The sequence below is a fragment of the Monodelphis domestica genome, chromosome 4 (assembly GCF_027887165.1).
Source record: "Monodelphis domestica isolate mMonDom1 chromosome 4, mMonDom1.pri, whole genome shotgun sequence".
Lineage (NCBI taxonomy): Eukaryota > Metazoa > Chordata > Mammalia > Didelphimorphia > Didelphidae > Monodelphis > Monodelphis domestica.
The window spans coordinates 33,783,144-33,921,572 of NC_077230.1; the positions used below are offsets into that span (position 1 = coordinate 33,783,144).

The 138,429-nt window shown below is 33.3% G+C and overlaps 3 protein-coding genes, 3 long non-coding RNA genes and 1 pseudogene across 6 annotated transcripts; all 7 read left to right on the forward strand.

Moving 5' to 3' along the window:
• The first annotated feature begins 20,288 nt into the window (after nt 1–20,288).
• LOC103092746 (uncharacterized) lies at nt 20,289–22,237 on the forward strand. Its single transcript, XR_008918238.1, has 3 exons — nt 20,289–20,474; nt 20,689–20,826; nt 22,067–22,237. It is a non-coding gene; the product is annotated as an uncharacterized LOC103092746 (long non-coding RNA).
• Nucleotides 22,238–29,598: 7,361 nt separating this feature from the next.
• Nucleotides 29,599–50,760, forward strand: LOC130453608 (uncharacterized). Its single transcript, XM_056793256.1, has 11 exons — nt 29,599–30,177; nt 31,927–32,034; nt 32,525–32,630; nt 34,430–34,512; nt 37,307–37,394; nt 39,398–39,608; nt 42,793–42,882; nt 43,018–43,129; nt 43,933–44,029; nt 46,823–47,002; nt 49,840–50,760. The coding sequence occupies exons 2-11, from the start codon at nt 32,015–32,017 to the stop codon at nt 49,939–49,941; spliced, it is 1,089 nt and encodes a 362-aa protein (XP_056649234.1). The 5' UTR covers nt 29,599–30,177; nt 31,927–32,014; the 3' UTR covers nt 49,942–50,760.
• A 10,948-nt stretch (nt 50,761–61,708) lies between these two features.
• On the forward strand, nt 61,709–70,246 carry LOC130453609 (uncharacterized). The gene is made up of 3 exons (XR_008911055.1): nt 61,709–61,837; nt 69,159–69,261; nt 70,061–70,246. It is a non-coding gene; the product is annotated as an uncharacterized LOC130453609 (long non-coding RNA).
• A 15,287-nt stretch (nt 70,247–85,533) lies between these two features.
• On the forward strand, nt 85,534–86,896 carry LOC130453616 (CBY1-interacting BAR domain-containing protein 1-like). Its single transcript, XM_056793262.1, has one exon. The coding sequence runs from the start codon at nt 86,104–86,106 to the stop codon at nt 86,500–86,502; it is 399 nt and encodes a 132-aa protein (XP_056649240.1). The 5' UTR covers nt 85,534–86,103; the 3' UTR covers nt 86,503–86,896.
• Nucleotides 85,594–86,171, forward strand: LOC130453613 (CBY1-interacting BAR domain-containing protein 1-like; annotated as a pseudogene).
• A 2,956-nt stretch (nt 86,897–89,852) lies between the features above and the next one.
• On the forward strand, nt 89,853–112,688 carry LOC130453610 (uncharacterized). Its single transcript, XM_056793257.1, has 11 exons — nt 89,853–90,163; nt 91,895–92,002; nt 92,464–92,569; nt 94,366–94,448; nt 97,709–97,796; nt 99,826–100,036; nt 103,228–103,317; nt 103,453–103,564; nt 104,367–104,463; nt 107,252–107,431; nt 111,720–112,688. Exons 2-11 carry the CDS (start codon nt 91,983–91,985, stop codon nt 111,816–111,818), a joined length of 1,086 nt encoding a protein of 361 aa, XP_056649235.1. The 5' UTR covers nt 89,853–90,163; nt 91,895–91,982; the 3' UTR covers nt 111,819–112,688.
• Nucleotides 112,689–124,760: 12,072 nt separating this feature from the next.
• LOC103098726 (uncharacterized) lies at nt 124,761–134,507 on the forward strand. The gene is made up of 3 exons (XR_008911057.1): nt 124,761–125,037; nt 133,008–134,006; nt 134,221–134,507. It is a non-coding gene; the product is annotated as an uncharacterized LOC103098726 (long non-coding RNA).
• Nucleotides 134,508–138,429: the final 3,922 nt, after the last annotated feature.

Consider the following 138,429-nt stretch of genomic DNA (forward strand, 5'->3'; position numbering starts at 1 on the left):
CATCCATGTTGACTTTTGTTATATGAACTTTTAAGGGATTTTACTTACATGTTACATTTGTTCTATGAACTTTTAATCATTTCACTTCTATGTTACTTTTGTTATATGAACTTTTAAGGGATTTTACTTCCATATTACTTTTGTTATATGAACTTTTAATCATTTTATTACTGTTATTCTGTTATTATTAACTTTTACTCATTTTATTACTGTTACTTTTGTAATTATTAACTTGTAGTCATTTCATTTCCTTGTTACTTTTGTTATATGAACTTTTAAGAGATTTTACATCCATGTTGACTTTTGTTATATGAACTTTTAATCATTTTATTACCGTTACTTTTGGTATTATTAACTTTTAATCATTTCACTTTCATGTTACATTTGTTATATGAACCTTTAAGGGATTTTACTTCCATGTTACTTTTGTTATATGAACTTTTAAAGGATTTACTTCCATGTTACTTTTGTTATATGAACTTTTAAGAGATTTTACTTCCATGTTACTTTTGTTATTATTAAGTTTTTAATCATTTCACTTCTTTGTTACTTTTGTTATATGAACTTTTAAGTGATTTACTTCCATGTTACTTTTGTTATATGAACTTTTAAGGAATTTACTTCTATGTTACATTTGTTATATGAACTTCTAATCATTTTATTAGTGTTACTTTTGCTATTATTTACTTTTAATCATTTCACTTTCATGTTACTTTTGTTATATGAACTTTTAACGGATTTTACTTCCATGTAAGTTTTGTTATATGAACTTTTAATGGATTTTACTTCCATGTAACTTTTGTTATATGAACTTTTAAGGGATTTTGCTTCCATGTAACTTTTGTTATATGAACTTTTAAGGGATTTTACTTCCATGTTACTTTTGTTATATGAACTTTTAAGGGATTTACTTCCATGTTACTTTTGTTATATTTACTTTTAAGGCATTTTACTTCCATGTTACTTTTGTTATATGAACTTTTAATCATTTTATTACCGTTACTTTTGTTATTATTAACTTTTAATCATTTCACTTCTATGTTTCTTTTGTTTCATTATTAACTTTTAATTATTTCATTTTTAAGTAAGTATTATTTTGATAGAGGATAATTTTTGCACAGGTTAATAATTGTTAGTATCATACATATAAAATTTGAAAAAATGGTTATAATATGCACGTATACTTTTTTATAAGAACCAATATGGAATTTCCTCCATATGACCATAATGTAAAAAGCAATCATTCTAATCTAACAAAATATTTAGTTATTTTTCCTTTTCAACTTTTCATTGCCACTGCCACCAGCTTTAAATCATCTGTCTCAAGTACTCTTTATTAGTTCATCATCCCAGAGAACTCAATAGGCTTTAGTCAAGCCCTCATGATGCTCTGTTACTTTTGTTTCAGAATCTATATATAAACAAAAGAAATGCATATAAAAATCAGTACATGTTATAGATTTCCTGTAAGGATACATATTGTTCATGAGAATCTCCTTATTACCTTACTTTTTTGTCATAATCTTCTCCAAATCATATTTTAAGAGCTACAAAGTATAGTTTTATATTCATCACTCTCTTATAGAATTTAGTTTAAATTTCTATCAAAGTATTTTAAATACCAATGAAAATAACTTCATAAAACTTCCCCCTTAAAATTTCAGTTCATTCTCTCATAAAAGTATAAAAGCTCAGTGGAATAAGGATACCTCTTTAGGATTCATACATAGGCACAGGCAGCACTTATGCTTTGGGACATGGGTGAACAGAACACGTTGGAGGGCAATGAAATTAGAGCTAAGAGATATCCCAAAACTATCCTCATTAAGGACATTGTAACATGTAAGGCATCCATTGATGTTAAGTGAGCAGCCTAGATGTAATCATAAAACTGACTGGACAGGACACTTCCTCCTGATAGGGAATATTTTAATATGGATACTTGCACACACATATGTATTTCCATTTAAGTGTGTATACACATATATACAATAATCTATACTAAAAAATAAGCATCATATGAAACTGAGAAACACTAGCAGCTATCCCAATAAATATAAGAGTAACGAAAAAATACCAACTCTCCCCAATACTATTTGAAATTTTTCTGGAAATCCAATAGTAATAAGAAAGACAAATCCAGGACCTAAAGGGATGAAAACAGGAGTATATCTAGTTATTCTTATTTGCTTATAACTGACAGATGTCGTAGAAAATCCTAAAAAATCAGGAGATATTGTAACTGAGATGAGAATTTATAGCAAATTTCCATTCTACAAAGTAAACCCTCAAAAATCAATTCTATTTCTATATAATAGCCAAAAAGATTCAATGGGTAGTAATAGAGATAAAAATCACATTGTAAATAACTATAAATAGCTTCAAATAACATGTTAGGATCAAACTACTGAAATATACAAACTAATTGTATAAACAACATTATAAAGTGATCCTTCAGGAAGAAAAGAAAACTATAAATAGCTGGAGGAAATATTCATTATTCATGACTGGTGATCATAATTTAGGGCAAGTGTCAGTGCTACTCTACTTAACCAATTTCTAGTGCTATGTCAATCAAATTTTTAAAGGTTACATTATGAAATTCAATAGAATTATAACAACTCAAGTTAAAAAAAACATAAAGGGAAATAATGAATGAAGACTGGGAAATATAAAGTCTGTAAATTAAATACTGAGTCCAGACTTCATACTGTTATATGGAAGCAATCACCAAAGCCATACTCTAATGATTAAAAAATTGAAAATTAAATTTTGTATATATAGTCAGTGAAGGATGGTTTAGCATAAATGTTTGTTCTATTGTGACAAAGGCTTTTTTCTATATCAAAAAATTATGTGGTTTAGGTCGTTTTTCTTTTCTATATGATTGTCTTTACTCTTTTCCTTATGTTAAACTATCTTTTGTATTCCCGGCATGAATCTAATTTTTTTAACCACAGATTGGTTTTTGGATCAATCACTGTATTTTGTTGACAGAATTTTACTAAAAATTGTTAAATTAAGTTTCATTAAATGTCTGGACTTCTGTAATTTTTCCTTCCCTTGTTTAGGTGTTAGGATTATAATTATTCAGTGAAATTTAATAGTGCTTTCTCAATGTTTTGAAAATATTTTATGTGTATAGTAATACTATAATTATTCTTTGAAAGTTTGACTCAATTCAGGACTAGGAATTTTTCACCAATATCCCCTGAATTCCTACTTTGGCATGGCATTTCATTTATACTTTGATTTCTTTCTCTCAATTGGATTATTAAAGAACTTTATATGGGATTCTGTTAGTTTGGATATTTAACATGCTCGAAGATTTTTCTCTATTTTGTATTTTCAGTTTTATCATCATAAAATCATATAAAGTTGGAAATTATTTGATTCCAGTTTTGTGTTTTATTATATTTTCTAGATTCTTAATTGGATTTTCTTCCATCTTTCTAATCATGTTGATGATTTGTCAAATTTGTTCATCTTTTTCAAAAAATCAACTTGTAGTTTTATGCATTATTTTCATCATTTGCAAAGTGGATTTTTTACTTAGTTTTCTCTAATTTTTCATAGTTCATTTTTCTATATTTTCTATTTATTAGCTGCGTTTCAGATATTTTAGTATGTTATTTCATCCTTACAATTTCCAATTGCATTTCCTGTTTTACCTAAAAGTTTATCAATTAAAAAGTCATGTTGGTTTTCCAAGTTATGTCTCTTAAAATTGTTTTATGTTATTTCAAATTTTTGAAATTGTCTTTTCTTTTTCCTATAAAATGTGGGAAATGAATAATAAACTCTTTTATGAATTTATATTGTCAATCAAATTTCTATATCGGCCATGTTGAAAAAATACGAATGTCTTATTCTGTACTCTTGAGTCTTTGATTCATCAGGAGGCAAATAGTATGCTTTTTCATTAAGCATCTTGAATGATGGTTGGTCATTACACTGATTAGAATTCCTAATTTGTTCAATGTTTTTGTCATTACCATATTGTTCTCCTTGGCTCTGTTTACTTGTCTCTCCTTCACACTTTACAAGTCTTCCCATTATTTTCTCAAACCTTCTTCCGTTATTTATTGAAATACAATACCATTCTATCATATTTCCATCACATAACTTTCAGCCATTCCCCAATTTGTGGGCTTGCCTTCAAATTTCTATCCCTAGCCACATTAAAAAGGTATATAATATATTTTAAAATATGTATGCAAATACATATATGTGATATATATCTTTATGTATATGACTATCACTCCCTTCCTCTGGCCTCCCTCTAATTACCCCATTTTCCCACAGTAAGGCCAGCTACATCTCTCACTATGAGTTCTAAGGGGGTAGTATCCTTTTTTATACTTTTTAAACTTTTACCTTATATCTTAGTACCAATACTAAGTAAAAAGTTCCAAGGCAGAAGAACAGTAAGGTCTAGGCAAAGTTGCCAAATTTGAATGCAGGTCCTGTCTGTAGGTCTGGCTCTCTAACCATTGAAAAACCCAGCTGTCCTGGTATGATCCCTTAATAATAAAGTCTTCAGCCATCATATCAGTGTGTTATGTTTACCCTATTAGGTGATTAGGAGCTGGTTACTTTAACACTATGAACATCAATTAGACTTTGGTAAGAGATATTTGCTTCAACAATATAGTAAGAAAAGAATTCCAAATATTACCCCAACACCTTTTCTCCTATTTCAACACAATCACAGGCAAGGATGAGATCATACTTAACTTGGATTTGATCCACCAAATTTACTTACAAATCTCTCACTGAACAATGGAAGACTCTCTCTCTCTCTCTCTCTTTTTTTTTTTTTTTGCTTTTAAGCATAGCCCAGCCTGGACCCCAGGCCCCAGACTTCCTGTAAGTGGCTAGAGCTTCTGAACTTTTAAAATGCACAAGGCCTGGCCATCTGCATTCTCTTTCACCTAAAAGAAGACAAAAAAGACACAAAATGACAAAAGTCACAGCATGGCATGTACTCCCAACTTTAGCTCAAATCCAGGTAAGACATGATCTGAGAGCCCTATGGCAACTGGCCATCCTCACACACTCTACAGGAAGGGAAGGGCCTTGACCATGTTTCCCGTTGGATACTTTTGAGTATACCCCAGTTCTACAGCCCATCAAAAAGGCTCCTCTTCACCACATTGTCAGAGGACCCAAAACAAATACCTTGCAAATACTCCACAGCCTGCAGGGAGATCAACCTATGCCAGTTCATAGATGGGTCTGTTTGGTTGGCTTTCCATTATGATCACAATAAATGTTTCTGAAATAAGAAAAGTACCCCAAATGCCTAAGATTAACCACTATTTCATGATGGAAAATCCTTCATCAAGGGATTGAAACTACAGTTCTCAAAAGAAAAATTGTAAGTTATCATCAACTTTATTAAACATGATTGCAAATCGTTAATAAAATTGTATGCATTAACAGAATGGGGGCTCTACCTCAGGAGGTAGCATTACAAAAGGTCAGAACTGCCAATTTTGGGGAGGATATATAAAAATTAGCACAATGAGTTGTTCTACCTTTGACATGGCATATCCATTTGGGAAAACAATTTGGAATTATAATTTTGAAAAAGTGACTTAAAATGTCTATCCCCTTTGAATATTTTACTCTCAAGCATACATTCCCAAGAAACAAAAAAACTAAAAAGTTCCCCCTGACATCTAAATATTCATTATACCCTTTATGTTGTTGGAGGCAATTAGGGGAAGAAGTGGTTAGCATGCCGGGCATGGTGTCAGAAGACACAAGTTCAGATCTAGTTTCAGTTACTCATATCCTGGGCAAATCGCTTAAATGTTATATTGCCTGTGTCTTGGCTCAAATTTTGCTCAAATAAACTCGGACAGTATAACATTTAAATGAAGTAGTTTCTGGGAATTTTTTAAGGTTTACAATCCTAACCTTATGAAGTAGGTTCTGAGAATTTCTAAGGTTTACAGCACCAAGCAGGCAACCTGGACAGAGCTACAAAGACTCCACATACTGCTCTAGCCTTCCAGGAGATTTTGGCCTCAGGACATATCCAGTACAACCCAGCTGAATTTAATCCCATCAAAAGTGTTCAGAGGTCAGGGAAGTCCAAACTCCAAGATCCCTTCCTCACAGACTTCTGGACTTTAATATCAAGAAGGAAACAATAAGTAAATTAGGTGAACACAGAATAGTATACCTGGTAGACCTTTTGGAAGGGAAAGATTTTAAAACCAAGCAGGACATAGAAAGAGTCACAAAATATAAAATAAATAATTTTGTCTACATCAAATTAAAAAGTTTTTGTACAAAGAAAACCAATGTAACTAAAATCAGAAGGGTAACAACAAATTGGGAAACAATCTTCATAAAAACTCTGACAAAGGTTTAATTACTCAAATTTACAAAGAGCTAAATCAATTGTACAAAAAACCAAGCCATTCTCCAATTGATGAATGGGCAAGGGACATGAACAGGCAGTTCTCAGCCAAAGAAATCAAAACTATTAATAAGCACATGAAAAAGTGTTCTACATCTCTTATAATCAGAGAGATGCAAATCAAAACAACTCTGAGGTATCACGTCACACCTAGCTGATTGGCTAACATAACAGCTATGAAAAATAGTGAATGCTGGAGTGGATGTGGCAAAGTAGGTACACTAATTCATTGCTGGTGGACTTGAGAATTAATCCAACCATTCTGGAGGGCAATTTGGAACTATGCCCAAAGGGCAATAAAAGAATGTCTGCCCTTTGATCCAGCCATAGCACTACTGGGCTTGTACCCCAAAGAGATAATAAGGAAAAAGACTTGTACAAGAATATTCATAGCTGCACTCTTTGTGGTGGCCAAAAATTGGAAAATGAAGGGATGCCCTTCAATTGGGGAATGGCTGAACAAATTGTGGTATATGTTGGTGATGGAATACTATTGTGCTAAAAGGAATAATAAAGTGGAGGAATTCCATAGAGACTGGAACAACCTCCAGGAAGTGATGCAGAAGGAAAGGAGAAGAACCAGGAAAACATTGTACACAGAGACTGATACATTGTGGTACAATCGAAGGTAATGGACTTCTCCATTAGTGGAGATGCAATGTCCATGAACAATCTGCAGGGATCTAAAAAACACTATCCACAAGCAGAAGATACACTGTGGGTGTAAAAATACCGATGAAAAGCAACTGCTTGACTACAGGGGTGGAGGGGATATGACTGAGGAGAGACTCTAAATGAACACTCCAATGCAAATACCAACAACATGGAAATTGGTTTGAATCAAGAACACATGTGATACCCAGTGGAATTGTGTGTTGCCTGTGGGAGAGGTGGTGGGAGTGGGGGAGGGAAGAAAAGAAAATGATCTTTGTTTCCAATGAATAATGTTTGGAAATGACCAAATAAAAATTAAAAAATAAATAAAAATAAAACCCTTTTCTCTCCCTACTCAAGTTTGGGGGAACTCAGGCTTTGGCAGCCTGAGCCCCCTGCTAGTCAAGTTGACTGACCCTGGGTTTGGCCCCTTGGCCACAGTTCAGAAACAGGGCAACAGGAGCTGAGGTAAAGCCTGACAGAATCAAAATGCCTTTTTTCAGGTTTCTCTTCTCTCAGTCCCTTCAATTGAGAAGTGTTGGGGGGAAATTTCCTGTCACAAGCAGGAAAAAGTGGGTAACCCTCAGGATAAAGTCTTATTCCACCTTCTCTCTTCAGCTTCTCCCCACTGAAAGACCAATTGCTCTTCTGAAGATAACCTTCTCTTCCTCAAGATTCCAACCTCCTGCTCCTGGTGCCCCTTCCCCAATGAAGTGATCAGATCCACACACTCTTCAGCCTGGCACTTTTTGTTTAGTGCCTGCCTCTGTCACAAGATCTAATGTTGGGCATTTTAAGTGAAAAATTCAATTATTTAGTTTTTTATTTAAAATTATTCATCTAGTGTGTCATAGAATGATTGAAAATATTTCTTTATTCTGAACTTAAGCATTACATAAAGTGAGCATGTCTCAAAGTAGAAAAGTGGTTTGTATATAGAATTAAGAATCTCTAACATATGGAGCTAGAATTATTTTTATTGGTATATAATACATTCAAAATGTTTCTTTCAAATTTATCCTGTTTCTATGGTTTATAAAAAGGTTAATTCTAGGCTTCCTTCTGTTATCTTTTATGGAGATCCTAGGTTTTTTTTTTTTTATAAGAACCCAATATTTGATCAATTACCCCAAATCTATACCACTGAGTCTCCAATGTCTCTTAGACAGTACCATAATGTTGAGATGATCACTGCTTTATAGTACAGTTTAAGATCTGGTACTGGTAGGCTCCCACCATTCACATTTTTCCCCCATTAGTCCCCTTGATATTCCTTTGTACTTCCAGATGAATTTTGTAATTATTTTTTCGAGTTCAATAAAATAGTTTTTTTAGTAGTTTTATTAATATGGTACTGAAAAAGTAAATTAATTTTTAGGTAGGAAGTATCATTTTATTATGTTAATTCATCCTAGCCATGAGTCATTGTACTTTCCCAATTATTTAGATCTAGTTTTAATTGTGTGTTTTGTAATTGGGTTCATATAATTCCTGCTTGTCTTGGCAAGTAGATTGCTAAATATTTTATATTGTCTAGGGCAATTAAAATGAAATTTCTTTTTCTAAGTCTTGCTGCTGAATTATTGTTGGAAATATGGCTGGCAGAGGGTTTCTCCCACTCCCATCTTCTGTGCTAGTTTTGTTGATTTCAGAATCTTAGCAGTAGATAGAAAGCAAACAAGAACAGTTCTAACTTTCAGAAACTGGTTGGGCCTGTGTCTTTGGGCTGAATTGAGAAGAGGCACTCGGAATCAGGACTGGGAAGCCAACACTCCTCCCACCTCCAACACCAGGAAGGAAGTAACAACCAGGCAGGAATAAGGGCTAGTCACAAGACCCAACTGCCACTCCCAGTTGCCCCTTCCCCCACCAACTATCAGTCTTGTTTCCTTTCCAAATAGCCTTCTTACCCTTCCCCCTAACTTTTTGATTTTAGTCAGTCTCTCTCTTTTCCCCTCCCTAATGTTACTCCTTTTCCAATGTCCTCCCCTCTTATTTATTCCCCTCTTACTATAGTGCCTTTTAAATGACCCCCCAACCTCTCCCTCTCTTGTGTAGCTCCCCTCCCCACATGCCCATTTATTATCCTTCTACTTCTCCATAAGAAACAATACAATTCTCTGCCCCAATGGATCTGATTGTTCTCTCTCTGAGTCAATTTCAGTGTGTATAAGATTTAAGTATTACATGTTGCCAAACTCTTCCATTCTTCCATTGAATTGATCTTCTCCCCCTCCCCCGTGAGCTTCTTTATGAAAAATATATTTACCCCATTTTATCTCTTTTCCAATTTCTCTTAGTATTAACCTATGTTTACACCTAGTTTTTTAAATACATTTTGACATATCATCCTATACAGTTTGTCACTGTACCCTCTTTCTAGCTAACCTGATGAAAATAACATTTTTTAAGTGTTATCAATATCTTTTCTTATAGAAATACAAATCATTTTTACCTCATTGGGTCCCTTAAAAAGTTTGGTTTTCTTTCTTTTTTCTTTCTTACCTTTTGGTGATTCTCTTGAGTTCTGTTTTGGGGTATGACATTTTCTGCATAAGTCAGGTCTTTCCTTTAGGAATGCTTGGAAGTCTTTTTAAAATTAAATTACCAAAATTTCCAGTGCATGACTATAATCAATATTGCTGGGTAGTTGATTCTTGGTTGTAGACCCAGTTTCTTCATATTCTGTAATATCATATTTTTTGCCTTGCAGTCCATCAGAGTGGATGCAGCCAGTTCCTGTGTTATCCTAACTGTGCATCCATGATATCTGAATGGTTTCTTTGTACCATCTTTTCCTTAATCTGGAAGTTCTTGAACTTGGCTATAACATTCCTTGGTGTTGTCAATTAGCTATTAAATGCAGCTGGTGGTCTGTGGATTCTTTCAATCTCTACTTTATCCTCTTGTTCAAGAATGCCTGAGCAGTTTTCTTGAATAATTTCCTGTAGAATGATATCCAGACTTTTTTCTTTGGTCATGATTTTCTGGTAGTCCAATGTTTCTTAAATTGTCTCTTCTGGATCTATTTTTTAGGTCTTTTTTCCCAACGATCCCTTTTTCTTCTGCAGAGAACTGGAATTAAAAAATGAAGAGATGGAATTGAAAAGAATAATAGAAGAAGAAGGTCAGAAATATAAAAAAGACCTCAAGGAAATTGATGAAAGTGTGAGAGTACAGTTCATATATATATATATATATATATATATATATATATATATATATATATATGAACTGTATCTATGATTAAAAACCCAGTGTCTGGCTCACATATTTTCCCTCTTCTTTGTGAATAAAATCTAAATTCTGTGACTTCCAAACTGAAACCAGAGGGGTTCTACAATTAATATCCAGCGTACCTTGAAATAAATCTTATTATATATACATATATGCATATAAATCTCATATACTCACAGCTTAACAAAGGACCAGACACATAAAAAGCATTTAATAAAGGTCATTTTTTTCTTTCTATATACACATGACAAGATGTATAAATATATACATACACACATTTATATATGTGTCTCTGTGTGTGTAACTTACATCTATATATACACCTCTATCAAAGAACAGGATACATTTTTATCAAAACTCTCCTAACATCATTCTAACTGCAAATGGTCTGGTCCCTGTAATTTCCCAGTTCTTATGGCACTTTCACTAATTTTGTCTTTGAACATCTTTACTAGTCCATTCTACAAAATTATAATCTCCCTGGAGACAGAATCTGTCTTTTCCCTTTCATATACAATACTACACACAGAGAGTGGTTTCATTTTATAATATTAAGAAGGAAGACCTACAATGAAGTCCTCCTTTTAATGTCCATCCTGGATGTCTAAACCTCACCAAGTTGGTAACATCTTAGTGCTCTGGGAAACTCTCTGCAACTAGAGAGCAATGGAAGTGACACTTTCCTTCAAAAAGTTAATTCTTCACTGGGAGATCTTTTTGCCTTTGAATTCTATCCCTAACCTCATCTACTATGTCTATTCCTATCCCCTTTCCCTTTCCAATCCCCATTTCGACCTCTATAAGAATGTCTATCCCTATCCCTAACTTCATGTTAATCCTTAAATCTATTTTGATTATTATTCCCTGACAACCTATTAATGGAATTTGTGTATAAGTCTTTTTCATGTATAGTATTAAGGGGTTAATTGGAGAGCAGAGAGGCCAGATAAGTGGCTAGCAGGTACAAATGAGTTATTTATGGAATAGTTATGAATGCTGGAGAAAAAAAGGATTGAATAAATTGAAATTAATAGAATTATTATGGTTGCACAAATTTCAGACTAACAACTTGATAGAGAAACTTAAAAAATACGTGAACATATCTGAAGTGAATATCGGAAATCAGCCTGAGGAGACAGTAAAAGAAGATATAACAACAGGGCAATTATTGGCCGCAGAGGATATCAGTTTAGGTAAGAGTTTGATTCTTGATTAGGCTGAAAGGAATCAATTAGTGTCAAGAAAAGAGGCAGCAGAGGTTATAATGTAAATATGGAATTTTAGCTGATAAACATTCTGTTGGTCTATTAACACAAATATTTTTAATTTTTTAATTGTACAATTTTAATTTTAAATTAAAAAATTTTTTAAAATTAAAAAAAATTTAAATGTTACATGGAGAAACAATTTTTGACAAGTTTTTTTTTTTACCATTTTAAAATTCAGATTTGCTACTTACCCTCCTCCCGCTCCCAGACAAGATGATTAATAGGAGAGAGGAGCATATACCCATACTTTCATGTTATACATACTTCCATGTTATTTCTGTCCATAGATGATAGAAGACACCTATCACTCTTACAATATAAATCTCATGAAGGTTATATTATAGGAGCAGATGTCAGGTTTTGATCTGTCCTTAGCTTCTAAAATTCTGTCTTTGGCTACAGACACTATTTTCTTCATGAATCCCTTGCAGTTATCTTGGAGACTTACTTTACTGATAATGGCTTTAGTCCTTCACAGTTGATCATGGCAAAATACTTCTGTTACTATATACATTGTTCTTCTGGTTCTGTTCACTTTTTTCTGAACTCACTCTTTCACTGTTTTTTTATGGTACAATAGTATTTCATTATAACTATATAGAACAACTTGTTCATTCTTCTCCCACATGATGAATAACCCCATAGTTACCAATTCTTTGCCACTACAAAAAAAGGTGCCAATAATATTTTGGTACAGTTAATTCCTTTTATTCTATCTTTGATCCATTTGGGATACTAAGCCTGTAATGAGACTACCGGCTCAAAGGGTGTGCATAGTTGACTTTGGGTATGGTTCCCTATAGCTCTCAAGAATGGTTGTATCAGTTCATAGTTCCACCAACAGCATATCAGTGTTTCATTTTTCCCATGTCTCCTCCAACATTTATCATTTAAGTCAGTTTAGCTAATATGAAAGTTAAGAAGACATATCTCAGAATTGTTTTAATTTAACTTTCTCTCATCAGTAGTGATTTGGAGCATTTGTTCCTATAACTGAATAATTTTAATCTCTTCCTCTGAGAACTGCCTGTTGATATCTATTTCTTGATTGGGGAATGTTTTGTATTCTTATAAATTTGACTTGGTTCTCTATATATTTGAGAAATGAGGCTTTAGTCAGATACTTTATATAACCCCCCCCCCCATTGGTTGTTTCCTAGATTTGTTGTTTCCTTTCTCATTGGTTTTATTTCAGTAAAATCTTTTAAATTTAATTAAATTAAAATACTTTTTTAAATTAAGTAAGCCATGATTTATATATTTGATTTATTTTTTCAGAAAACCAAATTTTTTTCTTATTTGTTAGTTCTATAGTTTTATTTCAATTTATTCATATCTCCCTTGATTTTCAGGATTTCCAAATTGCCGTTTAATTATGGGTTTTTAATTTGTTTTTTTTTATAGTTTTTTTACTTGCCTAAGCAATTAATTGATGTTCTGTTTCTCTATTTTATTAATATAAGCTATGAGATATGAATTTCCTTCTAAGTAGTGCTTGGTTACATCCCATAAATTTTGTTTGCATTCCATAAATGTTGTTAATGAAATTGTTATTTGTTTCTATGATTTAATCTTTGATCCATTTGCTCTTTAGGAAAAGATTATTTCTAATTCTAAAAATTAGTTTCTAATTTATTTTTAGTCTTCTGCATTTTGTGTCACTTTTCTAGCATTCTGGTCTGAAAAGTATGGATTTAATATTTCTGTTTCTATACATTTGGATGTGAGGCTTTTATGACCACTTATGTGGTTGATTTTTGTGAAAGTCACACATATTGCTGAGAAAAAGTGCATTCCTTTCTATTTCCCTTCAGTTTTCTCCAGAGGTCTATCATGTCTGGGTTTTCTAAAGTTCTCTTTACCTTCTTAACTTCTTTCTTGTTTATTTTCTGGTTGGATTTATCTACTTTTGAGAGGGGAACGTTGAGATATTCCCAACTAGTAATATTCTTATTTTATTTTTCCTTCTGTAACTTCTTTAATTCTTCCTTTATGAATATGGATGCTATGCCATTTGATGCATAAATGTTTAATAATGATATAATTTTCATTATCTATCAAACCTTTTATCATTATGATATTTCTTTCCTTATTTCCTTTGATCAGATCAGTCTTTGCTTTTGATTTGTCTGAAATCAGATTTGCTATCCTGGCTTTTATTACTTTATTTGAGGCATAGTATATGCTACTCCAGCCTCTTTTATTCTGTATGTGTTGTGTCCATGTTTTAAATGTGTTTCTTGTGGGCAGAATAATGTGGTGTTCTGGTGTTTAAACAATTCTGCTATCCTTTTCTGTTTTATGTGTAAGTTCAGTACATTCACATCCACATTCCATATTACTAATTGTGTTTTCATGCATCTTATTTTCCTTGTTTATTCTTCTCTTTCTCTCTTTTCAGCCTTTCCATGTTCATACATGTTTTGTTATTGACTATCACCTCCCCCAATTCAACCCTCCTTTTTTGTTCACCCTCAACACCTTCTTCTCTCTAACCTCCTACTTCCCTATAGGGTAAGATAAGTTTCTACAGATGAATATGGCTGTTATTTCCTTTTTGAGCTAGTTCTGATGAGAGTAAGGTCCAATCAGAGTTAAAGCACATCTCCTCCACTGGATTTGCTGTTTATGTGCCTGTTAATGAGAAATAGTTTGCCTCCTTCTAGATCTCCTTTTCTCTCTTCTCCATTTATTCTTCTTTCCCATTCCCTTCCATTTAATATCATCCCATCTTATTTAGCTTCCTTTCTTTGATGCATACCCCTTTTATTGCTCCAATATTAAGTATTTTAGATACTTTAATCTTAAGTATTATTTTCAATATTAAGTATTTTAGATTCTTTAGCTTTAGCTTGCCTTTGAACTATTATAGATGTCTTAATTATTTTAATGATCATCTTGCCAGGTATGAATGAACTCAATTCAACTTTCGCAAAACTATCAAGTATTATTCCTCTCTTGAGTTTTGAATTTAGTCATCAAATTTTGTTTTCAACTTTTTTGCATGAGAAAAGTCAAAATTTCTCTATATTTCATTAAAGAGCAGTTGTTACCTTTTGGAAGTTTAATCTTGGTTTTACTCGGTGTATAATTCTAGGTTGCAGTCCTTTGAATCTTTGCTTTTCAGAATGTCATATTCTGTGCCTTCCAGTCCTTTAATGTAAAAACTGCTATGTCCTGGAGAATCCTGACTATGGCTCCTCAATATTTAAAATGTTTCCTTCTGGCAGCTTCTACTACTTTTTCTGTGGCCTGAGTGTTCTGGAATTTGGTTATAGTAGTACTGGGGTATTTTATTTTGGGTTTTCTTTCAGGAAGAGAATGGTGGATTCTCTCTATTTCTATTTCCCCCTCTTGTTTGAGGATATCGTAATATTCCCTGAGGACTTCTTAAAATATGGAATTCAGGATTTTCTATTGATCATGGTTTTCAGGTATTCTGATGATCTTCAGATGATTTCTCCTGGGTCTATTTTCTAGGCTGGTCATATTTACAATTGAAGTATTTCAGACTTTCTTCTATTTTTTTTTAATTTTGGATTTTGTTTTATTGTTTCTTGCTTATGGTTTCATTAACTTCTATCAGTCCAATTCTAATTTTAAGGAGTTTTCTTCCTTGAGTTCTTGGGTTTCCTTTTCCACTTGACTGTCTTTTCTTTAAAGGGTTGTTTCCTTCAGGTTCTGTTTTGTTTTTTTTTTTTGTTTTGGGTTTGTTTTTTTGTTTTGTTTGTTTGTTTATTGTTGTTGTTTGGTCTCTATTCCCATTTGGTGGATTCAATTAATTAGGAAGTTTTTTTCTTCAATGATTTTTTCCCCCAGATATTGAGTTTTTCAATTAATTCCCTTATATTTTTTAACTTCTTCCAGGGATTCTTTTTAAGATCTAAACTCCTTGCCCACTTTCTTTTGAGGCTTCACATGTTTAATTTATGGCATTGTTGTCCTCTTCTGAGCCCATATATTGATCTTCCTTGTCACTAAAGTACATTTCCCAGGTCAGTTTTTTCTTTTTTTACTTGTTTTTCCATTTTTTTCTTTCCTTTGTAACCATATTTATCTTTTGAGATCCTTCTCTGTTCCTGGAGTAAAAGGGTATATTGTTCTAAGATTACAGAGTACTCTTCTCTGGTATTTGGTGTAGGACTAGCTGCCCTTGTTCCTCGTGGTTTGTCTGTCAAGGAGACAGCAGTACTGGCATGTTCTGGGGAGGTTGGCAACTGTTTCATCCAACTATATTTAGCATAATGACTTACCAGTTCCCCCATTGTTTTGTGGGTTAGTCTGGTCCCCGCTATGTTGCTTCACTGCCCCTACCAAGTAGCCTGGGTGGAGAAGGCTCCCTGTTTTGATTTCTACTGCCCCAGGCTTTCCCCCACCACATGTAAGTAAGCAAATTACTTCACTGTAGTTCTAGTTCCCCCTTCTTGCATCCCTGTAACCTCAAGATTCTTTTGCCATTTGGAAGTGGATAGTTCATTGTTAATTCTAGTTCCATCTTTACTCCTTTGGAGTCCCAAGGCTCTGATGTCACATGAGAGTTTGAAGGTTCCTTACCTTCTCTACCTGTATAGAGTGACCCCATCTGGGTTCCAGGATCTGCCAGTACTATCAGATTGCTCTCTTCTCTTACCTACAGTGAGATGTTCCTCCAGCTTTTCTTTGTTTTGAGGCAATTTGTTTTCTTTTGTTTTTGCATTGAGGAAATGGAGTGCCTTTTCTTCCTACATCTTATCTTTCAGCATGCAACTTTTGTCTTCATGCAAAATCTGAATAAAAGTGAAGAGGGCAGTTCTAAAGAGAGGAAGCTGCTGAGGTATCTATATCCATAAATGTACATATTCACATATGTACACACATATACATCCATATATACATATACATATCTATATGTCTGTACATATATGCATGTGTGAGCATAGAATGCCTTCCGCATGTTAAAGATTTTTTTTCATAGACATTGAAAATGTTTTTTTTACCAAGAACTCCTTGAGAGCAGAGATTGACTTTTTTGTCTTTTTCTGTATCCTTGGTGCTGTACCTGGAACACTTGAGGCACTTACTAATGATTGTTGACTTATTCAAAACCTAGAATTTATTTTTTTAAGATATATTATCTATATAAAGAAGAATGTGCATTTTTGAAAGACTTTCAAGTTTTTGAACTATAACACTCAAGGATGAGATAGAACATTTTATTATCCCTATTACTACAAGAGGAAACTAAGAATCACAGCTGATGATTACCTTTGGCTTATATGTTTCTGTGCCAAGAATAATCCCATGTGCCTTACCACCAAGTTTATACTCTGCCTGATTATTAGTAAATTTTCTGGGAAAAAGAAACATATAGACATACACACACAAATACACATACAAATGGTATCTAGGCTGGTGCAAAAACTGAAGCTAGTGAGCGGGGAAAAGATTGCAAAAACAGAAAATTACTCATAAATTTATAAATTACCTATCGTTAAGATCAACGCTGCCATACTCTTAAGAGATGTGCATTATACAATGTCACATGCATCTGATTTCTTTTAATGTAAAATACTCTCTGTAAGGCTTATTATCTTGTTTTATCTTCATGACAACTCTGTGGAGGAGGTTACATAAATATCATTTTCCAGATTTTATGGAAAACAAAAACAGGAAGATTCTGGAAATAAGACAGTACTTGTTCAAGTACACCCAGCTAGTAAATGGACAAGCCAAGATTCTGTAGAAAGAATGCATTGTCACTTTAAAGATATATTACAGAATCCAAATTGTAAGAAGGAATGGAATACATTCTCTCCCTAGTTAATCTGTGTCACCCTAAGATTTTATTAAGCGTGGGACTCACTCTAATTCCCTACTTAAAATGAATGTGTAAACTCTAGCTTGAGTCTCTAGCTGCCTTTCTAATGAGACTCACCATCACCTTTGTCAGAGTTATGCAGAAAGTGAGGCAGGTCAAGATTCTTTTGAGAAAAGTGAGGTGGGGGGAGGATTCAGTCTATTTCGCCTTCTGCAGATTTGACTATACCATTTACTAGCTGTTTGGAACTTTGAACAACTTATTTAACTACTCATGTTCTTTAAATCTCATATGAAAAGTAGTACTGTGAGAACACCAATCTGACCTTTCGGTGTACATAGTTTCAAAGGAGAAATGCTTGGAAAAAATATTGGACAAATTAAATAAAGAAGTATTATATATACATTTACATATACATATAAATATATACATATTCTGAAAAGAATGAGTTCCACATACCAACCAGTGAAGTTTTTTAAAGAATACAGTTCTTTCAGAACAAAAATGACACAATAGAGAAAAGAGAAATGGATCCTATTTTGACTCTGGCAAAGGCTTAAAAGTACTGGTGAATTTGGAACAATGAATGCCCAGGTGCCAAGAAGAGGAAAAGATCATGAAAAAGTGGTTGGAATGGAACAGAGAGGATATTATAGAACAGAGATGATGTTATAAGCATCAGTGTTTGATATTAATAAACATTTTAATCACTGACATAGATAAAAAATAGATTCCATATGAAATTTGCAAATAATTTGTTTTAGCTATAATTTTCCCAAACCTAGTACTATGAAAAATATATTTTTGAATGTTTTAAATGAATATTATTTTAGATATATCTGTATCTATCTCTTTCGATCTATATGACTGTCCATCTAAATTTAACTGTTGGCAAATAAGTTAGAGATGGCTTCCTTTCTTAGCTATAGATGTTAGACAACCTATATAGATGTTAGACAACCTATCTATATAGAAGGTTCATTAGAAATCACTTTCTTGGGTGTCATCATTTACCTGAATTTGTCTGGTATTGTGAATATGACAACTTTTGGAGCATCATTGCCATTGCTAACAGCAGGCAATCTGGTTCAGCCTTTTGAGTCTGGGGTGAATGAGTCACAGTGGGAAAGTGGATGATGCACTTCAGGGGCTGTTATTTTTTTGGCTGCTGAGTACCATTATTATGGTGATATGTTCAGTTGGTGTTCAGGGAGGGTTAGAACGTCTACTGTGAGAGCTTGCTGAATGCTTTTCAGGGCTGCTTATCCCCGTTTGGTGTCTACCTCTTTCCCAGCTCTTACCTGTGGCTCCAAGCTATAGTTTTCAGCAGCAGCCTGTTAAAACTGTCCAGGCAGAGGTTTTAAGCTTGGATTTATGTCTAACTCTAGGCTTGTGAAGACCTCTCCTGCCAGAACAGATGGATGAGGCAAAATTTGTTTCAGTAGCCATGAAGGTGGCTGAAGCAAACACTTTCGAGTGCTTAAAACTTGGACGGCTATTAGAGACACTGACATCATTCAGGTGCATTTTCAGTCATCCTGACTTTTGTCTTGCCACAGGATTTAGATGACTCTGGAAGAAAGAGTGAGGCTGACAACTCTGGGCAACTCACTTAAATCCAATTCACACATAAGTTAAGATATTACCCTGTGATGTCACTGGTATTCTTTGAAATGAAGGATCACCACCATCACCACCAATTGATGGAACATATTTTTTATTGACTGAATCATCCTTTTATCTTCTTAAATCTAGCTTTGTTTTAAACTGCCCTTGCAGCTGGCTAATATTTTCTTGTAGATTCCAAATGATCAGTTTTTCAGGAGGAAGCTCATAATTTATCTATTTAATCCACTGATTTTGTAGGTGAGGAAAATGAAGCCCAGAGAATACATATAGATGACTAGCTCCCCTGCTAAGACTTCAAGTGTCTTGCCTCTAAATCCAATGCTCTATGTTCTTACCTCTGCATGATAATATAGAGGGTCATTAGCAATAGGAAGCAATTAAAGGTTGCTGTTGCCTCTGGTTAAACCTAGGAAGAAACTTATACTGTTCTACTCATTGAATTATTCATATTCTTAGATATCACAATTAAAAAAGAACAAGTAGAAGAATTACTAGAACAGGAGATCAGCAGTGGCAAACCTGCAATGGGAAAAGCTCCAATGCAGTTTTCCTGGTTTTGTTAAGAGATGTGCATTTTATAAATGGATAACAAAATTCTTAACAGACAAAATGATTTGTTTCTGCTGGATTTTACCCCAATTGGCTACCATTTTGCTGTGTTTTTCCTTTATATAAAAGAACCTCATTATTTCTGTATGGTTTCTCAGTTGTTCACATCTTCCTCAAATGGACTCTGGCATAGAGGTATCCAACTCACAACCTATGGATGTGGCCCCAAGAGATCCATTTCTTTTTGAGTTTGACAACACCAACATAGAGGAAAAAATATAGGACATAGAGTGTATCTAGGGTCAAATTGGAGCTTTGTCACTTCAACTTGTGTGATTGAGGTTATGTGATTTCTGATCAATACGTTTGAGATTTCTCATCTATATAAAATGAGGGGATGGCACAAGTTGACATCCAGTGTTACTTCCAAATCTACATCAGGGAAACTTCAACTCCTTACAAGACAAATCATGTATTAGTTGTGTTTAATGTAGAGGAGGAAGCGGTAGAGAGAGATGATACCATGCCACATGCACAAAACTTTTAACTTAATTGACTTCCATTTCTTGTTTGTTTCTTTTTTTTAACATAAAAGTCAAGTTAGGTTATATCTATTGTCTTCGATATATGCCAACATAGACATGTGCCCCATAAAAAACCAAAGTTCCTTTAACATATGGCTTTATCTTTCTTATGGAATTGAAATTTATGATTTTTTATAGTGTGTTTCTCTTTAGGTAACTTTTTGCATCATAATAGAATATATTTTATGCTTTAATTATTTCCCTCTCAAATCTTGGATGATTCTAGCAATGTCCAAGGATACAATTGGCGGAGTTTCTTTTGTTTTAAAAAACATGATAAACAAGTACAGAATGTGCGCAAGCAGGAAGAAACTGACCTAAAGGTAAATTTTCATTACGTGAAATTTGTCATTAAGATTTATGTGCGTATCTCCATTTTAATTACTAGGGAATGAGCTTTTAAAATAATCTCTAAGACCCTTTCGCAGTTTTCACTGTCAAGGGTTATATTAGCATAGGCCAATCTAAGCTTTTAAATATTGTCTCTCTTGATCTCTAGCTATTTGATGACGCCTCTGCTTCTTTTATACCCCAAAGCTGCTGGTGTCTGACTGGACAGAAACTCAAGTTGGCCATTGGTTAAAGAGTATTGGAATGAAAAAATATATCCTGAAATTTGATTATAAAAGAGTAAGCAGTCAAGAACTTCTTGAATTAGACAATGATGCATTAAAAGTAAGCTTCAGAATTGGCTTTTTATATATGCTACATACAATTATATATTAACTTATTTTATGGTGGGCATTGGATGAAAAACAGTACAAATAATGGGATTCCTATATATGGCCTATTTGACAACCTTATGGTTTTAAGGAAAACATGTTAACTACTTTTTTGAATGTAGTTTCAAGAAATGTTTTTAATGTGATTTGCTCCCCCCTTTTTTTAGTATTCCTGCCATATGGTCATTCCTTTTTATTTCTATTTATTTATTGAAACCTTATACCTTCCGTCTTAGAATATATAACATATAAATTTCCAAAGAAAAAGAATTTTAAGGGGTGGGCAATGTGAGGCAAGTGACTGTCTCAGCATCATACTTCTAGGGGGTCACATTTGAAACCAGGACCTCTTTTCTCTAGGTTTGGTTCTCAATCTATTGAGCCACCATTCTTTTTTTTTAAGAATTCTATTTATTAACAAACACTGGAAAGCAGAAAAGCAATATTTTAATTTTTGACCAGGCAGATTAACTTCACTGAAACAGATTAAAAAACAGTAATCATGGGAAATGGCAAGCTTTCATTTCATTTATAGTAAATACAATATCAATATTTTAAACTTTAAATATTAAATATTGGTTAGTATAACATCTTTGTCATTGACTAGAGGTACTAGAGGAATATGATAATTGACTATACAAAACCCTGAAATATATTCTACTTGGATTCATTTGCCACATAAGAAAATATTAGGAGGATTTTTTAAAATATAGCTTCTTTCACAATTATTTCTAAAATGTTCCTAATGTATTCTATTTAAGTATCTCTAAGCTATAAATTTCTGATATTCTCGGTTCTTCCATTTGAAGACAAATGAAAATTATGCAATTAAAAATAATAAAAAATGCATAGTGTTTCAAATGCAACCATCTCTGGGCTCCCAACCAGTTAAGCAAATAAAAATTAATAGATGAGAAATGTAGCTTCAAGTATAATTATGATACCAATAAGAAGTACCAACACTCTTCCTAGAAAAGATAGTTTTTATGTGAATTCCTTAATGCATTTTAGAGTTCTACAATGTAATTTTTTTACTTCATTCAGAGATATTGAATATTTTCCTAGTGTTGTAAAATCTGAGTTCTTCAGAAAGGATACTTAATTTAATGTTCAGGTTCATTATGTAAAGATTATAAAATATATTCATTTGAATGCATGCATGTAAAGTAACAGCTTTCATTTTTTTTCCAAAGTGCATTGGAATCACTAAGAAGAGAGATCGCAAGAAAATCCTTAAGGGAATTAAGAAAATTCAACAGACAGAAAAAAATTAATACAATCTAACAATTAAATATATCAAAAAGATAATTCTGGAAGATACAGCAAAAATGAGAAAAATATAATTACATGATATTTACCTTTAATCTACTACTTCAACATATTATTTTGATATAGAATAATTTTTCATTGTTGAAAAATTATTAATATCATCCATAATAAGCATTACACATATTATACTGTATTTCTGAATAAACTGATTATAATATACACATATGATCTCATTTTTGTAGGAAATGGATATGGAATTTCCTCAGTACAACTGAAGGAATAGTGCCAAAAGCAATTTTCCTAGTATAACAGAAACTCTTAGATGTTTTCAATCTTGTTCAACTTTTCATTACCTCTGCCTATACCACCTGTAAAAAATCTGCCTCAAAGATTGAATTGTTGCTTTCTTATTGTCCCAGAGTCCTTAATAGACATTAATTGCAGAACCTTAATGTTCTTCTCTCCAAGTCCAGCCCTCTCTATTCTTTGTTAATTTTGCTTCAGAATCCAAATATGAACAAAAGAAATAAATGTATATAAAAATTTATACATATAATAAATATATATCTATAAGGTATATATGATATGTGTGTGTGCATACATATATATTGCCCATGAGACCTCCTTCTTACCTTCTCCCATTAACTACTACATTGACTTCTCCATAGTTTTTTGGTCATAATACTCTCCAAATCATAGCTCAAGTGCTCCAAAATACTGTTTTACATTTATCAATCTGTTAAAGAATGTTATTCAGTTAAACCAATGGCCAACGAGGTGCTTTTGTTGTCCTCTCCCAGGACAATATCTTTAACAACTCTGCCCACTTCTGCTCCCAAAGAGATAAAAGGAAAACGTGCTTTAGGACATCGACAACATGAAGCAATAGTTGTAAAGAGTGAAGAACTATAGAAACATGCATGGACTATACGCTATAGCACCCTTGAGCTATTTAGCTTTAGAATCTTTGTTTTTTAATTCTTACTATAAGCTTTTAATAGACACAAGGATCATTTGTTTTAGTTTTGTTTTTAGACCTGTGGCCTGAAGGAGCCATGTGCACTAGGAAAGAAAATAGGAAAAGTTACTTGGTTTAGAGGATCATATGTATCATCTAAGTTTCCCTAGTGCATATGGAAATATAAATGATCCAAGATAATTTCTTGGGATCTGAGAATGTCCATGAGAATAATAATCCACAGGAAGATCTCCATTGACTGCTGCTGCTGAAAGTAAGGACAAACCTGAGAACACAATGACAGTTTTATTCTAAAGGCTAATGCCAGAGATAGGGACTTGTGTATTTCTAAAGGGACCGACTTCTGTAGGCATGATGTGGCCTAGGAAGAAGAATCAAATTTCAGTTCAACAGGACTAAAACAATAGGAGATTCATGAATGCCTGATTCCCTTTTGTATGTGAATAAATTCTGTCACAAAGGTAAGTTTAATTAGAAGTTAAGGTGGCAGCTTTGTGTGTGTGTGTGTGTGTGTGTGTGTGTGTGCGCGTGTGTGTGTGTGTGTGTGTGTTTTGAATCATTTTCAATTGCAAGCAATATTTAATACTAAATCTAGGAGGAGATAGGAAATCTTTACAGACTACTGTGTAGAAAGACAGACATAAGGTGACATAGTTATACCTCTCTTTGAAAGCTCAATGCTGGAAGCACTGGATTAGGGAAGGATATGGCAGATTTTGCAGCAATAATGCAGGCTTCAGGGGAGAAAGACCTGCTAAGAAGTTTTGTGTGACAGAAGGGCAGGCCATGTTAGAGAGAAATGTTGGAAACGTCTCCACAGATAAGCTTTGGCAACTGGCTGGATGGAGGAGGAATGATGGACTGAGCCTGTGAAGAAGACAATAGTTGGTGAGGCAGGGTGATGAAATAGTGAGAGAGAGAAGAGGAAGAGGGGAGATTTTCTGATTAGAAAATAAGAATTTCAGCTTTGGAAAAACTGAATATCAGATGTTTATAGGACAATGGTATAATTTAGAGAGGCATCACCTACCAAAAATTCCAGACTGGGATCTGGAAAGCTTACCACAATCTCAACACCCAAAGATTAAAGTCCAAATATTTGGAGAACCAAAAAAAACCAAAAACAACCCACCCCAATATACTTCTTTTTCACTGTCCTCTGATCAGGACTGATCTTCCTTCACCACTCTGCCTACTGCTGCTGTCATAGAGCTAGAGAAAACATGCTTTTTGATGTCAGCAATAATTCACATTAGCTGTTGGGAGTGGAGCTATGTGGAAACGTGAGAGTGGTTTGGGTCCCTGAGTTGATTACATTAAAAAAATTCCTTTAAAAAATCTTTTTCTCAACACTTTTCACATTTACATAAAAGGTTTTTATTCTTTTTAATTTTACATAGTTACAAGAGCCTTAGTTTAAAAGCCCTGGTTCACTTAAAAAATAAAACAAACAAAAAACCCTTACCTTCTCACTTAGAATCAATGCTGTGTATAGTTTCCACAGCAGAAGAGTGGTAAGGGCTAGTCAATGGGGTTTAAGCGACTTGCCCAGGGTCACCAAGCTAGGAAGTGTCTGCGGACACATTTGAACCCAGGACTTGGCTCTCAATTCACCGAGTCACCCAACTGCCTCCAAACTGGTTCATTCTTGAAAGAAAATTGAAAAAAGTTACTTTTCTTTTGATGAGTTACATGAATGATTCCAGTCATCCAAGTATCCCTGAAACTCATAAATTCTTTTAGATGGTTTCTGAGGAACTGAAGCTAACATGAGAAAAATGTTCCCTAGAAACTTACCCAGTCACCTGTGGGGAAACAATAACAGCAGATTCTAAAGAATGCCAGAAAAAGGAGTCCATGAATTTGTAAGAACTCATATTTCTATATATATGATATGTCTGAGGAAGCAGAGACAGTTCTGTACTTGCTACCTCTGGGCTAAGCCATATTATCCTCCTTGAGGGCTGGTTGTTTCTCTCAAGCTCGGTGCCCACCATAAATACTTGTTGGCTAACTGGATTGATAAATGGAATTGTTTACACACTCGTTGCTAGGGGAGCTTGTTTTGAAACTTAGGAAGTAAAATTATGTAAGTCTCAAGAAAGAAAAAGAAGTCTAAATATTAAATGTATAAAGGTGGTGAAATGGAAAGATTGGTAGGCCTAAGCTGAGGTATCTGTTAACTTTTACTGCTGCTTTTTGACTGCTGGCTGACCATTCTGAGTTTCAAGGCAACTGAAGAGTTGATTCAAAAGAAATGACTGGTGGTTCCCTTAAGAGGGCCAAACACTCAACAGCCAATAAGAGATCATAGAACATAGAACAACTGTCAGGTTACCAAGGAATCAGGACGATTATAAATAAAGGGAGGAGACTGGGGAGGTCATTCCTGCAAAGGAAACCAAGGAGGTAGGATGTGTTAAGGGTTGGAAGGGTGGCAGTTTGATAAATTGTGGAATTATTTGTTTTAGAGTAGTTGCTGGGAATTTCTTTTTGTTGTGGAATGGTTTGATATGGAATTGGTGATTTTTGATGTATACATTTTTAAAAAATATTGATAAACAGAATTCTAAAGGAGATCTCAGAGATTTTGTCCATTTTCAAAGGAATTGAAGATTATTGAGGAATCTATAAATATTATAAAATACTATGGCAGGTTCCAGGGGGAAAATATATCCTAACCAATATCTTCTAACGTGTTTTCTTTTTTATTTTAATTCTTTTTCTTTTTAACTTTTAAACATTATTTCATGTTTTCTGTTTCATATGATTTTCACAATTTTGGTCAGTCCTCTAGTGAAAAAATATAAGAATATTGGGGAAAGAAGGAGTGGGATAGATCCTGGAAATTCATCTTTATATAAATATTTAGAAACAGAAACCAATCTATATGTATGTACTACATTTAAATAAATATATATAAGTCTGAATATAAAGATTATATCCAATTAATATCAATTATTAATTAATGATTATCAATTAGTAATTGTCACTAACCAGTAATTGATTAATTAATGATCATCAAGGTGAAATAATCAAAAATTAATAATTGGTTAATATAAATTATTTATTATAAATCACTAAATTATTGAATTATTTTAATTTTATTTATATACATTTGATTAATTAATTTATTTTTAATAAATTTTATTTTTCTATATTTATATATTATTTATTAAATTGTTTATTTTAATTTATTTTAAGATAACTTATAAATTCATGTAATTTAATTTTTATAGGTATTTTAATTCAATTACTTATTAAAATAATAAATAAAATATAATATTATTTATTAATTAGTGACAGCCATTAATTGATGATCATTAATTAATAACTGGCAATGATTATTTTTTTAACCCTCATTAATATTAAACAATTATTGGTTAATCAGCATTGATTAAAATTAATCTTAATCAATTAATAAGTAATGATCATTAATGAATCTATTCATGATCATTGATTACTAATTATATTAAGTGAATTTAATGGATGGTTATTAATTAATAATTGATCATCATAATTATTCATAATAATTATTAAGTGATATTAAGTAATTATTGATTAATGGTGATTGATATTAATTATTTTATAGTCATTATTATTAATTACATCAAACAATGATTGATTTATTTCATGAATTAACATTAACCAATTATTATTTGATAATGTTTAATAATTAATATTAACAGATTATTGATGATCATCAATTTATCCTTAATAAATACTTGTTTAATATTAAATAATAATGATTGTGGAAAATAATAATGAATAATGATCATCAATTAGTATATGTCCCTAATTAATAATTGATTAATATTAATTATTGATTATTAAATTATTGTATTTTAGAGTATATTTAATTAATTAATTTATTTTTAAATACATTTTCTTTTTATATATGTATATAAATATATTTTATTCATTTTTGAATTTAATTTTATTTATTTATTAATTTATTTAATTTAACTTTTAAATCAATTTAAATAAAGTATATATTAACTTATTAAAATAGTAAAGTATTAATCATTAAATATTGATTGATGTTATTACTAATTAATGACAATTGCTAATTGATTATTATTAATTAAAATCTTTTAGTATTTACTATTAATGAATTAACAATAATTAATAATAAATATCAATTATTAATTAATGGTTGAGAATTAATAGTCAATTAATAATAATTATTAATGATAATCAATCAATAATTGATTATGTAATAATTAAATTATTATAATATAATGTGTTATGTTGTATAAATATAATAATATGACAGGATAGGATAGGATAGGATATAATCATTATATTATAAATTCTGATTAATTGAAGATAATAATTTATTAATGATCATTAATAATTAGAATTCATTAATTAATATTAATATTTAATTAACATTAAAGGATGGTTTTAGAATATAAAGAAAAGAATGTTAGTCAATGTGCCTTGTACCACTTACCATAAACATTAATTAGGCTATAGCAAAATTGTATATACCTTTAGAATTCCTCCCCTTCCATTAGGTATAATGCTGATTTCCCCCCCTCAAATTTAATCAACATACAGGAGTAAATTTGAACATATGAGATACATTGTGAATGGAAATATTATTCTTGTGTATCTTGGGGTCTAACACTAAGATAAAAAGAATTTTTAAGGGGCGTATCAATTAATGTCAAAAGACTGATCAAGAAAACTAATTTTTCTAAATAAAATTAACACACCACTGTACTTTGAAATTATTTATATTTTGTTGCCCATGCACTTAAATTTTTTTTTAATTTTTTTCAAGTAAAGATCGAATATTTTCTTGTTCAAGAAGCTTGTTGATAGCTTTTAATCTTCTCTGTGAAAAAATGATGCAAAGAAGAGTCCAGAACCTCGATTTATTTTCTTGTCAAATAGACAAAGGTAAGCTTTAACTATAAAATTGCTTATTTCATACATGTATGCCATTTTTCATCAATTTTATTTTTATTAATTTGTTTTTCACATCAATAAACATCAAATCTAGAAAATATTAAAAACATTAGGAATAATTCCCAAATGAAGATTAAGGAGTGTAAGTTTAACTGATTAATATTTTTGATATCAAAACTTTAAAAATAATTTCAGAAAGGTGAGTTATATTAATAAGGCACTATTTCCATTGATATTCTTGTCCTTGTTTAGTGAAAAATAATATGATAGAAGATGATCTAACCATACCAGATATCAAAGTGTATTATTATAAAGTACTTATCTTCAAACTAATCTATTATTGATGAAGAAAGAGTAGTGGATCCGTGGAATAGAGTAGGTACACACAATATGCACAGTAGAAATGACTTTAGTAATGTTGTGTTTCTTACATGCAAAAATCCATATTTTAGGATCAAGAACTCACTGGGTCAAAAACTGCTGAGAAAACCAGAAAGCATTTTGGCAGAAACTAGATGTAGACCAATGCCGCACATCATGTATCAAGATAAGGTCAAAGTGGCATTTGATTTATGCATTCAGGGTAATGCCAGATTTAAATTAGGGGGAAAAGAATTATCAAATAAAGGACAGAGAACATTATAGGAGGTGCAATGGATCATTTTCATTACCTTTAAAAGTTTTCCACACAAAACCAGAGGGAAAGAAGAAAAATGGGAAAAAATTTAAAGATCTGATTAAGGCCTCATTTCTCAAAGATATAGAGCACTGGATCAACTTTATAAAGAATACAGGTTGTTCCCCAATTCATAGATGCTAAAATTATATGAATAATCAGTTTTCAGATGAAGAAATAAAAACTGTCTCTAGCCACATAAAAAAGCACTAAATCACTATGAAGAATACAAATTTAAACAACTCTTACTTTTCATGCCTATCAAATTTTCTTAACGAGACAGGAAAGGAAAATGAAAAATGTTGGAGGTGATGGGGGAATATTTGAGACACTAAGGTACAGATGGTGGAATTGTGAACTGATTCATCTATTCTAGAGAACAATGTGGACATATGCTCAAGGAGCTATACAATTGTGCATATTCTTTGACTTGGCAATATCACGACTAAGACAGTATCCCAAAGAGATTAGAAAATTTTAAAAGATGAAAAAAAAATGTCCCTTTATGTACAAAATAATTTATGGCAGGTCTTTTTTGTGTTGAAGAACTTAAAATTTCAGGGATAACATTCAATTGTGAAATGGCTGAAAAATTTGTGGTATGTGATTGCAACAATATTATTGTGCTACATGAAATGATGATTAAGATGATTTCAAAAAACCTGGAACACTTATATGAACTGATACATAATGAAGGGAGCAGAAGCAGAACACTGGGTGCATGAACAGCAATGCTATGCAATGATCAACTGTAATTGACTTTGCTATGCCCAGAAATACAAAGATTGAAAGACAGTTCTGAAAAACTGAAAAATGTTATCCACTTACAGTGGAAAAGGTGATGGAATCTAAATGCAGAGCAAAACATATTGTTTTTTATTTTATTTTCCTTTTTTCCTGGTATGTTTTATTTCTCAACATGATGAATGAGGAAGGAAATATGTTTTACATGACTGCATATGTATAATCTTTATCAAATTGCTTACCTTTTTAATGAGGTTGGAGACCAGGGTGAGTAGGAAAGAATTTGGAACTTAAAATAGATTTTATATGTCCTTAGAAAAAATTTTAATCATTAAAAATATTTTAATGTGCTTATATGCTGAAAGGTAGAAAGTTCAGCAACATCATTGGTCTAGGGGAGACTGTAAACAGAGTCAGATATATATATTGTTAATTATTAAGGAAAAGATACCGGTAAAGTATAAGTGGATGGCTTATAATTCCAGTGCAAACCTAGAGTGGCCAGGCCAACTGTACTGGGAGGAAATTTTATTCTTACTGTTGCTTCAGATGTTTTAGGCTTTCATTATTATTACTATTATTATTTTTGTATTTATAGGTGACAACGAACTGGGGCTTTGTACTTGTATCTTCTTTGATCCAGCAGATGAGGATGGAAAGGAACCAGGGGTTTTTATAACTGAAATTATTGAAGGAGGTGCAGTTCACAAACTTGGATGGTGAGTTTGGTTTTGTAATTTTATAAGAATTGACTTTGTAGGGAGGATTTAACATCATTCTAAAAAGGGTTAATATTGTAAACATGGAAAGTGACTACACAAATAAAATCTCTGAAAAATACAGAAATATCAACTTTAAAAATATTGTCATGACCAAGCTAGTAAGGAAATGGAATTGGCTTGGAAACAAAGATTCTATAAGTCCACTCCAACTTGGTCTGTAAACTGTGACTTTATTCTTGATCATTGAGAAGGTCTTTAATAATTGCCATAATGAGCCCATTGTAAACATGTGCCCAGCTATTTCCAAATCAGGTCAAATTAACAAGTATTTATAAATCTATACCATTCCAGAACCTGTGCTCTCCATGAAGGGATATAAAGAAAGTGGGAAAATAGTTCTTGATTTGGAGAAATGAAAAACTGAATTGACTAGGCAACAAACAAATTACTATTGTGTGCAGAAAAGATCTATACTAAATAAATGTGAGAAAATCTGGGTGTGGGGGATACTTTGGTTGTATTAGAAAAAATGGTATCCATGAGACACTGGCAACTATCTTCAGAGATTATTGAAATTTGACTATACAATAAAATAATTCCTGAATTGAGAGAGGGCTTCCTAGATATAGGAATGTAGGAATATACATTTAAAATATTACTATAAACTGCCCAAAGTGAATCCTTGAGAAAGGAAAAAAAATAAGAAATGCAAATAGGTTGCCAAATCATAACTTTAACCTTGTAAGAATTTACTATGCAACTGGGGTCAAATGGTACCCTCTATGTCCTTGCTCATGATGTAATTTTGGACTTTAAAATAGAATTCTTCCTGAGATGACACTCTGTTACATAGAACTGAAAGCAAAAAACGCCATCAGGCTTTCTGTTTCAAAGCCTGAGGCTCATTACTTCTTCATCCCCAACTCACTTAGCCCAGATGGTTTTAGAATTTTTTCCTGCTTCCTAGATTGTAACAGAATTGATTTCTTTAGCTGCCCATCCTGAATATCCCAAATAAATGGTGGAAATTTTCTCCTCTTAACCTCCCAAAGTTGTTTTCTTTTCCTCAGTTTCTATGATGACATTTATCTGTTTATTATCACCCAAGGTCTCTACAATAAAAATATCAACTAGAAGTTTCCTTCTGAATTATCGTCTCCTTACTCAGTCTTCAGTCAGTGGGGCATTGTCTGATACCTCAGAAGAATCATTTGTTTTAGTTTCTGCAGATCCTATTGACTTTCTGAAGAATATTAAAATTGAAACAATACTCTGATAATTGTTTGTAGGAGGGCATCTGTGTTTGTGGATGATTTCTCTTGGATCCTTCTCACTGTGTTTTCCAAGATCTGCCAAAGTCCTTTCCTTTTTCAATCTCATTTCATTATTGAGACTTAGCCAGCTGGAAAGGCTTGGAGTACAGACCCAGTAATGAACACTAATCATCCTTGAAGCCTACTTAAAAAAAAAAATATTCAGGGATGAATCCCTGGAAGAATCCCCAGACAGGCTGCACGGTAATGAAATTATTGAGACACACCAGCCCTCTAAGTCTTCTGATTAATTTGTAGAGAAGTGGTGACTGAAAAATTTGTAAGTGGCAGCCATTATAGTAATGGTATGATGAGTCATTGAAGTCTATCTCTTAAATTAGTACCATATCTTCTAATCATACACATGCATTGGACTTTTAGGTCATAAAAATCTTCAATGTAATTTTAATTACTATGCAATTCTATTTTTCAGTATCCGTGTATTTGACCAGATTATTAAAATAGGTGACATCAATCTAATTGGATTGGATGAAGCAGAAATCATCTCTACTTTTAAAAAAATGGACGATTCTCCTTTCCAGTAAGTAAATTTTCCCACATTTCTTTAAGATGCAGAGATTGCTAGATCATTGTTTTTGATTTGGAAATTTCTTTAGCAATGTGTTCAAACAGAAAAATTGGGGAGAAAGAAAGCCTAATTAACATGTTTAAATAGTTTCTCTTTTTGTCTTCTTTTGCTAGGAAATGACCCTCTTTTTTACTGTTGAGCAGTTCACAAGATATTTTAGGACCCATTTGCACCTTCCTTTCTGAATACTCTATCACATCTCAAGCAAACCCTTGATTTTCATTTGCATTTATTTTTAGTTAATGAATTTTTATTTTCTTGGCAAATAATGCTCCTTGAACCTGAAGAGGTTTTTTTGTTTTGTTTTGTTTTGTTTTGTTTTGTTTTGTTTTGTTTTGTTTTTGTAAGAATGAAAGCTTAGCTGAATTTCCCCATTCTGCTCTTTGCATGGCTATGTCTTAATCCAAAGTACATAAATTAAATGTGGATATTTTGTACCTAGGATTGAAATTGGCCGCGAACCACCTGAAGTGAAGTCAGAACTTATCGAACTCCTCGAGTTGTCAGAGGAAAGGAAGAAATATTTTATGGATTCGCTCATAGTACAGGTATTATGTGAATCAAATAAAAAAATGCAGAAACGCAAAATTCTTTCTTTTTTTATCATAACAATATTAAAATAAAATTTTTGTTCTTTAAAACGTTTCCTTTCCTACTCTTCAGTAACTTCATCTTAATTTATTACATACTTTTTTTATTGTTGCTCTTTTATGCAATTTTATCAATGTCTCTGAGATTTACATTCTAATCTTCTCTGATGTACTCCAACCTTCACCACTGAATTATCATTTGTAGTATAGAGAATGAATTAAGCAAAACTGAACAATAAATACAGCAACTGAATCTGATAGTTTTGCTCCTTTCTGAACAACGGAGATATATACATGTGTGTATGTGTATGTATATTTTTATATCTCTAGCTTTTGTCCCAGTCTAAGATTTTCCATTACAATTAGTCAGAGGATGGCAATCTTTTAATGCTGCTTTAATTTACCTTAGTTTTAAAAAGCCTTCTGTTTCTGCTTACTTTACATTATTTAATATGGGTTTTTTTAATGTCTTGTAGAATTCTTATTGTTAATTTCAAAAACTTAATAATATCTCATTATATAATATATCACAGCATTTGTTCAGGTTTTCCCAAATTAACGGACACTTTGTATTCAGACAAAGAATGTGTAAGTGTACACATATTCCCTTGATTTCCTGCCTTTGATGACTTTGGGGTTTCACTTCTATTCTAGTTGCATTGATTTTGTTCGTGTTAAATCTTTCTCAGTAGTGCAAAATTCCTATTTTTTCTTTTATTATGATCACAAACCCCCTAGTTTTTTACCATCAATATGCCTCACAAATATTGGTCTAAGAGGTCTTATTCCTGTTGTTTTTCTAATTTTGAATGCTGTATGGGTATTGGTTGATATTAAGGTTGTATATGCAACTTGAATTCATTATGGTAAATTTTATAGCCCTTTCCTATTCAAACTTTCATTTGTATCACATGATTTCCAGTTTTTCTCAGGCCTTCCAGAATACAGAATCCTTCCTCTCTCATTTTTGTTTTTGGGTTTTTGAACCCCTGGATTGCCGAGTTAATTATCTTCTGGGACTTCCTCATGGTAGAATATTTTATGAACTCTTAATTATTGTCAAGTAATCCTGAGTAATTTTATTAATTTTGAAGGTTCAGTTTGAGGACCTGTTAATTTTAGACCTCTTTTATTATTCTTGTTTTTAACATTTCCATTAAGATTACTTTTCACAACAATCTCTGACCAACAATCTTTTTTCTTATGTCTTTCTGTATCCTATCTCTAAGGCTTTCCCCAAAATGCTGGTCTACCAATCTGTAAGCCCCTGGAGGTGAAGGAATGTTTTATCTTTATATCCCCAGGACAACACACGGACTTGCACTTTTTAGATGCTTAAGAAATTATGATTGAATTAGTTGCTCATGTTGTTATGCTGATGCATAAGCAGGCTCTTGCTTTTTATTCTGTGCTATTTTGCTAGATGTTTTGGCAAACTCTTTAAAATGTTTTACTATAATTTTGAAATGACCATCTGTCCTCTAATAATGATAATGTCTTTGGAAAATATCAAAGAATATATTTAATCTTTCAAAGTGTGTATATGGGTATATTGGTATATATTTCATTTTGCAAAAAGTATAAAAGTATTTACTACTGCCTCCTTAAAACCTCTTTCCTATCCAATTATGAAATCTTTAAACATTAGCACATTAGGAGAGTGGATTTTGTTTGTTTATTTTAAGCATGTTCTTGAGATTTCTTAGCTTTAGGCCTATATTGTAATTACACTTTCTAAACATTTTCTCCATTTAAAGGAAAAAATTAGAGATATCACTATTGTGAGAGGACAAGCAAGTATTTGTAGAAGTCCAAGAGTACCATGGTACTGGATGGCCAGGTATATATATATGTGTATATATAGGTATAAAGATATATATGTAAGCTTTTATTGAATATGTAAACTAGTGGTTTTTTTAGACAAAACTTAGTGAAAGGTTAATAATAAAATAACAATATGCTTTTGCCTCTAAATTCCATTTACTGGGAAGATTTCCAAATTGGAGACTCAATTTAAAAAATGTATATATTCAGTGGGTTTTTTGGATAATATTTTCCTGATGAGGAATGGCCTCATCATTTCTGGCTTATAAATATATAGAATGAAATAATATAATGCATTAAAATAAGTAAATATCAGGAATAGAAGAAATCTCGAAACATCTTGATACACTTTGATGTATAGCAAATAGAACAGATAAAAACAAAAACAAAAAGAATGTTTTTTTTAACTTTACCTTCTGTCCTATAATTGAAGCTAAGTGTCAGTTCCAAAGCATAAGAACCAGCTCTCCTCCCACTACTGCTGCTGCCACCCACCACCAGATCTTAGCAGTGGTTTCTCCTCCCACTGCATGCTCTTGGGAAGAGTGCTCAGCTGCAGTCTCCCACTGCTATTTCTGATTCAAGTGTCTGCACAGAGGGTGAGATTCCCCAATTTTTGGCCAGTCTTTTCCCCACTCCAGGTGGGTTTTTGAGCCTGTGCTAGCCATTTTTCAATGAGGAAAAGTGACACCATGCTATTCAGCACCACCCCCTTTTAGTTTATAAGCTGAATTTCTTAAACTGACCCTTGGCACCCGGCTTGCAACTCAGGATTTTTTTCACAGGAAAGGGGACCCCTCTGCTGTTTTTTTTTTGAGGGCACATTAACACAAATCAATGGATTTTAGATTTTATTTTTCTGCCTCCTACCCAAAACATCGAGGACTAATCTTTCTTTCATATGAAAATATGCTATTGTTCTCCCTTGAAGTTTTGCCCTTCTTTGAGTTTACTCTTTAAATAAAATCCATTCAGTCTTCCCTTTTTTTTTTTTTGGGAGGAAAAATGCTTTTACAAAGCATGCTAGGTATTCTCACAGAACAGTTTGAATTGCTTGATCTCTAACTAGTGCATATTAGTTCTTGTTTTTTTTTTTACTAACAGTTTGTATTTGCACTGCATATTTCCCATTTTGTTTGCTTCTCAAGAATATGTAACAGGCTAGGGGGCAGCTGGGTAGCTCAGTGGTTTGAAAGCCAGCCCTAGAGACGGGAGGTCCTAGGTTCAAATCTGGCCTCAGACACTTCCCAGATGTGTGACCATGGGCAAGTCACTTGACCCCCATTGCCTAGCCCTTACCACTCTTCTGCCTTGGAGCCAATACTCAGTATTGACTCCAAGAAGGAAGGTAAGGGTTTAAAAAAAAAAAGACTATGCAACAGGCTAGACTGCTTAAATTAGAGACCAAACTGAAATATTCTGACAAAGTGTTATGGGGTTCAGATGTGTACCCCTGGGGTTCAGGAAGGATACCTTTGGCAAGAATGCAAGACTCCAAAATTTAGCTTAAAAACAAAACGAGAAATTTATTAGTTTAGGAGGCAATGTTGAGAATGGCCAGGAGGATAGCAAGGTTGAGCAGCAAGATGGGGAGCAGTTCCTTGGGAGGACAGCATGAAAGGAAAGGCTGCTCCCCTAAGGACAGCATAGATGGAAAAGCTGTCCCCCCAGACGACATCAGTTCTGGGGATTTTGTACTCTTTACAACAGATGCTATGTCATGGTGTGGACATGACCTAGAGTGTTAATAATCACTTAGGCATTTGGTGGGGTTGAGGTGGTCATCTGACTTGGGTCTGCCTGGAGGCATGAAGATTCCTTAACAAAAAGATATCTTGAGATATAGCCTGATAGGATCTTGGTGTAGCCTGGAGGTGCGTCTCTCTGTCCAAAATAGTTTGCCTGAGTTTCTGGGGGTACAGTGCCCATGTCAAAAGTTTTGATATTCTTAAATATTCTCAACACACAGAGTAGAGAATCCTGCCCATTGCTTCTATCAGAAATTTCCGAGTTCTGACAAATGAAGTGCAAATAGTTAATAAATAGTGCGGAGGGGAATAAACTTTAAAAGAGATCTGGAAGTTTATTGTTTCCTAACTACTTTTAATTTATTAACCTCCATGAGAGTTAAAAGAAGTCTATTGGAATTGGAGAAAAGGATTTTTCACGTCCCTGCCTATGTCTTTGTTACGCTTATTTGCTGATTGCTTGTGTTGAGTTAATTTTTTTAAAGTTCATATGTTAATCAAATCAATATCTTTCTGATATACTGAATCATTTCAAGCTAATGTTTTTGCCTATTAGATATATTCTATTATATTGATTTTTGTACCTTTCCCCTCTGACTGTACTGAAGAACATCATTATGAAAGCCCATAAACACCTTTTTCAGTGGCAAAATCATAACTCATTAGGGGTGTGCTGCATTTGTCACATAGATAATGATGGATGGAATTCATCAAAACTGGTTACAACTTGTATACAACCTTTAGAGAATTTAATGAGCTAAGAATTTCAATTGCAATTTTAAGAGGTCTACAGAAATTACTTTAGATATCTAGGAGATTTCTGGAATGATATTTAAAATATATATGCATACATATATTTTAAAAAATGTTGAACTAAAAGGTAGAGAACCAAATAGATGTTCCTACCTAGCCTAGAAAGGCTAAGTGACTTGCCCAAGTTAATACAACTAATTAGTGGCAAGTTACAACTAGGTTCTGGAACTAGAACTTGAGTCCAAATCTCTTTAATTCCAAGATGGTTTGATTGCCAGTTGTATGAAACTGCTACCTTTTCTTCCACAGTGACCTGAAATTTGTTATTGGGGCACTGAAAATATTAATAGAAGAAGATCAGGGATGTAGAAAAAACATCCAAGCTATCTTTGAGCAGGTAAGACAGCACAGTTCCTCCCCATTAATCAAGTTTTATTGAATGTTAGTTGTGTTCACAGTGATAAAAGTGGTGGAAAGCAAAGCAGTCAGTGTGAATGGTGCCCATAATAATGCATGAAATAAATGCTTCCTATTTCATTCATCCATTCTTTTGATCAGTCCAAACAAAACTTTTCAATCTTACTAAAACTCTTCTTGGCCTAAGAGGACTGCTTTATGAAAGGTGAATTGACCAAAACTCCCATATCACTACTCTCTGCCTAGTACTACTTATCACTCTTTAGAAAATCCAGTATGGAAATCATTTGGGAACCCCAGCCTACTACTACTACTAATCCATGAATTGTGTCTACTTGATCAAGAGAAAGGATCATCGGCTGGGGTATCCTTCTTCCTTGCTTCCCTTACTCCATTGCAGCTATTAACTACTCTTAGGTCTTAAGATGTGAATCAGTAACTTTCTTCCTTCTGAAGTGAAGAAGGCCCACCAGGCTTTTTTTATTATTATTTTCTCTGTGAATGTGCCTCTGAAGTCTGCTAGAATGTAGGCCTTACAATCGATTTCCCCTACTTTTATGCTATCATTGTAACTACTAATTGAAGTACCTCTGGATGTGTGCAAAATGCTGCTAAGCGCTGGAGACATAAAGAGAAAAAATGAAACATTTCCTGATCTTGAGACACTCTTACTCGATACTCTAAGTGGAAAGTACAACATTTAAAATAAGGTTCAGCTGAAGCACAAGATGGAATGCTTCAGAAGTCCTGGGGTCTCAGTGGTAGAATGGATGGAATGGATAGCAAGCGCCATTTGGCAATGATTTCACAAAGATTAGTTAGACTGGTTCTGCCATCTATCACATCAGTAAATTCTTTTTGTATTTGAGGATTAAACCCAGTGTCTCGGTCACATATTATCAAGGCTTTCCTGTTGTTATTGGATAAAGTCTAAACCCAGTACCTTCCATACTCTGACACCAGAGGGTTCCATACTTGATTCCCAGAGTACCATAAAATAATTTATATACATATGTATATATGCATATATCTATATCTATATCTTTGTAGTCATATAAATCTTATATACCCAGAGCTTAGCTGAGGACCAGAAGACCAGACATGGAAGAAGCTCTTAGTAGTGAATATCATTTTTCCTTTTTTCTATACGCATGTAAATCTGTGTGTCTGTATATACATATATATGCACATAAATGCATGCACACATTTATTTATATATGTGTATGTGTGTATGTGTCGATATCTATACCTCTATCTAAGGCCAGGTTACTTACTCATCAGACCTGCCCTAACATTCTTCTAGTTTGCAAAAGGGCTTGTCACTGTAATTTCTCAGCTATTATGGTATTTCCACTGACTGTTTTTGAACATCTCTTGGAGTCCATTTTACTAAATTACAATCCTCCTAGAAGCAGAAACTCTCTTTCCCCCTGTATATACAGAACTATGCAGGAAGAGAAGCTTCATTTTGTAGTGTTAGGAAGTGATATGTATTGAAGTGGTCCCCCTGATGTCCATCCTGGATGTCTGAAGCTCACCAGGTCAGTAACATCTTACTGCTTTTGGCAGCTTCCTGCAACTAAATGGCAGTGAAGGTGTCACCTTGCCTTGAAAAACACAATTCTTAACTGGGAGAGCTTTTAAGCTTTGGATTCTATCCCTAACCTCATTCCTATCTACATGATATCTCTTTCCCTCTTCCCATTCCCATCCATGTCCCCATCTCAGTTCCCAAACCTATCCCTGTCTCTAATCTCATGTAAATCTCTCGTCCTATCCTGATTGGTTTTACTCAATAGCTACTAGTCATGGAATTTGTGCATATGTTTTTGAATGTAATAGATCTGAAGGGGTCATTTGAGAATAAAGAGGTCAGATAAGTGGCTAGCAGGAATAAATGAGATGGTTGTGACTGTTGGAGAGGAAAAGGATTGAATAACGTGTAATTAATAGATTTATTTTGGTTCATTTGGTAAATTTCAGGCTAACATTTTTCAAGACAAATATAAAGACATGAACACATACAAAGTGAATATGGAACAGAAACCTGATGAATCAAATAAAGAAGGCACATTTTTACCATTGGCCCCAGAAGAAGAATTATTACTAGAACAATTTAAAATAAAACCTAAAGAGATAAAAAATGAAGATTTATCACCAGGGCAATTATTAGCCCAAGGGGATTTCAATTCAGGTAAGACATATATCCTTGCTCAAAACATTTGACCCTAAAGTTTTCTGATAGAAAAGAGAAATTTGGAACAAATGTTTCTATCACTCACCGAATCTCTGGTCTCTATTCCTTTTCCCTTCATATCTCTAATAATGAGAATGCTAGCTGCTTTATAAGGCTTTCTCAACTATTGGTGATCACTCTCTTGGTGATTGAACTATAAGGGACCTTGGAAATATTCTACTATAACATTTTAATTGCTATAGAAATCTATGCTATATGTATGTCAGAATGTCATTTAGCTTCTGCCTCAAAATATGCCGTGATAGGAAACTCATTTTCTCAACATCCAGGCCACACTATTGCTAAATTACTTAAGCTTTTAGAAAATATTTCAGTACAATTTTTTTTGCTCAGGCTTTTTTTTTATAATTTAGTCCTTTTCCCTTCTTTTGAAATAATACAGAAAAAGATCTTGTTCCTCTTTCCCTATTACTATCCATTTGACCTATAAAATCAACTTATTTTCCACCTAAGACTTTTTTTTAATCTCTATGATCATGTTTAGCCTGAAGACAATCTTTATATGATTTCTTATTACATCGTTGGGACATGGTTTTGTTTAGAGTCTATTATCCATCCTACTTTAATGACATCCATTTTGGTTTATCAACATTCTGTTGGTCTCATTGCAACAAAATCTTTTTTTTTTAATTCAATTACTTATAGGAATAATTTTGGCCATTTCTTTTGACATTTTAAAATTCAGATACCCCCATCTCCCTTTCCCTACCTGAGGGGGTGAAGAATCTGATATAGGTTATACTCATACTATTATGTAATACCTATTTCCATATGGTTCCCATCATGATAGACACAGAACACACATATTCAATAGAAATCTCATGAAGATTTATAATATAACTTATAATTTATAATATAACTATAATAGTGGAAGATGTCAAGTTTTGATCTACACTCAGATTTTTTTTTTGTAGCTTCCTTGACCATTGATAGTATGTTCTTCATGTGTTACCTTGGAAGCTTAATGATAATGATTTAGTCCTTCACAGTTGATCATTGTATAATATTTCTGTTATAGTCTCTAGTTATAGTTGTTCTGCTCACTTTTTCTGAATTCATCCTGTTCATTGTTCCTTATGGCATAATAGTAATCCATTACAACCATATTCCACAGCTTGATCATTCAACCACTAAATAATGGACAACCCCTCAGTTTCCAATTCTTTGCCACTATAAAAAGAGCTGATAATAATATTTTGGCACAGTTAATTCCTTTTATTCTATCTTTGATCCATTTGGGTGAGATTGTTGTATAGACCTTTGGGTATTGTTTCATATAAGTCTCTAGAATGGTTGTATCGATTCACACTATCACCAATGAAGTTTATTAGTGTTCCAATTTTCCCACCTCCTCTTCAACATTTATCATTTTCCATTTTGGTCATGTTAGCTAATCTGAAGGGTATGAGATCATTTTGCAGAGTTGGCTTAATTTTCATTTCTTTCATCAATAGTGATTGGGAATTTTTTAAAATATGGCTATGTAAAGTTTTAATCTCTTCTGAGAAATGCCTATTCAAATCCTTTGACCATTTCTCAATTGAGGAATGTTGTGTATTATAAATTTGACTCAGTTCTCTTTATATTTAAGAAATGAGACTTTTATCAAAAATTGCTATAAATTTTTCCTCAGAATTTGTTTTTTCATTTCTAATCTTAAGTACATTTGTTTTATTTGTGCGAAACCTTTTTAATATAATGAAATCAAAATGCCCTTTTAATCAAGTATGCCGATGATTTATTTATTTTATTTTTTCATAAAACAAACTATTTGTCTTATTTTATTAGTTCTATGGTTTTCTTACTTTCAATCTATTCATCCCTTGCTTGATTTTCATGATTTCCAATTTGCTGTTTAATTGAGGATTTTTAAATTTGTCCTTTTCTAGGATTTTTAGTTGTATCACCAATTCGCTTATGACCTGCTTTTTTTCTACTTTACCTGATATAAGCAATAAGAGATGTGAATTTTCCTCTAAGTACGGCTTTGGCTACATGCTAAAAATTTGATATGTTGTCTCCTTATAATCATTGTCTTTAATGAAATTATTGATTGTTTCTATGATTCATTCTTTGACCCATTTATTCTTTAGGCAAAAATTTGTTTATATCTATCATATGCCATACGCCATAAATTTATTTATTGGCAAATAGAGAAGGTTTCCTATTTTAGCTATAAATATCACTTGTATAATTTGTTCATTAGAAAACACCTTTTTCCTGGGTGCCATCCATTACTTGCATTCCTTTTGCACTGTGAATCTGTGAACATTTGGAGTATCACTGTCATTGCTAACAGAAGGAAATCTGGTTCAGCCTTATGAATCTGAGATCTGGAAGAATGAATACTGGTGAATTGAGCAACAGTTTGAAAATGAATGCTGTACTTCAGGGGCTGACTTTTTTTTGGCTGCCAAGTACCAACAATTAATATGATTGTGGTTCAGAGAATATTAGAACCTCTAGTGTGAGGGCTTGCTGAACGCTTTTCAGGGCTGCTTATCTACCTTTGGTGTCTACTTGTCACTGAGCTCTCACCTGTGGTTCCAAGAAGTTGTAGCATGTGGAGCAGCCTCTTAAAACTGAACAGATGGGTTAAGTTAGGTTGATATCTACTCCAGGCTTGTGAAGACCTCCTCCTGGAATAGGTGGATGAGAAAATTTGCTTCAGTAGCCATGAATGTAGCTGAAGTAAGCACTGTGGAGTGCGTAGAGTTTGGTTGGACATCTAAGACACTAAAGTCATTTAGGTTCAGTGTCAATCAACTAGGTTCAGTGTCAGTTATCCAGACTTTTGTCTTGCCAAAGGATTTAGATGATTCTGCAAGAAAGAGTGAGGCTGACAATTTTGTGCAACTCACTTAAATCCAATTCATACACAAGTGAAGATATTACTCTGTGATGTCACTGGTACTTTTCAAACATAAGGATCACCACCACCACTGCCAACTGATTAATCAACATTTTTGACTGTCTCATCCTTTTAAGTCTTCTTCAATCTAGCTTTACTTGTTTTAAACTGCCCTTGCAGCGGGACTAGTATTTTCTTGGTAGATATCCTAGATCATCAGTCTTAGAAGGAACCTCAAAGACCACCCACTTTAATCCCTTCATTTTGTAGGTGAGAAAAATGAGGCCCGGAGAAGATATTCAGATAGTTACCTTCCCAGCGGTGACTTCATGGCTTCTGGCTCTAAAATCAAGGCCAAAGGTAGGTTCTTCACTTTATAAGATGTCTAAGCCTTGGTCAGCAATAGTAACCAATGAAAGATTGCTGTTGTCCCTTGCTAATCCTAGTAAAATATTTGTGTACTGTTGTACTCATTGAATTATTTATTTTTCTTAGAGACCCAAATAAAAAAAGAAAAAGAAGAAGAAGAAATAGTAGTGGAGGAAGAGATTATTAGCACTGGAAAACCTACAGAGGGAAAGGCTAAAAAGGGATTTTCCTGGTTCCGGTAAGAGATGTACTTTTTATATATGGATAACAATATTCTTAATAAACAAAACATTTTATTTCTCCTGGAATTTACCTCTTTGGCTACTGTTTGCTATGTTTTTTGCCCCTTTCTACAAAAGAACTTCATTATTTATATGAATTTTCTCAGTTGTTCACATCTTCCTCAAATGGGTGCTGGCATAGAGTAAAGGTGTCAAATTCACAGTTTATGGATGTGACCCAGAGAGATCCATTTCTTTTTGAGTCTGATAATAACAACTTAGTGGGAAAAGTATAGGACATGGAATCTGAGTTATCTGCATTCAGACTGGAGTTTTATCACCTAGTCATGTGTTCAAATTCAAGTATTTTCTGATCAATAGGTTACAGACTTCCCATCTATAAAATATTACAAGTTGACATCTAGCGTTACTTCAGATCTAAATCAGTGACCCCCTCGCTCCTTACAAGACAAATCATGTATTAGTTGTGGTTAATGTGGAGGAGGAAGAAGTAGAGAAATGATATTGTGCCATACGCACACATATTTAACTTAACTGGCTTCCATATCTAGTTTTATATTTTTACCTATAGCGCCAAATTTGATCTTGCCCCTTCTCTAATACATGTGCTGACATAGCACGTATCCTACAAAAAGTGTAACTCCAAACTCTTTGAACATGTAGCTTTGTCTTTTTTTTCAGAATTGAAATTCATGAAATTTTTATAGTGTGCATCTATTTAAGATCCTTTTTTGTGTCATAGTAGAATGTATTTTGTGTTTTAATAATTATTTCACTCTCAAATGTTGTATGATTCTAGCAATATCAAAGAACGCAAGCTGTGGAACTTCTTTCATTTTAAAAAACATGACAAACAAGTAAAGAATGTGCACAAGTGGGAAGAAATTGATCAAGAGGTAAATTTTCATTATGTTAAATTTATCAAAGATTTAAGTTTGTTTCCCCATTTAAATTACTAGAGAGTGAGCTTTTTCTTGAATTAGAAAACTATAATTTACCTTGGATTGAGGAGTTAACATTCTGTCATAATTAATAATCAGTATTAATCAGGAATAAAATTACCCGAGTAAGGAGCCAAAGTACCATAGCGGCAACTGTTTGGCCTTGAAGTCACTTTTTTGTTCCCAGAGATCATTCAAGAACCTCTCTCAAGAAAAGGGAATGATTAAGAACTCTTAAAACATTTGAATTCTCTGTATTTGGATGTTCTAAGGACAAAGGATAATTGATTCAACTTTTGGCCTCAGAATATTGTTGGCTGAAAATTTTCTAAAATGATGGCACAGAGTATTGAAATACACTTAACCTAGAGAAAAGTGCAAGTTGAATTGTTATGGGCTGATGCAGGTAGGAAGTGATAACATATTAGGATAATTTTCCCTCCATGAGACAGAAGGGGTCTCTGAAGGGGATGTACAATATTTAAAAAATAACAGGTAGGTAAAATGGTAAAAGTTTACCAAGAAATACCACTGTCGGTTGTTGGCAAAATAAGAGGAGAGATTGCATGTGTATGTCTTGATTGACTGTGCCTGTGTTACTGAGCAAAAAAAGAACATGAGAGCCACAGATGGGCCAATATGACAATGAAGGAAAATAATAAATGTTGAAGGGGATATGGCAGAATTGGGACACTAATGCATTGCTAGTGGAGTTGTGAATTAATACAAGCATTCTGGAGGGAAATTTGGAATTATGAGCAAAGGGCTCTAAAAGAACACATTTGATCCTTTGATCCAGCAATACCACTGCTGGGTTTGTACTCCAAAGAGATAATAAGGAAAAATGCGTATACAAAATATTCATAGCTGAGCTCTTTGTGGTGGCAAAAATTGGAAAATGAGGGGATGTTCCTCAATTAGGGAATGACTAAACAAATTGTGGTATATGTTGGTGATGGAATACTATTGTGTTATAAGGAATGATGACCTACTTGATTTCTATATGAACTGGAAAGACCTTCATGAACTGAAGCAGAGTGAAATGAGCAGAACCAATCGAATGATATACACTGAAAGTGAAACATTGTAGAACTATCCAACATAATGAACTTTACTACTCGCAGCATACAATAGTCCAGGACATTGCTGAAGGACTTATGAGAAAGAATCCTATCTATATTGAGAGAGAGAACTATGGGAATAGAAATGAAAAAGAAAAACTTAAGACTTAACACTTAGAACTTGTTTATATGAATATATGATTTGGGGTTTGAGCTCTATGGTAAAAATGAATAATATAAAATTAGATATCAAGGGATAACATTTGTACAATCCAGTAGAATTGCTTATTGCTTCTGGGAGGGGAAAAGGGAAAGAAAATGAATCATATAAACTTGAAAAAATATTAAAAATAAAAAAAGAATATGAGGTATGAGGTCAATTGAGAAAATATCTATTGATCTTCACACACATATTTTTACACATACATAAATAAATAGATACACATGTACATATGATTAAGTCCAACTAAAGATTTCATCACCCACCAGGCATTAGGAGGTATTTCTGACCTGCCCAATTTTGTTTGTGCTCTAGCTAGCAAGAATAAAATTCTGAATTGCCTCACATTTGGAATTCTTTTGAATCCTCCAAGGATGGTCCCATCTCTTAATAGATACTGAAAAAGGACCCCCACCACACTGTCTAATGGAGATGGGCATATTTTTTTCAATTTTCTTTTACTTATAAAATAATGAATGGCAATAAAATACAAGCTTTCCTCCAAACCTAAAGGTGACAACATTGAATATATTTAGTATTTGTAATCATGATGGTCAACTTGCCAAAATCTTGTAAAAAAAGTAAGATTTGTTTCCATTTACTTTCTAGAAATATTACCCATCAGTAGAAATAGACAAAAAACTAGGATGCACTTTAATAGTTCCTGACCAGTTTCTCAACTGATATGGTAACCTCAATTGGAAAGTTATGGATATCAGACACTGGAAGATGGAATTGGGGACTTGAGGGTTCTTTGCCTTTATAAGAACCATCACTAGATTCTAAAGTTAGCTAACACCTAGCTAATCTAACTTCTAGTCTTAGAACCTGATGATGACTCTTCCTCTGCCTCCCATGACCCAGAAACCCCAGCAGCTCCTACCAGGCCAAGTTGCCTCAACTTCCTTCCTGGGTGGATATTGGGTAAAGTGGCCTGTGTTCCTGGCCAAAGAAGAGACAAAACTACCTGGGTAAAGGTAGATTTTAGTTCAATTTATTTTGGCCATGGAGAATAACTGAATACACTTTGGATGTAGATAATTTTCCTCTCATCTTGTCTTAACTTGGAGTAGGTGGAAACATTTTAGTATTAATACATTCCCTTACAAAGTCATCACTCCTTAAGTGAAAATATATCGAGTATTTTGCCTGTTTTAGAATACTGCTATTTTTAAAAAGGCTCCAAAGTATTTTCATTGCAAAAAATAAAGTTTTTTCCTGGTTTACAAAACTCACTTCAGATCTCTTGTTGTTCTGTGAATTTTTGACATACAGATGAAAGAAAAGGGTGGTGGGGATAAGAAATACAGCAGCCTTGAAAAGCAAAAATTATAAAAAAACGAACTGTGAAAGGAGGGATGATTTTGGAAAAATGGTCTCTAAGGCTCCTTTGAGTTTTTGCTGTCTATGGTTATATTAACATATAGCCATGGAAGCTTTTTAAATATTGTGTCTCTTGATCTCTAGGTATTGGATGATTACTGTCCTTATTCTACTGAAGCCCCTAAAACATTGCCAACACAGTGGACAAATATTGAAGTTGGTAATTGGTTATGGAGCATTGGAATGGAGGAGTATGTTGTAAAATTTTATTGTAAAGGAATAAATGGTGGAAAACTCCTCATACTGGACAATCGCTCGCTAAAAGTAAGTATGATAATCTAGGTGATATAGATGAATGTTTACAAAAATATAAATTGCCTAGATTAACATATGAAGAAATAGAATTCTTAAATAATCCCATATCAGAAAAAGAAATTGAACAAGCCATCAAGGATCTCCTTAAGAAAAACATCCCCAGGGCCTGATGAATTAACAAGGGAATTCTATCAAACATCAAAGAAAAGCTCAAAGTTCTTTTGGAGAAGAACAAAAGATCAAGGATATCCAGGGAAATAATGAAAAAAAAAAAAAAAACGCAAAGGAAGGTGGCCTTTGTAGTACCAGATCTCAAACTATGGTAGCCTTTTTAGTACCAGATCTCAAACTATACTATAAAGCAGTGGTCATCAAAACAATTTGGTAATGGCTAAGAGGGAGAAAGGAGGATCAGTGGAATAGACATGGGTTAAGTGACCTCAGCAAGACAGTCTATGACAAGCCCAAACATCATAGCTTTTGGGACAAAATGTAAAATAAATAATTTTGATTACATCAAATTAAAAAAGTTTTGTACAAACAAAATCAATGCAACAAAAATTAGAAGGGAAGTAACAAATTGGGAAACAATCTTCATAACAAAATCTCTGACAAAGGTCTAATTACTCAAATTGACAAAGAAGTAAATCAATTGTCCAAAAAAATCAAGCCATTCTATAATTAATAAATGAGCAAGGGACATGAATAGGCAATTTTCAGTCAAAGGAATCAAAACTATTAATAAGCACATGAAACAGTGTTCTAAATCTCTAATAATCAGAGAAATGCAAATCAAAACAACTCACCTCATACCTAGAAGATTGGCTAACATGACAGCAAAAGAAAGTAATGAATGATGGGGAGAGGGGGTGTGGAAAAGTTGGGATATTTGCAATGCTGGTAGACTTGTGAATTGATCCAACCATTCTGGAGGGCCATTTGGAACTATGCCCAAAAGGGGCTAAAAGACTGTCTGCCCATCGATCCAGCCATAACACTGCTGGGTTTGTACCTCAATGAGATAATAAGGAAAAAGACATGTACACGAATATTCGTAGCTGCACTCTTTTTGGTGGCAAAAAATTGGAAAATGAGGGGATGCCCTTCAGTTGGGGAATGGCTGAACAAATTATGGTATATGTTGGTGATAGAATTACTATTGTGCTCAAAGGAATAATAAAATAGAGGAATTCCATGGGAACTGGAACAGCCTCCAAGAAGTAATGCAGAGTGAAAGGAGCAGAACCAGGAGAACATTGTACACAGAGACTGATACACTGTGGTACAATCGAATGTAATGGATTTTTCCATTAGTGGCAATTCAGTGATCCTGAAGAACCCAGAGGGATCTATGAGAAAGAACACTATTCACATTCAGAAGAAAAACTGTAGGAGTAGAAACACCAAAGAAAAACAACTGCTTGATTACATGGGTCTAGGGGGATATGTTTGGGGATGTAGACCATAAAGGAACATCCTAGTGCAAACATCAACAGCATGGAAACAGGTTATGATCAAGGACACATGTAATACCCAGTGGAATTGCGCATCAGCAATGGGAAGGGTGGGAAGGGGGAGGGGAGGGAGGAATAGTATATGATTTTTGTAACCAAGGATTAATGTTTGAAATTGACCAAATTAAAAAATAAATAAAATGAAATGAAATGAAAAAAAAGAGTATATAAGGCCACATTTGAATTAATGACTTTTTAAAAAATTTAATTTATTTAGTCAATTTTTAGAACATTATTCCTTGGTTACAAGAATTATATTCTTCCCCTCCCTGCCCTCTCCCCACCCTTCCTGAATCTGTTGCTCAATTTCATTGGGTATTATATGTATCCTTGATCAGAACCAATTTCTATGTTGTTGGTGTTTGCATTATGATGATCATTTAGAGTCTACCTCCCCAGCCATATCTGAGTTAAGGACCTCTTGTTTCTAGGCCTAGCTCTCAATTTGCTAAGCCACCTGTCATTCTTTTTTAGAACTCTGTGCATTAAAAAAAAAAAAAACCCACTGGTAACCAGGAAAGCAGGTTTGTAGTTTTTGAACAATCAGATTAATTTCACTGAAACAGATTAAAAAACATTAATCATGGAAAATGGCAAAATTTCATTTCATTTATAGTAAATAGAATCTCATATTTTATAAGGCCTAAATTGCAAATCCTGGTTAGTATGATACCTTTGTCTTTGACTAGAGATACTTGATCCATGAAATATGATAACTTACTAGACAAAAAAAATTCTTCTTGGATTCATTTATTTCCTAAGAGAATATAATTTTGAGGGTTTTAAAATATACTTTCTCTCATAACATGTTTCTAGGATTTTCCTAAAATATAGTATTTGATTTAAGTTCCTTTAAGCTGTAAATGTCTGATATTCTGAGCCTTCAATTTTAATTTAATTTTTAATTTTAAAAATAAATTATTAATACATTTAAGTATTGATTGATTTTATTATTCATTCTTTTACTTAAGTAAACAGGAATGTTTTAATTAATTTAATTTTCCATTTAATTTTTTTTCAATTCGGGATTGTTTCAATAGCACAAGCATCATTGGACTCCCATCTAGATAAATAACAATTAATGCATGAAATCCCAAAATGTTTCACAAAGGCAAACTATTATGGTAGTTCCTTAATGTATTTTAGGATTGTACGATGTAATTTTTTACTTCATCCAGACCTAGGGAATATTTTTCTATTGTTGGAAAATCTGTGTTCTTTAAAATGATCCTATAGCAGCTTCATTTTCAGGTTCATTATGTAAAGAATTAGAAAATCTATTCATCTGAATAAGTAGATGCAAAATTACACTTTTAATTTTTCTTTTCAAAGGAAATCGAAGTCAACAGGAAGAAAGACCGCCGGAAAATACTTAAGGCTATTAAGAAAATTAGAGATTTTTTGGAAAAAAATCATATTTGGGTCTTACTATAGAAATTGATGGAAAGAAGACACAGAACCTGAATGATATGGCAAAAATGGAAAATGCAATTACTTTTGTTATATTGACTTTTCATCATTTTACTTGTATGTTACTTTTGCTATATGAACTTTTAATCATTTTATTACTGTTATTCTGTTATAATTAACTTTTAATCATTTTGTTACTGTTACTTTTGTTGTTATTAACTTTTAATCATTTCACTTCAATGTTACTTTTGTTATATGAACTTTTAAGGGATTTACTTCCATGTTACTTTTGTTATATGAACTTTTAATCATTTCACTTCTATTTTACTCTTGTTATATGAACTTTTAAGGGATTTTACATCCATGTTGACTTTTGTTATATGAACTTTTAAGGGATTTTACTTACATGTTACATTTGTTCTATGAACTTTTAATCATTTCACTTCTATGTTACTTTTGTTATATGAACTTTTAAGGGATTTTACTTCCATATTACTTTTGTTATATGAACTTTTAATCATTTTATTACTGTTATTCTGTTATTATTAACTTTTAATCATTTTATTACTGTTACTATTGTTATTATTAACTTTTAGTCATTTCATTTCCTTGTTACTTTTGTTATATGAACTTTTAAGGGATTTTACTTCCATGTTACTATTGTTATATAAACTTTTAATCATTTTATTACTGTTATTCTGTTATTATTAACTTTTAATCATTTTATTACTGTTACTTTTGTTATTATTAACTTTTAATCATTTCACTTCCATGTTACTTTTGTTATATGAACTTTTAAGGGATTTACTTCCATGTTATTTTTGTTATTATTAATTTTAATCATTTCACTTCTATGTTACTTTTGTTATATGAACTTTTAAGGGATTTTACATCCATGTTGACTTTGGTTATATGAACTTTTAAGGGATTTTATTTCCATGTTACTTTTGTTATATGAACTTTTAATCATTTTATTACGGTTACTTTTGGTATTATTAACTTTTAATCATTTCACTTTCATGTTACATTTGTTCTATGAACCTTTAAGGGATTTTACTTCCATGTTACTTTTGTTATATGAACTTTTAAAGGATTTACTTCCATGTTACTTTTGTTATATGAACTTTTAAGAGATTTTACTTCCATGTTACTTTTTTTATTACTAAGTTTTTAATCATTTCACTTCTTTGTTACTTTTGTTATATGAACTTTTAAGTGATTTACTTCCATGTTACCTTTGTTATATGAACTTTTAATGGATTTTACTTCCATGTAACTTTTGTTATATGAACTTTTAAGGGATTTTACTTCCATGTTACTTTTGTTATATGAACTTTTAAGGGATTTTCTTCCATGTTAATTTTGTTATATTTACTTTTAAGGGATTTTACTTCCATGTTACTTTTGTTATATGAACTTTTAATCATTTTATTACCGTTACTTTTGTTATTATTAACTATTAATCATTTCACTTCTATGTTTCTTTTGTTTCATTATTAACTTTTAATTATTTCATTTTTAAGTAAGTATTATTTTGATAGAGGATAATTTTTGCACAGGTTAATAATTGTTAGTATCATACATATAAAATTTGAAAAAATGGTTATAATATGCACGTATACTTTTTTATAAGAACCAATATGGAATTTCCTCCATATGACCATAATGTAAAAAGCAATCATTCTAATCTAACAAAATATTTAGTTATTTTTCCTTTTCAACTTTTCATTGCCACTGCCACCAGCTTTAAAGAATCTGTCTCAAGTATTCTTTATTAGTTCATCATCCCAGAGAACTCAATAGGCTTTAGTCAAGCCCTCATGATGCTCTGTTACTTTTGTTTCAGAATCTATATATAAACCAAAGAAATGCATATAAAAATCAGTACATGTTATAGATTTCCTGTAAGGATACATATTGTTCATGAGAATCTCCTTATTACCTTACTTTTTTGTCATAATCCTCTCCAAATCATATTTTAAGAGCTACAAAGTATAGTTTTATATTCATCACTCTCTTATAGAATTTAGTTTAAATTTCTATCAAAGTATTTTAAATAACAATGAAAATAACTTCATAAAACTTTCCCCCTTAAAATTTCAGTTCATTCTCTCATAAAGGTATAAAAGCTCAGTGGAATAAGGATACCTCTATAGGATTCATACATAGGCACAGGCAGCACTTATGCTTTGGGACATGGGTGAACAGAACACGTTGGAGGGCAATGAAATTAGAGCTAAGAGATATCCCAAAACTATCCTCATTAAGGACATTGTAACATGTAAGGCATCCATTGATGTTAAGTGAGCAGCCTAGATGTAATCATAAAACTGACTGGACAGGACACTTCCTCCTGATAGGGAATATTTTAATATGGATACTTGCACACACATATGTATTTCCATTTAAGTGTGTATACACATATATACAATAATCTATACTAAAAAATAAGCATCATATGAAACTGAGAAACACTAGCAGTTATACCAATAAATATAAGAGTAACGAAAAAATACCAACTCTCCCCAATACTATTTGAAATTTTTCTGGAAATCCAATAGTAATAAGAAAGACAAATCCAGGACCTAAAGGGATGAAAACAGGAGTATATCTAGTTATTCTTATTTGCTTATAACTGACAGATGTCTTAGAAAATCCTAAAAAATCAGGAGATATTGTAACTGAGATGAGAATTTATAGCAAATTTCCATTCTACAAAGTAAACCCTCAAAAATCAATTCTATTTCTATATAATAGCCAAAAAGATTCAATGGGTAGTAATAGAGATAAAAATCACATTGTAAATAACTATAAATAGCTGCAAATAACATGTTAGGATCAAACTACTGAAATATACAAACTAATTGTATAAACAACATTATAAAGTGATCCTTCAGGAAGAAAAGAAAACTGTAAATAGCTGGAGGGGAATATTCATTATTCATGACTGGTGATCATAATTTAGGGCAAGTGTCAGTGCTACTCTACTTAACCAATTTCTAGTGCTATGGCAATCAGATTTTTAAAGGTTACATTATGAAATTCAATAGAATTATAACAACTCAAATTAAAAAAAATATATAAAGGGGAATAATGAATGAAGACTGGGAAATATAAAGTCTGTAAATTAAATACTGAGTCCAGACTTCATACTGTTATATGGAAGCAATCACCAAAGCCATACTCTAATGATTAAAAAATTGAAAATGAAATTTTGTATATATAGTCAGTGAAGGGTGGTTTAGCATAAATGTTTGTTGTATTGTGACAAAGGCTTTTTTCTATATCAAAAAATTATGTAGTTTAGGTCGTTTTTCTTTTCTATATGATTGTCTTTACTCTTTTCCTTATGTTAAACTATCTTTTGTATTCCCCGCATAAATCTAATTTTTTTAATCACAGATTGGTTTTTGGATCAATCACTGTATTTTGTTGACAGAATTTTACTAAAAATTGTTAAATTAAGTTTCATTAAAAGTCTGGACTTCTGTAATTTTTCCTTCCCTTGTTTAGGTGTTAGGATTATAATTATTCAGTGAAATTTAATAGTGCTTTCTCAATGTTTTGAAAATATTTTATGTGTATAGTAATACTATAATTATTCTTTGAAAGTTTGACTCAATTCAAGACTAGGAATTTTTCACCAATATCCCCTGAATTCCCACTTTGGCATGGCATTTCATTTATACTTTGATTTCTTTCTCTCAATTTGATTATTAAAGAACTTTATATGGGATTCTGTTAGTTTGGATATTTAACATGCTCGAAGATTTTTCTCTATTTTGTATTTTCAGTTTTATCATCATAAAATCATATAAAGTTGGAAATTATTTGATTCCAGTTTTGTGTTTTATTATATATTCTAGATTCTTAATTGGATTTTCTTCCATCTTTCTAATCATGTTGATGATTTGTCAAATTTGTTCATCTTTTTCAAAAAATCAACTTGTAGTTTTATGCATTATTTTCATCATTTGCAAAGTGGATTTTTTACTTAGTTTTCTCTAATTTTTCATAGTTCATTTTTCTATATTTTCTATTTATTAGCTGCGTTTCAGATATTTTAGTATGTTATTTCATCCTTACAATTTCCAATTGCATTTCCTGTTTTACCTAAAAGTTTATCAATTAAAAAGTCATGTTGGTTTTCCAAGTTATGTCTCTTAAAATTGTTTTATGTTATTTCAAATTTTTTAAATTGTCTTTTCTTTTTCCTATAAAATGTGGGAAATGAATAATAAACTCTTTTATGAATTTATATTGTCAATCAAATTTCTATATCGGCCATGTTGAAAAAATACGAATGTCTTATTCTGTACTCTTGAGTCTTTGATTCATCAGGAGGTAAATAGTATGCTTTTTCATTAAGCATCTTGAATGATGGTTGGTCATTACACTGATTAGAATTCCTAATTTGTTCAATGTTTTTGTCATTACCATATTGTTCTCCTTGGCTCTGTTTACTTGTCTCTCCTTCACACTTTACAAGTCTTCCCATTATTTTCTCAAACCTTCTTCCGTTATTTATTGAAATACAATACCATTCTATCATATTTCCATCACATAACTTTCAGCCATTCCCCAATTTGTGGGCTTGCCTTCAAATTTCTATCCCTAGCCACATTAAAAAGGTATATAATATATTTTAAAATATGTATGCAAATACATATATGTGATATATATCTTTATGTATATGACTATCACTCCCTTCCTCTGGCCTCCCTCTAATTACCCCATTTTCCCACAGTAAGGCCAGCTACATCTCTCACTATGAGTTCTAAGGGGGTAGTATCCTTTTTTATACTTTTTAAACTTTTACCTTATATCTTAGTACCAATACTAAGTAAAAAGTTCCAAGGCAGAAGAACAGTAAGGTCTAGGCAAAGTTGCCAAATTTGAATGCAGGTCCTGTCTGTAGGTCTGGCTCTCTAACCATTGAAAAACCCAGCTGTCCTGGTATGATCCCTTAATAATAAAGTCTTCAGACATCATATCAGTGTGTTATGTTTACCCTATTAGGTGATTAGGAGCTGGTTACTTTAACACTATGAACATCAATTAGACTTTGGTAAGAGATATTTGCTTCAACAATATAGTAAGAAAAGAATTCCAAATATTACCCCAACATCTTTTCTCCTATTTCAACACAATCACAGGCAAGGATGAGATCATTCTTAACTTGGATTTGATCCACCAAATTTACTTACAAATCTCTCACTGAACAATGGAAGACTCTCTCTCTCTTTTTTTTTTTTTTTTTTTTTTTGCTTTTAAGCATAGCCCAGCCTGGACCCCAGGCCCCAGACTTTCTGTAAGTGGCTAGAGCTTCTGAACTTTTAAAATGCACAAGGTCTGGCCATCTGCATTCTCTTTCACCTAAAAGAAGACAAAAAAGACACAAAATGACAAAAGTCACAGCATGGCATGTACTCCCAACTTTAGCTCAAATCCAGGTAAGACATGATCTGAGAGCCCTATGGCAACTGGCCATCCTCACACACTCTACAGGAAGGGAAGGGCCTTGACCATGTTTCCCATTGGATACTTTTGAGTATACCCCAGTTCTACAGCCCATCAAAAAGGCTCCTCTTCACCACATTGTCAGAGGACCCAAAACAAATACCTTGCAAATACTCCACAGCCTGCAGGGAGATCAACCTATGCCAGTTCATAGATGGGTCTGTTTGGTTGGCTTTCCATTATGATCACAATAAATGTTTCTGAAATAAGAAAAGTACCCCAAATGCCTAAGATTAACCACTATTTCATGATGGAAAATCCTTCATCAAGGGACTGAAACTACAGTTCTCAAAAGAAAAATTGTAAGTTATCATCAACTTTATTAAACATGATTGCAAATCGTTAATAAAATTGTATGCATTAACAGAATGGGGGCTCTACCTCAGGAGGTAGCATTACAAAAGGTCAGAACTGCCAATTTTGGAGAGGATATATAAAAATTAGCACAATGAGTTGTTCTACCTTTGACATGGCATATCCATTTGGGAAAACAATTTGGAATTATAATTTTGAAAAAGTGACTTAAAATGTCTATGCCCTTTGAATATTTTACTCTCAAGCATACATTCCCAAGAAACAAAAAAACTAAAAAGGTCCCCCTGACATCTAAATATTCATTATACCCTTTATGTTGTTGGAGGCAATTAGGGGAAGAAGTGGTTAGCATGCCGGGCATGGTGTCAGAAGACACAAGTTCAGATCTAGTTTCAATTACTCATATCCTGGGCAAATCGCTTAAATGTTATATTGTCTGTGTCTTGGTACAAATTTTGCTCAAATAAACTCGGACAATATAACATTTAAATGAAGTAGCTTCTGGGAATTTTTTAAGGTTTACAATCCTAACCTTATGAAGTAGGTTCTGAGAATTTCTAAGGTTTACAGCACTGAGCGGGCAACCTGGACAGAGCTACAAAGACTCCACATATTGCTCTAGCCTTCCAGGAGGTTTTGGCCTCAGGACATATCCAGTAGAACCCAGCTGAATTTAATCCCATCAAAAGTCTTCAGAGGTCAGGGAAGTCCAAACTCCAAGATCCCTTCCTCACAGACTTCTGGACTTTAATATAAAGAGGGAAACAATAAGTAAATTAGGTGAACACAGAATAGTATACCTGGTAGACCTTTTGGAAGGGAAAGATTTTAAAACCAAGCAGGACATAGAAAGAGTCACAAAATATAAAATAAATAATTTTGTCTACATCAAATTAAAAAGTTTTTGTACAAAGAAAACCAATGTAACTAAAATCAGAAGGGTAACAACAAATTGGGAAACAATCTTCATAAAAACTCTGACAAAGGTTTAATTACTCAAATTTACAAAGAGCTAAATCAATTGCACAAAAAACCAAGCCATTCTCCAATTGATGAATGGGCAAGGGACATGAACAGGCAGTTCTCAGCCAAAGAAATCAAAACTATTAATAAGCACATGAAAAAGTGTTCTACATCTCTTATAATCAGAGAGATGCAAATCAAAACAACTCTGAGGTATCACGTCACACCTAGCTGATTGGCTAACATAACAGCTATGAAAAATAGTGAATGCTGGAGTGGATGTGGCAAAGTAGGTACACTAATTCATTGCTGGTGGACTTGAGAATTAATCCAACCATTCTGGAGGGCAATTTGGAACTATGCCCAAAGGGCAATAAAAGAATGTCTGCCCTTTGATCCAGCCATAGCACTACTGGGCTTGTACCCCAAAGAGATAATAAGGAAAAAGACTTGTACAAGAATATTCATAGCTGCACTCTTTGTGGTGGCCAAAAATTGGAAAATGAAGGGATGCCCTTCAATTGGGGAATGGCTGAACAAATTGTGGTATATGTTGGTGATGGAATACTATTGTGCTAAAAGGAATAATAAAGTGGAGGAATTCCATAGAGACTGGAACAACCTCCAGGAAGTGATGCAGAAGGAAAGGAGCAGAACCAGGAAAACATTGTACACAGAGACTGATACATTGTGGTACAATCGAAGGTAATGGACTTCTCCATTAGTGGAGATGCAATGTCCCTGAACAATCTGCAGGGATCTAAAAAACACTATCCACAAGCAGAAGATAAACTGTGGGTGTAAAAATACCGATGAAAAGCAACTGCTTGGCTACAGGGGTGGAGCGGATATGACTGAGGAGAGACTCTAAATGAACACTCTAATGCAAATACCAACCACATGGAAATTGGTTTGAATCAAGAACACATGTGATACCCAGTGGAATTGCGTGTTGCCTGTGGGAGAGGTGGTGGGAGTGGGGGAGGGAAGAAAAGAAAATGATCTTTGTTTCCAATGAATAATGTTTGGAAATGACCAAATAAAAATTAAAAAATAAATAAAAATAAAACCCTTTTCTCTCCCTACTCAAGTTTGGGGGAACTCAAGCTTTGGCATCCTGAGTCCCTTGCTAGTCAAGTTGACTGACCCTGGGTTTGGCCCCTTGGCCACAGTTCAGAAACAGGGCAACAGGAGCTGAGGTAAAGCCTGACAGAATCAAAATGCCTTTTTTCAGGTTTCTCTTCCCTCAGTCCCTTCAATTGAGAAGTGTTGGGGGGAAATTTCCTGTCACAAGCAGGAAAAAGTGGGTAACCCTCAGGATAAAGTCTTATTCCACCTTCTCTCTTCAGCTTCTCCCCACTGAAAGACCAATTGCTCTTCTGAAGATAACCTTCTCTTCCTCAAGATTCCAACCTCCTGCTCCTGGTGCCCCTTCCCCAATGAAGTGATCAGATCCACACACTCTTCAGCCTGGCACTTTTTGTTTAGTGCCTGCCTCTGTCACAAGATCTAATGTTGGGCATTTTAAGTGAAAAATTCAATTATTTAGTTTTTTATTTAAAATTATTCATCTAGTGTGTCATAGAATGATTGAAAATATTTCTTTATTCTGAACTTAAGCATTACATAAAGTGAGCATGTCTCAAAGTAGAAAAGTGGTTTGTATATAGAATTAAGAATCTCTACCATATGGAGCTAGAATTATTTTTATTGGTATATAATACATTCAAAATGTTTCTTTCAAATTTATCCTGTTTCTATGGTTTATAAAAAGGTTAATTCTGGGCTTCCTTCTGTTATCTTTTATGGAGATCCTAGGTTTTTTTTTATAAGAACCCAATATTTGATCAATTACCCCAAATCTATACCACTGAGTCTCCAATGTCTCTTAGACAGTACCATAATGTTTAGATGATCACTGCTTTATAGTACAGTTTAAGATCTGGTACTGGTAGGCTCCCACCATTCACATTTTTCCCCCATTAGTCCCCTTGATATTCCTTTGTACTTCCAGATGAATTTTGTAATTATTTTTTCGAGTTCAATAAAATAGTTTTTTTGGTAGTTTTATTAATATGGTACTGAAAAAGTAAATTAATTTTTAGGTAGGAAGTATCATTTTATTATGTTAATTCATCCTAGCCATGAGTCATTGTACTTTCCCAATTATTTAGATCTAGTTTTAATTGTGTGTTTTGTAATTGGGTTCATATAATTCCTGCTTGTCTTGGCAAGTAGATTGCTAAATATTTTATATTGTCTAGGGCAATTAAAATGAAATTTCTTTTTCTAAGTCTTGCTGCTGAATTGTTGTTGGAAATATGGCTGGCAGAGGGTTTCTCCCACTCCCATCTTCTGTGCTAGTTTTGTTGATTTCAGAATCTTAGCAGTAGATAGAAAGCAAACAAGAACAGTTCTAACTTTCAGAAACTGGTTGGGCCTGTGTCTTTGGGCTGAATTGAGAAGAGGCACTGGGAATCAGGACTGGGAAGCCAACACTCCTCCCACCTCCAACACCAGGAAGGAAGTAACAACCAGGCAGGAATAAGGGCTAGTCACAAGACCCAACTGCCACTCCCAGTTGCCAATTCCCCCACCAACTATCAGTCTTGTTTCCTTTCCAAATAGCCTTCTTACCCTTCCCCCTAACTTTTTGATTTTAGTCAGTCTCTCTCTTTTCCCCTCCCTAATGTTACTCCCTTTCCAATGTCCTCCCCTCTTATTTATTCCCCTCTTACTATAGTGCCTTTTAAATGACCCCCCAACCTCTCCCTCTCTTGTGTAGCTCCCCTCCCCACATGCCCATTTATTATCCTTCTACTTCTCCATAAGAAACAATACAATTCTCTGCCCCAATGGATCTGATTGTTCTCTCTCTGAGTTAATTTCAGTGTGTATAAGATTTAAGTATTACATGTTGCCAAACTCTTCCATTCTTCCATTGAATTGATCTTCTCCCCCTCCCCCGTGAGCTTCTTTATGAAAAATATATTTACCCCATTTTATCTCTTTTCCAATTTCTCTTAGTATTAACCTATGTTTACACCTAGTTTTTTAAATACATTTTGACATATCATCCTATACAGTTTGTCACTGTACCCTCTTTCTAGCTAACCTGATGAAAATAACATTTTTTAAGTGTTATCAATATCTTTTCTTATAGAAATACAAATCATTTTTACCTCATTGGGTCCCTTAAAAAGTTTGGTTTTCTTTCTTTTTTCTTTCTTACCTTTTGGTGATTCTCTTGAGTTCTGTTTTGGGGTATGATATTTTCTGTATAAGTCAGGTCTTTCCTTTAGGAATGCTTGGAAGTCTTTTTAAAATTAAATTACCAAAATTTCCAGTGCATGACTATAATCAATATTGCTGGGTAGTTGATTCTTGGTTGTAGACCCAGTTTCTTCATATTCTGTAATATCATATTTTTTGCCTTGCAGTCCATCAGAGTGGATGCAGCCAGTTCCTGTGTTATCCTAACTGTGCATCCATGATATCTGAATGGTTTCTTTGTAGCATCTTTTCCTTAATCTGGAAGTTCTTGAACTTGGCTATAACATTCCTTGGTGTTGTCAATTAGCTATTAAATGCAGCAGGTGGTCTGTGGATTCTTTCAATCTCTACTTTATCCTCTTGTTCAAGAATGCCTGAGCAGTTTTCTTGAATAATTTCCTATAGAATGATATCCAGACTTTTTTCTTTGGTCATGATTTTCTGGTAGTCCAATGTTTCTAAAATTGTCTCTTCTGGATCTATTTTTTAGGTCTTTTTTCCCAACGATCCCTTTTTCTTCTGCAGAGAACTGGAATTAAAAAATGAAGAGATGGAATTGAAAAGAATAATAGAAGAAGAAGGTCAGAAATATAAAAAAGACCTCAAGGAAATTGATGAAAGTGTGAGAGTACAGTTCATATATATATATATGAACTGTATCTATGATTAAAAACCCAGTGTCTGGCTCAAATATTTTCCCTCTTCTTTGTGAATAAAATCTAAATTCTGTGACTTCCAAACTGAAACCAGAGGGTTCTACGATTAATATCCAGCCTACCTTGAAATAAATCTTATTATATATACATATATGCATATAAATCTCATATACTCACAGCTTAGCAAAGGACCAGACACATAAAAAGCATTAATAAAGGTCATTTTTTTCTTTCTATATACACATGACAAGATGTATAAATATATACATACACACATTTATATATGTGTCTCTGTGTGTGTAACTTACATCTATATATACACCTCTATCAAAAAACAGGATACTTTTTTTATCAAACCTCTCCTAACATCATTCTAACTGCAAATGGTCTGGTCCCTGTAATTTCCCAGTTCTTATGGCACTTTCACTAATTTTGTCTTTGAACATCTTTACTAGTCCATTCTACAAAATTATAATCTCCCTGGAGACAGAATCTGTCTTTTCCCTTTCATATACAATACTACACACAGAGAGTGGTTTCATTTTATAATATTAAGAAGGAAGACCTACAATGAAGTCCTCCTTCTAATGTCCATCCTGGATGTCTAAACCTCACCAAGTCGGTAACATCTTAGTGCTCTGGGAAACTCTCTGCAACTAGAGAGCAATGGAAGTGACACTTTCCTTCAAAAAGTTAATTCTTCACTGGGAGATCTTTTTGCCTTTGAATTCTATCCCTAACCTCATCTACTATGTCTATTCCTATCCCCTTTCCCTTTCCCATCCCCATTTCGACCTCTATAAGAATGTCTATCCCTATCCCTAACTTCATGTTAATCCTTAAATCTATTTTGATTATTATTCCCTGACAACCTATTCATGGAATTTGTGTATAAGTATTTTTCATGTATAGTATTAAGGGGTTAATTGGAGAGCAGAGAGGCCAGATAAGTGGCTAGCAGGTACAAATGAGTTATTTATGGAATAGTTATGAATGCTGGAGAAAAAAAGGATTGAATAAATTGAAAATAATAGAATTATTATGGTTGCACAAATTTCAGACTAACAACTTGATAGAGAAACTTAAAAAATACGTGAACATATCTGAAGTGAATATCGGAAATCAGCCTGAGGAGACAGTAAAAGAAGATATAACAACAGGGCAATTATTGGCCGCAGAGGATATCAGTTTAGGTAAGAGTTTGATTCTTGATTAGGCTGAAAGGAATCAATTAGTGTCAAGAAAAGAGGCAGCAGAGGTTATAATGTAAATATGGAATTTTAGCTGATAAACATTCTGTTGGTCTATTAACACAAATATTTTTAATTTTTTAATTGTACAATTTTAATTTTAAATTAAAAAATTTTTTAAAATTAAAAAAAATTTAAATGTTACATGGAGAAACAATTTTTGACAAGTTTTTTTTTTTACCATTTTAAAATTCAGATTTGCTACTTACCCTCCTCCCGCTCCCAGACAAGATGATTAATAGGAGAGAGGAGCATATACCCATACTTTCATGTTATACATACTTCCATATTATTTCTGTCCATAGATGATAGAAGACACCTATCACTCTTACAATATAAATCTCATGAAGTTTATATTATAGGAGCAGATGTCAGGTTTTGATCTGTCCTTAGCTTCTAAAATTCTGTCTTTGGCTACAGACACTATTTTCTTCATGTTTTGTATTCTTATAAATTTGACTTGGTTCTCTATATATTTGAGAAATGAGGCTTTAGTCAGATACTTTATATAACCCCCCCCATTGGTTGTTTCCTAGATTTGTTGTTTCCTTTCTCATTGGTTTTATTTCAGTAATATCTTTTAAATTTAATTAAATTAAAATACTTTTTAAAATTAAGTAAGCCATGATTGATATATTTGATTTTTTTTCACAAAACCAAATTTTTTTCTTATTTGTTAGTTCTATAGTTTTATTTCAATTTATTCATATCTCCCTTGATTTTCAGGATTTCCAAATTGCCATTTAATTATGGGCTTTTAATTTGTTCTTTTATAGTTTTTTTACTTGCCTAATCAATTAATTGATGTTCTGTTTCTCTATTTTATTAATATAAGCTATGAGATATGAATTTCCTTCTATGTAGTACTTAGTTACATCCCATAAATTTTGTTTGCATTCCATAAATGTTGTTAATGAAATTGTTATTTGTTTCTATGATTTAATCTTTGATCCATTTGCTCTTTAGGAAAAGATTGTTTCTAATTCTAAAAATTAGTTTCTAATTTATTTTTAGTCTTCTGCATTTTGTGTCACTTTTCTAGCATTCTGGTCTGAAAAGTATGGATTTAATATTTCTGTTTCTATACATTTGGATGTGAGGCTTTTATGACCACTTATGTGGTTGATTTTTGTGAAAGTCACACATATTGCTGAGAAAAAGTGCTTTCCTTTCTATTTCCCTTCAGTTTTCTCCAGAGGTCTATCATGTCTGGGTTTTCTAAAGTTCTCTTTACCTTCTTAACTTCTTTCTTGTTTATTTTCTGGTTGGATTTATCTACTTTTGACAGGGGAAGGTTGAGATATTCCCCACTAGTAATATTTTTATTTTATTTTTCCTTCTGTAACTTCTTTAATTCTTCCTTTATGAATATGGATGCTATGCCATTTGATGCATAAATGTTTAATAATGATATTGTTTTCATTATCTATCAAACCTTTTATCATTATGTACTTTCTTTCCTTATTTCCTTTGATCAGATCAGTCTTTGCTTTTGATTTGTCTGAAATCAGATTTGCTATCCTGGCTTTTATTACTTTATTTGAGGCATAGTATATGCTACTCGAGCCTCTTTTATTCTGTGTGTGTTGTCTCCATGTTTTAAATGTGTTTCTTGTGGGCAGAATAATGTGGTGTTCTGGTTTTTTTAAACAACTCTGCTATCCTTTTCTGTTTCATGTGTAAATTCAGCCCATTCATAAATCCACATAATCATTACTAATTGTGTTTTCATGCATCTTATTTTCCCCGTTTATTTTTCTCTTTCTCTCTTCTTAGCCTTTCCATGTTCATAGATGTTTTGTTATTGACTATCACCTCCCCCAATTCAACCCTCCTTTTTTGTTCACCCTCAACCCCTTCTTCTCTCTAACCTCCTACTTCCCTATAGGGTAAGATAAGTTTCTACAGATGAATATGGCTGTTATTTCCTTTTTGAGCTAGTTCTGATGAGAGTAAGGTCCAATCAGAGTTAAAGCACATCTCCTCCACTGGATTTGCTGTTTATGTGCCTGTTAAGGAGAAATAGTTTGCCTCCTTCTAGATCTCCTTTTCTCTCTTCTCCATTTATTCTTCTTTCCCATTCCCTCCCATTTAATATCATCCCATCTTATTTAGCTTCCTTTCTTTGATGCATACCCCTTTTATTGCTCCAATATTAAGTATTTTAGATACTTTAATCTTATGTATTATTTTCAATATTAAGTATTTTAGATTCTTTAGCTTTAGCTTGCCTTTGAAATATTATAGATGTCTTAATTATTTCAATGATCATCTTGCCAGGTATGAATGAACTCAATTCAACTTTCGCAAAACTATCAAGTATTATTCCTCTCTTGAGTTTTGAATTTAGTCATCAAATTTTGTTTTCAACTTTTTTGCATGAGAAAATTCCAAATTTCTCTATTTCATTAAAGAGCAGTTGTTACCTTTTGGAAGTTTAATCTTGGTTTTACTCGGTGTATAATTCTAGGTTGCAGTCCTTTGAATCTTTGCTTTTCAGAATGTCATATTCTGTGCCTTCCAGTCCTTTAATGTAAAAACTGCTATGTCCTGGAGAATCCTGACTATGGCTCCTCAATATTTAAAATGTTTCCTTCTGGCAGCTTCTACTACTTTTTCTGTGGCCTGAGTGTTCTGGAATTTGGTTATAGTAGTACTGGGGTATTTTATTTTGGGTTCTCTTTCAGGAAGAGATTGGTGGATTCTCTCTATTTCTATTTCCCCCTCTTGTTTGAGGATATCGTAATATTCCCTGAGGACTTCTTAAAATATGAAATTCAGGATTTTCTATTGATCATGGTTTTCAGGTATTCTGATGATCTTCAGATGATTTCTCCTGGGTCTATTTTCTAGGCTGGTCATATTTACAATTGAAGTATTTCAGACTTTCTTCTATTTTTTTTTTTTAATTTTGGATTTTGTTTTATTGTTTCTTGCTTATGGTTTCATTAACTTCTATCAGTCCAATTCTAATTTTAAGGAGTTTTCTTCCTTGAGTTCTTGGGTTTCCTTTTCCACTTGACTGTCTTTTCTTTAAAGGGTTGTTTCCTTCAGGTTCTGTTTTGTTTGTTTTGGTTTGGGATTTGTTTTTTTGTTTTGTTTGTTTGGTTGTTGTTGTTGTTGTTGTTTGGTCTCTATTCCCATTTGGTGGATTCAATTAATTAGGAAGTTTTTTTCTTCAATGATTTTTTCCCCCAGCTGTTGAGTTTTTCAATTAATTCCCTTATATTTTTTAACTTCTTCCAGGGATTCTTTTTAAGATCTAAACTCCTTGCCCACTTTCTTTTGAGGCTTCACATGTTTCCTTTATGGCATTGTTGTCCTCTTCTGAGTCCATATATTGATCTTCCTTGTCACTAAAGTACATTTCCCAGGTCAGTTTTTTCTTTTTTTACTTGTTTTTCCATTTTTTTCTTTCCTTTGTAACCATATTTATCTTTTGAGATCCTTCTCTGTTCCTGGAGTAAAAGGGTATATTGTTCTAAGATTACAGAGTACTCTTCTCTGGTATTTGGTGTAGGACTAGCTGCCCTTGTTCCTCGTGGTTTGTCTGTCAAGGAGACAGCAGTACTGGCATGTTCTGGGGAGGTTGTCAACTGTTTCATCCAATTATATTTAGCATAATGACTTACCAGTTCCCCCATTGTTTTGTGGGTTAGTCTGGTCCCCACTATGTTGCTTCACTGCCCCTACCAAGTAGCCTGGGTGGAGAAGGCTCCCTGTTTTGATTTCTACTGCCCCAGGCTTTCCCCCACCACATGTAAGTAAGCAAATTACTTCACTGTATTTCTAGTTCCCCCTTCTTGCATCCCTGTAACCTCAAGATTCTTTTGCCATTTGAAAGTGGATAGTTCATTGTTAATTCTAGTTCCATCTTTACTCCTTTGGAGTCCCAAGGCTCTGATGTCACATGAGAGTTTGAAGGTTCCTTACCTTCTCTACCTGTATAGAGTGACCCCAGCTGGGTTCCAAGATCTGCCAGTACTATCAGATTGCTCTCTTCTTGTACCTACAGTGAGATGTTGCTCCAGCTTTTCTTTGTTTTGAGGCAATTTGTTTTGTTTTGTTTTTGCATTGAGGAAATGGAGTGCCTTTTCTTCCTACATCTTATCTTTCAGCATGCAATTTTTGTCTTCATGCAAAATCTGAATAAAAGTGAAGAGGGCAGTTCTAAAGAGAGGAAGCTGCTGAGGTATCTATACACATAAATGCACATATACACATATGTACACATATATACATCCATATATACATATCTATATGTCTGTACATGTATGCATGTGTGAACATAGAATGGCTTCCGCATTTTAAAGATTTTTTTCATAGACATTGAAAATGTTTTTTTTCACCAAGAACTCCTTGAGAGCAGAGATTGACTTTTTTGTCTTTTTCTGTATCCTTGGTGCTGTACCTGGAACACTTGAGGCACTTACTAATGATGTTGACTTATTCAAAACCTAGAATTTGTTTTTTTAAGATATATTATCTATAAAAAGAAGAATGTGCATTTTTCAAAGACTTTCAAGTTTTTGAACTATAACACTCAAGGATGAGATAGAACACTTTATCATCCCTATTACTACAAGAGGAAACTAAGAATCAGAGCTGATGATTACCTTTGGCTTATATGCTTCTGTGCCAAGAATAATCCCATGTGTCTTACCACAAAGTTTATATTCTGGCTGATTATAAGTAAATTTTCTGGGAAAAAGAAACATATAGACATACACACACACATACATACAAAACACAAATACACATACAAATGGTACCTAGGCTGGTGAAAAAACTGAAGCTAGTGAGTGGGGAAAAGATTGCAAAAACAGAAAATTACTCATAAATATATAAATTACCTATCGTTAAGATCAACGCTGCCATACTCTTAAGAGATGTGCATTATACAATGTCACATGTATCTGATTTCTTTTAATGTAAAATACTCTCTGTAAGGCTTATTATCTTGTTTTATCTTCATGACAACTCTGTGGAGGAGGTTACATAAATATCATTTTCCAGATTTTATGGAAAACAAAAACAGGAAGATTCTGGAAATAAGACAGTACTTGTTCAAGTACACCCAGCTAGTAAATGGACAAGCCAAGATTCTGTAGAAAGAATGCATTGTCACTTTAAAGATATATTACAGAATCCAAATTGTAAGAAGGAATGGAATACATTCTCTCCCTAGTTAATCTGTGTCACCCTAAGATTTTATTAAGCGTGGGACTCACTCTAATTCCCTACTTAAAATGAATGTGTAAACTCTAGCTTGAGTCTCTAGCTGCCTTTCTAATGAGACTCACCATCACCTTTGTCAGAGTTATGCAGAAAGTGAGGCAGGTCAAGATTCTTTTGAGAAAAGTGAGGTGGGGGGAGGATTCAGTCTATTTCGCCTTCTGCAGATTTGACTATACCATTTACTAGCTGTTTGGAACTTTGAACAACTTACTTAACTACTCATGTTCTTTAAATCTCATATGAAAAGTAGTACTGTGGGAACACCAATCTGACCTTTTGGTGTACATAGTTTCAAAGGAGAAATGCTTGGAAAAAATATTGGACAAATTAAATAAAGAAGTATTATATATACATTTACATATACATATACATATATACATATTCTGAAAAGAATGAGTTCCACATACCAACCAGTGAAGTTTTTTAAAGAACACAGTTCTTTCAGAACAAAAATAACACAATAGAGAAAAGAGAAATGGATCCTATTTTGACTCTGGCAAAGGTACAGGTAAATTTAGAACAACGAATGCCCAGGTGCCAAGAAAAGGAAAAGATCATGAAAAAGTGGTTGTAATGGAACAGAGAGGATATTATAGAACAGAGATGATGTTATAAGCATCAGTGTTTGATATTAATAAACATTTTAATCACTGACATAGATAAAAAATAGATTCCATATGAAATTTGCAAATAACTTATTTTAGCTATAATTTTCCCAAACCTAGTACAATGGAAAAATATATTTTTGAATGTTTTAAATGAATAATATTTTAGATATATCTGTATCTATCTCTTTCGATCTATATGACTGTCCATCTAAATTTAACTGTTGGCAAATAAGTTAGAGATGGCTTCCTTTCTTAGCTATAGATGTTAGACAACCTATATAGATGTTAGACAACCTATCTATATAGAAGGTTCATTAGAAATCACTTTCTTGGGTGTCATCATTTACCTGAATTTGTCTGGTATTGTGAATATGACAACTTTTGGAGCATCATTGCCATTGCTAACAGTAGGCAATCTGGTTCAGCCTTTTGAGTCTGGGGTGAATGAGTCACAGTGCGAAAGTGGATGATGCACTTCAGGGGCTGTTATTTTTTTGGCTGCTGAGTACCATTATTATGGTGATATGTTCAGTTGGTGTTCAGGGAGGGTTAGGACCTCTACTGTGAGAGCTTGCTGAATGCTTTTCAGGGCTGCTTATTCCCGTTTGGTGTCTACCTCTTTCCCAGGTCTTACCTGTGGCTCCAAGCTATAGTTTTCAGCAGCAGCCTGTTAAAACTGTCCAGGCAGATGGGTTAAGCTTGGGTTTATGTCTAACTCTAGGCTTGTGAAGACCTCTCCTGCCAGAACAGATGGATGAGGCAAAATTTGTTTCAGTAGCCATGAAGGTGGCTGAAGCAAACACTTTCGAGTGCTTAAAACTTGGACGGCTATTAGAGACACTGACATCATTCAGGTGCATTTTCAGTCATCCTGACTTTTGTCTTGCCACAGGATTTAGATGACTCTGGAAGAAAGAGTGAGGCTGACAACTCTGGGCAACTCACTTAAATCCAATTCACATATAAGTTAAGATATTACCCTGTGATGTCACTGGTATTCTTTGAAATGAAGGATCACCACCACCACCACCAATTGATGGAACATATTTTTTATTGACTGAATCATCCTTTTATCTTCTTAAATCTAGCTTTGTTTTAAACTGCCCTTGCAGCTGGCTAATATTTTCTTATAGATTCCAAATGATCAGTGTTTCAGAAGGAAGCTCAAAAATTATCTATTTAATCCACTCATTTTGTAGGTGAGGAAAATGAAGCCCAGAGAATACATATAGATGACTAGCTCCCCTGCTAAGACTTCAAGTGTCTTGCCTCTAAATCCAATGCTCTATGTTCTTACCTATGCATGATAATATAGAGGGTCATTAGCAATAGGAAGCAATTAAAGGTTGCTGTTGCCTCTGGTTAAACCTAGGAAGAAACTTATACTGTTCTACTCATTGAATTATTCATATTCTTAGATATCACAATTAAAAAAGAACAAGTAGAAGAATTACTAGAACAGGAGATCAGCAGTGGCAAACCTGCAATGGGAAAAGCTCCAATGCAGTTTTCCTGGTTTTGGTAAGAGATATGCTTTTTATAAATGGATAACAAAATTCTTAACAGACAAAATGATTTATTTTCTGCTGGATTTTACCCCATTGGCTACCATTTTGCAGTGTTTTTCCTTTATATAAAAGAACCTCATTATTTCTATATGGTTTCTCAGTTGTTCACATCTTCCTCAAATGGACTCTGGCATAGAGGTATCTAACTCACAGCCTATGGAGTGTCCCCAAGAGATCCATTTCTTTTTGAGTTTGATAACACCAACATAGAGGAAAAAATATAGGACATAGAGTGTATCTAGGGTCAAATTGGAGCTTTGTCACTTCAACTTGTGTGATTGAGGTTATGTGATTTCTGATCAATACGTTTGAGATTTCTCATCTATATAAAATGAGGGGATGGCACAAGTTGACATCCAGTGTTACTTTCAAATCTACATCAGGGAAACTTCAACTCCTTACAAGACAAATCATGTATTAGTTGTGTTTAATGTAGAGGAGGAAGCGGTAGAGAGAGATGATACCATGCCACATGCACAAAACTTTTAACTTAATTGACTTCCATTTCTTGTTTGTTTCTTTTTTTTAACATAAAAGTCAGGTTAGGTTATACCTATTCTCTTCGATATATGCCTACATAGACATGTGCCCCATAAAAAACCAAAGTTCCTTTAACATATGGCTTTATCTTTCTTATGGAATTGAAATTTATGATTTTTTATAGTGTGTTTCTCTTTAGGTAACTTTTTGCATCATAATAGAATATATTTTATGCTTTAATTATTTCCCTCTCAAATCTTGGATGATTCTAGCAATGTCCAAGGATACAATTGGAGGAACTTCTTTTGTTTTAAAAAACATGATAAACAAGTAAAGAATGTGCGCAAGCAGGAAGAAACTGACCTAAAGGTAAATTTTCATTATGTGAAATTTGTCATAAAGATTTATGTGCGTATCTCCATTTTAATTACTAGGGAATGAGCTTTTAAAATAATCTCTAAGACCCTTTCGCAGTTTTCACTGTCAAGGGTTATATTAGCATAGGCCAATCTAAGCTTTTAAATATTGTCTCTCTTGATCTCTAGCTATTTGATGACGCCTCTGCTTCTTTTATACCCCAAAGTTGCTGGTGTCTGACTGGACAGAAACTCAAGTTGGCCATTGGTTAAAGAGTATTGGAATGAAAAAATATATCCTGAAATTTGATTATAAAAGAGTAAGCAGTCAAGAACTTCTTGAATTAGACAATGATGCATTAAAAGTAAGCTTCAGAATTGGCTTTTTATATATGCTACATACAATTATATATTAACTTATTTTATGGTGGGCATTGGATGAAAAACAGTACAAATAATGGGATTCCTATATATGGCCCATTTGACAACCTTATGGTTTTAAGGAAAACATGTTAACTACCTTTTTGAATGTAGTTTCAAGAAATGTTTTTTAATGTGATTTGTTCCCCCTTTTTTTTAGTATTCCTGCCATATGGTCATTCCTTTTTATTTCTATTTATTCATTGAAACCTTATGCCTTCTGTCTTAGAATATATAACATGTAAATTTCCAAAGAAAAAGAATTTTAAGGGGTGGGCAATGTGAGGCAAGTGACTGTCTCAGCATCATACTTCTAGGGGGTCACATTTGAAACCAGGACCTCTTTTCTCTAGGTATGGTTCTTAATCTATTGAGCCAGCATTCTTTTTTTTTTTAAGAATTCTATGAATTTTTTTAAAATATATTTTATTTGATCATTTCCAAGCATTATTTGTTAAAGACATAGATCATTTTCTTTTCCTCCCCCCCACCCCCACCCCCCATAGCCGACGTGAAAGTCCACTGGGCATTAGATGTTTTCTTGATTTGAACCCATTGCTTTGTTGACAGTATTTGCATTAGAGTGTTCATTTAGAGTCTATCCTCTGTCATGTCCCCTCAACCTCTGTATTCAGGCAGTTGCTTTTTCTCGGTGTTTCCACTCCCATAGTTTATCCTTTGCTTATCAATGGTGTTTTTTTCTCCTGGATCCCTGCAAGTTGTTCAGGGACATTACACCGCCACTAATGGAGAAGTCCATTACATTCGATTATACCACAGTGTATTAGTCTCTGTGTACAATGTTCTCCTGGTTCTGCTCCTCTCGCTCTGCATCACTTCCTGGAGGTTGTTCCAGTCTCCATGGAACTTCTCCACTTTATTATTCCTTTTAGCACAATAGTACTCCATCACCAACATATACCACAGTTTGTTCAGCCATTCCCCAATTGATGGGCATCCCCTCGTTTTCCAGTTTTGGGCCACCACAAAGAGCGCAGCTATGAATATTTTTGTACAAGTCTTTGTGTCCATTATCTCTTTGGGGTACAGACCCAGCAGTGCTATGGCTTGGTCAAAGGGTAGATATTCTTTTGTCGCCCTTTGGGCATAGTTCCAAATTGCCCTCCAGAATGGTTGGATCAATTCACAACTCCACCAGCAATGAATTAATGTCCCTACATTGCCATATCCCCTCCAGCATTCATTACTTTCCTTTGCTGTTATGTTAGCCAATCTGCTAGGTGTGAGGTGATACCTCAGAGTTGTTTTGATTTGCATCTCTCTGATTATAAGAGATGTAGAACACTTCTTCATGTGCTTGTTGATAGTTTTGATTTCTTTATCTGAGAACTGCCTATCCATTTCCCTTGCCCATTTATCAATTGGAGAATGGCTTGTTTTTTTGTACAATTGATTTAGCTCATTATAAATATGAGTAATTAAACCTTTGTCAGAGGTTTCTATGAAGATTTTTTCCCAATTTGTTGTTTCCCTTCTGATTTTAGTTATATTGGTTTTGTTTGTACAAAAGCTTTTTAGTTTGATGTAGTCAAAATTATTTATTTTACATTTTGTGATTCTTTCTATATCTTGCTTGGTTTTAAAGCCTTTCCCCTCCCAAAGGTCTGACATGTATACTATTCTGTGTTTACCCAATTTACTTATGGTTTCCTTCTTTATGTTTAAGTCACTCACCCATTTTGAATTTATCTTGGTGTAGGGTGTGAGGTGTTGATCTATTCCTAGTCTCTCCCACACTGTCTTCCAATTTTCCCAGCAGTTTTTATCGAATAGTGGATTTTTGTCCCAAAAGCTGGGATCTTTGGGTTTATCGTATACTGTCTTGCTGAGGTCACTTTCCTCCAGTCTATTCCACTGATCTTCCTTTCTGTTTCTTAGCCAGTACCAAATTGTTTTGATGACTGCTGCTTTGTAATATAGTTTTAGGTCAGGGACTGCAAGGCCCCCATCATATGTGTTTTTTTTCATTATTTCCCTGGATATCCTTGATCTTTTGTTCTTCCAAATGAACTTTGTTATGGTTTTTTCTAAATCAGTGAAGAAGTATTTTGGTAGTTCAATGGGTATGGCACTAAATAGATAAATAAGTTTGGGTAGGATGGTCATTTTTATTATATTGGCTCGTCAAATCCATGAGCAGTTAATGTTTTTCCATTTGTTCAAGTCTAGTTTTAGTTGTGTGGCGAGTGTTTTGTAGTTGTGTTCATATAGTTCCTGTGTTTGTCTTGGGAGATAGATTCCTAGGTATTTTATTTTGTCTAAGGTGATTTTGAATGGGATTTCTCTTTCTAGTTCTTGCTGCTGAGCTGTGTTGGAGATATATAGAAAAGCTGATGATTTATGTGGGTTTATTTTGTATCCTGCAACTTTGATAAAGTTGTTGATTATTTCAATTAGCTTTTTGGTTGAATCTCTAGGATTCTTTAAGTAGACCATCATGTCATCCGCAAAGAGTGATAACTTGGTCTCCTCCTTGCCTATTTTGATGCCTTCAATTCCTTTATCTGCTCTAATTGCTACTGCTAGTGTTTCTAGTACAATGTCAAATAGTAGAGGTGATAATGGGCATCCTTGTTTCACTCCTGATCTTATTGGGAATGCATCTAGTTTATCCCTATTGCAGATGATATTAGCTGTTGGTTTTAGATATATACTGTTTATTATTTTTAGGAATGACCCTTCTATTCCTATGCTTTCTAGTGTTTTTAATAGGAATGGGTGTTTTATTTTATCAAAGGCTTTTTCTGCATCTATTGAGATAATCATGTGGTTCTTGCTAGTTTGCTTGTTGATGTGGTCAATTATGTGGATGGTTTTCCTAATGTTGAACCAGCCCTGCATCCCTGGTATAAATCCTACTTGATCATGGTGAATGATCCTTCTGATCACTTGCTGGAGTCTTTTTGCTAGTATCCTATTTAAGATTTTTGCATCTATATTCATTAGGGAGATTGGCCTATAGTTTTCTTTCTCTGTTTTTGACCTGCCTGGTTTTGGAATCAGTACCATGTTTGTGTCGTAAAAGGAGTTTGGTAGAACTCCCTCTTTGCTTATTATGTCAAATAGTTTGTATAGTATTGGGATTAACTGTTCTCTGAATGTTTGATAGAATTCACTGGTGAATCCATCAGGCCCTGGGGATTTTTTCTTAGGAAGTTCTTTGATGGCTTGATGGATTTCAATTTCTGATATGGGATTATTTAAGAATTCTATTTCCTCTTCTGTTAGTCTAGGCAGTTTGTATTTTTGTATATATTCATCCATTTCTCCTAAATTGGTGTATTTATTGCCATATAATTGGGCAAAGTAATTTCTAATGATTGCCTTAATTTCCTCCTCATTGGAGGTGCTGTCCCCCTTTTCATCTTTAATGCTGTGAATTTGCTTTTCTTCCTTCCTTTTTTTAATTAGATTGACCAGTACTTTGTCTATTTTGTTTGTTTTTTCAAAGTACCAGCTTCTTGTCTTATTTATTAAATCAATAGTTCTATCACTTTCGATTTTATTAATTTCTCCCTTAATTTTTAGGATTTCTAATTTGGTTTTCTGCTGGGGGTTTTTAATTTGATCGCTTTCGAGTTTTTTCAATTGTATTTCCAATTGATTGATCTCTGCTCTCCCTTGTTTGTTAATATAAGCTTTCAGGGATATGAATTTGCCTCTGATTACCGCTTTGGCTGCATCCCAAAAGGTTTAAAAGGATGTTTCGCCATTGTCATTTTCCTTGATGAAATTATTAATTGTTTCTATGATTTCTTCTTTAACTAAACGGTTTTGGAGTATCATATTGTTTAATTTCCAATTGGTTTTAGATTTGGTTTTCCATGTACCATTACTAATCATTATTTTTATTGCCTTGTGATCTGAGAAGGCTGCATTCATTATTTCTGCTTTTTTGCATTTGTGTGCTATGTTTCTGTGACCTAATGTATGGTCAATTTTTGTGAATGTGCCATGTGGTGCTGAGAAGAAGGTGTATTTCTTTTTATCCCTATTTATTTTTCTCCATATGTCTATTAATTCTAATTTTTCCAAGATTTCATTCACTTCTTTTACCTCTTTCTTATTTATTTTTTGATTTGATTTATCTAAATTTGATAATGGTTGGTTTAAGTCTCCCACTAGTATGGTTTTATTGTCTATTTCTTCCTTCAATTCTCCTAGTTTCTCCATTAGAAATTTGGGTGCTATATTATTTGGTGCATACATGTTGATTAATGATATTTCCTCATTGTCTATAGTCCCTTTTAACAAAATATAATTACCTTCCCTATCCCTTTTGATCAGGTCTATTTTTGCATTGGCTTTATCAGATATCATGATTACCACTCCTGCCTTCTTTCTATCAGTTGAGGCCCAGAAGGTCTTACTCCATCCTTTAATTCTGACCTTGTGGGTGTCAACCCGCCTCATGTGTGTTTCTTGAAGACAACATATGGTAGGGTTTTGATTCTAATCCATTCTTCTATTCGTCTACGTTTTATGGGTGAGTTCATCCCATTCACGTTCAAAGTTATGATTGTCATTTGTGGACTCCCTGGCATTTTGATTGCCTTCCCTAATTCTAACCTTTTCTTCTTAGGCTCTACCTTTTAGTCCAGTGATTTACTTTGAATCAGTCCCCTTGTCCCCTCCCTTGATGTTTCCCTTTTTAGTCCCTCCCTTTTTCTTCCCTCCCCCTCCCCCCTCTCTTTCCCTCCCTTTTTGTTCTCCCTCTCCCCCTCCCCCCTCTCTTTCCCTCCCTTTTTGTTCTCCCTCTCCCCCTACCCCCCTCGGTTTTCCCTTCTCCTTACCCTTGTTGGGTAAGATAGAATTCAAGATCCCAATGGATCTGGATGTTTTTCCCTCTCAGAGTTGATTTCCCTGAGATTGAGGTTTAAGTAAAAAAAACCAAACCCTCTCTTCCTCTCCTTCTTATAGGAGTTTTCTTCCCCTCCCCTTCCCATGTGAATCTTTGTGTGAGAACGATTATTCTATTTGGTCTTTCTTTACCCCCTATTTATACATTACATTTTCCCCACATATTAGTATACATAGATTGATATAAATGTAGTCCTTATAGAAGAGAGTTTGAGTAAAAGAAAATAACATTTTTCCCCTTTCCTTAATATTTACCTTTTCAGGTATTCTTTGCTCTTTGATTTTCGGTATCAAACTTTCCACAGAGCTCTGGTCTTTTCTTTGCAAAAAGTTGGAAGTCTTCTATTTTGTTGAATGCCCATACTTTCCCTTGGAAGTATATAGTCAGTTTTGTTGGGTAGCTGATTCTTGGTTGGAGACCCAGTTCTCTTGCCTTTCTGAAGATCATGTTCCATGTCTTACGATCATTCAGAGTAGAACTTGCAAGGTCTTGTGTGACCCTGATTGGCATTCTTTTATATCTAAATTGACTTTTTCTGGCTTCCTGTAGGATTTTTTCTTTTGTTTGATAGCTTTGGAATTTGGCAATTACATTCCTGGGAGTTGTCTTTTGGGGGTTTAGTGTAGAAGGTGTTCTGTGAGCTCTGTCAGTGGCTGTATTGCCCTCTTGTTCTAGAATCTCTGGGCAATTTTCTTTGATTATATCTTGTATCACCATGTCCAGTTTGGTGTTTATTTCTGGCTTTTCTGGGAGTCCAATTATTCTTAAATTTTCTCTTCTCCCTCTATTTTCCAGATCTATCACCTTGTCGGTGAGATATTTTATGTTCTCTTCTAATTTCTTGGTGTTTTGGCTTTGCTTTATTAGTTCTTGCTTTAAAGCCTGGTTTTCTTTTACAGTTTGGTCAAACTGGTTTTGTAGATGCATGCATTTCTTTTGCATTATTTCCCACTTTTCCTCCCAGAGGGCTTCCATCTTTTTGGTCATTTCTGATTCAAATTCTTCATGGGTTTGTGGAGAGTTTCTATTTCCTTTGGAAGATTTTAGAGAATTTTCTTGTATATCTTCTTCTATCTGCTCTGTATTTTGTATTTTGGCTCCATAGAATGTGTCTAAAGTCGCCCCTTTCTTCTTATTTTTCTTGGTATTTTGGGGCTTCTGTGCTTCTGTGAAGTTTGCTGCCATCTCTGAATGTGGAGGATTAGCTTTTCTTATCTCTGTCTGGTGATCAGAGGCTTTAGTCCTGGGCAGATTGTCCCTTCTATGAGCTTTCCCTGGGTTAAACTGAATATGCCTCACTGGAACTGGAATGGAAGGGTCGGACCACAAGGCCACACTCTCCCCCCGGCTCGCTTTCCGGAAGTTGCCTTCAGAATCGCTGGCTGTGAGGCTGTTTCCTCGGCCTGCGGGGGGATGGACTGCAGATAACCCAAGCTCTGAGGGCAAGGACTTTCACTGAGACTTGGATAGCAGGATCCAGCCCGTGAGGCTGTTTTGCCCGCCCTGAGGGTTGCTGTTACTTTCACCCGGACTCGGGTAGAAGGCCCTGAGGGTTGTGGTTCGGAGGACTCTGCTCTCTGAGCCCGGCCAGGCTGCGGCTTCCGGGAGCCTTGGACTCTGCGCTCCTACCCCTGAGGTCCGAGTGATCTCGGGTTCTGGCTTTTGAGGGGAGCCGTACCTTTTGAACCGGGTCCAGGTCCAGGAGGAGGCTTCCCAGGGTCTGTGCTGTTGATCGTTTTGAATTTCGGCGCCTTAGGAGCTTTTGGTTTGAGATCGGTCGGGAAGGGTTTTCCGGAGATCTGAGCTTTAGCTTTCTCTAAGCCGCCATCTATTGAGCCATCATTCTTTGTTTTTTTAAGAATTCTATGTATTAACAAACACTGGAAAGCAGAAAAGGAATATTTTAATTTTTGACCAGGCAGATTAACTTCACTGAAACAGATTAAAAAACAGTAATCATGGGAAATGGCAAGCTTTCATTTCATTTATAGTAAATACAATATCAATATTTTAAGCTTTAAATATCAAATATTGGTTAGAATAACATCTTTGTCATTGACTAGAGGTACTAGAGGAATATGATAATTGACTACACAAAACCCTGAAATATATTCTACTTGGATTCATTTGCCACATAAGAAAATATTAGGAGGATTTTTTAAAATGTAGCTTCTTTCACAATTATTTCTAAAATGTTCCTAATGTATTCTACTTAAGTACCTGTAAGCTGTAAATTTCTGATATTCTGGGTTCTTCAATTTGAAGACAAATGAAAATTATGCAATTAAAAATAATAAAAAAAATGTATAGTGTTTCAAATGCAACCATCTCTGGGCTCCCAACCAGTTAAGCAAATAAAAATTAATAGATGAGAAATGTAGCTTCAAGTATAATTATGATACCAATAAGAAGGACCAACACTCTTCTTAGAAAAGATAGTTTTTAAGTGAATTCCTTAATGCATTTTAGAGTTCTACAATGTAATTTTTTTACTTCATTCAGAGATATTGAATATTTTCCTAATGTTGTAAAATCTGAGTTCTTCAGAAATGATACTTAATTTAATGTTCAGGCTCATTATGTAAAGAGTTATAAAATATATTCATTTGAATGCATGCATGTAAAGTAACAGCTTTAATTTTTTTTCCAAAGTGCATTGGAATCACTAAGAAAAGAGATCGCAAGAAAATCCTTAAGGGAAAAAGAAAATTCAACAGACAGAAAAAAATTAATACAATCTAACAATTAAATATATCAAAAAGATAATTCTGGAAGATACAGCAAAAATGAGAAAAATATAATTACATGATATTTACCTTTAATCTACTACTTCAACATATTATTTTGATATAGAATAATTTTTCATTGTTGAAAAATTATTAATATCATCCATAATAAGCATTACACATATTATACTGTATTTCTGAATAAACTGATTATAATATACACATATGCTCTCATTTTTGTAGGAAATGGATATGGAATTTCCTCAGTACAACTGAAGGAATAGTGCTAAAAGCAATTTTCCTAGTATAACAGAAACTCTTAGATGTTTTCAATCTTGTTCAACTTTTCATTACCTCTGCCTATACCACCTGTAAAAAATCTGCCTCAAACATTGAATTGTTGCTTTCTTATTGTCCCAGAGTCCTTAATAGACATTAATTGCAGAACCTTAATATTCTTCTCTCCAAGTCCAGCCCTCTCTATTCTTTGTTAATTTTACTTCAGAATCCAAATATGAACAAAAGAAATAAAAGTATATAAAAATTTATACATATAATAAATATATATCTATACGGTATATATGATATGTGTGTGTGCATACATATATATTGCCCATGAGACCTCCTTCTTACCTTCTCCCATTAACTACTACATTGACTTCTCCATAGTTTTTTGGTCATAATACTCTCCAAATCATAGCTCAAGTGCTCCAAAATACTGTTTTACATTTATCAATCTGTTAAAGAATGTTATTCAGTTAAACCAATGGCCAACGAGGTGCTTTTGTTGTCCTCTCCCAGGACAATATCTTTAACAACTCTGCCCACTTCTGCTCCCAAAGAGATAAAAGGAAAACGTGCTTTAGGACATCGACAACATGAAGCAATAGTTGTAAAGAGTGAAGAACTATAGAAACATGCATGGACTATACGCTATAGCACCCTTGAGCTATTTAGCTTTAGAATCTTTGTTTTTTAATTCTTACTATAAGCTTTTAATAGACACAAGGATCATTTGTTTTAGTTTTGTTTTTAGACCTGTGGCCTGAAGGAGCCATGTGCACTAGGAAAGAAAATAGGAAAAGTTACTTGGTTTAGAGGATCATATGTATCATCTAAGTTTCCCTAGTGCATATGGAAATATAAATGATCCAAGATAATTTCTTGGGATCTGAGAATGTCCATGAGAATAATAATCCACAGGAAGATCTCCATTGACTGGTGCTGCTGAAAGTAAGGACAAACCTGAGAACACAATGACAGTTTTATTCTAAAGGCTAAAGCCAGAGATAGGGACTTGTGTATTTCTAAAGGGACCGACTTCTGTAGGCATGATGTGGCCTAGGAAGAAGAATCAAATTTCAGTTCAACAGGACTAAAACAATAGGAGATTCAAGAATGCCTGATTCCCTTTTACATGTGAATAAATTCTGTCACAAAGGTAAGTTTAATAAGAAGTTACGGTGGCAGCTTTGTGTGTGTGTGTGTGTGTGTGTGTGTGTGTGTGTGTGTGTGTGTGTGTTTTGAATCATTTTCAATTGCAAACAATATTTAATACTAAATCTAGGAGGAGATAGGAAATCTTTACAGACTACTGTGTAGAAAGACAGACATAAGGTGACATAGTTATACCTTTCTTTGAAAGCTCAATGCTGGAAGCACTGGATTAGGGAAGGATATGGCAGATATAATGCAGGCTTCAGGGGAGAAAGACCTGCTAAGAAGTTTTGTGTGACAGAAGGGCAGGCCATGTTAGAGAGAAATGTTGGAAACGTCTCCACAGAGAAGCTTTGGCAACTGGCTGGATGGAGGAGGAATGATGGACTGAGCCTGTGAAGAAGACAATAGTTGGTGAGGCAGGATGATGAAATAGTGAGAGAGAGAAGAGGAAGAGGGGAGATTTTCTGATTAGAAAATAAGAATTTCAGCTTTGGAAATACTGAATATCAGATGTTTATAGGACAATGGTATAATTTAGAGAGGCATCACCTACCAAAAATTCAAGACTGGGATCTGGAAAGCTTACCACAATCTCAACACCCAAAGATTAAAGTCCAAATATTTGGAGAACAAAAAAAAAAACAACCCACGCCAATATACTTCTTTTTCACTGTCCTCTGATCAGGACTGATCTTCCTTCACCACTCTGCCTACTGCTACTGTCATAGAGCTAGAGAAAACATGCTTTTTGATGTCAGCAATAATTCACATTAGCTGTTGGGAGTGGAGCTATGTGGAAACGTGAGAGTGGTTTGGGTTCCTGAGTTGATTACATTACAAAATTCCTTTAAAAAAATCTTTTTCTCAACACTTTTCACATTTACATAAAAGGTTTTTATTCTTTTTAATTTTACATAGTTACAAGAGCCTTAGTTTAAAAGCCCTGGTTCACTTAAAAAAAAAAAAAAACCCTTACCTTCTCACTTAGAATCAATGCTGTGTATAGTTTCCACAGCAGAAGAGTGGTAAGGGCTAGTCAATGGGGTTTAAGCGACTTGCCCAGGGTCACCAAGCTAGGAAGTGTCTGCGGACACATTTCAACCCAGGACTTGGCTCTCAATTCACCGAGTCACCCAACTGCCTCCAAACTGGTTCATTCTTGAAAGAAAATTGAAAAAAGTTACTTTTCTTTTGATGAGTTACATGAATGATTCCAGTCATCCAAGTATCCCTGAAACTCATAAATTCTTTTAGATGGTTTCTGAGGAACTGAAGCTAACATGAGAAAAATGTTCCCTAGAAACTTACCCAGTCACCTGTGGGGAAACAATAACAGCAGATTCTAAAGAATGCCAGAAAAAGGAGTCCATGAATTTGTAAGAACACATATTTCTATATATATGATATGTCTGAGGAAGCACAGACAGTTCTGTACTTGCTACCTCTGGGCTAAGCCATATTATCCTCCTTGAGGGCTGGTTGTTTCTCTCAAGCTCGGTGCCCACCATAAATACTTGTTGGCTAACTGGATTGATAAATGGAATTGTTTACACACTCGTTGCTAGGGGAGCTTGTTTTGAAACTTAGGAAGTAAAATTATGTAAGTCTCAAGAAAGAAAAAGAAGTCTAAATATTAAATGTATAAAGGTGGTGAAATGGAAAGATTGGTAGGCCTAAGCTGAGGTATCTGTTAACTTTTACTGCTGCTTTTTGACTGCTGGCTGACCATTCTGAGTTTCAAGGCAACTGAAGAGTTGATTCAAAAGAAATGACTGGTGGTTCCCTTAAGAGGGCCAAACACTCAACAGCCAATAAGAGATCATAGAACATAGAACAACTGTCAGGTTACCAAGGAATCAGGAGGATTATAAATAAAGCGAGGAGACTGGGGAGGTCATTCCTGCAAAGGAAACCAAGGAGGTAGGATGTGTTAAGGGTTGGAAGGGTGGCAGTTTGATAAATTGTGGAATTATTTGTTTTAGAGTAGTTGCTGGGGATTTCTTTTTGTTGTGGAATGGTTTGATATGGAATTGGTGATTTTTGATGTATACATTTTTAAAAAATATTGATAAACAGAATTCTAAAGGGGACCTCAGAGATTTTGTCCATTTTCAAAGGAATTGAAGATTATTGAGGAATCTATAAATATTATAAAATACTATGGCAGGTTCCAGGGGGAAAATATATCCTAACCAACATCTTCTAACGTGTTTTCTTTTTTATTTTAATTCTTTTTCTTTTTAACTTTTAACATCATTTCATGTTTTCTGTCTCATATGATTTTCACAATTTTGGTCAGTCATCTAGTGAACAAATCTATTAATATTGGGGAAAGAAGGAGTGGGATAAATCGTGGAAATTCATCTTTATATAAATATTTTGAAACATAAACCAATCTATATGTATGTACTACATTTAAATAAATATAAATGTCTGAATATAAAGATGAAATTCAATTAATATCAATTAGTAATTAATGATCATCAATTAGTAATTGTCACTAATGAATAATTGATTAATGATCACCAAGGAGTAATTATTATTAATTAATAATTGATTAATATTAGTTATTGATTATCAATCATTAAATTATTAAATTTTATTTTTATTTATATACATTTATTTAATTTATTTATTTTTAAACAATTTTATTTCATATTTATATATTTTTATTTATTAAATTATTTATTTTAATTTAATTTATTTACATTTAAAAGTATTTATTTTATATATTTTATTTAAGTAATTATATTTATTTATAAATTCATTTATAATTAATAGAATTTAAAAATTTATTAAATTATTAAAATATTGATTATTATTAATTATTGAAAATCACTAATTGATGATCAGTAATTGATCACTTATTAATTAGTGACAATTACTAATTGCTGATCATTAATTAATAATAGACAATAATTATTATTTTAACCATCATTATTAATTACTATTAAACAATTATTAATTAATCTGCATTGATTAATAATTAATATTAATCAATTAATAATTATTGATCAGTAATGAATAAAGTCATGATAATTTATTAATAATTAAATTAAATTATTTTAATGGATTGTCATTAATTAATAATTGATAATGGTTATTATTTATAATAATTATTAATTAATATTAAGTAATTATTGATTAATGATAATTGACATTAATTATTTTATACTCATTATTATTAATTGCATCAAACAATTATTGATTTATTATCTTGAATTAATATTAACTGATTATTATTTGATGATAATTAATAATTAATATTAACAGATAATTGATAAGCATCAAATAATCCTTAATTCAATTTGTTTGATATTAATTAATAATGATGGTTAAAATAATAATTAATGATGATCAATTAGTTATTGTTACTAATTAATAATTCATTATTTAATGAACCTCAATTGGTAATTATCCTTAATTAATAATTGATTAATATTAATTATTGATCATAAAATTATTGTGGTTTTGTTCATGTATATTTAATTAATTTATTTATTTTTAAATGGATTTTGTTGATATATAAATATATTTTATTTATTAAATTATTTATTTTTAAATTTAATTTTATGTATTTATAAATTAATTTAATTTAATTTTAAAATCAATTTAAATAATATTTTATTAAATTCTTAAATAATAAACCATTAGTTATTAAATATTGATTGATAATAATTATTAATTAGTGAAAATTACTAATTGATGATAATTAATCAATAATATTTTGGTATTGATTATTAAGTAAGTAACAATTAACTGATTATGAATTAATGATAATTAATCAATAATTGCTTCATAATAATTAATGATTATAAGTAATCAATATCAACGATAAATTAATGATCATGAATGAATAGTCGATCAATGCCAATTATTAATACATAGCAATTGTTAATGATAATCAGTTAAGAATTGATTATATAATATTTAAATTATTATAATACAATATATAATATAATATAATACAATATAATAATTATTATATTTTAAATACTGATTAAATTTCATTAATTAATATTAATATGTATTTAATATTAAAGGATTGTTTTAGAATATAAAGAAAAGAATGTTAGTCAATATGCCTTGTACCACTTACCATAAACATTTCTTAGGCTATAGCAAAATTGTATATAGCTTTAGAATTCCTCCCCTTCCATTAGATATAATGCTGAATTTTTCCCGTCAAATTTAATGAACATACAGGATTAAATTTGAACATATGAGATACATTTTGAAATGAAATATTACTCTTGTGTATATTGGGGCTGAACACTTAGATAAAAGGAATTTTTAAGGGGGTATCATTTAATGTCAAGAGACTGATCAAGAAAACTAATTTTTACAAATAAAATTAATACACCACTGTACTTTGAAATTATTTATATTTTGTTGACCATGCACTTTAAAAATTATTTTTATTTTTATTCAAGTAAAGATCAGAATTTTCTTGTTCAAGAACCTTGTTTATAGCTTTTAATCTTCTCTGTGAAAAAATGATGCAAAGAAGAGTCCAGAACCTCGATTTATTTTCTTGTCAAATAGACAAAGGTAAGCTTTAACTATAAAATTGCTTATTTCATACATGTATGCCATTCTTCATCAGTTTTATTTTTATTAAGCTTGTTTTTCATATCAATAAATATCAAATATAGAGAATATTAAAATATTAGGAATAACTCCCAAATGAAGATTAAAGAGTGTAACTGATAAATATTTTTGATATCATATAAATAAATATTTTTGATATCATAACTTTTAAAATAGTGTCAGAAAGGTGAGTCATAGCAATAAGGCAAAAAATTTAAGGAATAATCTGTAAAATCATAGTAAGAATAAAATCGTTACCTTTTATAGACAATATAATAGTTTATTTAGAAAACCCAATCAAGCCAAATAAAATGAATTAAAATAACTCCAGGAAAATGCAGGATAATAAATAAATCTTCATAGAGCATTAGCATTTTTATATATTATTCCCTAAAGCCTTAGCAAGAACAAATAAAGACATTCTATTTAAAAATGATAGAGACTGTGAAATACCTGGAATTCTATTCATCAAAACAAAAGGGGGATGGAGGGAGGGCAGAACTAAGATGGTGGAGAAGCTACACAGACTCACCTGTTCTCTATCTACCAAATTAAAATATGATATAATGCCTAAAAAGAAATATTGGAGCACCATAATCTACAGAAAAATGGAGTGAAATAATTTTTCTATTTAAAACTACTTAGAAAGCCATTAGGAAAGTTCTATTCCACTCTGATGGAAGAGGAGTGCAAAAACAACAGAACGAGGCAGGTTCCGATAATTAAAGAGTCCTTGGACACACCTGAATCAGCAACAGGGGCTGCCAGAGCTCCCAGCTGCAGCCCTTTGCTGCCTTGACGGAGTGCCCATACACAGATCCAGGCAGCAGTTGTGGCGGACCTTATTGGGAGCACTTAGCACATCCCAATGCTTGCAACCTCAGAGGACAAGGGGATCCTGGTCACAGTTACCAGATGGAAAAGAATTCACATGGTTACTCACTGACCTGACCACAGGCCAGGAGAGTATTAAACACACTTGTCATTACATTATACAATGTTGAAAGAATTTAAAAAAAAAAAAAAAGATTGGTCACTAAGAACTCTCAATGAAGCTGCACAAAGAACTTGGAACATACTTCTTTCTACATAGTTACAGAAAATGAGCAAACAACAATACCAAAACACCCTAACCATAGAAAGATATTTTGGTGCCCGGGAAGACTTAAAATCAGAAGAAAATATTGCTGCATCCAAAGCTTAGAAGGAAGAAAAGATATTAGCTATTTCACATCTCAAAATAGTCTACAAAGCAGAAATTGTCTAAATTATTTAGAGTAGTTTAAGAAACGTGTCTCTGGGGGCTTCCGTCCCGGCTCCTGCCGCGGCGGCTCCACCGCAGGCCCAGTTGCGGGCTCCAACCCAGGGTCCCGGGACGCTCTCGAGGGGACATGCTGAGGCGGACTCTGGAAAACCGGGACGCCCAGACCAAACAGCTGCAGGATGCGGTCTCCAACGTGGAGAAGCACTTTGGGGAGCTGTGCCAGATCTTCGCGGCGTACGTGCGTAAAACGGCCCGGCTTCCAGACAAACCAACCTCCTGGTGAATGAAATCAATGCTTATGCTGCCACCGAGACGCCCAACCTGAAGCACGGCCTGAAGGTCTTTGCTGATGAGTTTACCAAACTTCAGGATTATAGGCAAGCTGAGGTTGAAAGACTTGAAGCCAAAGTAGTTGAACTTTGAAAAGTTATGGAACTATTGTGAAAATGAAACGGGATGATCTCAAAGCAACTTTAACAGCAAAGAGTCGAGAAGCTAAGCAGTTAACTCAACTAGAAAGGACGCATCAACGGAATCCATCAGATCGGCATGTCATAGTATCCTTTCAATTTTGAAGAAAAAATTATTTTGTCATTTAGTTGATAAAAAGGCAGAAACAGAATTACAGAGAGCTACAATGGATGCCACCAGAACAAGTCGGCACCTGGAAGAAACAATTGACAATTTTGAAAAGCAAAAAATAAAGGACATAAAGAATATATTTTCAGAATTTATAACTATTGAAATGCTGTTCCATGGTAAAGCTTTAGAAGTCTACACTGCTGCCTACCAAAATATACAGAAGATTGATGAAGAAGAAGATCTAGAGATTTTTTGGAGCTCTCTCTATCCACCTGACTATTCAACTTGTTTAGATATTGTTCGAGCAAATTCAAAATCTCCTCTTCAGAAATCTATTTCTATCAAGTGTATATCCGGATCAGGACAGCAGATTCCTACCACTCGGATAAGAAAAGATCACCAAGATGACGATGAAGAGGATGATGAATTGGACGTTACAGAAGAAGAAAATTAATTTTATATGTGCTTTTAACAGTTCCCCTCAAAATCATCAACTTCAGCTTATTAAATGTGTCAATTGCCCAAAAAAAGCAATAAGAAATTAACATGTCTATATGTATACATATATGCACCATTAACAGGTATTTCAAAAGAATCTATTGGTTTTTTAAAGTAAATGGTTTTTGAGGAATTAACTTCAGAATGGAATGTGATTAAAGGAAATTTCTGTAGCCCCAAAATTAAGTAGCTAAAATGAAAAACATGCCATTAGCTTTGTTCTGTTACCAAGGTTATGGTATTTGTTTAAATATAAATTTCATTTTTAAAGAATTTCAAAATAATTATCGTGAGAGCTGTCTTTAAGCCATTGTCATATCACACAAATAAATGTGACAGTGGCCAAAAAAGAACTATTATCTTCTCTTGGTTCCCTATGTAAGCTAAGTTTCCATGCCTTCATTTCTTAAAAATCAGTTAAAATTCCTTCAAAATCATTGACAAGCATTGTTCCATAAAGTACTTAAATAAGGTTGTTTTACTTCCTTATCAATTTCAAAAATTGGGGAGTTTTATTTGCCAGGTCACATCTACCTAGTTAACGCCTTTAAATAGTCCAATGGGGCTAAATGAGCAAAAGAAATTAGAAGACCAAGGAAACTGGTCATATTTATATATTCCATTTTTAACAATGGAAGAAGGTAGTTAAAGGGTGAAAAAATGTAGTAGTCCTCATGAACTTAAAATCAAAATGTTGACAATGTGTGATGCAGACTTTGGAAAACCTATTTTGAGATGCTATTTTCCCATAGAGAAATGAGGCACAGGCTGCTAATAAAAGAAATTCTGAAATTGTATTAGAATTTCTAAACACTAAAATTTATTATTATTATTATTATTAATGACACATTCTTGTACCTGGAAATATCAAGTTGGAGACATTTGAATCATAGAATGTTAGCATGTCTGACATTTTTTTCATTTCCAGGATTTCCTTCTGGGAAAACATTTGTAATCTTATTTCATTGATCCAGACAAGCATATTTTACTAACTGTGAAATTTATTTCCTTTGGAATACTAGAAAAATTACTATTCACAACACATAAAAATAAAGACTTTACAGAAAAAAAAAAGAAACGTGTCTCTGACACTTGCTAGTTGTGAAATGCTGGACAAGTCACTTAACCCTGTTTGCCCCAGTTTCCTCTTCTGTAATGAAGAGATAGCTGGAGAAGAAACTGGAACACTACTACATTAGCTTCACTAGGAAAATTCCAACTCAAGTCATAAAGAGTCAGATACAACTGACTGACAAAACAAGAAGGATCAATGGTCAATTAGAGGAACAGATTAGGTGTAGAAAATGCTGAATAAAAAAGGGCCTTGTAAAATGTACCTTTGATAAACTCAAAGTCCTTAGACTGTGCTAGAATTAGGAATTATTTTTTTAAACTGTTGGGAAAATTAGAAATGCTTTGAGACGACTTTTTATATAAGTTGTCTTTTATTGTGAATATATGAACCCACAAATGATCCATAAATAAACTTTGGGGTTCTGTGATCTTGGAAGAGAGAAAAAATGCATGTTTTTTAATAACATTTCATTCAAATTTAACAAATTCCAATAACAATTTTTATAATACACTTTGATATCTGGTATGGTTAGATCATCTTCCATCATATTATTTTTCATTATTTCCATTGATATTCTTGACCTTGTTTAGTGAAAAATAATATGATGGAAGATGATCTAACAGTGAAAAATAATATGATGGAAGATGATCTAACCATACCAGATATCAAAGTGTGTATTATTATAAAGTACTTATCTTCAAACTAATCTATTATTGATGAAGAAAGAGTAGTGGATCTGTGGAATAGAGTAGGTACACACAATTTGCACAGTAGAAATGACTTTAGTAATGTTGTGTTTCTTACATGCAAAAATCCATATTTTAGGGTCAAGAACTCACTGGGTCAAAAACTGCTGGGAAAACCAGAAAGCATTTTGGCAGAAACTAGATGTAGACCAATGCCGCACATCATGTATCAAAATAAGGTCAAAGTGGCATTTGATTTATGCATTCAGGGTAATGCCAGATTTAAATTAGGGGGAAAAGAATTATCAAATAAAGGACAGAGAACATTATAGGAGGTGCAATGGATCATATTCATTACCTTTAAAAGTTTTCCACACAAAACCAGAGAGAAAGAAGAAAAATGGGAAAAAATTTAAAGATCTGATTAAGGCCTCATTTCTCAAAGATATAGAGCACTGGATCAACTTTATAAAGAATACAGGTTGTTCCCCAATTCACAGATACTAAAATTATATGAATAATCAGTTTTCAGATGAAGAAATAAAAACTGTCTCTAGCCACATAAAAAAGCACTAAATCACTATGAAGAATACAAATTTAAACAACTCTTACTTACCTTTTCATGCCTATCAAATTTTCTTAACAAGACAGGAAAGGAAAATGAAAAACGTTGGAGGTGATGGGGGAATATTTGAGACACTAAGGTACAGATGGTGGAATTGTGAACTGATTCATCTATTCTAGAGAACATGGATATATGCTCAAAGAGCTATGCAATTGTGCATATTCTTTGACTTGGCAATATCACAACTAAAACAGTATCCCAAAGAGATTAGAAATTTTTAAAAAATGAAAAGAAAATGTCCCTATATGTACAAAATAATTTATGGCAGTAATTTTTCGTGTTGAAGAACTTAAAATTTCAGGGATAACATTCAATTGTGAAATGGCTGAAAAATTTATGGTATATGATTGTAATAATATTATTGTGCTACATGAAATGATGATTAAGATGCTTTCAAAAAACCTGGAAGACTTATATGAACTGATGCAAAATGAAGGGAGCAGAAGCAGAACACTGGGTACATGAACAGCAATGCTATGCAATGATCAACTGTAAATGACTTTGCTATGCCCAGAAATACAAAGATTGAAAGACAGTTCTGAAAAACTGAAAAATGTTATCCACTTGCAGTGGAAAAGGTGATGGAATATAAATGTAGAGAAAAACATATTTTACTTTATTTTCCTTTCTTTCTGGTATGTTTTATTTCTCAACATGATGAATAAGGAAGGAAATATGTTTTACATGACTGCATATGTATAATCTTTATCAAATTGCTTACCTTTTTAATGAGGTTGGAGACCAGGGTGACTAGGAAAGAATTTGGAACTTAAAATAGATTTTATATGTCCTTAGAAAAAATTTTAATTATTAAAAATGTCTTAATGTGCTTATATGCTGAAAGGTAGAAAGTTCAGCAAAATCATTGGTCTAGGGGAGACTGTAACAGAGTCAGATATATATATATATATATATATATATATATATATATATATATATTGCTAATTATTAAGGAAAAGATACCGGTAAAGTATAAGTGGATGGCTTATAATTCCAGTGCAAAGCTAGAGTGACCAGGCCAACTGTACTGGGAGGAAATTTTATTCTTACTTTTGCTTCAGATGTTTTAGGCTTTCATTATTATTACTATTATTATTTTTGTATTTATAGGTGACAACGAACTGGGGCTTTGTACTTGTATCTTCTTTGATCCAGCAGATGAGGATGGAAAGGAACCAGGGGTTTTTATAACTGAAATTATTGAAGGAGGTGCAGTTCACAAACTTGGATGGTGAGTTTGGTTTTGTAATTTTATAAGAATTGACTTTGTAGGGAGGATTTAACATCATTCTAAAAAGGGTTAATATTGTAAACATGGAAAGTGACTACACAAATAAAATCTCTGAAAAATACAGAAATATCAACTTTAAAAATATTGTCATGACCAAGCTAGTAAGGAAATGGAATTGGCTTGGAAACAAAGATTCTATAATTCCACTCCAACTAGGTCTGTAAACTGTGACTTTATTCTTGATCATTGAGAAGGTCTTTAATAATTGCCATAATGAGCCCATTGTAAACATGTGCCCAGCTATTTCCAAATCAGGTCAAATTAACAAGTATTTATAAATCTATACCATTCCAGAACCTGTGCTCTCCATGAAGGGATATAAAGAAAGTGGGAAAATAGTTCTTGATTTGGAGAAATGAAAAACTGAATTGACTAGGCAACAAACAAGTTACTATTGTGTGCAGAAAAGATCTATACTAAATAAATGTGAGAAAATCTGGGTGTGGGGGATACTTTGGTTGTATTAGAAAAAATGGTATCCATGAGACACTGGCAACTATCTTCAGAGATTATTGAAATTTGACTATACAATAAAATAATTCCTGAATTGAGAGAGGGCTTCCTAGATATAGGAATGTAGGAATATACATTTAAAATATTACTATAAACTGCCCAAAGTGAATCCTTGAGAAAGGAAAAAAATAAGAAATGCAAATAGGTTGCCAAATCATAACTTTAACCTTGTAAGAATTTACTATGCAACTGGGGTCAAATGGTACCCTCTATGTCCTTGCTCATGATGTAATTTTGGACTTTAAAATGGAATTCTTCCTGAGATGACACTCTGTTACATAGAACTGAAAGCAAAAAACGCCATCAGGCTTTCTGTTTCTAAGCCTGAGGCTCATTACTTCTTCATCCCCAACTCACATAGCCCAGATGGTTTTAGAATTTTTTCCTGCTTCCTAGATTGTAACAGAATTGATTTCATTAGCTGCCCATCCTGAATATCCCAAATACATGGTGGAAATTTTCTCCTCTTAACCACCCAAAGTTGTTTTCTTTTCCTCAGTTTCTATGATGACATTTATCTGTTTATTATCACCCAAGGTCTCTACAATAAAAGTATCAACAAGAAGTGTCCTTCTGAATTATCGTCTCCTTACTCAGTCTTCAGTCAGTGGGGCATTGTCTGATACCTCAGAAGAATCATTTGTTTTAGTTTCTGCAGATCCTATTGACTTTCTGAAGAATATTAAAATTGAAACAATACTCTGATAATTGTTTGTAGGAGGGCATCTGTGTTTGTGGATGATTTCTCTTGCATCCTTCTCACTGTGTTTTCCAAGATCTGCCAAAGTCCCTTCCTTTTTCAATCTCATTTCATTATTGAGACTTAGCCAGCTGGAAAGGCTTGGAGTACAGACCCAGTTATGAACACTAATCATCCTTGAAGCCCACTTAAAAAATATCCAGGGAAGAATCCCCAGACAGGCTGCAGGGTGATGAAATTATTGAGACATACCAGCCCTCTAAATCTTCTGATTAATTTGTAGAGAAGTGGTGACTGAAAAATTTGTAAGTGGCAGCCATTATACTAATGGTATGATGAGTCATTGAAGTCTATCTCTTAAATTAGTACCATATCTTCTAATCATACACATGCATTGGGCTTTTAGGTCATAAATATCTTCAATGTAATTTTAATTACTATGCAATTCTATTTTTCAGTATCCGTGTATTTGACCAGATTATTAAAATAGGTGACATCAATCTAATTGGATTGGATGAAGCAGAAATCATCTCTACTTTTAAAAAAATGGACGATTCTCCTTTCCAGTAAGTAAATTTTCCCATATTTCTTTTAAGATGCATAGATTGCTAGATCATTGTTTTTGACTTGGAAATTTCCTAAGCAATGTGTTCAAACAGAAAAATTGGGGAGAAAGAAAGCCTAATTAACATTTTTAAATAATTTCTCTTTTTGTCTTCTTTTGCTAGGAAATGACCCTCTTTTTTTCTGTTCAGCAGTTCACAAGACGTTTTAGGATTCATTTGCACCTTCCTTTCTGAATACTCTATCACATCTCAAGCAAACCCTTGATTTTCATTTGCATTTATTTTTAGTTAATGAATTTTTATTTTCTTGCCAAATAATGCTCCTTGAAGCTGAAGAGATTTTTTTGTTTTGTTTTGTTTTTGTAAGAATGAAAGCTTAGCTGAATTTCCCCATTCCATTTTTTGCATGGCTATGTCTTTATCCAAAGTACATAAATTAAATGTGGATGTTTTGTACCTAGGATTGAAATTGGCCGCGAACCACCTGAAGTCAAGTCAGAACTTATAGTACGCCTCAAGTTGTCAGAGGAAAGGAAGAAATATTTTATGAATTCACTCATAGTACAGGTATTATGTGAACCAAATAAAAAAATGCAGAAACTCAAAATTCTTTCTTTTTTATCATAACAATATTAAAATAAAAATTTTGTTCTTTAAAAAGTTTCCTTTCCTACTCTTGAGTAACTTCATCTTAATTTATTACATACTTTTTTATTGTTGCTCTTTTATGCAATTTTATCAATGTCTCTGAGATTTCCATTCTAGTCTTCTCTGATGCTCTCCAACCTTCACCACTGAATTATCATTTGTAGTATAGAGAATGAATTAAGCAAAACTGAACAATAAATACACAACTGAATCTGATAGTTTTTGCTCCTTTCTGAACAAAGGAGATATATATGTGTGCATGTGTATGTATATTTTTATATCTCTAGCTTTTGTCCCAGACTAAGATTTTCCATTACAATTAGTCAGAGGATGGCAATCTTTTAATGCTGCTTTAATTTACCTTAGTTTTAAAGAGCCTTCTGTTTCTGCTTACTTTACATTATTTAATGTGGGGTTTTTTAATGTCTCATAGAATTCTTATTGTTAATTTCAAAAACTTAATAATATCTCATTATATAATATATCACAGCATTTGTTCAGGTCTTCCCAAATTAACAGACACTTTGTATTCAGACAAAGAATATGTGAGTGTATCCATATTCCCTTGATTTCCTGCCTTTGATGACTTTGGGGTTTCTCTTCTATTCTAGTTGCATTGTTTTGTTCATGTTAAATCTTTCTTAGTAGTGCAAAATTTCTATTTTTTTCTTTTATTATGATCACTAACCCCCTAGTTTTTTACCATCAATATGCCTCACAAATAGAGGTCTAAGATGTCTCATTCCTGTTGATTTTCTAATTTTGAATGCTGTATGGATATTGGTTCATATTAAGGTTGTATATGCAACTTGAATTCATGATGGTAAATTATATACTCTTTCATATTCAAACTTTCATCTGTATCACCTGACTTCCAGTTTTTCTCAGGCCTTCCAGAATACAGAATCCTTCCTCTCTCATTTTTGTTTTTGGGTTTTTGAACTCCTGGATTGCTGAGTTAATTATCTTCTGGGACTTACTTATGGTAGAATATTTTATGAACTTTTAATTATTGCCAAGTAATCTTGAATAATTTTATTATTTTTGAAGGTTCAGTTTGAGGACCTGTTAATTTTAGACCTCTTTTATTATTCTTGTTTTTAACATTTCCATTAAGATTCCTTTTCACAACAATCTCTGACCAACAATCTTTTATTTTATGTCTTTCTGTATCCTGTCTCTAAGGCTTTCCCCAAAATGCTGGTCTACCAATTTGTAAGCCCCTGGAGGTGAAGGAATGTTTTATCTTTATATCCCTAGGACAACACACGGGCTTGCAATTTTAAGATGCTTAAGAAGTTATGATTGAATTAGTTGCTCATGTTGTTATGCTGATGCATAAGCAGGCTCTAGCTTTTTATTCTGTGCTATTTAGCTAGATGTTTTGGCAAACTCTTTAAAATGTTTTACTATAATTTTGAAATGACCATCTGTCCTCTAATAATGATAATGTCTTTGGAAGAAAGATCAAAGTATATATTTAATCTTTCAAAGTGTGTATATGGGTATATTGGTATATATTTCATTTTGCAAAAAGTATAAAAGTATTTACTACTGCCTCCTTAAAACCTCTTTCCTATCCAATTATGAAATCTTTAAACATTAGCACATTAGGAGAGTGGATTTTGTTTGTTTATTTTAAGCATGTTCTTGAGATTTCTTAGCTTTAGGCCTATATTGTAATTACACTTTCTAAACATTTTCTCCATTTAAAGGAAAAAATTGGAGATATCACTATTGTGAGAGGACAAGCAAGTATTTGTACAACTTCAAGAGAACCATGGTACTGGATGGCCAGGTATATATATATATATTATATATATATATATGTATATATATAAGCTTTTATTGAGTATGTAAACTACTGGTTTTTTAGACAGAACTTAGTGAAAGATTAATAATAAAATAACAATATGCTTTTGCCTCTAAATTCCATTTACTGGGAAGATTTCCAAATTGGAGACTCAATTTTGAAAAAATATTTATATTCAGTGGGTTTTTTGGATAATATTTTCCTGATGAGGAATGGCCTAATCATTTCTGGCTCATAAATATATAGAATGAAATAATATAATGCATTAAAATAAGTAAATATCAGGAATAGAAGAAATCTGGAAACATCTTGATAAACTTTGATGTAAAGCAAATAGAACAGATTAAAAACAAAAACAAAAAGAATGTTTTTTTTAAACTTTAGCTTCTGTCCTATAATTGAAGCTAAGTGTCAGTTCCAAAGCATAAGAGCAGTAAGAGCTAGGCATTGGGGTCAAATGACCAGCCCAGGGTCACATAGCAAAGAAGTGCCTGAGGACAGATTTGAATGCAAGACCTCTCATCTCCAGGATCTCTCTGTCCACTCAGCCAATTAACTGTTCATGAGAATATATTTTTTGTGAATTAAGACAAAAAAGGTCTAGAGAGAGCAATGGATAAGCAAAAAAATGTTAGCCAGAATAATAGATTTAAAAATGTTATTTTAGAGTGTTTAACTGACTCCCTATTATGTAAATTCATGTTAATCTAATCAATATCTTTCTGATATTCTGAATCATTTTAAGCTAATATTTTTGTCTTTTAGATATATTCTATTATATTGATTTTTGTATCTGTACCTTTCCCCTCTGACTGTACTGAAGAACATCATTGTGAAAGCCCATAAACACCTTTTTCAGTGGCAAAATCATAACTCATTAGGGGTGTGCACATTTGTCACATAGATAATGATGGATGGACTTCATCAAAACTGATTACAACTTGTATACAACCTTTAGAGAATTTAATGAGCTAAGAATTTCAATTTCAATTTTAAGAGGTCTTCAGAAATTACTTTAGATATCTAGTAGATTTCTGTAATGATTTTTAAAGTATATATGTATACATACTGTAAACCTTAACATTTCTTAGACTTATAAATGTTGGAAATTCCACCATTGGGAAATTTCTACTTGAAAAATTTCCCACTGATAGTCTATTGGAATGTGAATCCCCCTTGGCATGGGAGGGTCCTTCTCCTACCTACTTAAGATTACTTTAGGATAGAAACCTTTTGCTGAAGAATGGAAAGGGCTTTGACCTATGCTTAAGCATAGAACACAAAGTTCTTTGAGTCATGTTTTATTTTAGAATTGATACAATAGAGATACTTGGAATGACAGAACCAGGTCTTGGAACTTACAATCTCCACCCTACTCAGTCCTAACAGGATTTACGAAGGGCTGCAGCAAAGGATCAAAATTTAATTATTTGAGAATATGACCTTCAACAGATATGTGCAAAGGGGCAGACCTCTGGGCGGTCCTGGGTTAAGCTAGAGCCACCATTGGCACAGGGAAGACATGGACAGTGATTGGTAGATGTGAGAACTGAGGGGAGGGAAGTTGAATGGTTTCCTTAAAGATAGCAAGGTCTGAGGAGTGGGAGAGGTTCGAGAAGTTTTGCTCTGAGAGGATGCTCTGAGAGGAGGGCTTGCTCTGAAGGTGGCTGGAGGTGGAGGCCTCTGAGACTGTTTCTCCATTTGGTCACATGAGTGATAGGGACTGATCTCTTTTCTTTGCCTTAGCTATCTAAGGGCTTGGGCCTTTTGGCTCAGCCTAAACAGAGGGGGTATTTAAGCCCTATTCCCTTATCTCCCCTTTCTCTCTCTCTCTCTCTCTCTCTCTCTCTCTCTCTCTCTCTCTCTCTCTCTCTCTCTCTCTCTCTCTCTCTCTCTCTCTCTCTTTCTCAATACCTTTCTTCCTCATGTTTGTAATTAAACTCCATAAAAGGTTGACTGCTGACTTGAGTTTTCATTTACGAATTACATAGCTGAATTCCTTGGCGACCTTAAGTTAATATATATCAGTCTTTTAAAGTGATTTCCTTGTACACATACATATATATTTTTAAAAATGTTGAACTAAAAGGTAGAGAACCAAATATATGTTCCTCCTTAAAGTATAAAGCAGGAAGCCAAAAAGAGCTTCTGTGCATGCATAATAAATTATACTCTGCAGTTTAATCTAATTCTACCAAAACAATAGAGATTTCTTGGTGATTTTCATCTGTATTTGTATTGTAATTTGTAGCATTGCTCATTTTATACCCTCTAAAATTGTGATTGATCATTAAATAATTAGAGTTTACTCTGGAATTGTGTCTGATTATCAGAGTTCTTAAATCTTTCAGATTTGTTTTTCTTCATGGTGTGAATATGAAAAAACCCTCATGATAGTGTCAAATTTCTTCATGCAAATATGATAATTTTTTTTCTGGTTCATAATAGTTTGGCTCTGTTCTCTTTGTATCAGTTCATAGAAGTCTGGCCAGGTTACTCTAGTTCCATTCTGGAAATTATTTCTTTTTGTGCATAATTTGTTCAGCCATTTCCCAGTAAAACCAATCCAAACCAAACCAAACCAAAACAAAACAAAACAAAAACAAAAACAAAACAAAACAAAACAAAACATCCTATTAATCCCCAGTTCCTTGCCTCTGCAGAATAAGAAAAGAAGTATCCAATAATTGTTTTGGTACCTTTGGGTCCTATCTTTTCATTTGCATTTTTTAATTTCTTTGGGATATTGCTCAAAGTTTAATGACAGTTTAATGAGGCCTAGGACCAAATTACTTTCTTGAATATCTAGAAAAACCTAAAGTTCCACAACCACGAATACTCTTGTTTCTCATACCCCAATAATTGTCATTTTAGTTGTAATCATCTTTGTCAATCTGGTATGAAGTAACAGCTTAGAACTGTTTAAATTTACATTTCTCGAGTTACTAGTGATTTTGGACCATTTAGGATTGATTTCCCCCCTTGAAAAAGGTGCATTAGTTTCCATAGCCTTTGACTTTTTTTTGACTGTCATTTACTTGGAAGATGCCTCATGGTTCAAGGTTTACATTTGATCAGTATAGTAAATGGAAAGTCAGAAAGGCTAAGTGACTTGCCCAAGTAAATACAACTAATTAGTAGAAACATACAACTAGGTTCTAGAACTAGAACTTGAGTCCAAATCTCTTTAATTCCAAGATGGTTTGATTGCCAGTTGTATGAAACTGCTACCTTTTCTTCCACAGTAACCTGAAATTTGTTATTGGGGCACTGAAAATATTAATAGAAGAAGATCAGGGATGTAGAAAAGACTTCCAAGCTATCTTTGAGCAGGTAAGACAGCACAGTTCCTCCCCATTAATCAAGTTTTATTGAATGTTAGTTGTGTTCACAGTGATAAAAGTGGTGGAAAGCAAAGCAGTCAGTGAGAATGGTGCCCATAATAATGCATGAAATAAATGCTTCCTATTTCATTCATCCATTCTTTTGATCAGTCCAAACAAAACTTTTCAACCTTACTAAAACTCTTCTTGGCCTAAGAGGACTGTTTTATGATAGGTGAATTGACCAAAACTCCCATATCACTACTCTCTGCCTAGTACTACTTATCACTCTTTAGAAAATCCAGTATGGAAATCATTTGGGAACCCCAGCCTACTACTACTACTAATCCATGAATTGTGTCTACTTGATCAAGAGAAAGGATCATCGGCTGGGGTATCCTTCTTCCTTGCTTCCCTTACTCCGTTGCAGCTATTAACTACTCTTAGGTCTTAAGATGTGAGTCAGTAACTTTCTTCGTTCTGAAGTGAAGAAGGCCCACCAGGCTTTTTTTATTATTATTTTCTCTGTGAATGTGCCTCTGAAGTCTGCTAGAATGTAGGCCTTACAATCGATTTCCCCTACTTTTATGCTATCATTGTAACTACTAATTGAAGTACCTCTGGATGTGTGCAAAATGCTGCTAAGCGCTGGAGACATAAAGAGAAAAAATGAAACATTTCCTGATCTTGAGACACTCTTACTCGATACTCTAAGTGGAAAGTACAACATTTAAAATAAGGTTCAGCTGAAGCACAAGATGGAATGCTTCAGAAGTCCTGGGGTCTCAGTGGTAGGATGGATGGAATGGATAGCAAGAGCCATTTGGCAATGATTTCACAAAGATTAGTTAGACTGGTTCTGCCATCTATCACATCAGTAAATTCTTTTGTATTTGAGGATTAAACCCAGTGTCTCGGTCACATATTATCAAGGCTTTCCTGTTTTTATTGGATAAAGTCTAAACCCAGTACCTTCTATACTCTGACACCAGAGGGTTCCATACTTAATTCCCAGAGTACCATGACATAAATTTTTTATTATATATATATATATATATGCATATATCTATATCTATATCTTTGTAGTCATATAAATCTTATATACCCAGAGCTTAGCTGAGGACCAGAAGACCAGACATGGAAGAAGCTCTTAGTAGTGAATATCATTTTTCCTTTTTTCTATACACATGTAAATCTGTGTGTCAGTATATACATATATATGCACATAAATGCATGCACACATTTATTTATATATGTGTATGTGTGTATGTGTCGATATCTATACCTCTATCTAAGGCCAGGTTACTTACTCATCAGACCTGCCCTAACATTCTTCTAGTTTGCAAAAGGGCTTGTCACTGTAATTTCTCAGCTATTATGGTATTTCCACTGACTGTTTTTGAACATCTCTTGGAGTCCATTTTACTAAATTACAATCCTCCTAGAAGCAGAAACTGTCTTTCCCCCCTGTATATACAGAACTATGCAGGAAGAGAAGCTCTGTTTTGTAGTGTTAGGAAGTGATATGTATTGAAGTGGTCCCCCTGATGTCCATCCTGGATGTCTGAAGCTCACCAGGTCAGTAACATCTTACTGCTTTTGGCAGCTTCCTGCAACTAAATGGCAGTGAAGGTGTCACCTTGCCTTGAAAAACACAATTCTTAACTGGGAGAGCTTTTAAGCTTTGGATTCTATCCCTAACCTCATTCCTATCTACATGCCTATCTCTTTCCCTCTTCCCATTCCCATCCATGTCCCCATCTCAGTTCCCAAACCTATCCCTGTCTCTAATCTCATGTAAAACTCTCGTCCTATCCTGATTGGTTTTACACAATAGCTACTAGTCATGGAATTTGTGCATATGTTTTTGAATGTAATAGATCTTAAGCGGTTCATTTGAGAATAAAGAAGTCAGATAAGTGGCTAGCAGGAATAAATGAGTTATATATGAGATGGTTGTGACTCTTGGAGAGGAAAAGGATTGAATAACGTGTACTTAATATTAATAGATTTATTTTGGTTAATTTGGTAAATTTCAGGCTAACTTTTTTCAAGACAAATATAAAGACATGAACACATACAAAGTGAATATGGAACAGAAACCTGATGAATCAGATAAAGAAGGCACATTTTTACCATTGGCCCCAGAAGAAGAATTATTACTAGGACAATTTAAAATAAAGCCTAAAGAGATAAAAAATGAAGATTTATCACCAGGGCAATTATTAGCCCAAGGGGATTTCAATTCAGGTAAGACATATATCCTTGCTCAAAACATTTGACCCTAAAGTTTTCTGATAGATAAGAGAAATTTGGAACAAATGTTTCCATCACTCACTGAATCTCTGGTCCCTATTTCCTTTCTCTTCATATCTCTAATAATGAGAATGCTAGCTGCTTTATAAGGCTTTCTCACCTATTGGTGATCCCTCTCTTGGTGATTGAATTATAAGGGACCTTGGAAATATTCTACTATAACTTTTTAATTGATATAGAAATCTATCCTATATGTATGTCAGAATGTCATTTAGCTTCTGCCTCAAAATATGCAGTGATAGGAAACTCATTTTCTCAACATCCAGGCCACACTATTGCTAAATTACTTAAGCTTTTAGACAAGATTACAGTACAATTTTATTTTTCTCATGCTTTTTTTATAATTTATTCGTTTTCCCTTCTTTTGAAATAATACAGAAAAAGATCTTGTTCCTCTTTCCCTATTACTATCCATCTGACATATAAAATCAACTTATTATCCACCTAAGTTTTTTTTTAATATCTATGATCATGTTTAGACTGAAAAAAATGTTTATATGATTTCTTATTTCATCCTTGGGACATGGTTTTGTTTAGAGTCTATTATCCATCCTACTTTAATTACATCCATTTTGGTTTATCAACATTCTGTTGGTCTCATTGCAACAAAATCTTTTTTTAATTCAATTACTTATAGGAATAATTTTGGCCATTTCTTTCAACATTTTAAAATTCAGATGCTCCCATCTCCCTTTCCCTGAGGTGGTGAAGAATCTGATATAGGTTACACTAATACTATCATGTAATACATATTTCCATATTGTTTCCATCATGATAAAGACATAAAACATATATATTCAATCTCATGAAGATTTATAATATAACTTATAATTTATAATATAACTATTATAGTAGAAGATGTCAAGTTTTGATCTACACTCAGATTTTTTTTTGTAGCTTCCTTGACCATTGATAGTATGTTCTTCATGTGTTACCTTGGAAGCTTTATGATAATGGTTTAGTCCTCCACAGTTGATCATTGTATAATATTTCTGTTATAGTCTCTAGTTATAGTGGCTCTGCTCACTTTTTCTGAATTCATCCTGTTCATTGTTCCTTATGGCATAATAGTAATCCATTACAACCATATTCCACAGCTTGATCATTCAACCACTAAATAATGGACAACCCCTCAGTTTCCAATTCTTTGCCTCTATAAAAAGAGCTGATAATAATATTTTGGCACAGTTAATTCCTTTTATTCTATCTTTGATCCATTTGGGATCCTGAACCTTTAGTGAGATTGTTATATAGACCTTTGGGTATTGTTTCATATAAGTCTGCAGAATGGTTGTATTGATTCACACTATTACGAATGAAGTTTATTAGTGTTACAATTTTCACACCTCCCCTTCAACATTTATCATTTTCCATTTTGGTCATGTTAGCTAATATGAAGGGTATGAGATCATTTTTCAGAGTTGTCTTAATTTTCATTTCTCTCATCAATAGTGATTTGGAATTTTTTAAAATATAGCTATGTATAATTTTAATCTCTTCTGAGAAATGCCTATTCAAATCCTTTGACCATTTCTCAATTGAGGAATGTTGTGTATTATAAATTTGACTCAGTTCTCTATATATAAAGAAATGAGACTTTTGTCAAATACTTGTTATAAATTTTTCCTCAGAATTTGTTTTTTCATTTCTAATCTTAAGTACATTTGTTTTATTTGTGCAAAACCTTTTTAATTTAATGAAATCAAAATTCCCTTTTAATCAAGTATGCCGATGGTTTATTTATTTTATTTTTTCATAAAACAAACTATTTGTCTTATTTTATTAGTTCTATGGTTTTCTTACTTTCAATCTATTCATCCCTTGCTTGATTTTCATGATTTTCAATTTGGTGTTTAATTGAGGATTTTTAAATTTGTCCTTTTCTAGGATTTTTAGTTGTATAACCAATTCGCTTATGACCTGCTCTTTCTCTACTTTACCTGATATGAGCAATAAGAGATGTGAATTTTCCTCTAAGTACTGCTTTGGCTACATCCTATGAATTTTGATATGTTGTCTCCTTATAATCATTCTCTTTAATGAAATTATTGATTGTTTCTATGATTCATTCTTTGACCCATTTATTCTTTAGGCAAAAATTTGTTTATGTCTATCATCTATGTATATGCCATATACATATAATTTTATTGGCAAATAGAGAAGGTTTCCTATTTTGGCTATAAATATCACTTGTATAAAAGGTTCATTAGAAAACACCTTTTTCCTGGGTACCATCAATTACTTGCATTCCCTTTGCATTGTGAAACTGTGAACATTTGGAGTATCACTGTCATTGCTAACAGAAGGAAATCTGGTTCAGCCTTATGAATCTGAGATCTGGAAGAATGAATACTGGTGAATTGAGCAACAGTTGGAAAATGAATGCTGTACTTCAGGGGCTGACTTTTTTTTGGCTGCCAAGTACCAACAATTAATATGATTGTGGTTCAGAGAATATTAGAACCTCTAGTGTGAGGGGTTGCTGAACACTTTTCAGGGCTGCTTATCTGCCTTTGGTGTCTACTTGTCACTCAGCTCTCATCTGTGGTTCCATGAAGCTGTAGCATGTGGAGCAGCCTGTTAAAACTGAACAGATGGGTTAAGTTAGGTTGATATCTACTCCAGGCTTGTGAAGACCTCCTCCTGGAATAGGTGGATGAGAAAATTTGCTTCAGTAGCCATGAATGTAGCTGAAGGTAAGCACTGTGGAGTGCGTAGAGTTTGGTTGGACATCTAAGACACTAAAGTCATTTAGGTTCAGTGTCAATCATCTAGGTTCAGTGTCAGTCATGCAGACTTTAGTCTTGCCACAGGATTTAGATGACTCTGGAAGAAAGAGTGAGGCTGACAATTTTTTGTAACTCACTTAAATCCAATTCATACACAAGTTAAAATATTACTCTGTGATGTCACTGGTACTTTTCAGACATAAGGATCACCACCACCGCTGCCAACTGATTAATCAACATTTTTGACTGTCTCATCCTTTTAGTCTTCTTAAATCTAGCTTTATTTGTTTTTAACTGCCCTTGCAGCGGGACTAGTATTTTCTTGGTAGTTATCCTAGATCATCAGTCTTAGAAGGAACCTCAAAGACCACCCACTTTAATCCCTTCATTTTGTAGGTGTGAAAAATGAGGCACAGAGAAGATATTCAGATAGTTACCTTCCCAGCGGTGACTTCATGGCTTCTGGCTCTAAAAGCAATACCAAAGGTAGGTTCTTCACTTTATAAGATGTCAAAGCCTTGGTCAGCAATAGTAACCAATGAAAGATTGCTGTTGTCCCTTGCTAATCCTAGTAAAATATTTGTGTACTGTTGTACTCATTGAATTATTTATTTTTCTTAGAGACCACAATAAAAAAAGAAAAAGAAGAAGATGAAATAGTAGTGGAGGAAGAGATTATTAGCACTGGAAAACCTACAGAGGGAAAGGCTAAAAAGGGATTTTCCTGGTTCCGGTAAGAGATGTACTTTTTATATATGGATAACAATATTCTTAATAAACAAAACATTTTATTTCTCCTGGAATTTACCTCTTTGGCTACTGTTTGCTATGTTTTTTGCCCCTTTCTACAAAAGAACTTCATTATTTATATGAATTTTCTCAGTTGTTCACATCTTCCTCAAAAGGGTGCTGGCATAGAGTAAAGGTGTCAATTTCACAGTTTATGGATGTGACCCAGAGAGATCCATTTCTTTTTGAGTCTGATAATAACAACTTAGTGGGAAAAGTATAGGACATGGAATCTGAGTTATCTGCATTCAGACTGGAGTTTTATCACCTAGTCATGTGTTCAAATTCAAGTATTTTCTGATCAATAGGTTACAGACTTCCCATCTATAAAATATTACAAGTTGACATCTAGCGTTACTTGAGATCTAAATCAGTGACCCCATCACTCCTTACAAGACAAATCATGTATTAGTTGTGGTTAATGTGGAGGAGGAAGAAGTAGAGAAATGATATTGTGCCATATGCACACATATTTAACTTAACTGGCTTCCATATCTAGTTTTATATTTTTACCTATAGCGCCAAATTTGATCTTGCCCCTTCTCTAATACATATGCTGACATAGCACGTATCCTACAAAAAGTGTAACTCCAAACTCTTTTAACATGTAGCTTTGTCTTTTTTTCAGAATTGAAATTCATGAAATTTTTATAGTGTGCATCTATTTAAGATCCTTTTTTGTGTCATAGTAGAATGTATTTTGTGTTTTAATAATTATTTCACTCTCAAATGTTGTATGATTCTAGCAATATCAAAGAACGCAAGCTGTGGAACTTCTTTCATTTTAAAAAACATGACAAACAAGTAAAGAATGTGCACAAGTGGGAAGAAATTGATCAAGAGGTAAATTTTCATTATGTTAAATTTATCAAAGATTTAAGTTTGTTTCCCCATTTAAATTACTAGAGAGTGAGCTTTCTCTTGAATTAGAAAACTATAATTTACCTTGGATTGAGGAGTTAACATTCTGTCATAATTATTAATCAGTATGCATAGGAATAAAATTACCTGAGTAAGGATCAAAAGTACCATAGCGGCAACTGTTTGGCCTTGAAGTCTCTTTTTTGTTCCCAGAGATCATTCAAGAACCTCTCTCAAGAAAAGGGAATAATTAAGAACTCTTAAAACATTTGAATTCTCTGTATTTGGATGTTTTAAGGACAAAGGATAATTGATTCAACTTTTGGCCTCAGAATATTGTTGGCTGAAAATTTTCTAAAATTATGGCACAGAGTATTGAAATACACTTAACCTAGAGAAAAGTGCAAGTTGAATTGTTATGGGCTGATGCATGTAGGAAGTGATAACATATTACGATAATTTTCCCTCCATGCCAGAAGGGGTCTCTGAAGGGGCTGTACAATATTTAAAAAATAACAGGTAGGTAAAATGGTAAAAGTTTACCAAGAAATACCACTGTCGGTTGTTGGCAAAATAAGAGGAGAGATTGCATGTGTATGTCTTGATTTACTGTGCCTGTGTTACTGAGCAAAAAAAAGAACATGAGAGCCACAGATGGGCCAATATGACAATGAAGGAAAATAATAAATGTTGAAGGGGATATGGCAGAATTGGGACACTAATGCATTGCTAGTGGAGTTGTGAATTAATACAAGCATTCTGGAGGGAAATTTGGAATTATGAGCAAAGGGCTTTAAAAGAACACATTTGATCCTTTGATCCAGCAATACCATTGCTGCGTTTGTACTCCAAAAGATAATAAGGAAAAATGCGTATACAAAATATTCATAGCTGAGTTCTTTGTGGTGGCAAAAATTGGAAAATGAGGGGATATTCCTCAGTTAGGGAATGACTAAACAAATTGTGGTATATATTGGTGATGGAATACTATTGTGTTATATGGAATGATGACCTACTTGATTTCTATATGAACTGGAAAGACCTCCATGAACTGAAGCAGAGTGAAATGAGCAGAACCAATCGAATGATATACACTGAAAGTGAAACATTGTAGAACTATCCAACATAATGAACTTTACTACTCGCAGCATACAATAGTCCAGGAAATTCCTGAAGGACTTATGAGAAAGAATGCTATCTATATTGAGAGAGAGAACTATGGGAATAGAAATGAAAAAGAAAAACTTAAGACTTAACACCTAGAACTTGTTTATATGAATATATGATTTGGGGTTTGAGCTCTATGGTAAAAATGAATAATATAAAATTAGATATCAAGGGATAACATTTGTACAATCCAGTAGAATTGCTTATTGCTTCTGGGAGGGGAAAAGGGAAAGAAAATGAATCATATAAACTTGAAAAAATATTAAAAATAAAAAAAGAATATGAGGTATGAGGTCAATTGAGAAAATATCTATTGATCTTCACACACATATTTTTACACATACATAAATAAATAGATACACATGTACACATGAGTAAGTCCAACTAAAGATTTCATCACCCACCAGGCATTAGGAAGTATTTCTGACCCGCCCAATTTTGTTTGTGCTCTAGCTAGCAAGAATAAAATTCTGAATTGCCTCACATTAGGAATTCTTTTGAATCCTCCAAGGATGGTCCCATCTCTTAATAGATACTGAAAAAGGACCCCCACAACACTGTCTAATGGAGATGGGCATTTTTTTTCAATTTTCTTTTACTTATAAAATAATGAATGGCAATAAAATACAAGCTTTCCTCCAAACCTAAAGGTGACAACATCGAATATATTTAACATTTGTAATCATGATGGTCAACTTGGCAAAATCTTGTAAAAAAAAAGTAAGATTTGTTTCCATTTACTTTCTAGAAATATTACCCATCAGTAGAAATAGACAAAAAACTAGGATGCACTTTAATAGTTCCTGACCAGTTTCTCAACTGATATGGTAACCTCAATTGGAAAGTTATGGATATCAGACACTGGAAGATGGAATTGGGGACTTGAGGGTTCTTTGCCTTTATAAGAACCATCACTAGATTCTAAAGTTGGCTAACACCTAGCTAATCTAACTTCTAGTCTTAGAACCTGATGATGACCCTTCCTCTGCCTCCCATGACCCAGAAACCCCAGCAGCTCCCACCAGGCCAAGTTGCCTCAACTTCCTTCCTGGGTGGATATTGGGTAAAGTGGCCTGTGTTCCTGGCCAAAGAAGAGACAAAACTACCTGGGTAAAGGTAGATTTTAGTTCAATTTATTTTGGCCATGGAGAATAACTGAATACACTTTGGATGTAGATAATTTTCCTCTCATCTTGTCTTAACTTGGAGTAGGTGGAAACATTTTAGTATTAATACATTCCCTTACAAAGTCATCACTCCTTAAGGAAAAATATATCAAGTATTTTGCCTGTTTTAGAATAATGCTATTTTTAAAAAGGCTCCAAAGTATTTTCATTGCAAAAAATAAAGTTTTTTCCTGGTTTACAAAACTCACTTCAGATCTCTTGTTGTTCTGTGAATTTTTGACATACAGATGAAAGAAAAGGGTGGTAGGGATAAGAAATACAGCAGCCTTGAAAAGAAAAATTTATAAAAAAACTGTGAAATGAGGGATGATTTTGGAACAAATGGTCTCTAAGGCTCCTTTGAGGTTTTGCTGTCTATGGTTATATTAACATATAGCCATGGAAGCTTTTTAAATATTGTGTCTCTTGACCTTCAGGTATTGGAAGATTACTGTCCTTATTCTACTGAAGCCCCTAAAACATTGCCAACAGAGTGGACAAATATTGAAGTTGGTAATTGGTTATGGAGCATTGGAATGGAGGAGTATGTTGTAAAATTTTATTGTAAAGGAATAACTGGTGAAAAACTCCTTACATTGGACAATCACTCGCTAAAAGTAAGTTCAAGAATTGACTTTTTTTTTTACAATACATTAGACAACATATATATATATATATATATATATAATCACTAATTTTATGGAGAGAGTATATAAAACATAATACAAAAATGGGAAATCCTATGTATGATCTATTTGCCAATCTTATGGTTTTAAGGAAATCATGTTAACCTCCTTTTGAATGTAGTATCAAAGGAGATTTCTTTTTGATTGTGATTTGTTAAATTCCCCCCTCCCCTTTTTAGTATTCCTAACATGTGGTCATTTCCTTTTATTTATATTTATTTTTAAAAACCTACCATTCCTTTTTGGAATCAATCCCCATGTATTAATTCCAAGGAAGAAGAGGAGTAGGATCTGGGCAAGGAGTGGGTAGTGAGTGACTTGCCGAGGGTCACACTGTTAGCAAGAGTATCAAGAGTATGTGAGGGGGGCACTGGGTAGCTCAGTGGATTGAAAGCCAGGCCTGTAGATGGGAGATCCTGGGTTCAAATTTGACATCAGATATTTCCCAGCTGTGTGTGACAAGGAAATCACTTTAAAAGACTGATATATATATTAACTTAAGGTCGCCAAGGAATTCAGCTATGTAATTCCTAAATGAAAACTCAAGTCAGCAGTCAACCTTTTATGGAGTTTAATTACAAACAGGAGGAAGAAAGATATTAGAGATAGAGAGAGAGAGGGAGAGAGAAAGGGGAGAGAAGGGAATAGGGCTTAAATACCTCTTCTGTTTAGGCTGGGCTAAAAGGCCCAAGCTCTTAGATAGCTGAGGCAAAGAAAAGAGATCAGTCCCTAACACTCACGTGACCAAAATGGAGAAACAGTCTCAGGGGCCTCCACCTCCAGCTTCCTTCAGAGCAAGCTTCTCAGAGCACCACCTCTCAGAGCAAAACCTCTCCAACCAACCCCGCCTAGTCCTCAGACCCCACTGTCTTTAAGGAAACCATCCAAGTTCCCTCCCCTCAGTTCTCACATCTACCAATCACTGTCCATGTCTTCCCTGTGCCAATGGTGGCTCTAGCTTAACCCAGGACCTCCCAGAGGTCTGTGGCTTTGCACATGTCTGTCTGTTGAAGGTCATATTCTCAAATAATTAAATCTTGATCCTTTGCTGCAGCCCTTCCTAAATTCTGTTACCCTGAGTAGGATGGAGATTGGAATAATTAAATTTTGATCTATGCTGCAGCCCTTCGTAAATCCTGTTAGGACTGAGTAGGGTGGAGATTGTAAGTTCCAAGACCTGGTTCTGTCATTCCAAGTATCTCTATTGTATCAATTCTAAAATCAAACATGACTCAAAGAACTTTGTGTTCTATGCTTAAGCATAGGTCAAAGCCCTTTCCATTGTTCAGCAAAAGGTTTCTATCCTAAAGTAATCTTAAGTAGGTAGGAGAAGGACCCTCCAATGCCAAGGGGGATTCACATTCCAATAGACTATCAGTGGGAAATTTCACTGAAACAGATTTAAAAACATTAATCATGGAAAATGGCAAAATTTCATTTCATTTATAGTAAATAGAATCTCATATTTTATAAGGCCTAAATTGCAAATCCTCGTTAGTATGATAACTTTGTCTTTGACTGGAGATACTTGATCCATGAAATATGATAACTTACTAGACAAAAAATAAATTCTACTTCGATTCATTTATTTCCTAAGAGAATAGAACTTTGAGGGTTTTTAAAGTATACTTTCTCTCATAACATGTTTCTAGGATTTTCCTAAAATATAGTATTTGATTTAAGTTCCTTTAAGCTGTAAATGTCTGATATTCTGACCCTTCAATTTTAATTTAATTTTTAATTTTAAAAATAAATTATTAATACATTTAAGTATTGATTGATTTTATTATTCATTCTTTTACTTAAGTAAACAGGTATGTTTTAATTAATTTAATTTTCCATTTAATTTTTTTTCAATTTGGGATTGTTTCAATAACACAAGTATCATTGGACTCCCATCTAGATAAATAACAATTAATGCATGAAGTCCCAAAATGTTTCACAACGGCAAACTATTACGGTAGTTCCTTAATGTATTTTAGGATTGTACGATGTAATTTTTTACTTCATCCAGACCTAGGGAATATTTTTCTATTGTTGGAAAATCTGTATTCTTTAGAAATGATCCTATAGCAGCTTCATTTTCAGATTCATTATGTAAAGAATTAGAAAATCTATTCATCTGAATAAGTAGATGGAAAATCAAATCAAAACAACTCACCTCATATCTCGAAGATTGGCTAACATGACAGCAAAAGAAAGTAATGAATGATGGGGAGAGGGGGTGTGGAAAAGTTGGGATATTTGCATTGCTGGTAGACTTGTGAATTGATCCAACCATTCTGGAGGGCCATTTGGAACTATGCCCAAAAGGGGCTAAAAGACTGTCTGCCCTTTGATCCAGCCATAACACTGCTGGGTTTTTACCTCAAAGAGATAATAAGGAAAAAGACATGTACACGAATATTCGTAGCTTCACTCTTTTTGGTGGCAAAAAATTGGAAAATGAGGGGATGCCCTTCAGTTGGGGAATGGCTGAACAAATTATGGTATATGTTGGTGATGGAATTACTATTGTGCTCAAAGGAATAATAAAATAGAGGAATTCCATGGGAACTGGAAGAGCCTCCAAGAAGTAATGCAGAGTGAAAGGAGCAGAACCAGGAGAACATTGTACACAGAGACTGATACACTGTGGTACAATTGAATGTAATGGATTTTTCCATTAGTGGCAATGCAGTGATCCTGAAGAACCCAGAGGGATCTATGAGAAAGAACACTATTCGCATTCAGAAGAAAAACTGTGGGAGTAGAAACACCGAAGAAAAACAACTGCTTGATTACATGGGTCTAGGGGGATATGTTTGGGGATGTAGACCATAAAGGAACATCCTAGTGCAAACAACAGCAGCATGGAAACAGGTTATGATCAAGAACACATGTAATACCCAGTGGAATTGCGCATCAGCAATGGGAAGGGTGGGCAGGGTGAGGGGAGGGAGGGATAGTATATGATTTTTGTAACCAAGGATTAATGTTTGAAATTGACCAAATTAAAAAATAAATGAAATGAAATGAAATGAAAAAAAGAAAAAAGAGTATGTGAGGCCACATTTGAATTAAGGACTTTTTAAAAAATTTAATTTATTTAGTCAATTTTTAGAACATTATTCCTTGGTTACAAGAATTATATTCTTTCCCTCCCTGCCCTCTCCCTACCCTTCCTGAATCTGTTGCTCAATTTCATTGAGTATTACATGTATCCTTGATCAGAACCAATTTCTATGTTGTTGGTGTTTGCATTATGATGATCATTTAGAGTCTACCTCCCCAGCCATATCTGAGTTAAGGACCTCTTGTTTCTAGGCCTAGCTCTCAATTTGCTAAGCCACCTTTCATTCTTTTTTAGAACTCTGTGCATTAAAAAAAAAAAAAAAAAAACCACTGGTAACCAGGAAAGCAGTTTTGTAGTTTTTGAACAGTCAGATTAATTTCACTGAAACAGATGAAAAAACATTAATCATGGAAAATGGCAAAATTTCATTTCATTTATAGTAAATAGAATCTCATATTTTATAAGGCCTAAATTGCAAATCCTCGTTAGTATGATACCTTTGTCTTTGACTAGAGATACTTGATCCATGAAATATGATAACTTACTAGACAAAAAAAAATTCTACTTAGATTCATTTATTTCCAAAGAGAATAGAATTTTGAGGGTTTTTAAAGTCTACTTTCTCTCATAACATGTTTCTAGGATTTTCCTAAAATATAGTATTTGATTTAAGTTCCTTTAAGCTGTAAATGTCTGATATTCTAACCTTTCAATTTTTATTTAATTTTTAATTTTAAAAATAAATTAATAATACATTTAAGTATTGATTGATTTTATTATTCATTCTTTTACTTAAGTAAACAGGTATGTTTTAATTAATTTAATTTAGTTTTCCATTTAATTTTTTTTCAATTTGGGAATGTTTCAATAGCACAAGCATCATTGGACTCCCATCCAGATGAATAACAATTAATACATGAAATCCCAAAACATTTCACAACGGCGAACTATTACGGTAGTTCCTTAATGTATTTTAGGATTTTACGATGTAATTTTTTACTTCATCCAGACGTAGGGAATATTTTTCTATTCTTGGAAAATCTTTGTTCTTTAGAAATGATCCTATAGCAGCATCATTTTCAGGTTCATTATGTAAAGAATTAGAAAATCTATTCATCTGAATAAGTAGATGCAAAATTACACTTTTAATTTTTCTTTCCAAAGGAAATCGAAGTCAACAAGAAGAAAGACCGCCGGAAAATACTTAAGGCTATTAAGAAAGTTAGAGATTTTTGGGAAAAAAATCATTTCGTCTTATTATAGAAATTGATGGAAAGAAGACACAGAACCAGAAAGATGGCAAAAATGGAAAATGCAATTACTTTTGTTATATTGAATTTTCATCATTTTACTTCTGTTACTTTTGTTATATGAACTTTTAAGGGATTTTACTTCCATGTTACTTTTGTTATATGAACTTTTAAGGGATTTTACTTCCATGTTACTTTTGTTATATGAACTTTTAAGGGATTTTAGTTCCATGTTACTTTTGTTATATGAACTTTTAATCATTTTATTACTGTTACTTTTGTTATTATTAACTTTTAATTATTTCACTTTCATGTTACATTTGTTATATGAACTTTTAAGGGATTTTACTTCCATGTTATTTTTGTTATTATTAACTTTTAATCATTTCACTTCTATGCTACTTTTTTATATGAACTTTTAAGGAATTTACTTCTATGTTACTTTTGTTATATGAACTTTTAAGGAATTTACTTCCATGTTACTTTTGTTATATGGACTTTTAATCATTTTATTACTGTTACTTTTGTTATTATTAACTTTTAATCATTTCACTTTCATGTTACATTTGTTATATGAACCTTTAAGGGATTTTACTTCCATGTTACTTTTGTTATATGAACTTTTAAGGGATTTTACTTCCATGTTATTTTTGTTATTGTTAACTTTTAATCATTTCAGTTCTATGTTACTTTTGTCATATGAACTTTTAAGGGATTTTACATCCATGTTACTTTTGTTATATGAACTTTTAAGGGATTTTACTTCCATGTTACTTTTGTTATATGAACTTTTAATCATTTTATTACTGTTACTTTTGTTATCATTAACTTTTAATCATTTCACTTCCATGTTACTTGTTATATGAACTTTTAATCATTTTATTACTGTTACTTTTTTTTTATTAATTTTTAATCATTTCACTTTCGTGTTACATTTGTTATATGAACCTTTAAGGGATTTTACTTCCATGTTACCTTTGTTATATGAACTTTTAAAGGATTTTACTTCCATGTTACTTTTGTTATATGAACTTTTAAGGGATTTTACTTCCATGTTACTTTTGTTATATGAACTTTTAATCACTTTATTACTGTTACTTTTGCTATAATTAACTTTTAATCATTTCATTTTCATGTTACTTTTGTTATATGAACCTTTAGGGATTTTACTTCCATTTTACTTTTGTTATGTGCACGTTACTTTTGTTATTATTAACTTTTAATCATTTCACTTCTATGCTACTTTTTTATATGAACTTTTAAGCATTTTATTACTGTTACTTTTGTTATTATTAACTTTTAATCATTTCACTTCTATGTTACTTTTGTTATATGAACTTTTAAGGGATTTTACATCCATGTTACTTTTGTTATATGAAGTTTTAAGGATTTTACGTCCATGTTACTTTTGTTATATGAACTTGTAAGGGATTTTACTTCCTTGTTACTTTTGTTACATGAACCTTTAGGGATTTTACTTCCATGTTACTTTTGTTATATGAACTTTTAAGGAATTTACTTCCATGTTTCTTTTGTTATATGAACTTTTAAGGGATTTTACTTCCATGTTACTTTTGTTATATGAACTTTTAAGGGATTTTACTTCCATGTTACTCTTGTTATATGAACTTTTAAGGGATTTTTTATACATGTTACTTTTATTATATGATCTTTTAAGGAATTTACTTCTATGTTACTTTTGTTATATGAACTTTAATCATTTTATTACTGTTACTTTTGCTATTATTAACTTTTAATCATTTCACTTTCATTTTACTTTTGTTATATGAACCTTTAGGGATTTTACTTCCATGTTACTTTTGTTATATGCACGTTACTTTTGTTATTATTAACTTTTAATTGTTTCACTTCTATGTTACTTTTGTTATATGAACTTTTAAGGGATTTTACATCCATGTTACTTTTGTTATATGAAGTTTTAAGGATTTTACGTCCATGTTACTTTTGTTATATGAACTTGTAAGGGATTTTATTTCCTTGTTACTTTTGTTACATGAACCTTTAGGGATTTTACTTCCATGTTACTTTTGTTATATGAACTTTTAAGGAATTTACTTCCATGTTACTTTTGTTATATGAACTTGTAAGGGATTTTACTTCCTTGTTACTTTTGTTACATGAACCTTTAGGGATTTTACTTCCATGTTACTTTTGTTATATGAACTTTTAAGGAATTTACTTCCATGTTTCTTTTGTTATATGAACTTTTAAGGAATTTACTTCCATGTTTCTTTTGTTATATGAACCTTTAGGGATTTTACTTCCATTTTACTTTTGTTATGTGCACGTTACTTTTGTTATTATTAACTTTTAATCATTTCACTTCTATGCTACTTTTTTATATGAACTTTTAAGGGATTTTACATCCATGTTACTTTTGTTATATGAAGTTTTAAGGATTTTACGTCCATGTTACTTTTGTTATATGAACTTGTAAGGGATTTTACTTCCTTGTTACTTTTGTTACATGAACCTTTAGGGATTTTACTTCCATGTTACTTTTGTTATATGAACTTTTAAGGAATTTACTTCCATGTTTCTTTTGTTATATGAACTTTTAAGGGATTTTACTTCCATGTTACTTTTGTTATATGAACTTTTAAGGGATTTTACTTCCATGTTACTCTTGTTATATGAACTTTTAAGGGATTTTTTATACATGTTACTTTTATTATATGATCTTTTAAGGAATTTACTTCTATGTTACTTTTGTTATATGAACTTTTAATCATTTTATTACTGTTACTTTTGCTATTATTAACTTTTAATCATTTCACTTTCATTTTACTTTTGTTATATGAACCTTTAGGGATTTTACTTCCATGTTACTTTTGTTATATGCACGTTACTTTTGTTATTATTAACTTTTAATTGTTTCACTTCTATGTTACTTTTGTTATATGAACTTTTAAGGGATTTTACATCCATGTTACTTTTGTTATATGAACTTTTAAGGAATTTACTTCCATGTAACTTTTGTTATATGAACGTTTAAGGGATTTTACTTCCATATTACTTTTGTTATATGAACTTTTAAGGGATTTACTTCCATGTTTCTTTTGTTATATGAACTTTTAATCATTTTATTACTGTTACTTTTGTTATTATTAACTTTTAATCATTTCACTTCTATGTTTCTTTTGTTTTATTATTAACTTTTAATTATTTCATTTTTAAGTAAGTATTATTTTGATAGAGGATAATTTTTGCACAGGTTAATAATTGTTACATATAACATATGAAAAAATGGTTATAATATGCACGTATACTTTTTTATAAGAACCAATATGGAATTTCCTCCATATGACCATAATGTAAAAAGCAATCATTCTAATCTAACAAAATATTTAGTTATTTTTCCTTTTCAACTTTTCATTGCCACTGCCACCAGCTTTAAGTCTCAAGTACTCTTTATTGGTTCATAATCCCAGAGAACTCAATAGGCTTTAGTCAAGCCCTCATGATGCTCTCTTACTTTTGTTTCAGAATCTATTTAAACAAAAGAAATGCATATAAAAATCTGTACATATTATAGATTTCCTGTAAGTGTATATATTGTTCATGAGATCTCCTTATTTACCTTACTTTTTTTTGTCATAATCCTCTCCAAATCATATTTTAAGAGCTACAAAGTATAGTTTTATATTCATCACTCTCTTATAGAATTTAGTTTAAATTTCTATCAAAGTATTTTAAATAACAATGAAAATAACTTCATAAAACCTCCCCCTTAAAATTTCAGTTCATTCTCTCATAAAGGTATAAAAGCTCAGTGGATTAAGGATACCTCTTTAGGATTCATTCATAGGCACAGGCAGCACTTATGCTTTGGGACATGGGTGAACAGAACACGTTGGAGGGCAATGAAATTAGAGCTAAGAGATATCCCAAAACTATCCTCATTAAGGACATTGTAACATGTAAGGCATCCATTGATGTTAAGTGAGCAGCCTAGATGTAATCATAAAACTGACTGGACAGGACCCTTCCTCCTGATAGGGAATATTTTAATATAGATACTTGCACATACACATGTATTTCCATTTAAATGTGTATACACATATCTAAAATAATCTATACTAAAAAATAAGCATCATATGAAACTGAGAAACACTAGCAGCTATCCCAATAAATATAAGAGTAATGAAAAAATAACAACTCTCCCCAATACTATTTGAAAATTTTCCGGAAATACAATAGTAATAAGAAAGACAAATCCAGGACCTAAAGAGAGGAAAACAGGAGTATATTTGTTATTCTTATTTGCTTATAACTGACAGATGTCTTAGAAAATCCTAAAAAATCAGGAGATATTGTAACTGAGATGAGAATTTATAGCAAATTTACATTCTACAAAGTAAACCCTCAAAAATCAATACTATTTCTATATAATAGCCACATGGATTCAATGGGTAGTAATAGAGATAAAAATCACATTGTAAATAACTATAAGTAGCTGCAAATAACATGTTAGGATCAAACTACTGAAATATACAAACTAATTGTATAAACAACATTATAAAGTGATCCTTGAGGAAGAAAACTATAAATAGCTGGAGGGAATATTCATTATTCATGACTGGTGATCATAATTTAGGGCAAGTGTCAGTGCTACTCTACTTAACCAATTTCTAGTGCTATGGCAATCAGATTTTTAAAGGTTACATTTTGAAATTCAATAGAATTATAACAACTCAATTAAAAAAACATATTTAAAGGGAAATAATGAATGAAGACTGGGAAATATAAAGTCTGTAAATTAAATACTGAGTCCAGACTTCATACTGTTATAAGGAAGCAATCACCAAAGCCATACTCTAATGATTAAAAAATTGAAAATTAATTTTGTATATATAGTCAGTGAAGGGTGGTTTAGCATAAATGTTTGTTGTATTGTGACAAAGGCTTTTTTCTATATCAAAAAATTATGTGGTTTAGGTTGTTTTTCTTTTCTATATGATTGTCTTTACTCTTTTCCTTATGTTAAACTATCTTTTGTATTCCCCCCATAAATCTAATTTTTTTAATCACAGATTGGTTTTTGGCTTAATCACTGTATTTTGTTGACAGAATTTTACTAAAAATTGTTAAATTAAGTTTCATTAAAAGTCTGGACTTCTGTAATTTTTCCTTCCCTTGTTTAGGTGTTAGGATTATAATTATTCAGTGAAATTTAATAGTGCTTTCTCAATGTTTTGAAAATATTTCATGTGTATAGTAATACTATAATTATTCTTTGAAAGTTTGACTCAATTCAGGACTAGGAATTTTTCACCAATATCCCCTGAATTCCCACTTTGGCATGGCATTTCTTTTATACTTTGATTTCTTTCTCTCAATTGGATTATTAAAGAACTTTATATGGGATTCTGTTAGTTTGGATATTTAACATGCTCCAAGATTTTTCTCTATTTTGTATTTTCAGTTTTATCATCATAAAGTCATATAAAGTTGGAAATTATTTGATTCCAGTTTTGTGTTTTATTATATTTTCTAGATTCTTAATTGGATTTTCTTCCATCTTTCTAATCATGTTGATGATTTGTCAAATTTGTTCATCTTTTTCAAAAAATCAACTTGTAGTTTTATGCATTATTTTCATCATTTGCAAAGTGGATTTTTTACTTAGTTTCCTCTAATTTTTCATAGTTCATTTTTCTATATTTTCTATTTATTAGCTGCGTTTCAGATATTTTAGTATGTTATTTCATCCTTACAATTTCTAATTGCATTTCCTGTTTTACCTAAAAGTTTATCAATTAAAAAGTCATGTTGGTTTTCCAAGTTATGTCTCTTAAAATTCTTTTATGTTATTTCAAATTTTTTAAATTGTCTTTTCTTTTTCCTATAAAATGTGGGAAATGAATAATAAACTCTTTTATGAAATTATATTGTCAATCAAATTTCTATATCGGCCATGTTGAAAAAATACGAATGTCTTATTCTGTACTCTTGAGTCTTTGATTTATCAGGAGGCAAATAGTATACTTTTTCATTAAGCGTCTTGCATCATGGTTGGTCATTACACTGATTAGAATTCCTAATTTGTTCAATGTTTTTGTCATTACCATATTGTTCTCCTTGGCTCTGTTTACTTGTCTCTCCTTCACACTTTACAAGTCTTCCCATTATTTTCTCAAACCTTCTTCCATTATTTATTGAAATACAATAACATTCTATCATATTTCCATCACATAACTTTCAGCCATTCCCCAATTTGTGGGCTTGCCTTCAAATTTCTATCCCTAGCCACATTAAAAAGGTATATAATATATTTTACAATATGTATGCAAATACATATATGTGATATATAAATATCTTTATGTATATGACTATCACTCCCTTCCTCTGGCCTCCCTCTAATTACCCCATTTTCCCACAGTAAGGCCAGCTACATCTCTCACTATGAGTGCTAAGGGGGTAGTATCCTTTTTTATACTTTTTAAACTTTTACTTTATGTCTTAGTACCAATACTAAGTAAAAAGTTCCAAGACAGAAGAACAGTAAAGGCTAGGCAAAGTTGCCAAATTTGAATGCAGGACCTGTCTGTAGGTCTGGCTCTCTAACCATTGAAAAACCCAGCTGTCCTGGTATGATCCCTTAATAATGAAGTCTTCAGCCTTCATATCAGTGTGTTATGTTTACCCTATTAGGTGATTAGGAGCTGGTTACTTTAACACTATGAACATCAATTAGACTTTGGTAAGAGATATTTGCTTCAACAATATAGTAAGAAAAGAATTCCAAATATTACCCCAACACCTTTTCTCCTATTTCAACACAATCACAGGCAAGGATGAGATCATACTTAACTTGGATTTGATCCACCAAATTTACTTACAAATCTCTCACTGAACAATGGAAGACTCTCTCTCTCTCTCTCTCTCTCTCTCTCTCTCTCTCTCTCTCTCTCTCTCTCTCTCTCTCTCTCTCTCTCTCTCTCTCTCTCTTTTTTTTTTTTTTTTTTTTTTTGCTTTTAAGCATAGCCCAGGCTGGACCCCAGGCCCCAGACTTTCTGTAAGTGGCTAGAGCTTCTGAACTTTTAAAATGCACAAGGCCTGGCCATCTGCATTCTCTTTCACCTAAAAGAAGACAAAAAAGACACAAAATGACAAAAGTCACAGCATGGCATGTACTCCCAACTTCAGCTCAAATCCAGGTAAGACATGATCTGAGAACCCTATGGCAACTGGCCATCCTCACACACTCTACACGAAGGAAAGGGCCTTGACCATGTTTCCCATTGGATATTTTTGAGTATACCCCGGTTCTACAGCCCATCAAAAAGGCTCCTCTTCACCACATTGTCAGAGGACCCAAGACAAATACCTTGCAAATACTCCACAGCCTGCAGGGAGATCAACCTATGCCAGTTCATAGATGGGTCTGTTTGGTTGGCTTTCCATTATGATCACAATAAATGTTTCTGAAATAAGAAAAGTACCCCAAATGCCTAAGATTAACCACTATTTCATGATGGAAAATCCTTCATCAAGGGATTGAAACTACAGTTCTCAAAAGAAAAATTGTAAGTTATCATCAACTTTATTAAACATGATTGCAAATCATTAATAAAATTGTATGCATTAACAGAATGGGGGCTCTACCTCAGGAGGTAGCATTACAAAAGGTCAGAACTGCCAATTTTGGAGAGGATATATAAAAATTAGCACAATGAGTTGTTCTACCTTTGACATGGCATATCCATTTGGGAAAACAATTTGGAATTATAATTTTGAAAAAGTGACTTAAAATGTCTATGCCCTTTGAATATTTTACTCTCAAGCATACATTCCCAAGAAACAAAAAAACTAAAAAGGTCCCCCTGACATCTAAATATTCATTATACCCTTTATGTTGTTGGAGGCAATTAGGGGAAGAAGTGGTTAGCATGCCGGGCATGGTGTCAGAAGACACAAGTTCAGATCTAGTTTCAATTACTCATATCCTGGGCAAATCGCTTAAATATTATATTGTCTGTGTCTTGGCTCAAATTTTGCTCAAATAAACTCGGACAATATAACATTTAAATGTAGTAGCTTCTGGGAATTTTTTAAGGTTTACAATCCTAACCTTATGAAGTAGGTTCTGAGAATTTCTAAGGTTCACAGCACCGAGCCGGCAACCTGGACAGAGCTACAAAGACTCCACATATTGCTCTAGCTTTCCATGAGGTTTTGGCCTCAGGACATATCCAGTACCACCCAGCTGAATTTAATCCCATCAAAAGTCTTCAGAAGTCAGGGAAGTCCAAACTCCAAGATCCCTTCCTCACAGACTTCTGGACTTTAATATAAAGAAGGAAACAATAAGTAAATTAGGTGAACACAGAATAGTATACCTGGTAGACCTTTTGGAAGGGAAAGATTTTAAAACCAAGCAGGACATAGAAAGAGTCACAAAATATAAAATAAATAATTTTGTCTACATCAAATTAAAAAGTTTTTGTACAAACAAAACCAATGTAACTAAAATCAGAAGGGTAACAACAAATTGGGAAACAATCTTCATAAAAACTCTGACAAAGGTTTAATTACTCAAATTTACAAAGAGCTAAATCAATTGTACAAAAAACCAAGTCATTCTCCAATTGATGAATGGGCAAGGGACATGAACAGGCAGTTCTCAGCCAAAGAAATCAAAACTATTAATAAGCACATGAAAAAGTGTTCTACATCTCTTATAATCAGAGAGATGCAAATCAAAACAACTCTGAGGTATCACGTCACACCTAGCTGATTGGCTAATATAACAGCTATGAAAAAGAGTGAATGCTGGAGTGGATGTGGCAAAGTAGGTACACTAATTCATTGCTGGTGGAGTTGAGAATTAATCCAACCATTCTGGAGGGCAATTTGGAACTATGCCCAAAGGGCGATAAAAGAATGTCTGCCCTTTGATCCAGCCATAGCACTACTGGGCTTGTACCCCAAAGAGATAATAAGGAAAAAGACTTGTACAAGAATATTCATAGCTGCACTCTTTGTGGTGGCCAAAAATTGGAAAATGAAGGGATGCCCTTCAATTGGGGAATGGCTGAACAAATTGTGGTATATGTTGGTGATGGAATACTATTGTGCTAAAAGGAATAATAAAGTGGAGGAATTCCATAGAGACTGGAAGAACCTCCAGGAAGTGATGCAGAAGGAAAGGAGCAGAACCAGGAAAACATTGTACACAGAGACTGATACATTGTGGTACAATCGAAGGTAATGGACTTCTCCATTAGTGGAGATGCAATGTCCCTGAACAATCTGCAGGGATCTAAAAAACACTATCCACAAGCAGAAGATAAACTGTGGGTGTAAAATACCGATGAAAAGCAACTGCTTGACTACAGGGGTGGAGGGGATATGACTGAGGAGAGACTCTAAATGAACACTCTAATGCAAATACCAACCACATGGAAATTGGTTTGAATCAAGAACACATGTGATACCCAGTGGAATTGCGTGTTGGCTGTGGGAGAGGTGGTGGGAGTGGGGGAGGGAAGAAAAGAAAATGATCTTTGTTTCCAATGAATAATGTTTGGAAATGACCAAATAAAAATCAAAAAATAAATAAAAATAAAACCCTTTTCTCTCCCTACTCAAGTTTGGGGGAACTCAGGCTTTGGCAGCCTGAGCCCCCTGCTAGTCAAGTTGACTGACCCTGGGTTTGGCCCCTTGGCCACAGTTCAGAAACAGGGCAACAGGAGCTGAGGTAAAGCCTGACAGAATCAAAATGCCTTTTTTCAGGTTTCTCTTCTCTCAGTCCCTTCAATTGAGAAGTGTTGGGGGGAAATTTCCTGTCACAAGCATTAAAAAGTGGGTAACCCTCAGGATAAAGTCTTATTCAACCTTCTGTCTTCAGCTTCTCCCCACTGAAAGACCAATTGCTCTTCTGAAGATAACCTTCTCTTCCTCAAGATTCCAACCTCCTGCTCCTGGCGCCCCTTCCCCAATGAAGTGATCAGATCCACACACTCTTCAGCCTGGCACTTTTTGTTTAGTGCCTGCCTCTGTCACAAGATCTAATGTTGGGCATTTTAAGTGAAAAATTCAATTATTTAATTTTGTATTTAAAATTATTCATCTAGTGTGTCATAGAATGATTGAAAATATTTCTTTATTCTGAACTTAAGCATTACATAAAGTGAGCATGTCTCAAAGTAGAAAAGTGGTTTGTATATAGAATTAAGAATCTCTACCATATGGAGCTAGAATTATTTTTATTGGTATATAATACATTCAAAATGTTTCTTTCAAATTTATCCTGTTTCTATGGTTTATAAAAAGGTTAATTCTGGGCTTCCTTCTGTTATCTTTTATGGAGATTCTAGGTTTTTTTTTTATAAGAACCCAATATTTGATCAATTACCCCAAATCTATACCACTGAGTCTCCAATGTCTCTTAGACAGTACCATAATGTTGAGATGATCACTGCTTTATAGTACAGTTTAAGATCTGGTACTGGTAGGCTCCCACCATTCACATTTTTCCCCCATTAGTCCCCTTGATATTCCTTTGTACTTCCAGATGAATTTTGTAATTATTTTTTCGAGTTCAATAAAATAGTTTTTTTGGTAGTTTTATTAATATGGTACTGAAAAAGTAAATTAATTTTTAGGTAGGAAGTATCATTTTATTATGTTAATTCATCCTAGCCATGAGTCATTGTACTTTCCCAATTATTTAGATCTAGTTTTAATTGTGTGGAAAGTGTTTTGTAATTGGGTTCATAAAATTCCTGCTTGTCTTGGCAAGTAGATTGCTAAATATTTTATATTGTCTAGGGCAATTAAAATGAAATTTCTTTTTCTAAGTCTTGCTGCTGAATTGTTGTTGGAAATATGGCTGGCAGAGGGTTTCTCCCACTCCCATCTTCTGTGCTAGTTTTGTTGATTTCAGAATCTTAGCAGTAGATAGAAAGCAAACAAGAACAGTTCTAACTTTCAGAAACTGGTTGGGCCTGTGTCTTTGGGCTGAATTGAGAAGAGGCACTCGGAATCAGGATTGGGAAGCCAACACTCCTCCCACCTCCAACACCAGGAAGGAAGTAACAACCAGGCAGGAATAAGGGCTAGTCACAAGACCCAAATGCCACTCCCAGTTGCCCCTTCCCCCACCAACTATCAGTCTTGTTTCCTTTCCAAATAGCCTTCTTACCCTTCTCCCCAACTTCTTGATTTTAGTCAGTCTCTCTCTTTTCCCCTCCCTAATGTTACTCCCTTTCCAATGTCCTCCCCTCTTATTTATTCCCCTCTTACTATAGTGCCTTTTAAATGACCCCCCAACCTCTCCCTCTCTTGTGTAGCTCCCCTCCCCACATGCCCATTTATTATCCTTCTACTTCTCCATAAGAAACAATACAATTCTCTGCCCCAATGGATCTGATTGTTCTCTCTCTGAGTCAATTTCAGTGTGTATAAGATTTAAGTATTACATGTTGCCAAACTCTTCCATTCTTCCATTGAATTGATCTTCTCCCCCTCCCCCATGAGCTTCTTTATGAAAAATATATTTACCCCATTTTATCTCTTTTCCAATTTCTCTTAGTATTAACCTATGTTTACATCTAGTTTTTTAAATACATTTTGACATATCATCCTATACAGTTTGTCACTGTACCCTCTTTCTAGCTAACCTGATGAAAATAACATTTTTAAGTGTTATCAAAATCTTTTCTTATAGAAATACAAATCATTTTTACCTCATTGGGTCCCTTAAAAAGTTTGGTTTTCTTTCTTTTTTCTTTCTTACCTTTTGGTGATTCTCTTGAGTTCTGTTTTGGGGTATGAAATTTTCTGTATGTCAGGTCTTTTCTTTAGGAATGCTTGGAAGTCTTTTTAAAATTAAATTACCAAAATTTCCAGTGCATGACTATAATCAATATTGCTGGGTAGTTGATTCTTGGTTGTAGACCCAGTTTCATATTTCATATTCTGTAATATCATATTTTTTGCCTTGCAGTCCATCAGAGTGGATGCAGCCAGTTCCTGTGTTATCCTAACTGTGCATCCATGATATCTGAATGGTTTCTTTGTAGCATCTTTTCCTTATTCTGGAAATTCTTGAACTTGGCTATAACATTCCTTGGTGTTGTCAATTAGCTATTAAATGCAGCAGGTGGTCTGTGGATTCTTTCAATGTCTACTTTACCCTCTTGTTCAAGAATGCCTGAGCAGTTTTCTTGAATAATTTCCTGTAGAATGATATCCAGACTTTTTTCTTTGGTCATGATTTTCTGGTAGTCCAATGTTTCTTAAATTGTCTCTTCTGGATCTATTTTTTAGGTCTTTTTTCCCAACGATTCCTTTTTCTTCTGCAGAGAACTGGAATTAAAAAATGAAGAGATGGAATTGAAAAGAATAATAGAAGAAGAAGGTCAGAAATATAAAAAAGACCTCAAGGAAATTGATGAAAGTGTGAGAGTACAGTTCATATATATATATATATATATATATATATATATATATATATATATATGAACTGTATCTATGATTAAAAACCCAGTGTCTGGCTCAAATATTTTCCCTCTTCTTTGTGAATAAAATCTACACACAGAGAGTGGTTTCATTTGATAATATTAAGAAGGAAGACTTACTATGAAGTCCTCCTTCTAATGTCCATCCTGGATGTCTAAACCTCACCAAGTCGGTAACATCTTAGTGCTCTGGGAAACTCTCTGCAACTAGAGAGCAATGGAAGTGACACTTTCCTTCAAAAAGTTAATTCTTCACTGGGAGATCTTTTTGCCTTTGAATTCTATCCCTAACCTCATCTACTATGTCTATTCCTATCCCCTTTCCCTTTCCCATCCCCATTTCGACCTCTATACGAATGTCTATCCCTATCCCTAACTTCATGTTAATCCTTAAATCTATTTTGATTATTATTCCCTGACAACCTATTCATGGAATTTGTGTATAAGTCTTTTTCATGTATAGTATTAAGGGGTTAATTGGAGAGCAGAGAGGCCAGATAAGTGGCTAGCAGGTACAAATGAGTTATTTATAGAATAGTTATGAATGCTGGAGAAAAAAAGGATTGAATAAATTGAAATTAATAGAATTATTATGGTTGCACAAATTTCAGACTAACAACTTGATAGAGAAACTTAAAAAATACGTGAACATATCTGAAGTGAATATCGGAAATCAGCCTGAGGAGACAGTAAAAGAAGATATAACAACAGGGCAATTATTGGCCGCAGAGGATATCAGTTTAGGTAAGAGTTTGATTCTTGATTAGGCTGAAAGGAATCAATTAGTGTCAAGAAAAGAGGCAGCAGAGGTTATAATGTAAATATGGAATTTTAGCTGATAAACATTCTGTTGGTCTATTAACACAAATATTTTTAATTTTTTAATTGTACAATTTTAATTTTAAATTAAAAAATTTTTAAAAATTAAAAAAAATTTAAATGTTACATGGAGAAACAATTTTGGACAAGTTTTTTTTTTTTACCATTTTAAAATTCAGATTTGCTACTTACCCTCCTCCCGCTCCCAGACAAGATGATTAATAGGAGAGAGGAGCATATACCCATACTTTCATGTTATACATACTTCCATGTTATTTCTGTCCATAGATGATAGAAGACACCTATCACTCTTACAATATAAATCTCATGAAGGTTATATTATAGGAGCAGATGTCAGGTTTTGATCTGTCCTTAGCTTCTAAAATTCTGTCTTTGGCTACAGACACTATTTTCTTCATGAATCCCTTGCAGTTATCTTGGAGACTTACTTTACTGATAATGGTTTTAGTCCTTCACAGTTGATCATGGCAAAATACTTCTGTTACTATATACATTGTTCTTCTGGTTCTGTTCACTTTTTTCTGAACTCACTCTTTCACTGTTTTTTTATGGTACAATAGTATTTCATTATAACTATATAGAACAACTTGTTCATTCTTCTCCCACATGATGAATAACCCCATAGTTACCAATTCTTTGCCACTACAAAAAAAGGTGCCAATAATATTTTGGTACAGTTAATTCCTTTTATTCTATCTTTGATCCATTTGGGATACTAAGCCTGTAATGAGACTACCGGCTCAAAGGGTATGCATAGTTGTCTTTGGGTATGGTTCCCTATAGCTCTCAAGAATGGTTGTATCATTTCATAGTTCCACCAACAGCATATCAGTGTTTCATTTTTCCCATGTCTCCTCCAACATTTATCATTTAAGTCAGTTTAGCTAATATGAAAGTTAAGAAGACATATCTCAGAATTGTTTTAATTTAACTTTCTCTCATCAGTAGTGATTTGGAGCATTTGTTCCTATAACTGAATAATTTTAATCTCTTCCTCTGAGAACTGCCTGTTGATATCTATTTCTTGATTGGGGAATGTTTTGTATTCTTATAAATTTGACTTGGTTCTCTATATATTTGAGAAATGAGGCTTTAGTCAGATACTTTATATAACCCCCCCCCCATTGGTTGTTTCCTAGATTTGTTGTTTCCTTTCTCATTTGTTTTATTTCAGTAAAATCTTTTAAATTTAATTAAATTAAAATACTTTTTTAAATTAAGTAAGCCATGATTTATATATTTGATTTATTTTTTCAGAAAACCAAATTTTTTTCTTATTTGTTAGTTCTATAGTTTTATTTCAATTTATTCATATCTCCCTTGATTTTCAGGATTTCCAAATTGCCGTTTAATTATGGGTTTTTAATTTGTTTTTTTATAGTTTTTTTACTTGCCTAACCAATTAATTGATGTTCTGTTTCTCTATTTTATTAATATAAGCTATGAGATATGAATTTCCTTCTAAGTAGTGCTTGGCTACATCCCATAAATTTTGTTTGCATTCCATAAATGTTGTTAATGAAATTGTTATTTGTTTCTATGATTTAATCTTTGATCCATTTGCTCTTTAGGAAAAGATTGTTTCTAATTCTAAAATTTAGTTTCTAATTTATTTTTAGTCTTCTGCATTTTGTGTCACTTTTCTAGCATTCTGGTCTGAAAAGTATGGATTTAATATTTCTGTTTCTATACATTTGGATGTGAGGCTTTTATGACCACTTATGTGGTTGATTTTTGTGAAAGTCACACATATTGCTGAGAAAAAGTGCTTTCCTTTCTATTTCCCTTCAGTTTTCTCCAGAGGTCTATCATGTCTGGGTTTTCTAAAGTTCTCTTTACCTTCTTAACTTCTTTCTTGTTTATTTTCTGGTTGGATTTATCTACTTTTGAGAGGGGAAGGTTGAGATATTCCTCACTAGTAATATTCTTATTTTATTTTTCCTTCTGTAACTTCATTAATTCTTCCTTTATGAATATGGATGCTATGACATTTGATACATAAATGTTTAATAATGATATAATTTTCATTATCTATCAAACCTTTTATCATTATGATATTTCTTTCCTTATTTCCTTTGATCAGATCAGTCTTTGCTTTTGATTTCTCTGAAATCAGATTTGCTATCCTGGCTTTTATTACTTTATTTGAGGCATAGTATATGCTACTCCAGCCTCTTTTATTCTGTGTGTGTTGTGTCCATTTTTTAAATGTGTTTCTTGTGGGCAGAATAATGTGGTGTTCTGGTGTTTAAACAACTCTGCTATCCTTTTCTGTTTTATGTGTAAGTTCAGTCCATTCACATCCACATTCCATATTACTAATTGTGTTTTCATGCATCTTATTTTCCCTGTTTATTTTTCTCTTTCTCTCTTCTTAGCCTTTCCATGTTCATAGATGTTTTGTTATTGACTATCACCTCCCCCAATTCAACCCTCCTTTTTTGTTCACCCTCAACCCCTTATTCTCTCTAACCTCCTACTTCCCTATAGGGTAAGATAAGTTTCTACAGATGAATATGGCTGTTATTTCCTTTTTGAGCTAGTTCTGATGAGAGTAAGGTCCAATCAGAGTTAAAGCACATCTCCTCCACTGGATTTGCTGTTTATGTGCCTGTTAATGAGAAATAGTTTGCCTCCTTCTAGATCTCCTTTTCTCTCTTCTCCATTTATTCTTCTTTCCCATTCCCTCCCATTTAATATCATCCCATCTTATTTAGCTTCCTTTCTTTGATGCATACCCCTTTTATTGCTCCAATATTAAGTATTTTAGATACTTTAATCTTAAGTATTATTTTCAATATTAAGTATTTTAGATTCTTTAGCTTTAGCTTGCCTTTGAACTATTATAGATGTCTTAATTATTTCAATGATCATCTTGCCAGGTATGAATGAACTCAATTCAACTTTCGCAAAACTATCAAGTATTATTCCTCTCTTGAGTTTTGAATTTAGTCATCAAATTTTGTTTTCAACTTTTTTGCATGAGAAAAGTCCAAATTTCTCTATTTCATTAAAGAGCAGTTGTTACCTTTTGGAAGTTTAATCTTGGTTTTACTCGGTGTATAATTCTAGGTTGCAGTCCTTTGAATCTTTGCTTTTCAGAATGTCATATTCTGTGCCTTCCAGTCCTTTAATGTAAAAACTGCTATGTCCTGGAGAATCCTGACTATGGCTCCTCAATATTTAAAATGTTTCCTTCTGGCAGCTTCTACTACTTTTTCTGTGGCCTGGGAGTTCTGGAATTTGGTTATAGTAGTACTGGGGTATTTTATTTTGGGTTCTCTTTCAGGAAGAGATTGGTGGATTCTCTCTATTTCTATTTCCCCCTCTTGTTTGAGGATATCGTAATATTCCCTGAGGACTTCTTAAAATATGAAATTCAGGATTTTCTATTGATCATGGTTTTCAGGTATTCTGATGATCTTCAGATGATTTCTCCTGGGTCTATTTTCTAGGCTGGTCATATTTACAATTGAAGTATTTCAGACTTTCTTCTATTTTTTTTTTAATTTTGGATTTTGTTTTATTGTTTCTTGCTTATGGTTTCATTAACTTCTATCAGTCCAATTCTAATTTTAAGGAGTTTTCTTCCTTGAGTTCTTGGGTTTCCTTTTCCACTTGACTGTCTTTTCTTTAAAGGGTTGTTTCCTTCAGGTTCTGTTTTGTTTGTTTTGGTTTTGGGTTTGTTTTTTTGTTTTGTTTGTTTGTTTGTTGTTGTTGTTGTTTTTTGGTCTCTATTCCCATTTGGTGGATTCAATTAATTAGGAAGTTTTTTTCTTCAATGATTTTTTTCCCCCAGCTGTTGAGTTTTTCAATTAATTCCCTTATATTTTTTAACTTCTTCCAGGGATTCTTTTTAAGATCTAAACTCCTTGCCCACTTTCTTTTGAGGCTTCACATGTTTCCTTTATGGCATTGTTGTCCTCTTCTGAGTCCATATATTGATCTTCCTTGTCACTAAAGTACATTTCCCAGGTCAGTTTTTTCTTTTTTTACTTGTTTTTCCATTTTTTTCTTTCCTTTGTAACCATATTTATCTTTTGAGATCCTTCTCTGTTCCTGGAGTAAAAGGGTATATTGTTCTAAGATTACAGAGTACTCTTCTCTGGTATTTGGTGTAGGACTAGCTGCCCTTGTTCCTCGTGGTTTGCCTGTCAAGGAGACAGCAGTACTGGCATGTTCTGGGGAGGTTGGCAACTGTTTCATCCAACTATATTTAGCATAATGACTTACCAGTTCCCCCATTGTTTTGTGGGTTAGTCTGGTCCCCACTATGTTGCTTCACTGCCCCTACCAAGTAGCCTGGGTGGAAAAGGTTCCCTGCTTTGGTTTCTACTGCCCCAGGCTTTCCCCCACCACATGGAAGTAAGCAAATTACTTCACTGTAGTTCTAGTTCCCCCTTCTTGCATCCCTGTAACCTCAAGATTCTTTTGCCATTTGGAAGTGGATAGTTCATTGTTAATTCTAGTTCCATCTTTACTCCTTTGGAGTCCCAAGGCTCTGATGTCACATGAGATTTTGAAGGTTCCTTACCTTCTCTAAGTGTATAGAGTGACTCCAGCTGGGTTCCAAGATCTGCCAGTACTATCAGATTGCTCTCTTCTGTTACCTACAGTGAGATGTTGCTCCAACTTTTCTTTGTTTTGAGGCAATTTGTTTTCTTTTGTTTTTGCATTGAGGAAATGGAGTGCCTTTTCTTCCTACATCTTAACTTTCAGCATGCAACTTTTGTCTTCATGCAAAATCTGAATAAAAGTGAAGAGGGCAGTTCTAAAGAGAGGAAGCTGCTGAGGTATCTATATCCATAAATGTACATATTCACATATGTACACACATATACATCCATATATACATATACATATCTATATGTCTGTACATATATGCATGTGTGAGCATAGAATGCCTTCCGCATGTTAAAGATTTTTTTTCATAGACATTGAAAATGTTTTTTTTACCAAGAACTCCTTGAGAGCAGAGATCGACTTTTTTGTCTTTTTCTGTATCCTTGGTGCTGTACCTGGAACACTTGAGGCACTTACTAATGATTGTTGACTTATTCAAAACCTAGAATTTATTTTTTTAAGATATATTATCTATATAAAGAAGAATGTGCATTTTTGAAAGACTTTCAAGTTTTTGAACTATAACACTCAAGGATGAGATAGAACATTTTATTATCCCTATTACTACAAGAGGAAACTAAGAATCACAGCTGATGATTACCTTTGACTTATATGTTTCTGTGCCAAGAATAATCCCATGTGCCTTACCACCAAGTTTATACTCTGCCTGATTATTAGTAAATTTTCTGGGAAAAAGAAACATATAGACATACACACACACATACAGACAAAACACAAATACACATACAAATGGTATCTAGGCTGGTGCAAAAACTGAAGCTAGTGAGCGGGGAAAAGATTGCAAAAACAGAAAATTACTCCTAAATTTATAAATTACCTATCAAGATCAACGCTGCCATATTCTTAAGAGATGTGCATTATACAATGTCACATGTATCTGATTTCTTTTAATGTAAAATACTCTCTTTAAGGCATATCATCTTGTTTTATCTTCATGACAACTCTGTGGAGGAGGTTACATAAATATCATTTTCCAGATTTTACGGAAAACAAAAACAGGAAGATTCTGGAAATAAGACACTACTTGTTCAAGTACACCCAGCTCGTAAATGGACAAGCCAAGATTCTGTAGAAAGAATGCATTGTCACTTTAAAGATATATTACAGAATCCAAATTGTAAGAAGGAATGGAATACATTCTCTCCCTAGTTAATCTGTGTCACCCTAAGATTTTATTAAGCGTGGGGCTCACTCTAATTCCCTACTTAAAATGAATGTGTAAACTCTAGCTTGAGTCTCTAGCTGCCTTTCTAATGAGACTCACCATCACCTTTGTCAGAGTTATGCAGAAAGTGAGGCAGGTCAAGATTCTTTTGAGAAAAGTGAGGTGGGGGGAGGATTCAGTCTATTTCGCCTTCTGCAGATTTGACTATACCATTTACTAGCTGTTTGGAACTTTGAACAACTTACTTAACTACTCATGTTCTTTAAATCTCATATGAAAAGTAGTACTGTGAGAACACCAATCTGACCTTTTGGTGTACATAGTTTCAAAGGAGAAATGCTTGGAAAAAATATTGGACAAATTAAATAAAGAAGTATTATATATACATTTACATATACATATACATATATACATATTCTGAAAAGAATGAGTTCCACATACCAACCAGTGAAGTTTTCTAAAGAATACCATTCTTTCAGAACAAAAATGACACAATAGAGAAAAGAGAAATGGATCCTATTTTGACTCTGGCAAAGGCTTAAAAGTACAGGTAAATTTGGAACAACGATTGCCCAGGTGCCAAGAAGAGGAAAAGATCATGAAAAAGTGGTTGGAATGGAACAGAGAGGATATTATAGAACAGAGATGATGTTATAAGCATCAGTGTTTGATATTAATAAACATTTTAATCACTGACATAGATAAAAAATAGATTCCATATGAAATTTGCAAATAATTTGTTTTAGCTTTAATTTTCCCAAACCTAGTACTATGGAAAATATATTTTTGAATGTTTTAAATGAATATTATTTTAGATATATCTGTATCTATCTCTTTCGATCTATATGACTGTCCATCTAAATTTAACTGTTGGCAAATAAGTTAGAGATGGCTTCCTTTCTTAGCTATAGATGTTAGACAACCTATATAGATGTTAGACAACCTATCTATATAGAAGGTTCATTAGAAATCACTTTCTTGGGTGTCATCATTTACCTGAATTTGTCTGGTATTGTGAATATGACAACTTTTGGAGCATCATTGCCATTGCTAACAGTAGGCAATCTGGTTCAGCCTTTTGAGTCTGGGGTGAATGAGTCACAGTGGGAAAGTGGATGATGCACTTCAGGGGCTGTTATTTTTTTGGCTGCTGAGTACCATTATTATGGTGATATGTTCAGTTGGTGTTCAGGGAGGGTTAGGACCTCTACTGTGAGAGCTTGCTGATTGCTTTTCAGGGCTGCTTATCCCCGTTTGGTGTCTACCTCTTTCCCAGCTCTTACCTGTGGCTCCAAGCTATAGTTTTCAGCAGCAGCCTGTTAAAACTGTCCAGGCAGATGGGTTAAGCTTGGGTTTATGTCTAACCCTAGCCTTGTGAAGACCTCTCCTGCGAGAACAGATGGATGAGGCAATTTGTTTCAGTAGCCATGAAGGTGGCTGAAGCAAACACTTTCGAGTGCTTAAAACTTGGATGGCTATTAGAGACACTGACATCATTCAGGTGCATTTTCAGTCATCCTGACTTTTGTCTTGCCACAGGATTTAGATGACTCTGGAAGAAAGAGTGAGGCTGACAACTCTGGGCAACTCACTTAAATCCAGTTCACACATAAGTTAAGATATTACCCTGTGATGTCACTGGTATTCTTTGAAATGAAGGATCACCACCACCACCACCAATTGATGGAACATATTTTTTATTGACTGAATCATCCTTTTATCTTCTTAAATCTAGCTTTGTTTTAAACTGCCCTTGCAGCTGGCTAATATTTTCTTGTAGATTCCAAATGATCAGTTTTTCAGGAGGAAGCTCAAAAATTATCTATTTAATCCACTCATTTTGTAGGTGAGGAAAATGAAGCCCAGAGAATACATATAGATGACTAGCTCCCCTGCTAAGACTTCAAGTGTCTTGCCTCTAAATCCAATGCTCTATGTTCTTACCTCTGCATGATAATATAGAGGGTCATTAGCAATAGGAAGCAATTAAAGGTTGCTGTTGCCTCTGGTTAAACCTAGGAAGAAACTTATACTGTTCTACTCATTGAATTATTCATATTCTTAGATATCACAATTAAAAAAGAACAAGTAGAAGAATTACTAGAACAGGAGATCAGCAGTGGCAAACCTGCAATGGGAAAAGCTCCAATGCAGTTTTCCTGGTTTTGGTAAGAGATATGCTTTTTATAAATGGATAACAAAATTCTTAACAGACAAAATGATTTATTTCTGCTGGATTTTACCCCAATTGGCTACCATTTTGCTGTGTTTTTCCTTTATATAAAAGAACCTCATTATTTCTGTATGGTTTCTCAGTTGTTCACATCTTCCTCAAATGGACTCTGGCATAGAGGTATCTAACTCACAGCCTATGGAGTGGCCCCAAGAGATCCATTTCTTTTTGAGTTTGATAACACCAACATAGAGGAAAAAATATAGGACATAGAGTGTATCTAGGGTCAAATTGGAGCTTTGTCACTTCAACTTGTGTGATTGAGGTTATGTGATTTCTGATCAATACGTTTGAGATTTCTCATCTATATAAAATGAGGGGATGGCACAAGTTGACATCCAGTGTTACTTCCAAATCTACATCAGGGAAACTTCAACTCCTTACAAGACAAATCATGTATTAGTTGTGTTTAATGTAGAGGAGGAAGCGGTAGGGAGAGATGATACCATGCCACATGCACAAAACTTTTAACTTAATTGACTTACATTTCTTGTTTGTTTCTTTTTTTTAACATAAAAGTCAAGTTAGGTTATACCTATTCTCTTCGATATATGCCAACATAGACATGTGCCCCATAAAAAACCAAAGTTCCTTTAACATATGGCTTTATCTTTCTTATGGAATTGAAATTTATGAATTTTTATAGTGTGTTTCTCTTTAGGTAACTTTTTGCATCATAATAGAATATATTTTATGCTTTAATTATTTCCCTCTCAAATCTTGGATGATTCTAGCAATGTCCAAGGATACAATTGGCGGAGTTTCTTTTGTTTTAAAAAACATGATAAACAAGTACAGAATGTGCGCAAGCAGGAAGAAACTGACCTAAAGGTAAATTTTCATTATGTGAAATTTGTCATAAAGATTTATGTGCTTATCTCCATTTTAATTACTAGGGAATGAGCTTTTAACATAATCTCTAAGACCCTTTCGCAGTTTTCACTGTCAAGGGTTATATTAACATAGGCCAATCTAAGCTTTTAAATATTGTCTCTCTTGATCTCTAGCTATTTGATGACGCCTCTGCTTCTTTTATACCCCAAAGCTGCTGGTGTCTGACTGGACAGAAACTCAAGTTGGCCATTGGTTAAAGAGTATTGGAATGAAAAAATATATCCTGAAATTTGATTATAAAAGAGTAAGCAGTCAAGAACTTCTTGAATTAGACAATGATGCATTAAAAGTAAGCTTCAGAATTGGCTTTTTATATATGCTACATACAATTATATATTAACTTATTTTATGGTGGGCATTGGATGAAAAACAGTACAAATAATGGGATTCCTATATATGGCCCATTTGACAACCTTATGGTTTTAAGGAAAACATGTTAACTACCTTTTTGAATGTAGTTTCAAGAAATGTTTTTAATGTGATTTGCTCCCCCATTTTTTTAGTATTCCTTCCATATGGTCATTCCTTTTTATTTCTATTTATTTATTGAAACCTTATACCTTCCGTCTTAGAATATATAACATGTAAATTTACAAAGAAAAAGAATTTTAAGGGGTGGGCAATGTGAGGCAAGTGACTGTCTCAGCATCATACTTCTAGGGGGTCACATTTGAAACCAGGACCTCTTTTCTCTAGGTCTGGTTCTCAATCTATTGAGCCACCATTCTTTTTTTTTTTTAAGAATTCTATTTATTAACAAACACTGGAAAGCAGAAAAGCAATATTTTAATTTTGTACCAGGCAGATTAACTTCACTGAAACAGATTAAAAAACAGTAATCATGGGAAATGGCAAGCTTTCATTTCATTTATAGTAAATAAAATATCAATATTTTAAGCTTTAAATATCAAATATTGGTTAGAATAACATCTTTGTCATTGACTTAAATAATAAAAAAATGCATAGTGTTTCAAATGCTACCATCTCTGGGCTCCCAACCAGTTAAGCAAATAAAAATTAATAGATGAGGAATGTAGCTTCAAGTATAATTATGATACCAATAAGAAGTACCAACACTCTTCTTAGAAAAGATAGTTTTTATGTGAATTCCTTAATGCATTTTAGAGTTCTACAATGTAATTTTTTTACTTCATTCATGGATATTGAATATTTTCCTAGTGTTGTAAAATCTGAGTTCTTCAGAAAGGATACTTAATTTAATGTTCAGGCTCATTATGTAAAGAGTTATAAAATATATTCATTTGAATGCATGCATGTAAAGTAAAAGCTTTAATTTTTTTTCCAAAGTGCATTGGAATCACTAAGTAGAGAGATCGCAAGAAAATCCTTAAGGGAATTAAGAAAATTCAACAGACAGAAAAAAATTAATATAATCTAACAATTAAATATATCAAAAAGATAATTCTGGAAGATACAGAAAAAATGAGAAAAATATAATTACATGATATTTACTTTTAATCTACTACTTCAACATATTATTTTGATATAGAATAATTTTTCATTGTTGAAAAATTATTAATATCATCCATAATAAGCATTACACATATTATACTGTATTTCTGAATAAACTGATTATAATATACACATATGCTCTCATTTTTGTAGGAAATAGATATGGAATTTCCTCAGTACAACTGAAGGAATAGTGCCAAAAGCAATTTTCCTAGTATAACAGAAACTCTTAGATGTTTTCAATCTTGTTCAACTTTTCATTACCTCTGCCTAGACCACCTGTAAAAAATCTGCCTCAAAGATTGAATAAATAAGCAACAGCTTTCTTATTGTCCCAGAGTCCTTAATAGACATTAATTGCAGAACCTTAATGTTCTTCTCTCCAAATCCAGCCCTCTCTATTCTTTGTTAATTTTGCTTCAGAATCCAAATATGAACAAAAGAAATAAATGTATATAAAAATTTATACATATAATAAATATATATCTATAAGGTATATATGATATGTGTGTGTGCATACATATATATTGCCCATGAGACCTCCTTCTTACCTTCTCCCATTAACTACTACATTGACTTCTCCATAGTTTTTTGGTCATAATACTCTCCAAATCATAGCTCAAGTGCTCCAAAATACTGTTTTACATTTATCAATCTGTTAAAGAATGTTATTCAGTTAAACCAATGGCCAACGAGGTGCTTTTGTTGTCCTCTCCCAGGACAATATCTTTAACAACTCTGCCCACTTCTGCTCCCAAAGAGATAAAAGGAAAACGTGCTTTAGGACATCGACAACATGAAGCAATAGTTGTAAAGAGTGAGGAACTATAGAAACATGCATGGACTATGCGCTATAGCACCCTTGAGCTATTTAGCTTTAGAATCTTTGTTTTTTAATTCTTACTATAAGCTTTTAATAGACACAAGGATCATTTGTTTTAGTTTTGTTTTTAGACCTGTGGCCTGAAGGAGCCATGTGCACTAGGAAAGAAAATAGGAAAAGTTACTTGGTTTAGAGGATCATATGTATCATCTAAGTTTCCCTAGTGCATATGGAAATATAAATGATCCAAGATAATTTCTTGGGATCTGAGAATGTCCATGAGAATAATAGTCCACGGGAAGATCTCCATTGACTGCTGCTGCTGAAAGTAAGGACAAACCTGAGAACACAATGACAGTTTTATTCTAAAGGCTAAAGCCAGAGATAGGGACTTGTGTATTTCTAAAGGGACCGACTTCTGTAGGCATGATGTGGCCTAGGAAGAAGAATCAAATTTCAGTTCAACAGGACTAAAACAATAGGAGATTCATGAATGCCTGATTCCCTTTTGTATGTGAATAAATTCTGTCACAAAGGTAAGTTTAATAAGAAGTTAAGGTGGCAGCTTTGTGTGTGTGTGTGTGTGTGTGTGTGTGTGTGTGTGTGTGTGTGTGTGTGCGCGTGTGTGTGTGTGTGTGTGTTTTGAATCATTTTCAATTGCAAACAATATTTAATACTAAATCTAGGAGGAGATAGGAAATCTTTACAGACTACTGTGTAGAAAGACAGACATAAGGTGACATAGTTATACCTTTCTTTGAAAGCTCAGTGCTGGAAGCACTGGATTAGGGAAGGATATGGCAGATTTTGCAGCAAAAATGCAGGCTTCAGGGGAGAAAGACCTGCTAAGAAGTTTTGTGTGACAGAAGGGCAGGCCATGTTAGAGAGAAATGTTGGAAACGTCTCCACAGATAAGCTTTGGCAACTGGCTGGATGGAGGAGGAAAGATGGACTGAGCCTGTGAAGAAGACAATATTTGGTGAGGCAGGATGATGAAATAGTGAGAGAGAGAAGAGGAAGAGGGGAGATTTTCTGATTAGAAAATAAGAATTTTAGCTTTGGAAATACTGAATATCAGATGTTTATAGGACAATGGTATAATTTAGAGAGGCATCACCTACCAAAAATTCCAGACTGGGATCTGGAAAGTTTACCACAATCTCAACACCCAAAGATTAAAGTCCAAATATTTGGAGAACAAAAAAAAAAAACAACCCACCCCAATATACTTCTTTTTCACTGTCCTCTGATCAGGACTGATCTTCCTTCACCACTCTGCCTACTGCTGCTGTCATAGAGCTAGAGAAAACATGCTTTTTGATGTCAGCAATAATTCACATTAGCTGTTGGGAGTGGAGCTATGTGGAAACGTGAGAGTGGTTTGGGTTCCTGAGTTGATTACATTAAAAAATTCCTTTAAAAAATCTTTTTCTCAACACTTTTCACATTTACATAAAAGGTTTTTATTCTTTTTAATTTTACATAGTTACAAGAGCCTTAGTTTAAAAGCCCTGGTTCACTTAAAAAATAAAACAAACAAAAAACCCTTACCTTCTCACTTAGAATCAATGCTGTGTATAGTTTCCACAGCAGAAGAGTGGTAAGGGCTAGTCAATGGGGTTTAAGCGACTTGCCCAGGGTCACCAAGCTAGGAAGTGTCTGCGGACACATTTGAACCCAGGACTTGGCTCTCAATTCACCGAGTCACCCAACTGCCTCCAAACTGGTTCATTCTTGAAAGAAAATTGAAAAAAGTTACTTTTCTTTTGATGAGTTACATGAATGATTCCAGTCATCCAAGTATCCCTGAAACTCATAAATTCTTTTAGATGGTTTCTGAGGAACTGAAGCTAACATGAGAAAAATGTTCCCTAGAAACTTACCCAGTCACCTGTGGGGAAACAATAACAGCAGATTCTAAAGAATGCCAGAAAAAGGAGTCCATGAATTTGTAAGAACACATATTTCTATATATATGATATGTCTGAGGAAGCACAGACAGTTCTGTACTTGCTACCTCTGGGCTAAGCCATATTATCCTCCTTGAGGGCTGGTTGTTTCTCT

What these genes read in the sequence shown, in the direction of transcription:
- LOC130453608 (XM_056793256.1), top strand. Translation starts at nt 32,015, where the DNA reads ATGGACGATTCTCCTTTCCA. An exon ending in CCAAGGGGATTTCAATTCAG is followed by an intron (nt 39,609 to 42,792) that starts GTAAGACATATA and finishes TTCATTTTGTAG; the next exon opens with GTGAGAAAAATGAGGCCCGG. An exon ending in CTCTAAAATCAAGGCCAAAG is followed by an intron (nt 42,883 to 43,017) that starts GTAGGTTCTTCA and finishes TATTTTTCTTAG; the next exon opens with AGACCCAAATAAAAAAAGAA.
- LOC130453616 (XM_056793262.1), top strand. Translation starts at nt 86,104, where the DNA reads ATGGATGCCACCAGAACAAGTCGGCACCTGGAAGAAACAATTGACAAT.
- LOC130453610 (XM_056793257.1), top strand. Translation starts at nt 91,983, where the DNA reads ATGGACGATTCTCCTTTCCA. An exon ending in CCATGGTACTGGATGGCCAG is followed by an intron (nt 94,449 to 97,708) that starts GTATATATATAT and finishes TTTCTTCCACAG; the next exon opens with TAACCTGAAATTTGTTATTG. An exon ending in AAGGGATTTTCCTGGTTCCG is followed by an intron (nt 103,565 to 104,366) that starts GTAAGAGATGTA and finishes GTATGATTCTAG; the next exon opens with CAATATCAAAGAACGCAAGC.